The 144,179-nt window shown below is 37.4% G+C and overlaps 1 protein-coding gene and 1 pseudogene across 1 annotated transcript; one reads left to right on the forward strand and one right to left on the reverse strand.

The window, feature by feature from the left end:
- Window positions 1–15,518: 15,518 nt before the first annotated feature.
- Window positions 15,519–15,619, reverse strand: LOC122235601 (annotated as a pseudogene).
- Window positions 15,620–18,213: 2,594 nt separating this feature from the next.
- Window positions 18,214–109,449, forward strand: HEPH (hephaestin). Its single transcript, XM_042974171.1, has 21 exons — window positions 18,214–18,234; window positions 28,979–29,181; window positions 31,273–31,517; window positions 35,513–35,725; window positions 36,860–37,042; window positions 38,142–38,396; window positions 40,262–40,430; window positions 41,648–41,784; window positions 47,274–47,405; window positions 51,179–51,390; window positions 54,102–54,252; window positions 56,646–56,858; window positions 65,334–65,547; window positions 67,405–67,544; window positions 68,360–68,491; window positions 98,925–99,031; window positions 100,418–100,643; window positions 103,134–103,273; window positions 104,148–104,310; window positions 107,081–107,125; window positions 109,217–109,449. The coding sequence occupies exons 2-21, from the start codon at window positions 29,006–29,008 to the stop codon at window positions 109,447–109,449; spliced, it is 3,486 nt and encodes a 1,161-aa protein (XP_042830105.1). The 5' UTR covers window positions 18,214–18,234; window positions 28,979–29,005.
- The last annotated feature ends 34,730 nt before the right edge of the window (window positions 109,450–144,179 follow it).

Here is a 144,179-nt window from a genome sequence, read left to right on the forward strand (position 1 = left end):
TAGGAATACACTTAAACAAAGACATGAAAGACTTTTACTCTGAAAACTCTAAAACCTTGATGAAAGAAATTGAAGATGACTTAAACAAGTGGAAAGACATTTCATGCTCATGAATTGAGAGAACTACCATTTTTTCAAATGTCTATAGTACCCAAATCAATCTTCAGAGTTGATGCAATACCTATCAAAACACCAATAGCATTTTTCACAGAATTGAAACGAAAAATTCTAAAATTTGTATGAGATGACCCAGAATAGACAAAGCAATCTTGAAAAAGAAAAAACAATTAGGAGGTATCACAATTCTAGAGTTCAAGTTATATTGCAAAGTTCTAGTAATAAAAACAGTATAGTACTGGCACTAAAATCGACACATAGATCAAAGGACAAGAAAAAGTCTTGAAATAGATCGACAGTTATATGGTCAGTTAATCTTCAACAAATGAGGCTAGAATATGTAATTGGAAAAACGACAGTGTCTTCAAAAAATGGTGTTGGGAAAACTGGGCAGTAATTACAAAATAATGAAACTGGACCTTTTCTTACAACATACACAAAAATACATTCCATATTTAGTAAAGACCTAAATGTGAGACCAGAAGCCATAAAAATCCTAGAAGAGAACACAAGCAGAAATTTCTTTGACACCTATAGCAACATGTTTCCAGAGACGTCTACTGAGACTAGGGAGACACACAAACAAACAAACAAATAAAAACTATTGGGACTACATCAAAATAAAAAGCTGTACAGATTTAGAGAGGAATACAGTGGTAAAGTAGGAAATCCCTACACTCATTTTGTCCCATGAAGACAACTATATAACTATAAAATCATCCTAAATACCCCAGAAATCAACCTAAAGACTGACAGAAGAAACTCCATAAGTGAGGGGAGAGAAAAGGCCACAAAGAAGGTAAGAAGTGCAGAGACATGGTTTATAGGAGAAAAGAATCTCATATGTTGTGGAGGGGAGGGAGCCATGTACTCAGAAAAAGGCAAGAAAGAAAGAAGCACATGGGGACACACAAAGAGAATGTTTCTTCAAAGACACTAGCTTGAAAAATGAAATGGGCTGAATGTTGTGGGTTCTTGCACCACCAGACTTACAGCCTGGAGATTTGGAAGTCAATGGGCTTGGCTGGGATAAAGCCCAGAAGGCACTGTGCTGTTCATGGATAGAAGGCAGGAAAACAACCTAGGTGCAGGCAGCATTAAAACAGTGATCTGGAGAACACCAAGAGCATACAGTGGGGAGATTATTTTCTCTTCTTCAAGACCATCCCTAAGATGCAATTTTCAAGGAGATACTCCTCCAAGAACAAAATAGCTGACTGTGTCATTTCCCTCCCATACTCCTTAGCAGAACACAGAGCCACCTGGGAAAAAGAACAAGGCTGATAGTGGCTGTCTAACTTGCTTACAGAAAGCACCATCCCTTCTCCTTGAGGTGCAAACACAGAACTCAGTAAAGCTTGTCTCAGTCCCAGCATGGCAGGCTCTTTTCCTAGATGACCAGTGCAAGCCCCTGCCTACACCATCTCACCCAGAGAGTTCTGCAGGGGTTCAGTTCCAGTGGAAGTCATGTCAAGTCTTTGTTCATAAGAAGACCAGCGTGAAACCAAGTTATAACTCACCACATTCAGGCCAGGGATCAAACACTGCCCACAGCAGGTAAGGAAAGCCTCTGCTTCAGGACTGGCCTGAAGAATAGAGCAGCCAAAACACAACAACAGAGTGCATGCAGCACACACAAGAGACACTCCCTGAAGCACCAGGATCTGGACAAAACATGACTTCTTATTCTTAGGGCCATTACTTTTAGGAGCAGAAAACATAACTGACTTTTCTAACACAGAAAAGAAGGCAGAGATTGAGACAAAATGTGAAGATGAGGGAATTGATCCCATATTAAAGAACAAGATAAGGTCAAGTCCAGAGATCTTAGTTAAATGGATTGAAGTAATATGCCCAAGGCAGAATTTACAGCAATAATCATGAGGGTATTCACTGGGTTTCAGAAAATAATAGAAGACATCACAGATCCTTATAAGAGAGATAAAAGAGTTAAAAAAAGAATCAATCAGAGATTAAGAATGCAATAAACAAGATTGGAAGCAGTCTTAATACAACAAACAGCATTCTAGAAGAAGCAGAGGAACACATTAGTGATATGGTAGACAAAATAATGGAAAGAAATGAAGCTAAAGAAAAAAGAAAGAAAAAGCAAATACTCAAAATGAGCATAGATTTTGAGAACTCAGTGACTCCACCAAATGTAATAACATTTGCATCATAGGAGTCCCAGAAGAAGAACAGAGAGAAAAAGGGGAAGAATATTCATTTAAATAAATAATAGCTGAAACTTTCCTTAATCTGGGGGAAGAAACAGACATCCAGATCCAGGAGACAAGAAAACTCCTGTCAAAATCAACAAAATCAAGTCAACACCAAGACATATTGTAGTTAAACTGACAAAATATAGTGAAAAAGAGAAGAATCTTAAAATCAGCAAGAAATAATTAGCCATTAACCTACAAGAAAAATGTGATAAAACTACCTGGAAATTTCTCAACAGTATCTTGGCAAGCCAGAAGGAAATGGCATTATATATTGAAAGTGAGGAATGCAAAATGTCTGCAGCCAAAAATATTCTATCCAGCAAGTTTATCATTCAGAATAGAAGGAGAGATAAAGAGCTTCCCAGACAAGCAAAAACTAAAGTTAGTGACCACTAAAAAGCCCTGCAAGTAATATTAAAGGGGACTCATTTACTACAAAGGAGACAGCAAAGGTCACACACACACACACACACACACACACACCAATCAGAGAAAATCTCCAGAAACAAATATAAAATAATTAATAAAGTGACAATAAATACATATCTATTATAATTACTTTGAATCTAAATAAACTAAACACTCCACTCAAAAGACCATTCAAAAGACACAGAGTGTAAGAATGGATAAAAATAAAACAAGACCCCTTTATATGCTGCCTACAAGAGGCCCATTTTAGAACAAAGGACACCTGCAGAATGAAGATGAGGGATGGATAAAACTGTATCACACAAATGGATGTCAAAAGAAAGCCAGAGTAGCAATACTTATATTGGACAAACTAGACTTTTAAAAAAGACTTTTGCAGAATATAAAATCCACATATAGTAATTGGCTACATTTATATACAACAATAATGAAGCAGTAGAAAGAGAAATCAAGGAATTGATCCTATTTACAATTGCACCAAAACCCATAAAATACCTAGGAATAAACCTAACCAAACAGGTAAAAGACCTATATGTTGAAAACTATAGAAAGCTTATAAAGAAAATTGAAGAAGACACAAAGAAATGGAAAAATATTCCATGCTCATGGATCAGAAGAACAAATATTGTTAAAATGTCGATACTACCCAAAGCAGTATACACAATCAATGCAACCCTTATCAAAATAATACCAGCATTCTTAACAGAGCTAGAAAAAACAATTCCAAAATTTGTATGGAATCAGAAAAGACCTTGAATAGCCAAAGTAATGTTGAAAAAGAAAGCCAAAGATGGAGGCATCACAATTCTGGACATCAAACTGTATTAAAAAGGTTTATTCATCAAGACTGTATGGTACTGGCATGAAAACAGACACATAGATCAATGGAACAGAATAAAGAACCCAGAAAGGGATCCACAATATATAGCCAACTAATCTTTGACAAAGCAGGAAAGAATATCCAATGGGGGGGGAAAAAAGCAGTCTCTTCAGCAAAGGGTGTTGGGAAAACTGGACAGAGACATACAGAAGAATGAGTCTGGAACACTTTCTTACACCATAAATAAAAGTAAACTCAACAATGGGTGAAAGACCTAAATATAAGACAAGACACCATCAAAATCCTATAGGAGAACACAGACAACAACTTCTTTCACCTCAGGCATAGCAACTTTTTACTATTCATGTCTATGAGGCAAGGGAAACAAAGAAAAAATGAACTATTGGGACTTCATCAAGATAAAAAAAAGATTAAAAAAAACCGCTTCTGCTCGGTGAAGGAAACAATCAACAGAACTAAAAGGCAACTGATGGAATTGGAGAAGATATTTGCAAATGACATATCTGATAAAGGGTTAGTATCCAAAATCTAGAAGAACTTATCAAACTCAACACCCAAAAACCAAATAATCCAGTAAAGAAATGGGCAAAGGATGTGAACAGGTAATTTTCCAAAGAAGACATCCAGATGGCTAACAGACACATGAAAAGATGCTCAACATCACTCATCATTAGGGGGATACAAATCAAAACCACAATGATATATCACCTCACACCTGCCAGAATGGCTAAAATTAACAACTCAGGAAAACAATTGTTGGTGAGGATGCAGAGAAAGGGGAAATCTTTTCACTGGAAAATGCAACCTGGTGCAGCCAGTCTGGAAAGCAGTATGGAGTTTCCTCAAAAAATCAAAAATAAAGCTGCCTTACAACCCAGCATTTACACTACTAGGTATTTACCCAAAGGATAAAAATGATGATTCAAAGGAATTCACACACTTCTCTGTTTATAGCAGCATTACCAAAAAAAGCCAAATTATGGAAAGACCGCAAATGGCCATCAACTGACGAATGGATAAAGAAGATGTGACATTTATATACACCATAGAATATTACTTGGAGATAAAAAAGAAAAAAAAATTCTTGCCATTTGCAACAGTGCGGATAGAGCTATAATGTATTATGCTAAGCAAAGTAAGCAAGTCAGAGAAAGATATATGACTTCATTCATATGTGGAATTTGAAAACAAAACACATAAACATAGGGGAAGGGAAGGAAAACTAAGTAAAATCAGAGAGGGAGGCAAACCATAAGAGACTGTTAATACAGAGAACACACTGATGGTTTCTGGATGGGAGTTGGGGGGGGGATAGGATAAATGGCTTATGGGCATTAAGGAGGGCACTTGTTGGGATGAGGACTGGGTGTTATATGGAACTGATGATTCACTAAATTCTACTCCTGAAACCATTATTGCACTATATGCTATCTAACTAGGATTTAAATAAAATTTTTAAAAAAGGCAAAAAAGAAAAAAAATAAAGACTGTAACAAGTGACAAAGCAAGGCACTATATAATAATAAAGGGGAAAATCAAACAAGAAGATATAACAATTGTGAGTATTTATGCCCACAACATGAAAACACCCAAATATATAAAACAGTTAATAGCCCATATAAAGGAACTGATTAATAATAACTCAATAATAGCAAGGGACCTTAACACACCAATTACAACAATGGACAGATCATATAAGTGGAAAATAAACACAGAAACAATAGCTATAAATGACACACTGGACTAGATGGACTTAATAGATACATTCAGAATATTCCATCCTAAAACAGCAGAATACACCTTCTTTTCAAGTGCACATGAGATATTTTCTAGAATAGATCACATGAGGTATACATCAGTCTTCAAAATATACAAAAAAGTTTGAAATCATACCAAGAACATTTTCTGGCCAAAATCTTATGAAACTTGAAATTAATCCCAAGAAAAAATCTGGGATGACCACAAATACATGGAGGTTAAACAACATGCCACTAAAGAAATAAAGAATACATGGAAAGAAATTAAAATGAAAACACAATGGTCCAAAACCTTTGGGACACAGCAAAAGTGGTCCTAAGAAGAAAATATGTAGCAATACAGGCCTACCACAAGAAAGAAGAAAATTATCAAATAAGCAAACTCACCTTATATCAAAAGGAGCTAGGAAAACAACAATAACAACAACAACAAGAACAACAACAACAACAACAACAACAAAGAAGCTTAAAGCCAGCAGGGGAAGGTGGTAATAAATATTAGAGGAGAAACAAATGATATAGAAACTAAAAACAAAACAAAAACAAACACAAAAAATCAACAGAACAGATCCATGAAACCAGGAGCTTGTTCTTTGAAAAAAAATAGAGAAATTGAAGAAATTGATAAAACTCTAAACAGACTTATCAAAAAGATAAAAGAAAGGATGTGGGGAATAAGCTTGGAAATTCCCTGGGCTTACACCAATGGGTTAACAAGGTGTAAAGAATTACAAAGCTGTAGGGTGCTCTCACCCAAGCTTGGACGAACAAGATACAACCCCCAGAATGAAGTCGGGAGGGGCAAAGGCCCAAGAATAAAATAGGGAGGGGCCAGAGCCCCCAAAATATAGAAGGAGGAGAAAAAGCCCCAGAATAGAGAGGGGTGCAAAGGCACCCAATACAAAGGTATATGAGGTAAGCAAGATTAGGCATTCAGGGCAAAAGTGTCCCCAAATTTAGTACTATAGCAGAAAGCTGCTTTCACAGAAGGAAAGGACAGAGTTAGGTAAACAGGTTAATTTGGCTCTAAACTGCTGCACTGTGTTGTGGGTGAAGTTGCCGAGAGTGGAGATGATTAACCAAAGAAAGGTGCCGAGTTAACTCCAAGGTTATTTGTCCTACGCATCTCACCCCCAGTCTAGCTAAGATAAATAGAGGTGGTGCCTCATGTCTACTGTAAACAACCTTCCACCCAACTGCCTGATGTCAATATTTTGTTTTGTATTAACTCAAACCCTTAACCCCGAATATCTTCAAGACCCCCTTTCCCTAACATCCCCAAGTTAATGTTCACAGTTTCATTGTCTTTTTGTGAACGTCCATCACCATGTTTGTAAGCCTTCTGATCCTAATAAAAATTGGGCAAGGATCCTTATTTGGGGCTTTTGTCTTTTCCCAGACATTAGCCATCTCTGGCTTTTCATCTTGCATCCTGATCTCTTGCTAGACAAGAGACAACTTTAGTCTTAAAGTCTACAACAAAAAGACACAAATAAAATCACAAATGAGAGAGGAGAAATAACAACCAACAACACAGAGAAACAAACAAGTGTAAGAAAATATTATGTAAATCCATATGTCAACAAATTGGACAAAGCTGGAAGAGATGAATAAATTTCTAAAAACACATAAATTACCAAAACTGAAAAAGGAATAAATGGAAAACTTGAATAGTGTGGTATCCAGTAAATAAATTGAATAAGTAATCAAAACATTTGCAATGAACAGAAGTCCAGGGCCAGATGGCTTTCGCAGACAATTTTCTCCCAAACATTTAAAGAAGAGTTAATACCTATTCTTCTCTAACTATTTTAAACAAATAGAAAAGGAGAACTTCCATATTCATTCTATTTGGTCAAAATTACCATGGTAGTAAAACCAGAAAAAATATTCACTAAAAAAGAGGCATGCATGTCAATATTCATTGTGTACATGTATGTGAATACTCCCAATAAAATACTAGCAAAATGAATACAACAATATATATTTAAAAATAACTCATTATGGGGGCACCTGGGTGGTTAAGTTGGTAAGGTGTCTAACTCTTGATTTCAGCTCAGGTCATGATCTCATGGTTTGTGATCACAAGCCCCACGTTGGAATTTGCACTGGTAGTGTGGAACCTGTTTGGGATTCTCTCTCTGTGTCTCTCTCTCTCTCTCTCAACTCTGTCCCACATCTGCTCACTATCTCTCTCTCTCTCTCTCTCTCTCTCTCTCTCTCTCTCTCAAAATAAATAAATAAAAATAAACTTAAAAATATTAAAAAAGCAACTTGTTATGATCAAGTGGCATTTATTCCTCTGTTGCAAGGGTGGTTCACTATGCACAATTCAATCATTGTGATACACCACATTAACAAAAGAAAGTATAAGAATCATATGATTATTTCAATAGGTGTAGGAAAAGGATTTGACAAAGTACAACATACACTTATGATAAAATCCTTCCAGATGTTAAGCTTAGAGGGAATATACCTCAACATAATAAAGGCCATCTGTGTGGCTAACAGACACATGAAAGGATGCTTAAAATCACTCATCATCAGGGAAATACAAATCAAAACCACACTGAGATACCACCTCACACTGGTCAGAGTGGCTAAAATTAACAACTTGGGAAACAACAGATGCTGGAGAGGTTGTGGAGAAATGGGAAACAGTGTGGAGATTCCTCAAAAAATTAAAAATAGAATTACCCTATGACCCAACAATAGCACTACTAGGAATTTCTCCAAAGGATAGAAGAGTGCTGATTCATTGGGACACATGCACCCCAATATTTATAGCAGTGCTATCAACAATAGCCAAATTATGGAAAGAGACCAAATGTCCATCAACTAATGAATAGATAAAGAAGATGTGGTTTATATATACAATGCAATACTACTTGACAATGAGCAACAATGAAATCTTGCCATTTGCAACAACGTGGATGGAACTGGAGGGTATTATGCTAAGTGAAATATGTCAGTCAAAGAAACAGATATCATATGTTCTCACTCATATGTGGAATTTGAGAAACTTAACAGAAGACCATGGGGGAAGGGAAGGAAAACAAACTGAGACACTGTCAAACCATAAGAGACTCTTAAATACAGAGAACAAACTGAGGGTTAATGGGAGGGACTGGGGGGAGGGGAAAATGGGTGCTGGGCATTAAGGAGGGCACTTGTTGGGATGAGCACTGGATGTTGTATGTAAGTGATGAATCATGGAAATCTACTCCCAAAGCCAAGTATCTATACACTCTGTATGTTAGTTAACTTGACAATAAATTATATTAAAAAATAAACATAAATAAGTACATAAATAGATAAAAAATAAATAAATAAATAAATAAATAAATAAATAAAATTTTAAAAAGGCCATCTGTGAAAAACCCACAGCTAATATCGTCCTCAATGGAAAACTGAGAGTTTTTCCTCTATGATCAGGAACAAGATGTGGATGTTTGTTCTCACCACTGTTATTTAACACAGCACTGGAGGCCCTAGACTCAGCAATCAGATAACAAAATGAAATAAAAGACATCCAAATGAGTAGGGCAGAAGTAAAACTTTCACTATTTGCAGAAATCCTGAAATAGTCCCCCAAAAAACTGCTAAAACTAACAAAATAATTCAGTAAAGTTACAAGATATAAAATAAAGGTGCAGAAATCTGTTGCATTTATACACACCAATAATGAAGCAGCAGAAAGATAAATTGAGAAATGAATACTATTTACAATTGCATCAAAAGTAATAAGATACCTAGGAATAAACCTAACCAATGGTGTTAAAAACCTCTATGCTGAAAACTATAAAACACTGATGAAAGAAGTTGAAGATGACACAAAGAGATGTAAAGACATTCCATGCTCATCGATTGGTAATACAAATATTGTTCAAATGTCTATGCTAGCCAAAGTAATCTATACATTTAATGCAGTCCCTATCAAAACACCACCAGCATTTTTCACAGAGCTAGAACAAATAATCCTGAAATTGTATGGAACCACAAAAGACTCCAAATATCCAAAGCAACCTTGAAAAGAAAAGACATCACAATTATGTAATTTAAGTTATATTACTGTTGTGATAAAAACAGTAAAAAAAAATAATGGTACTGACAGAAAAATAGACACATACATCCATGGAACAGAATAGAATACCTAGAAATTAAACCATATCTATATGGTCAATTCATGTTTTAACAAATATGGAAAGAATGTCCAATGGGAAAAAGACAGTCCCTTCAACAATGGTGTTGGGAAATCTGGGCAGTAATATGCAAAATAATGAAATTGGACCATTTTCTTATACCACACACAAAAGAAATTTAAAGTGGATTAATGACCTAAATGTAAGACCTAAAACTATAAAAGAAATCCTAGAGGAGAACACAGGCAGTAACTCTTTGACATCAGCTATAGCAACTTGTTTCTACATATGTCTCCTGAGGCAAGCAATACAAAAGCAAAAAATAAACTATTGAGATTCCATGAAAATATAAGTTGCTGAGAATATATACAGATTGCCAATAGATACATGAAATTTGCTCAACATCACTGATCATCAGGGAACTACAAATCAAAACTCCAAGAGTTTTCAACTATTGAGAGTTATTCAAGATAAAAGCTTCTGCACAGTGAAGGAAACTATCAACAAAACTAAAAGGCAACTGTTGGAATGGGAGAAGATATTTGCAAATGACATATGTGATAAAGGGCTAGTATCCAAACTTTATAAAGAACTTATCAAACTTAACACTCAAAAAAAACCCAAATAATCCAGTGAAAAAATGATCATAAGACATGAATAGACACTTTCCAAAGAAGAAATTCAGATGTCTAACAGACATATGAAATGATGTTCAACACCACTCATCATTAGGGATATACAAATCAAAACCACAATGAGAAACCACTTCACACCTGTCAGAATGGCTAACATCAACAACACAAGAAACAGCAGTTGTTGGTAGGGATGCGGAGAATGAGGAACACTCTTTCCCTATGGTGGTGCAAACTCGTGCAGCCACTCTGGAAATCCTTATGGAAGTTCCTCATAAAGTTAAAAATAGAACTACCCTAGTATCTTGCAAATACACTACTGTGTGTTTATCCAAAAAAACAAAAAAATCAAGGACACTGATTCAAAGGGATACATGCATGGCCATGTTCATAGCAGCAGTATCTACAATAGCCAAATTATGGAAACAGTCCAAGTATCCATTGACTGATGAATTAATAAAGAAGATGTGACATATACATACAATATAATATTATTGAGTCATAAAAAGGATGATATCTTGCCATTTTCAAATACATAGATGGATTTAGAGAGTATTATATGAAGTGAAATAGTCAGAGAAAGACAAACACCTATTATTTCACTCATATGTGTAATTTAATAAACAAATCAAATGAGCAAAGGGGAAAAAAATAGAGAGAGAGGTGAACCAAGAAACAGTCTTAACTGTAGAGACAGACTAATGCTTACTAGACGGGAGGTATGTGAGGGGATGTCTGAAATAGGTGATGGGGATTAAGCAGTGTGCTTGTGATGAGCACAGGGTGACCTATGGAAATGTTGAATCACTATATTGTACACCTAAAACTAATATAACACTGTAAGTTATCTAAATGGAATAAAATAAATACTTAAAAATAAAAAATAATAAAACTAAAAATAATAAAGTAATGCATAAAAAATCATAGCATTTGATAATTGAGTTTATTTGTCCCAGGTCATTGTATAGGTAATGATATGATGGATATTTTTGACCATTTATGTCCATTTTGGTGAATATCTATGAGCAAGTATTAATGTGGTATAAGGTATATTCATTTTATTTTTATTTTTTTAATATATGAAATTTGTTGTCAAATTGGTTTCCATACAACACCCAGTGCTCATCCCAAAAGATGCCCTCTTCAATGCCCATCACCTACCCTCTCCTCCCTCCCACCCCCCATCAGCCCTCAGTTTGTTCTCAGTTTTTAAGAGTCTCTTATGCTTTGGCTCTCTCCCACTCTAACCTCTCTTTTTTTTTTTTTCCTTTCCCTCCCCCATGGGTTCCTGTTAAGTTTCTCAGGATCCACATAAGAGTGAAAACATATGGTATATTCATTTTAAATACTAGCAGATATTAACAAACTACTGTTTTTAATGTTTATTTTTGAGAGGGGGGGATCTGAAGTGGGCTCTGCACTGACAGCAGAGAGCAATATGAGGGGTTCAAACTCACAAAATGGGAGATCATGACCTAAGCCAAAAATGGGAAGCTTAACCAACTGAGTCACCCAGGCATCCCAACAAACTACTCTTGAAGGAAGTTTCAATATACAGCTTACATTACAGTATGAGAGAACTTGTTTTTGCACACATTTGCATGCACTTTTATCAATTTTTGAAATGCTTGAAGAATGTTAACGAATAGTTGGTTGGTGAGAAATTATATCATTTGTTACTTTGATTTTCAGTTTTCATTTCCCTGATTACTAGTGAGATTATCTTTTCTTGTGTTTATTTTTCATTTTGGTTTTCTTTTTTATTTATTTACTTTGCCATCTATACACATATTTTCATGGGTATTAATGTATTATTTCTACATGTTGTTATATATGTGGGAGATATTTTGCCTGGTATATTGCTCCTAGTTCCATTTCTCTCATGTTATTTTTATTGTGGAGAACTATTCCACCTATTTTATATGGCACTTTTACTTTATTTGATCTCCAAATCTACATGTGACATTAGCCAACAAGGTGTTTTTTTCCTCATTTTAAAGGTGAGAACTCTTGGAGCGTCTGGGTAGCTCAGTGGGTAGGTGTCCGACTTCAGCTCAGGTCATGATCTCATGGTTCATGAGTTTGAGCCCCGCAGCGGACTCTGCGCAGACAGCTCAGAGTCTGGAGCCTGCTTCGGATTCTGTGTCTCCCTCTCTCTCCGCTCCTCCCCCACTCACACTCTGTCTCTCTCTCAAAAATAAACAAACATTAAAAAAGTTAAAAAAATAAAGATGAGAACTCTAAATCTCAGAGAGGTAAAGAAATCTTCCTGGTAGTACACAGGTAGTATGCGGCAATAGCAGGACTTAAAAAGTTAAGCCTATTTACCCCTCTATTAGTTTTCTATTGCAATTGTAACAGATTAGCTTAAAACAACACATATTTGTTATTTTACAATTCTAATAGGTTAGAAGTCTAAGATAGGACTCACTGAGCCAAAATGAAGATGTCAACAGGGTTACATTTCTTCTGGAGGCTCTACAAGATAATCTATTTAGTTGCCTTTTCCAACTTTTTATGACCTGGATTTCCTGGATCATGGCTCCTTTTCTCTATCTTCCAACCCAACAGCAGTGAGTGGAGTCTTTCTCACACTTTGTCACCCTGGAATTCTCTGTCTTCCTCCTCCAATTTAAAGCACTGTTGTGATAATATTAGGCCCACACAGATAATACAAGATAATCTCATTTTAAAGTCAGATGATTAGCAACCTTAATTCTATCTGCAAACTTAATTCCTCTTTGTCATATAATTTAACATATTCACAAGTTCTGGGGATTAGGACATGTACATCTTTGAGTAAGGCATTATTCTATCTACCTCATTCCCTCAAACTAGTGTCTTTTCCACTGTAACAGAATAACAAATAGCCAAAGAAGTAGATCAATTTGTTTGGAAGGTAAGGCTGAGAAGGGACCAGTCTACCACAGCCTGGGCTATACCCTGAGTTTCTATTGTATTCACCTTTCCTGAAGCAACAGTTGAATCCTGAGAATGCCTGTGTTTTCTTCTTCTCATCTAAATAGAGATTTAGATTTCAAAACTTCACACAGTTATTTTTTCCAAATGGTTAACTTGTCATAAAGTAACTCATGCAAATTCAGCGGCCCTATAACTTGTTTTCAGACACATGCACATGCTTTCTGTATACTGGTAGCACTAATCTAAAAGCCTTAATGATAGAAATATAGAGTAAGAAATATTGAAGATACCTCAAAGATCAGCTAATAAGAAAATCTAGGGGCGCCTGGGTGGCTCAGTCGGTTAAGCGTCCGACTTCAGCTCAGGTCACGATCTCACGGTATGTGAGTTCGAGCCCCGCATCGGGCTCTGTGCTGACTGCTCAGAGCCTGGAGCCTGTTTCAGATTCAGATTCAGTTTCAGATTCTGTGTCTCCCTCTCTCTCTGACTCTCCCCCATTCATGCATTGAATTGTAGGCACCCAAGAGGATAAACACTCTCCACAAGAGAATGGGTTCTTTTGCTGTTAAAAAATGATGATATGGCATTAACTAGAATTTTTCTCAGGAGTCCTCAATTCAATAGAAAACGATGCAATGAACAGAAGGTAGAAGATGACAAATGTTTGGCTATTTAATATAATGAAAAGTAATACAGAAGTTGAATGAGTTTTCTTGGGAGATTGTGAGCCTTCAGTTATTGGAGGCATCCAAGTAGTGTTTGTGTAGCCATTTGGAAAGAATACTTTATTTACAATTTCAGGTTTATTTTACTAATATTTTTTTCTTTGAATGAAAATCTACATGTGTGCTTAACCAAGAATATAAAACAGGTAAATGAGGCTCTTTTCTTTAATTTTTTAATGTTTATCTTTGAGAGAGATAGAGAGAGAGAGAGAGAGAGTACAAATGGGGGAGGGACAGAGATACAGGGAGGCACAGAATCTGAAACAGGGTCTAGGCTCTAAGCTGTCAGCACCAAGCCTGATGCGGGGCTCGAACTCTTTGACCCTGAGATCATGACATGAGCCGAAGTTGGACGTTTAACCAACAAGGCCACCCAGGTGCCCCAAAGATCCTTTAAGAGCACTGTGAGGCAAAATAATCTGGAAGCAAACACCTCCCCATGTCTTCTGAAGTCTCCTTTTGATCACTATATTTTTAATCCAAGATACCCCGGGAGAATTTAAGGGTGCTAGGATGCTTAGAAGAACAAAGTTGTGACAGTATTATAATGGATAAATTAGAATAGCAGAGGGACCGGCATTGACATACAACATATATTTGGGGAACAAGCTGGTTGATCAAGTAGTGAAACTATCAGGTACAACTGAGTCAACCTTGAAGTTGGAAAAGTCCCACCTGCCATTTTCCTAAAAGTGAAGTTTACAAATGCAGCGGTAGGATTTTGCTCATCATGAAGCCCGGCTCAAGGCTATCTTTTTTATTCATCATTCACGTATTTCATTCATCGAGCATATTGAGCATCAAGTCTGTATCAAATGCTACGCTAGGCTCTGAGGCTATAATTGGAAGCATGAACGAGGTTATCTCTGGTCTCACATAGCTACCATTATAAGCTTTAAAGACAGGCAGTGAAACAAGAAATTTTAATAAACTGTTGTTTAATATACAGGGTGTATTAGGAGTATAGGGCAAGGTCATCTAAAAGAGAAACACGGGAAGTCAGGAAAAAACTCTGGAAGGAAGGGAATTTTAAAAAGAGACCCAAAAGATAAGTTAGAGAGTAAATAAGGTGAAGCATGTTGGAGCCAAATAGAACAACACATAAGATCTGGAGGTAAGAGAAAGCACACAGTACCTTGGAAAAATGGGAAACTGATATAATTCTGGCATGGGTGGATCATAGTATATGAGGTGAGGAAGGTCAAACAGTGAGCTAGAAAGATTAGTAAGGTGCACATCACAAAGGGCCATGTAGTCCTAGTTAAAGATTTTGGCTTTTGTCCTAGTGAAAATGAAGTCATTAGTTTTCTTAAAATACAGTTATAACTTTATTTTTCATGCATAGAAACACACACAAAAAAGAAACAAAAGTGAGTTTATATTCACTTTCCATAATTAAAAAAATTAATATATGAAGTTTTGAAATTTAAACTTTAAACATTAATTTCAAAATGAAAAATGCAAATCACTCTTTCCCAACCAGATCACTCTCCCTAAAGGAAACCACTGTTAAAAAACATATTGTTATGACTATCAGAAAAAATTCCTTACCCTACCATCTATGTGTGTACACACACACACACACACACATAAGTACATAGATGTGTGTGGATGTATGTGTGTGCATGTGTGTATCTATAACGCAAATGCAAGATGTTCACTCTTTTGTGCCTTGCCTTTTACTTAATGATATATCTTGGAGATATTTCCATATATGCATTCACACATACATATATTCAACACATTCTACCAGTTTGAATGTCATCCTTACTCAGGGGCCCTGCTAAACTCTGTATTACTCTAATTTCAGTCAATACAGCAAATGCTGCTGGAGGGTGTTAAGTAAGGTATTAAGTAAAAATCACCTTTGTGGTTTGGGAAAAGTAGTTTTGGCTGTTATTTGAAGAGCAGAATATGTGGGACAGGAATTAAGGCAAAAATCACAGTAAGGTGGTTATTATAATGATCCTGTTAAGAGATGAGTATGGCTCAGACCAAGGCTATGGCAGTGGAGAAACAGAGAAGTAGGTGTATTCAAAAGACATTTAGAATACTGATATGACAGCATTTGTCAATGGAATGCATGTGGAGAGTGAGACAAAAACTAGGAATCTTGGATGACATTCAGGTTTTTAGCTGGAGAAATGGGAGTGGGAGGGAAGATGCTATCATCTTCCTGAAGCTTATCCTGATGCCCACCCATTGAAAATGATCTCTCCTTTCTCTTAAGTGATATATCACTTTGTATAGGCCTCCCTCTCTCATTTACCATGTTCTTTAATACAATGAAAGACTTTATTCCTGCATTGTCTAATTCTTATTTACTTCCAGCTTCTTACTGGGGGGTGGGGGAAGATAGGCAGGTGTAAGGAAAGTAAAGGGGGTAAAGAAAGAGAGTACCATTAATTGGTCAACTATTTTGTACTAGGCCCTTTTATAGACATTCTTCCATTTTGTTTTCACAACCTGATTTTGCAGGTGACAGATTAAGGCTCAGAGAATTCAAGCAACTTCCCCAAGATCACACACTTCAGGAAGAGGCAGAAACAGGATTAAAACCAGAATTGTCCATGCCCAAAACCCACAATCAGGAAGCCGCATAATGTAAAGAAGAGTAAAGTAGGAGCTAATGCCATTCATAGAGCTGTTCAAGGAAGGCAGCCAAAAAACAAGACATATTAACTGAGCATGATGGGGAAAGAGAGGTTTGCCAAGACAGGTAGGAAGGGTCTGGGACAAAGGAGTGGGTAAATAAGTGTTAGGAGGATGCTCAGGGAATGTGTACATGAATAAAGTACCAGGAGGCTGAAGGAAATATACCTTTGGTCTTGGGACATAGATGGATACCTGAAGACTAGGGGTGTCAAGAATCCAAGAATCAGTCTGCATTTTCAAGTTAGCCAGCAGGGGGTGAGTTTCAAAGCAACTGAGATTTGAGCAGTGGTTCTCAAAGTGTGGTCCTCAGTCCAGCAGCATCAGCATCACCTGGCAACTTGTTGAAAATGCAGATTATCAGGCCTCACCACAGATTTACTGAAGCAGACACTCATTGCCTTAACAAATCCTCCAAGGAATTCTGGTGCATACTTAAGGGTGAGACCCATTGCTTTGGAGGGCTGAAGAAAGCGGCAAATAGAATTCAAGAACTAGTGTTTCCTGAGAGAGCCCAGGACAGTTACACATTGCAGCAGTGTAGATGAATCCTTTCAAAGCATGATGGAGCCTGCTGGTCAGAAGTGGTGGTGGGGAATGTAAAGGGAGTGTGGTGGCTTCAGAGGTGTGGTCTCTAGGGGAAAACCTTTTCATCCCTGAACCTCTCCACTTTTTTCCATAGGACTCTTTCTTTCTTTCTTTCTTTCTTTCTTTCTTTCTTTCTTTCTTTCTTTCTTTCTTTCTTTCTTCTTTCTTTTAGAACTGTTAAGGGTAAGCTAATCAAATGACCCTGTGATAAAGCAGACAGACTGGCTATGCTGGAACACTGCCCATGGCTTTTTGTTTCTGTTTATATATTTATGAGAGGTGAGGAGGGGTAGAGACAGAGGGGGGACAGTATCTGAAGTGGACTCTGTGCTGATCGCAGAGAGCCTGATGTGGGGCTTTAATTCATGAACCGCGAGATCATGATCTGAGTCAAGAGTCATTTAACCCACTAAGCCACCTAGGCAACCCTGCCCATGGCTTTTATTTTCACCAAGTACCTTATGCTGTCGCTAAATTTCACTGTAAGAAGTATGGAAAGGAAAAATAAAACATTTATTGAAGGTCTTTAATGTGTTGAGCAGTGTGCTAACAGTTCATGCAAATGCAAGCTTATTTAACCCTCACAATGTTACAGTCATGGAGATTTATTTATTTATTTATTTATTTATTTGTTTGTTTATGAGACAGAGAGACAGAGAAAGAGAGGCAGAGAAAGAAGGAGAGAGAGAATCTTAAGCAGGCTCCGCACTGTCTGATGCAGTGCTTGATCTCATGACTGAGGTCATGACCTGAGCCTAAATCAAGAGTTGGAGGCTCAATGGACTGAGCCACCCAGGTGCCCCCAGTCATGAATGTTTTATTGTTTCTATTTTACAGATGAGGAACCAGTGGCTCAGAAAGGTTAAGTAACATAGTTCAGAAGAAACCATGTAGGATACAATCGCTAGTCCTTCTGACTTCAAACACCATGCTTCTTATATTAGATAGTGAGCTACCCTGTGAACCTCTCATCTAGCCATCCTAGGGCCATGCCTTGTGATTATCCATACAAAGTTAACTTGGAAATATCAATTAGGTGAATTGATAAATGGATGGGTTAGTGAAAGTATTTGAAACTTTAAGGACTTTTTCTTTCTTCTTTTTTTTTTGTTATTGAAGTATAATTAACATACAGTGTTATATTACTTTCAGGTATTTACTGTAATGACTCAACAATTCTAAACATTGCTCAGTGCTCATAAAGGTAAGTGTACTCTTGATCTCCTTTATCTATTTCATCCCTCCCTTCAACCACCTCCCCTCTGGTAGCCACCAGTTTGTTCTCTGTATTTTAGAGACTATTTTTTAACCTTTTTTTAAAAAAGGACCTCTTCAGGCCCTCTGCCCTTTTTTAAATCATATTATTTGGTTTTTTGGGGGTTTTGGTTTTGAGTTGTATAAATTCTTTTATATGTTTTGGATATTAATCTCTTATTGGATATATCATTTATAAATATTTTCTCCCATTCAGCAGGGTGCCTTTTTGTTTTGAGATTTAAGGGACTTTTAAGTACATTCTGGTCTTGTGTTTCTCAAATGTTCTTTTAAAGCTATCAACATTCCTTGCTGGTGCTCCAGGGTTAAGCACATTGCCTGGGTGGGCAGCCATACAAGTGAGAAAGTCCCTAGGTACCCTTAGCCCTGACCAATTTCTTTCTTTTCCTAGCCTTACCAGAAAAGCTACACTTTCATCTTCCATAGGTAGTGGGCATTTACTGTAAGATTCTGTTTGGGTCAATAGTTTTGCTGTCAAAAATAATTTTGAAAAATGATAAATCTAGACCACCTTCTTCATTTTACAGGTGAAGTACTGAGTCCCATAAAGGCAAAATGATGTATCCAAGATTACCTGTGTTTTCTTTAGTAAAATAACTAAAACTTAAAACCAGCATTCATGAAATATTCTTTTTTTTTAAATTGCAGGGAGAGACAGAGCATGAGCATGGGAGGGTCAGAGAGAGGGGGAGACACAGAATCTGAAGCAGGTTCCAGGCTCTTAGATGTCAGCACAGAGCCCTGATGTGGGGCTCGAACTCACAAATCACAAGACCATGACCTGAGCTGACCTAAGCTGAAATCAGAAGCCCAACCGACTGAGCCACCTAGGCACTCCAAAATACTCTTTTTTTTATTTTTACCATGAATTAGTACAACTTGTTTTCTAGGAAGAATTTAGATTAATTTCTTTATTGAAAAATTTGGAGTGATAACTTTTTTTTGGAATTTTTTTTTTTTGCCAGATATGTGCTAAATAGCTCATATGTATAATTTTATTTCAGTTTTCATAAAAGCCTTATAAAATAGGTACTATTATTATACTCAATTTTACAGAGGGAAAACTGAGGTTTAGAAGGATTTAATGACTTTTCCAAGGTCACAGGCTCAGGAAGTTGTAGAGTTGAGATTTCAATCCAGATTGTCTGATTCTAGTTTCTGTGCTCTTAATAAGTTGCCATGTTGCAAGTGTTTATATTTCAAAGCAGTCTGTAGTGGGGGTATTCAAACTACAGCTTGTGGGCCAAATCTGTCCTGCTTCTTGTTTATGAAATTAACTTTTATTGGTTCATAGATATATCCAATGTGCTGCAATAGCCTGTTTTAATACTTATGACAGAGAGATGCTATATGTTCTCCAAATAAAATATTTACTAACTGTCCTTTTACTGAAATACTTTAAAAACCTCTATTCTATAGGTATCAAGTTAAACATTTTTTAGGTGTCTCCTGAGGAAAAACACCAGAAATATGCCTAGGATTTGTAGAAGAGGTAGGCATTGTGAGCCCTGCAGTAAATTGCTGAATGAATAAAACAAGCTCAGAAACCTAGCCTCTCTGCCTCCTGCAGTCTTCATTGTGTTGGCTTAAGTGTGTCTATATGACCTCTTTCTTGTTGTCTTTTATGAGTCACAACAGAGGCCTTATCCCTTCCACTCCCTGTCATAAATGCCTTAGAGCCTGGACTTGGATCTCAGCTTAATGGGTTTGATCCCCACCTTCCCCTTTAACTCTAAGGTCTGCATCCGTGCCAGGTAGGGAAAGAGGCAGATAACTCCAAGGGCTGCTGTAGCCTGATCCAGCTTCCTTTGATCACTAAGTATTTCTCAGGGAACTCTAGCTTGCGACTCCACCCTTCTCCCTGTCAGTTGCTTCTACTTGGCTAAGCCTGGGGTGCAGTCTGTGAGGGCAGCTCCCAAGTGTCTAGGCACTCTTAAGCACCTCCACTGGTTTATGAGCCAGACTTTGCCCCACCAGTTCAGTCTTTAAAGTCCTCCTCCCTGGACGCTGCTCAGACACTTTGAATCCAGGAGAGAAAGATGTGTCAAGCCTGACTGGAGAACAGCATCTGCTTCTAGCCAAGATCTGTCATCACAAAGTAAGGATACTAAGTGGTGGAATCACCATCATACCTGTCTCCTTCTTATACCTTGTTCTGTTGGGTAGATGCAGTCCTTTCCAAAGAGGCATGAAATTCTCTGCCTTTTCTCCACAAATTAGTCAGTACCCATTCTTTCCTTATACTTTGCATTTTTGAAATCTCTTTTTCTTCTACTGTTAATATAAATAATATGCTGTCTTCATGGAATCCCAGATATGTTAAGTTTATAGAGCTGGGAGAGTCTGTATCTAGTTCTATGCCTTTATTATGCAAATGGAGAAACTGTAGCCGGGAGGAAATAAGAGCCTGGGCCAAGGCCAAATGGCTGATTACTGCCAGAGCAAACCAGGGCTGGAACCTAGGGCACTTGACTGAGGCTAATCACTTTCCACTACTCTCTCTTTCCAGCAGGGACAAGGATAGCCTTTTTTTTTTTTTAATCCAAACTCCAGTTTCACTTAGAAATTTTAGGACCCATTTACTTTTTTTTTTTTTAGTTTTTCTTTTTTAATTTAATATTTCCAGTTATTCTGGGTCTTCTCAGATTTTAGGATGTTGACCTATATTCTAGCTACATCTGGTCTCCTTGACGGAAAAATGTTGGTAATATAGTCCTGGGTTTTCACTGTAGGAGTTGCTAGAAATTGCAGAGGTAGAACTAATGTACATAAAAAAAAAAAAACTAGCAGTAACTGGTGGACAGCAGGCACATAATTTTGAAGTCACTTTTCCTAACTCAAAAAGGTCCTCTGTTTCTCCCCTTAGCAGCACAGTGTGGTAGTGTGGCAGCTAAAAGTCTAGACATACCCAGTAAAATCCCCAACTCAACTTTTACTTCCTGTGTGACCTTGAACAAGTTACCTTCTTTCTCAAAGACTGGTTTTATTCAATTGTAAAATAAGAATAAGAGCAGCCTTTTCACAGGATAATCATGAGACTTAAAGAATGCATGTAAAGTGGTTAGCCTAGGGCCTGACACGTAGGAAGCTCTTTTGTTTTATTACCAGATTCATTTTTCTCTATTACCAAGCAATGATTGCCTCAGAATAACAGACATGGCTGATAACTGTGCTTCACAGCAAGAAGGAAAAAATTTGGCGGTGGTGGGGCCCCTTCCCACATTTAATAATCTTTGCAAAGGGCCCCATTACTGAAATAGAGCTGCTGGAATCTGTGAGCTTTGAATGGGCAACTGGCAGTGCATTCTCCTCCCCTTTTCAGCAAAAGACCAACTACCAAGCTTCAAAAACAAAAATGAAGCCCACCCCCTGTGATTCCTCCTGAGATCCTAACCAGGATTTGGAAAACACCCAGATATGGTCAAAGAACCAATCTAGTATTTTGTACCAAACCAGGATAAACAAGACATTCCAATATAAGGCACCCAGCACTGCCCCCTCGTCCATTCACCCCACCCCAGTAACACCACCCAAATTGGAATCTTGGACTTAATTTATGAGAAAGGCTCTGTAACCCAGGATACTGACTGAACAGGGCTGGCTGTCTCTTGCTGGGGTCTGCAGTGCAGCATCACTAGGCTGCCTGACATGAATATGGAAGGATTTACTCTAGCAAAGGTAAGCTTTCTTTCTTCCCTTTCCAAACCCTACCTCACCTTCTTTTCTTTGTAAAACCTTTATGTGGCTGGATTTAGGGGGATTTTTGGCCACTGGAAGAGAAAGTCAGTGGCAGAGAAGTTGGAGGAAGCTTGGCTAGGTGTGCAGGGAAGTTAAAGTGAACAATAGGCTCCTTTCATTCCTTTGGCCAAAATGACCAGGACCACCCTGTCTTAACTGCTTCAGGAATGGTTATGGAGTTGTAGAGAGTAGTTAATTTTCCTGTTGAAATAATGTGCTAGTAGTCCTCTGTCTCACAAATTGAGGAGTTTATTGATGTGATGGATCTGAAGACTAACGTGAGAATCTCAAATGCTTGAAACAACCACTTGGTTTCGTGTTTTGAGATCCAGATTGGCATAGACTAAGCCAATAAACGATAGCTGAACCAAACTATCAGCTTAAAATCTAAATTATTTCTCATACATAATGTCTAAATAGTAGAAATATTTTAGAAAACATGTTTTCAAATTCTGGCTTTGGCAGTAACTGGCTGGTTGACTTTGAGCAAATCCCTTCACCTCTCTGGGGTTGAAATAAGATGGTTTCTAAAAGTCTTTATGGATGTATGCATCTATAATGCATTCAGTCTTTTTACAGAGCATCTATTGTATTCCAAGCCCTTTGCTAGGGTCTCAAATCCATCTATTTATTTTAATTTCAAAATACTCCTGTAAGATAAATATTCCTGTTTTTGGATGAGAAAACTGAGGCTCAGGGAGGTAAAAGTGATTTGTTGAAAGATCACATAGCTATTACAGGCAAGAGGAAGAATTTGATTCTAGATCTTCTGATTTCAAGTTAGTTTGCTTCTATGATACCACAATTGGAGTATGAAGAAATAAAGCAGTCTTATTACTACAAATGCAAATATGTAGTGGAATCATATTGTCCCAGGAATGATATAAAGGTGATATGCCAGAAATTATTGCCAGGCTGAGGTATCAGGACTCTTAGGTTCTAGTACTAGTTCTGAGGACTTTAGGTGAGTCCCTTCCTTTTTGGGCCTCAATTTTCCTACCTCTGGCATGCTAGGATACAGTAATAATGATTAAACAATAATACAAATTGTATTTGTACTATCTGGATCCTCTTGGGGCTTTTAACACTCCCTCCATTTTCCGTCCCAGAAAAGAAAGGCTTATACCTATTGAAGGTGAGAAAATCCCTATATGGAATCTATTTTTTTTTTAGTTTTTATTCAAATTCCAGTTAGTTAATATACAGTGTAATATTAGTTTCAGGTGTACAATTTAGTGATTCAACACTTCTATATAACACCTGGTGCTTATCACAAGTGAACTCCTTAATCCCCATCTCCTATTTCACTCATTCCCCCACCCCCACCAACTCTGGTAATCATCAGTTCATTTTTTACAGTTAACAGTCTGTTTCTTGGCTTGCCTCTCTCTCTCTCTCTCTCTCTCTCTCTCTCTCTCTCTCTCTCTTTTTTCCCCCTTTGCTCATTTGTTTTGTTTTGAGTTACAGAGTGAAGAAAGAGCATTAAACCTTTAAAAAACAGAGAACCAAAAGGTCAGTTTTGACAGAGGGTTCTGTTAGGAAGGCTGCTGAGATTAAGACAGGCTGCCAAGAGTAGCTAAGAATTCCTGTGTTCGCTTGAGTGATCCTTTCACTCTAGAATAAACCTGTCCAGCCCAGTGTAGCCCAATGCAGAGAGAAAGATGGAGGGAGAGAAAAGAGCATTGTCTTGTTGAAGGAAAAACTTGCAAATTCTAGGGAAAACAATGCAATTTGTCCTGGGTAATGGGGATCAGGCCCACATGATACTGAGATGACAGGAAGATAAGGTAAAGGAAAGAGAGGCTTGACCTACTGATAGCTGACCTTCCCCCTAAGGCTATTTTCAAGTGTATATTAATTAAACTATATCTAATTCCAAGTAGCCCAAAAATTCATTCACCCTTTCTCTTTCTCTCTTTCTCCATCTCTCTCTCTCTATTTCCCCCTCTCCTCCTTTGGTCATCTCTTCATTCCTGTTTTCTTTCTTTTGATTTTATTTATTTCTTTTCTTTTCTTTTTTCTTTTCATCCAGGACTCTTGCTCACCTTGCTTATTTCATTTTTTTTTTTTACCTTTCCCTCTTATTTTCCATCCTCAGTCTGGCCTTTCTTTAAGACTTCCTCCTGTGGACTCAGCTGGGAGAAAATAGCCCTGCCCAAGTAAAAAGTTTACATAGGGTTTTACATCTTTTACCTCACTAGATTTTCATAGCAAACTTTTGAGGACCCCAAAGGAGAGATTATTTCCATTTAACAGATCACCTCCACTTATAGCTCAGGATATTAGGTGACTTGCTCAATATCACAACTAATACATGATGATTCCAGAACTATAACCCTTTTTTTTTCTAGAATATGAAAACTTTCAGTTTTACCATTAAATACCCAAGGAGTTTTATGGGTTTTCCCTTTCTTCTATTCTTATACTGTATTGTAAAAACAAATTAAAAATGACAACAGTAGCAACAACAAATGCAGTTTTGGGAAGAAAAAGAGGACTAGCCAGTGTGTTACAAACTAAAAACTAATATTTATCAGATGCTTATTAAGTACTCAATGCTATCTCATTCAAACACAACTGAAAACAGTACTCAAACCTGAGTTTATCTGACTCAAAAGTTTTGATTTTTTTCATTATATCATGTTGCTTCCAAAGAGACTAATCTCAGCCATATACATATACATGTACATGTATGCTTAGTATGTGTTACTGTGTATCAGAACTTATGAGTGTGTACATGTTGTAGCTATCTATAAAATGTTAAAGCTTCATGATCCTGTCAAGTTTCATTTCTAAACCTGTTTCCCATTTGTAATAATAATAGCTATTAATACTTTTTGATTACTGACTTGGGCAACTTGATCACTTATTTGTGTCCTATGAACTTACAGATTTTAATTTATTTAATACTCAAAGCTACTCTGAGATGTAACTAATAGTATTAATTTAATTTCAAAGATGAAAACACTATGTCTGGAGAAATGAAGCAGTTTATAAAATCACAGAGCTTGGAAAAGTGGAGCCAGGATTTTATTTAGGTAGTCTGATTTCAAACCCTGTGCACTGGATGAAAAATGGGGAAGACAATCCTTATCTCACAAAAGTTTAGAATTAACAAGATGGCAGATATAAAAACCATGCTGTATAGTGGGAAATGCTAGGCAAATGCTAGGTAGCATTTTTCTCCCAGGATTTATTATCTAGTTCTTCTGGTCATTAGTCACCATCTTTTAATGCTTGTTCATTGTATGCTGAAGATCTGTACTGGTTTATTTATAGAATGTTTTCACATTTATTATGTACTTCTCTAATGGTGAAACTCTTACCTGGGGCAGTTAAGTGAGTTTAAGGCACAACAGCTTTGCTGGCATCTTTGCTTACACAAGGTCTATGTTATATCCAGACATTTGTTGAATTAAGACACTCCCTTCCTGTTGAGTGTTCCAAGGAATTTGTGTGACCATATGTGGTACTATGTGTAGACACATGTAAATGCACCTGTGTTTCATTAGTGAATGTGAGTATTGGCAGAGTGTGAGAGCTTAAAATGACTTTTTGAGAGCTCTTTATGTAAAATATTTTTTGTAGTTCTGCAATTTGCATTTCATTATATTCTCAAATATTCTGACCCCACAAAAGTAGTAACTATATAATGCAGCTCTATTATTTTATAGATAGGGAAACTCAGGCTCACTAAGGTGATGTAACTTGTGTAAAGTCACTCTTTAAATCAGTGGCAAACTTGAACTAGTGTCAACTGGTGGAAAAAATGTATGTTTGTGTCACTTTATGACACTCTAGTAGTAGCTGTTTATGGCATACCTGCAGAGCCCCCATCACCATTTTTGGCATAAGATACACAAAGACTTCTAAGACATGATGTCCACCTCCAGAGAGTTTATAGTCCAATTTGGGAAATAAAAACAGTTCATGAGGTAGCTCACAGAAAGGTAACAAAAATACAAAGTCTGACTTAATGTAATTGGGTGTTATAGAGAGTAAGTAGTCTTTCAGAGGACACTGGTATAGAGAGCCTACAAAGGACCTTCTGGGAAAGTTAGGATTTAGATTTGCCTTAGAGTAGAAATATAGAACACATGGTGTGTGGGGACAGTGCAGATTATTAAAACAAACAAACAAACAAACAAACAAACAAACACTATAGCCAGGGGGGAGAAGGAGAAGAAAACAAGCAGTTACTTTCTGTTATGTTCTAAACTCTAATTGTACTGAGGCCCTTTTGTGTAAGTTTTCAAATTTATTTCTCCAACATTGATATTATTATATATATTTCATAGGTAAGGAAAAAAAGTTTAGCGTGGTTAAATATTACCAAAGGCTACCCAACTGGTCAGTGGGAGGCCTAGGTTTTGGAAAGAAAAATCCAAGAAAGGTCCTCCTCTATATCAAGGGCTTTCTGCCAAATGACATATGGAGACTGGGGATTAACACTTTGGCCACTGCTGTGTAGGGAAGGGCCTGAGATTTTGTAGGCAAGTCTATTGTTCTGTTTATTAATCAAGGTAAATATCTAGGCCTAGCCCGAATAAATATCTGGGAATTTCCTATCCATATGTGAGTCTGTGCATATTTTCGATTTTCTATTTTTGATTAACAGTCCCTATCTCATGAGTGTAGGACTAGGATTTAGTGAAATAATTTATATAAACCACTGAACATGGTGTTTAGTGTATAGTAACTTCTCAATAAATGGGAGTTTCCACAATTATCATAATCATAAATGATGTCAATTCAGTGTCTCCCTTCCAATATGAGTTTGCATGTCTGTTTCTAGAAGTGATTATAGCTACATGTGATTGCATGTTTCAGAATGTACAGGGTTTTCCCAGATATGGCTATGGATATGGCATATTCATGTTGTCTGTGTATATATGTATGTGAGTGTGTAAGTATATTTTGTGGAAAGTGGTATAGTAAGGTGATTAAGAATATAGACAATGGAATCATAATTTCTGGACTAACAACCCAACTCAACTGATTGTTAATGAGGTGACCTTGTTCAAATTACTTTACACTTCTATTCTGTAGTTTCTTCCTCCATAATGTAGGGATAATAATGGCATATGCTTCATAGTGCGGTTGTGAGGATTAAAATATTTAATCTACATGGGCTGCCTAGGTGGCTCAGTCAGTTAAGCGTTCGACTTCAGCCCAGGTTATGATCTAGCGGTTTGCGAGTTCAAGTCCCGCTTTGGGCTCTGTGCTGACAGCTTGGAGCCTGGAGCCTGTTTCGGATTCTGTGTCTTCCTCTCTCTCTGCCCATCCCCAGCTGATGCTCGCACTCTGTCTCTGTCAAAAATAAATAAACTTTGGGGCGCCTGGGTGGCTCAGTCGGCTGACTTCGGCTTAGGTCATGATCTCGCAGTCCGTGAGTTCCAGCCCCCTCTGTGCTGACAGCTCAGAGCCTGGAGCCTGTTTCAGATTCTGTGTCTCCCTCTCTCTGGCCCTCCCCTGTTCATGCTCTGTCTCTCTCTGTCTCAAAAATAAATAAACTTTAAAAAAAAAAGTTAAAAAAAAATAAACTTAAAACAATTTAAAAAAAGATTTAATCTACATAAAACACATGGAATAGTGTCTGGCTTATGCACACTCAATAAATATCAATTTATTATTATTATTATTATTATTATTATTAAAGTACAAAGGCTCTGTGTGACAGTGTGGTTTTATGTGTGGATGCAAGTGCGTGCATTTCTGCTTTTAGATAAGATTGCATAAGCTTATGTATGTGTATTTATATTATTGTCTGTGTTTCTGAGTTTGACTGTAGCTGTGTATGGTATGACTGAATGTTTCATCCCCCCCCCCCCGACAAGTCTAACATCTTGGCTGATGTACTATGAAAACCTAGAATGAAAGCCTGGAGGTTTTTGTTCTCACTCTGACTCAGGATTGGTCCAATAAAAAGGGTTTGTGCATTGCAGAGAACATTTCATCTGAGAAGTTAATATTTCCCTCACATATTCTCACTAGTTTTGTTTCACTTTTCACTTTTTTGAAGTATAACATATATGCAGAAAAGTGCACAAATGCTAAATTTATAGCTCAATATATTTTCCAAGTTTATAGCTCAATATATTTTCACAAACTGAATACACGCATGTAACCAGTATGTGTAGATCAAGATACATAACATTACTTAGAAGCTTTTATCCTCTTCTTTTCTTAGTCACTTTTCCCTTCCTAATGGGTAAACACTCTCCTGACTTCTAACAACATAGATTAGTTTTGCTTGATTTTGTGCTTTACAGAAATTAATTCATATAGAATGTACCTTTTTCTCTGGTTTCTGGTCTTGTTTCTTTCTGTAACATTACATTTGCGAGAGACATCCATATTTTTTATGTGAGGTTGTAGTGGGTTAATTATCATTGCTATATAACATTCCTTTGTATGAATAAAATGCAATTTAGTCATTCATTCTAGTGTTCATGGACATTTAATTATCATTTGTTTTTAAAAACAATTCAAAGAGGATGGGAAGTGGCAACAATGAAAAAAGAAGAAGAGGAAGAATTGGTGACTTGGCTTAGGTAATAAGTGAGTTAGTGGCCAAATCAGGTTTCTAGTGCCTGTTTCCTGATTCTTGGGCCAGAGTACATTCTTACTTTTATACTGTTGAAGGAACTCTATCCAGATTTCTAATCTGAAAGAAGTGATACATAATTATCACTATAAGTGACCTTTTAACTTTGCTCTCCAAAGTCCAGTATACAGAGATTATTGAATGTTTCTTGAACTGAAAGGGATCAGGTAAGGGAGGGAGAGATTCTGGGCTAATTGGTTTTTGCTTTCTCAGGCACTTGGTTTGGCTCTTGCCTTTTTAGTTTTCCAGACACACACAAAGCCCTTTTGTTTTCTTTCTTTCTTTCTTTCTTTCTTTCTTTCTTTCTTTCTTTCTTTCATACCAGCAGCTATTCATTTGCCTGTTTCCCAGAGTTATGTGGGCCATGAAACCAGGCCATCTCTTCTGGGCTCTGTTGTTTCTGCAACCTTTGTGGCCCCGACTGACTGATGGGGCCACTCGAGTCTACTACTTGGGCATCCTGGATGTGCAGTGGAACTATGCTCCCAAGGGAAGGAATGTCGTCATGAACCAGCCTCTGGACAATGATACGTATGTTTAATCATTTGTGCAATTATAGCTGGGGGGGGGTACCACTGAGCTCAGGAGGTAGCCTTTTGAAGACCTTTTTTCAGGTTGTGGTTAGCCAGCTCCTGATCTCCATGGCCATACACCCAGTGGCACGTTTCCTGGTAAGATGGTTAGTTGACTCAGGTGCCAGCATCCTATATGGAGTCTGCTTTTCCACACTGAAGTGTCCCAGCATTTTTAGGGTCCTAAAGGTAATTCCATATTCTCTTGATTCTAAAATGTTATCTACAATGCTTTCAAAGAAGAAAGAAATGTGAAAAATATACAGTATTTCTAAGATGTATGTGATGGAACCATGCTACCATAGGTCGGTGTAACTATATTGATTTCAGATATGTGAAAATTTGAAAAATTATGGTAATCCTCAGAATCAGGTAACTAACAGTAATGGCTATCACTATGTGACACTTTCTCTATGACAGTCACCATACTAGAAATTTACATACTTTGTCTCACTTAATTCTCACAAAACTCTAGGATGTGAGTATGAATATCCTCATATTATAGATGAGAAAACTGAGATTCAGGAAGAGCAAGTGACCTGCCCAAGTCCCACAGCTAGTAAATGGAAGGGCTGGAATTTAAGCCTGGGTAAAGTGAATACAAAATTGGTACTCTTCTCACCATTCTGCCTTTCACAGTTTCCATAAGATTAACCTTTCTTTTTTAATGGTTATTTTCGAGAGAGAGAGTGATAGAGAGAGAGAGAGAGAGAGAGAGAGAGAGAGACAAAGTGTGAGTGGGAAGGGCAGAGGGAGAGGGAAACACAGAATCAGAAGCAGGTTCCAGGCTCTGAGCTATCAGCACAGAGTCCAACACGGGGTTCAAACCCATAAACTGTGAGATCATGACTTGAGCCGAAGTCGGACACTCAACCAACTGAGCCACCCAGGCTTCCTGAGATTAACCTTTCTTAATCTTAGAGGCTTGAAGATTCTCCACAAATATCTATTGGGGGAAAAAAAAGAAATGTATTAAAGAATCTTTTGTGATCCTGAGTCACTTTGTCTCCCCACAGTGTCAGAGTTTTCTAAAGTTGATTGTAATGCCTTAGAACTCTATAAGAAAAACTAAAGTAAGACTAGCAGCTATCTTTTTTTGAAAAACCACCTTCCTATCCATCTAGTTTTGGAGTAACAGTCTTTTTATTAAAGGTGTCCTTGAGGGATAACTTTATTATCTTCCATTCCCAATACTTTGAAATAATAGTTAACATTTATTAAGCTGTTACTATTTTCCAGGCACTGTCCTAAGCTCTTTATGTATTTAAAATTTTTTAGTCACCAGTATCGACTGGTACCATGATTACGTCCATTTTACAATGGGAAAAATATGCATAAAGAAGTTAAATAACTTGGGGCACCTGGGTGGCTCAGTTGGTTAAGCGCCCAACTCTTGACTTTGTCTCAGGTCATGATGTCACAGTTCATGAGTTTGAGCCCTACATTGGACTCTGTGCTGACAGTGCGGAGCCTACTTGGGATTCTGTCTTCTTCTCTTTCTGTCCCTCCCCCACTTGCTATCTCTCTCTCAATCTAAATACAAATAAACTTTAAAAAAAAAAGCTAAGTAACTTTCTCAAAGTTCCACAAATTTGTAAATGACAATATGGGCAGTATGGGAATCATCTGGCTCCAGAGCTTGTGATCTTAACCATTATGCTAGAAGACCTCTCATATATAGCAAGATGACTCAAGGTCAGGTCATATGGATTGGGAGTTGATCACCTAAAAAGAGTGAGTCCGTAGTTGCTGTCTCTTCATTACTATATATTAGGTTGAAGTGTGAAATTGCCTTTTTTTTTTTGTAGTTTAAAAGTGGTCAAATATAAACAATTTAATATAGTCTAATTTCAATTTTATGTAGTTGAATTTAATGCTTCCCATTGTCTAACAGTTAGATTCTAACCTAAAGCTTCTGTGTTTTGATCAGTACAATCACATCTTCTCTTAAACAAAAATAGACATTTTTTGGTCAGCTCCCTCTGGAAAGGGTCTCCAGATGTTTAAAAACTGTGGCAAAATTGTGCATCGTTCTTTTCTTTCTTCCCAGAGTAGCTTCCAGCTTCTTAAAATCTGACAAGAACCGGATAGGGAGCAGCTACAAGAAGACCATCTACAAGGAATACAGAGATAGCTCTTATGTGGATGAAATAGCCCAGCCTACTTGGCTGGGCTTCTTGGGGCCAGTGTTGCAGGCTGAGGTGGGAGATGTCATCCTTATCCACCTGAAGAATTTTGCCACTCGTCCTTACACCATCCACCCCCATGGTGTTTTCTATGAGAAGGACTCAGAAGGTAAATCAGACCACCCTTTCTTTCTCCTATCCACAACAAAGACTGCATTTCTTTTAGTGTCATTTTAGAGAGAGGAGCTGGGAATGAAAATAATATTTAATCTCCTTATTGATCTGAATTGGCAGGGTAGATAATATGGAGATTCAATCTACCTTTTATCATAAAGAATTACTTGAATAAGATTTTTTCAAAATTTTATTTAAATTATAATTAGTTAAAATATGGTATAATATTGGTTTCAGGAGTAGAATCTAGTGATTCATCACTTATATATAATACCCAGTGCTCATCAAAACAAGTGCCCTCCATAATATACATAAAATATTTGACTGTACTTTGGGAAGAGAAGAGTGAGCTTCAAATGTAATGGAGTGTTATTCTAGTGTCACAGTCTTCTTTTTTTTTTTTTTGCATCTATATACCACATTTAATATAATTTACATATGTTTAATTTACTTATATGTTGAGGTGGGTTTTACTTGACTAGTTAACATATTATATTTTGTAAACATTTATAATCCTAATTTCATTATTTTACCTTAACATTTTGAACAGCACATTCTTTCTTCTGAATCTTAAATAATTCCATAAGCCCTTGAAAAGCTTAGTGACCATCAGGTACTGTGCCCATGGGTTTATTTATTTATTTATTTTTAATTTTTAATTTATTTATTTAAATTCAAGTTAGTTAACATAGAGTGTAGTATTGGTTTCAGGAGTAGAACCCAGTGATTCATCACTTAAATATAACATCCAGTGTTCACCTTAGCACAGTGTCACAGTCTTCTGAAAGGTCCGGTTTTCTTCTTAAGAGGAAGTTCAGTTTACTAATCTGTAACCCCCATCCAATGGCCTATGATAATGACACAACACTGAGTGAGGGAAGTAGAAGGGAATCAGGTTTTGACTGGGCCACTAACGCCCTGTATCACCTTGGGTAAGTTATTTTCCACAGTTTTCTTCTCTGTAGAATAGGTAAGTGGACCAACTGATCATTAAGTTGGATTCATTTAAAAAAGTAATTCTAATATAGTTAACATTCAATGTTATATTAGATTCAGATGTACAATATAGTGATTCAACACTCCATACATCATCTGGTACTCATCACAAGTGCCCTCCTTAATCCCCATCACTTAAGTCATCCCCCCACCCACCTTCCCTCTGATAACCATCAATTTGTTCTTTATAGTTATGAGTCTGTTTCTTGGTTTCTTCCCCCTCCCCGTTTTATTTCTTTTGCTTATATGTTTTCTTTCTTAAATTCCACATATGAGTGAAATCACATGGCATTTGTCTTTCTCTGACTGAATGATTTTGCTTAGCATAATACTTCATAGTTCTATTCATGTCATTGCAAGTGGCAAGATTTCATTCTTTTTATGGCTGAATAATACTCCATTGCATATATATCTATATATCTATATATCAATATCTATATCTATATATCTATATCTATATCTATCTATCTATCTATCTATCTATATTATATATATAAGCAACAGAAATAAAACGGGGAGGGGGAAGAAACCAAGAAACAGACTCATACCTCTATAGATATCTATATTATAGATAGATAGATATATAGATAGATATCATATCTTCTTTATCCATCCATCAATGGATGGACATCTGGGCTGCTTCCATGTCTTGACTATTGTAAGTAATGCTACTATAAACATTGGGGTGTATGTATCCCTTTGAATTAGTGTTTTTGCTCTACTCTAGAGGAAGGGGGTGGGTCCACACAGTGCTGGGTCCTTTAAGACTTCAAGTTTTGAATCCCAGCCATGTGCCAAAGAAGCACACAGGAGAGCTGTGGTGCAGGGTAAGTTGACTGATCTTGCTATTCTGTGATGGCTGCCTGAACAGTGCAGGGTGTGAGATCCCCTGTCTGGGAACAAGAGATTAGGGTGGTGCCATTTCCCCCCCAACACCAACAGGATGGGACCTCAGAGCAGCACAGCAGCCTCCAGTGTAGGCAGGGCATATTTACACTAAACCCACCCCCCTGTGCCTGGAAACTGCATGTTTACTAGAACAAGACTGACTTTAAGCCAGCACAGAATGTCTCTCCTCTAGAAGACCAGCATAGGCAGCACCCAACATTCACTAAATATACTGAAAATTGAGTGCTTCAAAATGACATCTGCAGTTCTGGTGGAAATAGGTCCAGGCTTATTTTTTTCCTGTTTTTTCCTTTCTTCTTCTTCTTTTTTTTCCTTTTTTTTTTTTTTTTTTTTTTTTTTTTTTGAAGCAGGTTCATAGTTTCTTGTTTGTTTCATTTCCTTTTCTGTTCTTTTTTTTTTTTTTTGGTCATTCTTCTTTGTGTATTTTCTTTTTCTTTTTACTTTACTTTTTTTTCCTTTATTTTTCTCTGGAATCGACTGTATAGTTTTTTTTTTTTAATTCGCTGCTTTTTTTAAATTCCCTTTCCATTTCTCTTGTTTTGGGGAATCAGGATTTTTTCCTCCAGGCTTATTTTAACAATCAAATCAAATCACACCTATTTAAATGTCCAAACACTTCCCATTAAAAACTCAGCAGAGGACTGACCAGTGGGAAAGAGCAGACAAAACACAACAGCAGAGTGCACACAGCATATACCAGAAATACTTCTTGAAGTGCCATGTGACCCCTTTTTAATATAGCAGTACTCTCAGTTTCAGGAAACATAACAAGCTTTTAAAACATGCAAAAGGCAGAAACTTAGCCAAAATGACAAGAGGAATTCTTCCCAAAAGAAAGATCAAGAAGAAATCATAGCCAGGGAGTTGCTCAAAAAACATATAAACAATACATCTGAACAAGAGTTTAGAACAACTGTCATAAGACTACTAGCTGGGCTTGAAAAAGGCATAGAAGACACCAGAGAAACCCTTACTGAATAGATCAAAGACCTAAAATCTAGTGAGGCTGAAATAAAAATTCTATAACTGAGATGCAAAACCAACTGGATTAGTCACAATGAGGACTGAAGAAGCAGAGGAGAGAATAGGTGATACAGAAGATAAAATTGTGGAAAATAATGAAGTTGAAAATAAGAGGTAAAGTAAACTATTACATCATGAGGGGAGACTTAGGGAACTTAGTGACTCCATAAAATGAAACAATATCTGTATCATAAAAGTCCCAGGGGCAGATGAACATGTAAAAAGGGGCAGAAGGTTTATTCAAACAAATTATCGCTGAGAAGTTCCCTAATCTGGGGACAAAAAAAGGCATTCAAGTCCAAGAGACACAAAGAACTCCCCTCAAAATCAGCAAAACCCTGTCATCAGCTTGACATATCAGAGTGAAACCTGAAAAATACAAAACTAAGAAATAATTTGGAAAGCAGCTAGGGACAAATGTCCTTAACCTACAAGGGTAGACACACATATGGTTAGCATCAGACTTGTCCACTAAAACTTGGCAAGCCAGAATGGAGTGGCAGGAGATATTTCACATGCTGAATAAGAAAAATATGCAGCCAAAAATTCTTTATACAGCAAGGCTGCCATTTAGAATAGAAGGAGAGATAAAGAGTTTCTCAGTTTTTTTTTTCTTTTTCTTCTTCTTTGGGGTCGATCCCCAGTAGTGTGATTACTGAATCATAGGGTAGTTTTATTTTTAATATTTTGAGGAACTTCAGTCAGCTTTAGATTGAAATTCTGTAATTGTCTATTTTCCAAAGAGGGCCTGAAGAAAGGGCGGTGGGGCAGGAATTCTGTCTTCTTTCTTGCTTCTATGCCATTGGTTTTGCACGAGGATACTATTGGATCAGGCTGTGCAGCACTTTCCATGGCCACAGCTCCTTCTCCAATGGCTGGCACCTCTCCAGGTGCTGGGAGGTTGATATAAAGTCTGTGGTTCTTTGGCTGGATATTACCTGAACAGGTGCCCTCTTCAGGTGTGAGGACCACTGTCTCATATATCATCCCTTTCTTGGCCTCTATATCTGTTACATTCGTTCTCACTCACCGAGACTGGGCATGTGCAATTTCATTTTCTAGGCTCCCTATACCCAGATGGCTCCTCTGGTCAGCTAAAAGTTGATGACTTTGTTCCCCCGGGAGGCAGCCACATTTACAACTGGACCATTCCAGAAGGCCACGCACCCACTGATGCTGACCCAGCATGCCTCACCTGGATCTACCATTCTCATGTAGATGCTCCACGAGACATTGCTACTGGTCTCATTGGACCCCTTATCACTTGTAAAAGAGGTACAGACCCCATGGGTGAGCTACTGAGATGTGGTGTGGGATATTTCCAGGAAGCAGTGATGTGTGTTGGAACACCTACATATTAAACAGCAACCTCAAGGAGTGTTAATCCAGCACCTTTATTTATTATTAGGAATAAACCACGCTAAACTTTCTTTCTAATATTTTCTTTTATTTCATTACCTTTCAAAAAACTTTCGGGGCACTTGGGTGGCTCACTTGGTTAAGTGTTTGACTTTGGCTCAGGTCATGATCTTGTGGTTTGTGAGTTCAAGTGCTGCATCAGTCTCTGTGCTGACAGCTTGGAGCCTAAAGCCTGCTTCAGATTTTGTGTCTCCCTCTCTCTTCCCCTCCCCAACTCTTCCTCTCTCAAAAAAATAAATAAACATTTAAAAAATAATAATGTTTTCTTATTTTTTCTTACTTCATTTTAAAACCTTGAATTAGTAATGATGAGAGTCAAGTAACATAAAAGTAAGGTGTGCACTAAGAGTTTAAGTGTGATTTATATCAAAAGTGGAGCCAATAGGATTTGGGGAGAACTGGAACTTGGTTGGAAATATGATAAGTTTAAGTACTGCCAGGCCCAGAAGACCTGGGTGTTGCAGAAGTATGGTCAGATTAAAGCCCTGGGTTGAAGGCATAGGTAGGGATGGTGGGAGGGATATTAATCGTATATGCTTAACCTTCAAGTCCTAGGATCAACTGAATTGGGTTTAACGGGGGTAATAGAAATTTGGAAATCAAAATTAGCAGCAAAAGGGGTGTCAGGGTGGCTCAGTCAGTTAAGCATCTGATTCTTGATTTTGGCTCAGGTCATGATCTCACGGTTTGTGAGTTTGAGACCCAGTTGGGCTCTGTGCCGATAGCACAGAGCTTTCTTTGGATCTTTTCTCTCCCCCTTCTTTCTCTCTGCCCCTCCCCCACTTGCTCTCTCTGTCTAAAAATAAATAAATAAACATTTAAAAATAGGAAAATAAAAGAAATTATCAGCAAAAGGCCTCATCTGTTTTCCTGTTGACAACAGACTCTTAAGTCACCCTGTCTTGCTATTTCTTTCTTATGAGTACCCTTTGCAGGTTACTGTTGCTAAGGAAGGGATGTTTTCAAGGGCATCTTTCTTTCTTACTCTAGGAACCCTGGATGGGAATTCCCCTCCTCAGCGGAAGGATGTGGACAGTTATTTCTTCCTGCTCTTCAGTGTGGTAGATGAGAACCTTAGCTGGCATATTGATGAGAACATTGTCACTTACTGCTCAGACCCTGCCTCAGTAGACAAAGAAGATGAAGCCTTTCAGGAAAGCAATAGGATGCATGGTGAGCTGGGAGAGGGTGGCCACACCATGACAGTGAAGACTGATGGAGAGTTTGTACTGGGCCTAGCATTTGGTGGATACTTTCACATATTTGGTTCTTTTTAACTTCACAAGAACTTAAAATAGTAGGTGTCTTTTCCCTGTTTTACCTATAAGGAAACTGAGGATCCAGGATTACAGCTAACAGATCTGTCAGCTGTTATCCAGCTAACAGATAAACTGCACAGCTAAAATTCTAACCCTTATCTGTATGACTGCACAGTCTGTGCTCTTGCCATTAGATGCCCTGCCTTCTAATGTGGAATGGCCTAGGTTATCAATTCCAAAGTCATGTACCATATGCTCAGTCACTCAGGGTGAGTGTTGCCCACCGATACAATTAGTCAACATTTCTTTGTCCTAAAAAGGTTAGAAGAACTACCCACTTTGTGGGGGAAATGGTTGGCAATGAGGTAGTTGATCATCTTAATTAAATCTAAAACAAACTAAAGACACAAAAGCCCTGAGTCATGAGCAGATAACTTATTTTAGTAATAGAAACAATTTGATTTTATTTTTGTTTAATTAAGAAAGGGATTTACTTCTTCTCAAAGCCAGACAATTCCAAGGGGAGATGAAAACTCAGATGGAAGATGTAGGGATGGCTTGCACAGTTCAAATTTATCTTTAGTGTAACAACAATTGCTTTTGATAACCATGGTAATTAGTTAACTTGACAATTGTCCTGTGGAAATTTCCGAAGGAAATTGGCCTGGAATGAAAGATTAGCTTGAAAAATAAACCCCATTCTTTAGAAAACTTCTTCAGATTTCTGGGTTGGAATCTTGGTTCTATCACTTAATAGCTCTGTGGCTTTAGGAGAGAAGTAACTTTATTTCTCTGAGCCTTGGTTTTCTCGTTGTTTGCTTGAGAGCAACAATATCTGCTTATTTCCCAGGAGTGTTTGTAAGGTTTTAAATGAAATAAAGCATATGGTCAACATAGTCTGCTTTTTAAAAATTTATTTAAATTTTATCTATTATTTTTGTCCGATGGCAAACCTTCTCCCATTAGGCTGTATTTTCCTAACTCTGATATTTTATTTGGATTTTTATTTGCAGCAATCAATGGCTTTGTTTTTGGTAACTTACCGGATCTAAGCATGTGTGCACAGAAGAGTGTGGCCTGGCACTTGTTTGGCATGGGCAATGAAGTAGATGTCCACACAGCTTTCTTCCATGGACAAATACTAACCATCCGGGGCCACCGCACTGATGTGGCTCACATCTTTCCAGCCACCTTTGTGACTGCTGAGATGGTGCCTCAGGAACCTGGCACCTGGTTGATTAGCTGTCAAGTGAATAGTCACTTGCGAGGTGAGATTAAGCAACTCTGACCCTTGAAGTATAGAAGGGAGACGGCATTAATGGTCATCAGGTGTCTGGAGCCATAAGATAGGTCTTTCAGGTGGGACAGCTAGGTATAAAGAATGAAATACTAGACTAGAATTCTGGGACCTAGCCAGGACTTTCCCTAGCTCAGCAGTTAACATGCTGTCCTCTTTGCTCGGAATTTGAAGGAATTAAGATCTGGAGCAATTTGCAGCTTATTGAACAGGGAATGAAGGAGAAATTAAAGAATAGTAAGGCTTTTTCAGGAGATCATAGAGTACTGTGAGCAAGTAGTGATGCTCTAGTTGGGAACCAACAGTTATAGGGGTAGAAGATTTGGTTTTCAGAGAGAACATTGTTGAAGTAATGACATAGTGCATTGAGGAGCATCAAAGGAGAGGGAGAATATATGAGACAATGAAGAGCACTAGATGAGTGATTAGAAGGTTTGAGATATTGTCTCACCTCTGTGAAAAACTCACTGTATGACTTTGGAAAAGTGTTTTCCCATGTATAGACCTCATTTTCCACATCTATAAAATTTGTTAGATCATTGCTAGCTCTTTCTTTTTTTTCTTTCAAATTTTTATTTAAATTCTAGTTAGGTAACATATAGTATAATATTGAGCTCACACTTTCTAGAATGATTTGATATATAATAAATTAGGTGGATCTCAGGAAGGTAATATGAGCCAGCCAGAAAAACCTGAACTCAAATCTTGGTTCTACCAGTTGTTTAATTAACTTTGGTTGAGCTCAGGTAACTTCTCTGAGAGAAGAAAATAAGCATTCCAATTTGCAGTTAAAAGATAGGATTATAAATCTCAGTTTCACCATTGACTAGCTGTGTAATCTTGGGCAAGTTTCTTAACCTCTCTGATCCTTAGTTTTCTTCATCTGCAAAAGGGCACATTAAAAGTCTGTTTCACAAGACTTTTAATCCTCATAATCATATGAGGATTGAAGGAGGTAACATGTAAAGGTAACATAAGGTATTATTATCCGTTATTACTATGCATACCTCAATGTAAATTCTTGCACATTTGGAGATACTATTTATAATTCAAATTTTCCTGGGGTGCCTGGGTGGCTCAGTTGGTTAGGCATCTGACTTCAGCTCAGGTCATGACCTCACGGCTTGTGAGTTTGAGCCCCGCATCAGGCTCTGTGCTGACAGCTCAGAACCTGGAGCCTGCTTCAGATTCTGTGTCTCCCTCTCTCTTTGCCCCTCCCCTGCTCATGTTCTGTCTGTCCCTCTCTCTCTCTCTGTCTCAAGAATAAACATTATTATTATTATTATTTATAATTTGAATTTTCCTGACATTCCCAAGTCTGCAGCTTCATCTCTATGTATAGAAGAATTTCCATTATTTTGGGAACTTTCCAGTTTACATGTAACTTACTTCCCTTTTTCTTCTTACTCCTCTTTTTAAAAAAATGTGATGCTCCTGTCAGCCCAGTGTAGACTTCCCTATTCTCATTTACAAAACAGGGGTTAAAGCTCAGATCTAGGAAGTGACTGGCCTAAGGTCATATAGCGAGTGATAAGGATTAGATTTGAACTCAGGTATTTCTGACTTCAAACTCTGTGATGTTGCTACAATGTAAGCCTTTTGAAGAAGCAAGAATGTGATCTAGTAAACAAACAAGTGGTGGTGAGCAAGTGAAGGTACTTGAATTCCCACATGGAATTCCCACATGGAATGCTCCCTTTCTCCCAGTCACGCTGTTAAGGAGTAAAAGAAAGTGGCATAGTGAAGGAGGGGGTAACAGGAGAAGGAGGAAGGTGGGTCATCTGGGTATACGACCTGTTGGGTAGAATGGATCCAGCCATTATGTTCTTCCTCCAGATGGCATGCAAGCACTCTACCAGGTCAAGTCTTGCTCCATGACTCCTCCCATGAACCAACTCACAGGCAAAGTCCGGCAGTACTTCATTGAGGCCCGTGAGATTCTATGGGACTATGGCCCGATGGGGCATGATGGGAGTACTGGGAAGAATTTGAAGGAGCCAGGCAGGTAAGAGGCAGTGGGCTTCCTCCCCCAGCTCCTGGGACCAGACCACCACCTTTTACACCCTCTCAGAAATCTTTCACTTCACTTAGACGTTACAATCATTGTCTGGCTGGAATTACATGACACAACTCTTAGCCAAATTCTTGTGGTCCCTTAGAGAGTTTGCTCTTAGGAAGCTACAAAGATTTTTGTAGGGTTATGTCATATTCTCAGCAAAGGATCCAAGTAGAGTTTGAGATTGCTCCTGTTATGATCCCAGGCCACATTCAGAAAATAAAACTCAAAAGAAACCAGAACAGTTGAAATGGCATTTATCCAATTCTTCTTTATTTGACTCATTGTTTACCTCATGGTCCTTTCCTTTCTTTTCTACAGCCTGAAGGAGGCAATTGAAAAGGAGTGTAAAAAGCACTGTGAGAAATGTAGGAAAAGTGGGAGAAACCCACCTTGTAGCCATTCCATTCTCATCCTTTTGGAAGAACTTCTCCAAATTCTTCTACCTTACCCATGAATCACGTAGGGAAAATAGAGCAGAAGGTTAGTTCCCTATTCAGTTGCTAGGCCTTAACTTATACTGACTCACTGGGCTATCAGTGATTCCAGATCTTTTACAGAAGAGGTACTTAGAAAATGACTAGGAGAGTTTTGGGAGGAATATTCTAGGGCACCTGTCATGTTTATTCTTCTAGTGAGAAATAATGGAATGAATCTGCAGAAACCATAAGAAAGTAGGAACTTGGATCTCAGCATAGCTTCTAGAATCTCCAACTGTGCTTGCTAAGTTTTTTGGCTTTCATTTTTAAGTTAAGAATATTTTTGATTAAGGTGAGAAAGGATCTTGAATACATGAGGATAATTAGGACATGTATAAGGCTATGTAACTTAAGAGGGCAGAACTTTTCCCATCGTCTGGAACTTGCAAAGGGAAGATTTCAGTCTACTATAAAGAATCCCAACCATTAAAACTCCAATAACAAGAAGGATTTGTTTTCTCTGAAAATAAGTCCACTGATCTTTGAAAGACTCAAGCAGGCAGAAGCTATATATCACTAATTAGTGGTGTCATCAAAGGATATAACTTCACTGTGTGGAATTTAACCTGGGTTATCCCTGAGGTTCTTACTAAACATAAGTACCCATAACTTAATGAGACCAAGGATGAGGTGGGGATCTATATGATACATAATTAAATCATATGACATTTACCTCTTTATATCCAGTGGCTCAGATAAATTCTTCCAGAAGAGCTCCAGTCGAATTGGGGGCACTTACTGGAAAGTCCGATATGAAGCCTTCCAAGATGAGACATTCCAGGAAAAGGTGCAGATGGAGGAAAATACGCATCTTGGAATCCTGGGTGAGGAATTCTTAACATATGAAATTCATTTACTGGAACCTGAGAACTGGTGAGGACTTAGACACTGGAACCTGGGGCACCTCAGAGGTACACTTGAAACAAGCATCTCCCAAACCGAGTCCTGAGGGATGAATATCTGGTGAAAAAAAGGTTACAAGTCTGAAAGTGTTTGAAAAACACTAGGTTAAACGTGGTCAAATAGTGTTTGCTGCAGGACTTCTCACAAACTTGTATTTATTTTTGTCCATCAAAAATATTCAAAATGTGAAGAATATATAGAATTCATCATACTTAATTACTGAACTTTTTATTAGTGAACATCTTCTGGTAACACTGTTATACAGATCACACTTTAATTTTTTTAACATTTGTTTATCCTTGAGGGGGGGCAGAGAGAGAGGGAGACACAGAATCTGAAGTAGGGCCCAGACTCTGAGCTGTCAGCACAGAACCCAACATGGGGCTTGAACCCACGAGCTGCAAGATCATGACCTGAGTTGAAGTTGGATGCCTTACTGACTGAGCCACCCAAGCGTCCCCAGATTACACTTTTAGAAGTGCTTCTCTAGGTATATTTCTGAAGGGATATACAAGGCAGTAAGACTGTTCAGGTTCCTGGCAATATGAGGCCAGGAACAGATTGGCATGACATGCAGACATGCTTGCTATGGTGAGGGATATAGTACAAGGTTTAAAGCCTGATACTGGATAAGGCATCCAGAAGAATAATATTCAGTAAATCACAGATATAGCAAAGTTGGGTGTGGTTTAGCCACTTGGTAGAGCCAGGAAGTAAAATAGATTGGATAGAAGAAAACTTTTGTAATGAAAGTAATGGAATTGGCCATGTTCTGGGGTTAAGTGTGTGTCAGTTGATTCTAGGAAATGTGAACATAGACAACAGGTCTTACATCTGCTGGACAGGAAGATACAAGGAGCAGAAAGCCACTTTGGGAAAGAAGGTGGGCCCTGAGTATGAAGAAGCTATCATTAGCTGGTGTCCAGTATGAGTTTCAGTCTTCTTTGTTCTTCAACATTTTTATTGGGAAAACATACATATAGCATAAAATTTAACATCTTAACCATTTTAAGTGTACACTTCAATGGCATTAAATACATTTCATAGTGTTGTGAAATCATCACCACTATCCATCTTCATAAATCTTTTCATCTAATGAAACTGAAACTTTATATCCATTAAACAATAACTTCTCATTCTTCCCTCTCCCTAGTTCCTGACAACAACTGTTGTACTTTCTGTCTCTATGATTTTGACTACTCAAAGTGCCTCATATAAGAGGAATCATGCAGTATTTGTCTGTCCATGACCAGCATATTTCACTTAGCATAATGCCTTCAAGTTTGATCCACATTGCAGCATATTGCAGAATTTCCTTCCTTTTTTTCTTGCCATGTATCATTCTTATGTCTTTATTTTTTATTAAATTTAAAAATTTTAATTCCATTATAGTTAACATACAGTGTTATATTTGTTTCAGGTGTATGATACAGTGATTCAACAATTGCATATAACACCCAGTGCTCATCATGACAAGTGCACTCCTTAATCCCCACCACCTATTTACCCCATACACCCATGTCCCTTGCCCCTGGTAAATAGTCAGTTTGTTTTTTATAGTTAAGAATCTATTTCTTGGTTTCTCTATCTCTCTCTCTTTTTTCCTTTGTTCCTTTGTTTTGTTTCTTAAATTCCACATATGATGAATATTGTATGGTATTTATTGTTCTCTGGCTGACTAATTTCACATTATACTCTCTAGCTTCATCCAAGTCAGTGCACATCACAAGATTTCATTCTTTTTCGTGGTTTAATAATATTTCATTGTATGTTTATATTATATTTTGTTTATCCATTCATCTATCAGTGGACACTTTGGTTGCATCCACATTTTGGCTATCGAGAATAATGCTACTATGAATATGGGTGTACAATATCTCTTTGAGACATGCTTTGGATACCTTTTGTTATGTGCACAGAAGTGGAAATGGTGTATAATATGTAAATTTATTTTTTTTTAATTTTCTAAAGAACCACCGTACTCTTTTCCATAGTGGCTGTAACATTTTGTATTTCCACCAACAGTGCACAAGGGTTCCAATTCTCCACATCCTTGCCAATGCTTGTTTTCTCTTTTGTTTTGTTTTGTACTGTATTGTTTTTGTTTTGATAGTAACCATCCTAAGAGGTATGAGGACGTATCCCATTGAATTTTTGATTATCATTTCCCTAATAATTGGTAATGTTGAATATCCTTCCATGTTCCTATTGGTCATTTGTGCATTTTTTTAATTTAAATTCAAGTTAGTTAACATACAGGGTAGTCTTGGCTTCAGGGTCCTTTGTGTGTTCACTGGAGAAAAGTCTATTTAAGTCACTTTCCCATTTTTAATTGAGTTTTTTTTATTTTTTGTTGTTGATTTTTAGGAGTTCCATATGCATTATTGATATTAATCTCCTATCAGACTTACGAATTGCAAATATTTTTTTCCCATTCTGTGGGTGTTTTTTAACTCTATTTATAGTGTATTTTGATGCACAGTTAAAAAATACTGAAATTCATTATGTTTATTTTTTTCTCTTATTACCTATGCTTCTTGTGTCATATCTAAGAAATCATTAGCAAAGCGAATGTTGGGAAGTTTTTGCCATATGTTTTCTTACCAGAGTTGTATAGTTTTAGATCTTAAATTTACGTCTTGAATATATTTTGAGTTAATTTTTATATATGGCAATAAGGTATTAAATAGAAGTCCCACTTTATTGTTTTGCATGTGGAAATCCAGTTTTCTCAGCATTATATGTTTAAAAGACTGTTCCCACAAAAAGGTCTCTTCAACAAATATTGGCAAAACTGGTCAGCTACATGCAAAATAATGGAACTGCATCACTTTCTTACACTATACACAAAAATAAATTCAAAATGGATTAAAGACCTAAATGTGAGACCTGAAATCATAAAAATCCTAGAAGAGAGCACAAGCATAAATGTCTCTGACATTGGCGGTATCAACCTTTTTCTAGATATGTATACTAAGGCAAGGGATATAAAAGCTAAATAAACTATTGGGACAACATAAAAATAGGAAAGCTTCTGCACAGTGAAGGAAACAGTCAACAAAGCTAAAGGGCATCCTACCCTATTTGCAAATTATCAACCTAATATTTGCAAATTATTATCCAATAAGGAATTAGTATCTAAAATATATAAAGAAGTCACACAACTCAACACTCAAAACCAAATAATCCAATTAACCATGGGCAGAATAAATGAACAGACATTTCTCCAATGAGGACATTGAGATACCCAACAGACACATGATAAGATGCTTAACATTACTCATCGTTAGGGAAATACAAGTACAAACTACAATGAGGTATCCCCTGACACCTGTCAGAGTAGCTAAAATCAAAAACACAAGAAACAAGTGTTGACAAGAATTTGGAGAGAAGAGATCCCTTTTGCACAGTTGGTGGGAATGCAAAGTGGTGCACCCACTTTGGAAAACAGTATGGAGGTTCCATAAACAGTTAAAAATAGAACTACGCTAGAATCCAGTAATCACACTACTGCATATCTACCCCCAAAATACAAACACTAAATCAAAATACAATGCTAAACCAAAGGGATACAACCATCTGTATGTTTATAGAAGCATTACTTACAATAAGCAGATTGTGGAAGCAGCCCAAGTGTCCATTGATATAAGAAGATATATAGACAGATAGATATAGATATACATCTATCTATCTATATACATATATGTGTGTGTGTGTGTATATATATATATATATATATATATATATATACATCTTCTTTATATATAATTCAGCCATAAAAAATAATGAAAGCTTGCAATTTCCACCAACATGGATGGTGCTAGAGAGTATAATGCTAAATGAAAAATGTCAGTCAGAGAAAGATAAATACCATATGATTTGACTTCTATGTGTAATTTAAGTAACAAAACAAATGAGCAAAGGAAAACAAAGAGAGAGAGAGAAAGAAATAAAGGAGCAAAACAAGAAACAGACTCTTAACTATAAAGAAAAAACTGTTGGTTACCAGAGGGGAGGTGAGTGGGGGGATGGGTGAAATAGGTGGTGGGGATTAAGGAGGGCACTTGTGATGAGCACCAGATGTATTGAAGTGTTGAATCATTATATTATACACCTGAAGCTAATATAACACTGTATGTTAACTACACTGAAGTTAAAGTAAAAATAAAAATAAAGAAGAAAATATCCTTGCTAGTTACAATTCCATTCAGACTTTCTATATCTTTATGCTTTAGTCTTGGTAGGTTTTCTGTTCTAGGACTTTTTCCATTTCATCTAGGTTACCCAATTTGTCAGTGTACAATCATTCATAGTACTATCTTACAATCTTTTTTATTTCTGTAGAATTGGTAATAAAGTCTTCACTTTTATTTCTTATTTTAGTAATTTGAGTCTTATCTATTTTCTCTTAATCCATATCTATGACAGTTAGTCAATTTTGTTGATCTTTTCAGAGAACCGACTTTTGGTTTCATTGATTTTCTTTATTGTTTTTCTTTTCTGTATCTTATTTATCTCTGATCTAGTCTTTATCAGTTTCTTCCTTCTTCTATTTTTGGATTTAGTTTGTTTTCTTTTCCTAATTCTTTAATTTGTAAAGTAAGTTGTTGACTTGAGATGTTTTATCAATGTAAATATTTATAGTTGTAAATGTCTCCCTTAGCACATTTTCCATGGCATCTCATTTTGCTATGTTGTGTTTTCATTTTCATTTGATTCTTGGATCATAGGTGCAGCATTAGGTGTGGAAAGTGAGTAGAAAACAAACCAGAAACACTGAACTGGGTTTAAGCCTGCACAAATGCTCAGGGTATTGTCTTGGCACTTCTGGTTAATCTCAAAGATGACTGAGCTAAGTTAGAGGTGGTGAATAGTGGAACAAAAAAGGCTCCAGGAATTATGGCTCAACTACCTAGTTCAGGACCTGGATAGAGGATATAATAATTTTATATGCTCAGAATTGGTTTAGGCTTGAGGCAAGATCAGATAGTCAGATGTATCTGACTAGCAAATGCAGCTATGGGAATTGGGGCAATAAACGTAAGGGAAATGGGATTGAACCTGACAGGGGGGGTGGGTGAAAGACTTGGCTTTAAGTCATGATCTGTTTCTAATCCGTTATTTGAATTTGGGAACATCAATTCAACCTCTCTGAGCTGCAGTTTCCACATTTGTAAAATAAAAATATCCCCAATATAATGTTTGAAGATCCAAATGAGATAATGAATTTAAAAAAAAATGTTTTTTATAGCTGTAAATTGCAACACACTTATAAGGGATTATTTTTATTATTACACAGGGAGGGTTTATCTTTTTCACTTTCTTTTTCTTTCCCTCCCTCTTATTTTGTTTCCATCCTCCCTGGTCATCTCTGTTTTCATTCCCATTGTCTCTCCTTTCCATCTTCCAGGACCAGTGATCCGGGCTGAGGTGGGTGACACCATCCAGGTGATCTTTTACAACCGTGCTTCCCAGCCATTCAGCATACAGCCTCATGGAGTCTTTTATGAGAAAGATTACGAAGGAACTGTGTACAATAATGGTGAGCAAGCAGGGTTTCCAACTGATGTGGGCTGCAGTAAATATCAAGTAGCTCTTGAGGGCAAATAAATAGGGGAGGAAATGAGGGAAGAGACGGAATTAATTGCCTTGCATGGATATTGCTGAATACATGCATGATATTACAGTGAAGCAGAGCTGGGCTAAAAAAGAGACATATTCTTTCAAATATATTTCACATATATATTTCAATATGATTGACATTTCAGTGATATTTGTTTTTCCCATCCATGAGCGTGGAATGTCTTTCAATTTCTTTGTGTTATCTTCAGTTTCTTTCATCAGTGTTTTATAGTTTTCAGAGTACAGGTCTTTCACTTCTTTGGTTAGGTTGATTTCTAGGTTCTTATTTTGGTGAAATTGTAAATGGGATTATTTCTTAATTTTTTTCTGCTATATCATTATTAGTGTATGGAAATGCAACAGATTTCTGTACATTTAATTTGTGTATCCTGGACTTTACTGAATTTGCCACTGCTAGTATCTTTTTTGTGGAATCTTTAGGGTTTTCTTTAGATAGTATCATGTCATCTGCAAACAGTGAAAGTTTTACTTCTTTATTACCAATTTGGGTGCTTTTTATTTCTTTTTGTTGTGTAATTGCTGTGGCTATAAATTCCAGTACTATGTTGAATGAAAGTAGTGAGTAGACATCCTTTCCTTGTTTCTGACTTTAGGGGGAAAGCTGTCAGTTGTCACCGATTGAGTATTATGTTCTCTGTAGGTTTTTCATATATGGCCTTTAAGGTTAATATCCAAAATACATAAAGAACTCATACAACTCAACACTCAAAAAAAAAAATAATTCAGTTAAAATGGACAGAAGATATGAACAGACATTTCTCCAAATAAGACATCCAGAAGGCCAACAGACACATGAAAAGATGCTCAACACAACTCATCATTAGGGAAATGTAAATCAAACTACAATAAGATATCACCCCATGCCTGTAAGAATGACAAAAATCAAAAACACAAGAAACAACAGGTGTTGGTGAGAATGTGGAGAAACGAGAACCCCCTTACACTGTTGGTTGGAATACAAACTGGTGCAGCCACTATGGAAAACAGTATGGACTTTTTTCAAAAAGTGAAAATTAGAACTACCTTATGATCCATTAATTTCATACTGGGTATACACCCACAAAATACAAAAAAAAAACACTACAGTGAATATCATGTCATCTGCAAATATTGAAAGTTTTTCTTCTTCCTTGGTGATTTTGATTTTTTTTTAATTTCTTTTGTTGTCTGGTTGTGGCTAGGACTTCCAGTACAATGTTAAATAACATTGGTAAGAGTGAACATCATTATCTTGTTCCTGACCACAGTGGAAAAGACCAAATTATTGGTTGCTGGAGGGAAGGTGGATGTGGGATGGGTGAAATAGATGATGGGGACTAAGGAGTGCACTTATTATGATGAGCACTGAGTGTTGTATGGAAGTGGTGAATCACTAAATGGTACGCCTGAAATTAATATTACACTGTATTTTAGTGAACTAAACTTTAAATAATAAAAACTTTAAAAATTCCCCAAAACACTAATTTAAAGGGATACACACACCCTTGTTTATAGCAGCATTATTTACAATAGCCAAACTATGGAAGAAGACGAAGTGCCTATCAATAGGTGAATGGATAAATAAGTGACTATATATATATATATATATATAGCCACATCTGCCTACTTTTTTATATTGTTTTGAAGTTTATATTTGAGAAAGAAATAGAGTGTGAGTGAGGGAGGGGCAGAGAAAGAGGGAAACACAGAATCCAAAGCAGGCTCCAGTCTCTGAGCTATTAGCACAGATCCCAATATAGGGCTCAAACCCACAAACCACGAGATCATGACCTGAGCTGAAGTTGGATGCTTAACTAACTGGGCCACCAAGTGCTCCCATGCAACATTTTCTTTATCCGTTTATCAGTCAAAGGACATTTGGGCACTTTCAGTAACTTTGTATTGTTGATAGTGCTGCTATAAATGTTGAAATGCATATGCCTCTTCAAATTTGCATTTTTGTATCCTGTGAATAAATACCTAGTAGTGCAATGGCTGGGTCATAGCGTAGTTCTATTTCTAATTTTTTGAGGAACCTCCATACCATTTTTCAGAGTGGCTGCACCAGTTTGCATTCCCACCAACAGTCCAAAAGGGTTCCCCTTTCTCTGCATCCTCATCAACATCTGCTGTTTCCTCAGTTGTTAATTTTAGCCGCTCTGACAGGTGTGAAATGGTATCGCTTTATGACTTTAATTTGTATGTCCCTGATGATGAGTGATATTGAGCATCTTTTCATGTGTCTGTTAGGCATCTGGATGTCTTCTTTGGAAAAGTGTCTATTCATGTCTTCTGTCCATTTCTTCACTGGGTTATTTGTTTATTGAGTATTGAGTTTGATAAATTCTTTATGGATTTTGGGTACTAACCCTTTTTCTGATATATCATTTGCAAAATCTTCTCCCATTCTGTTGGTTGCTTTTTAGTTTTGTTTATTGTTCCCTTGCTATGCAGAAGACTTTTATCTTGATGAGGTTCCAATAGTTCATTTTATTTCTCTTGTCTCTGGAGACATGTCTAGGAAGAATTTCCTGTGGCCATGGTCAAAGAAGTTGCTGCCTGTTTTCTTCTGTAGGGCTTTGATGGTTTAATGTCTCACATTTAGGTCTTTCATCCATTTTGAATTTATTTTTGTGTATGCTGTAAGAAAGTGTTCCAGGTTCATTCTTTTGCATGTCGCTGTCCAGTTTTCCCAACACCATTTCCTGAAGATTCTGTCTTTTTTCCATTGTATATTCTTTTCTGCTTTGTCAAAGATTAGTTAGCCATAAATTTGTCAGTCCATTTCTGGGTTCTCTGTTATGATCCATTGATCTACATGTCTGTTTTTGTGCCAGTACCATACTGTCTTGATTATTACAGCCTTGTAATGCAGCTTGAAGTCTGGAATTGTGATGCTTCCAGTTGTGGTTTCCTTTTTCAATATTACTTTGGGTATTTGGGATCTTTTCTGGTTCCATACAAATTTTAAGACTGTTTGTTCTAGCTCTGTGAATAATGCTAATGTTATTTTGATAGCAATTGTATTGAATGTGTAGATTGATTTGGGTAATATCGACATTTTAGCAATATTTATTCTTCCAATCCATGAGGATGGAATGTTTTTCCATTTGTTTGTGTCTTCTTCAATTTTATTCATAAATTTTCTATGGTTTTCAGCATACAGAAATCAAACTTTCATTCTTCATAGATGGCATGACACTTTACATGGAAAATTTGAAAGACTCCACCAAAAAACTGCTAGAACTGATACATGAGTTCAGCAAAGACACAGGATGCAAAATCAACCTACATAAATTGGTTGCATTTCTATACACCAATAATGAAACAACAGAAAGAAATCAAGGAATTGATCTCATTTAAAATTGCACCAAAAAACAAAAGACACCTAGGAATAAACCTAACCAAAGAGGCCAAATAAGTTTTAAAGGCCCTTTTAGTCCTTCAGTCCTATGAGTTTAGAAAACTGTAACTTGGCAAAGTTTAAATTTCCCCAGTTTGCATAACAACCATTAACAGACCCAGAAACTAACTTTGGTCTCTTCACTCCTACTAAGGATTCTTTTTAATATTCTATATTGTATTTTGCTGCTGCTCAAAAATACCTTGTAGTTTATAATATTAACCACACTCTTTGGAGCTGTTGATTCTCACTGTAGCAAATATGATAATTAGTCATATTTTTCCCTGCAGGCTCATCCAACCTTGGCTTGGTGGCCAAGCCCTTTGAGAAAGTAACATATCGCTGGACAGTCCCCTCTCACGCTGGCCCTGCTGCTCAGGATCCTGCCTGTCTCACCTGGATGTACTTCTCTGCTGCAGATCCCATAAGAGATACAAATTCTGGTCTGGTGGGGCCCCTATTGGTGTGCAAGGCTGGTGCCTTGAATGCAGATGGCAAACAGGTATTGCCAAGGTTTATGGATGGAAAGCCTGCTGGGAAGAAGACAAGGCTATGTTGTTAAATAGGAGTTAAGGGGCGCCTGGGTGGCTCAGTTGGTTGGGCGGCCGACTTCAGCTCAGGTCATGATCTCGCGGTCCGTGAGTTCGAGCCCCGCGTCGGGCCCTGTGCTGACAGCTAAGAGCCTGGAGCCTGTTTCCGATTCTGTGTCTCCCTCTCTCTGACCCTCCCCCGTTCATGCTCTGTCTCTCTCTGTCTCAAAAATAAACATTTAAAAAAAACAGGAGTTAAAAATGGGATGTGTTCTAGAGATAAGGGAATGGAAAAAATAACCAGGCTATTTAATCAGAAATGGATACTTGGTGACCTCATGCTATTTTGCATGGTATTCTTTCATTCACAAATATCTTTCTTAGTTTCTATTCCTTTCTATTCTTTATCCTCTCATCACCTCCTCATTTTTTAAACCTCAGCTTCCTCTAAACCTTGATCTTAATTTTTTAAATGTAAATTAAAGTTAATTAACACATGGTGTTGTCATGGATTTGGGAATAGAGCCCAGTGATTCAACTCTAAATATGATATCCAGTGCTCATCCCAAGTGCCTTTCTTAATGCCCATCACCCACTTAACCCATTCTCCCACCCACTTCCCCTCCAGCAACCTGCAGTTTTTTCTCTGTATTTAAGAGTCTCTTATGGTTTGCCTCCCTCTCTTTTTTTATCTTATTTTACCTTCCCTTCCCCTATGTTCATCTGTCATGTTTCTCAAATTCCACATATGAGTGAAATCATATGATATTCATCTTTCTCTGACTGACTTATTTCAGTTAGTATTACGTTCTAGTTCCATCCACGTTATTGCAAATGGCAAGATTTCATTCTTTTTCATTGCCAAGTAATATTCCATTGTTTATATAAACCACATCTTCTTTATCCATTTATATCAGTTGATGGACATTTGGGCTCTTTCCATAAATGACTATTGTTGATAGCATATAAACTTTAGGGTGCACATGCCCCTTCAAATTTGCATTTTTGTATCCTTTGGATAAATACCTAGTAGTGCAATGGCTGGGTCATAACATAGTTCTATTTTTAATTTTTTGAGGAACCTCCATACCATTTTCCAGAGTGGCTGCACCAGTTTGCATTCCCACCAACAGTCCAAAAGGGTTCCCCTTTCTCTGCATCCTCACCAACATCTGCTGTTTCCTGAGTTGTTAATTTTAGCCACTCTGACAGGTGTGAGATGGTATCTCTTTGTGATTTTGATTTGTGTGTCCCTGATGATGAGTGATGTTGAGCATCTTTTCATGTGTCTGTTAGGCATCTGGATGTCTCCTTTGGAAAAGTGTCCATTCATGTCTTCTGCCCATTTCTTAACTGTGTTATTTGTGTTTAGAGTGTTGAGTTTTGTAAGTTCTTTATAGATTTTGGATACTAACTCTTTTTCTGCCATCATTTGCAAATATCTTCTTCCATTACATTGGTTGCCTTTCTTGTTTTGTTTCCTTCACTGTGCAGAAGTTTTTTTTGTTTGTTTGTTTGTTTGTTTTTTTATCTTGATTAGGTTCCAATATTCCATTTTTTATTTCTTTTGCCTTTGGAGACATGTCTAGTAAGAAGTTGTGGCTGAGGTTAAAGAGGTTGCTGTCTGTGCTCTCCTGTAGGATTTTGATGGTTTCCTGTCTCACATTCAGGTCTTGTAACCATTTTGAATTTATTGTTGTGTATGCTGTAAGAAAGTGTGCAGTTTCATTATTCTGCATGTCGCTATCCAGTGTGATCCTAATTCCTAAATGTATTTTAATATTTGTTTGTGTTCTTTCATGTCCATCTCACCATTTCTAGCTGTATAACCTTGGGCAAGTTACTTAACCTCCCGTTGCCTCAGCTTCTATATCTGTAGTAAAGGTTAACAATAAAAGCCGGTATCTTGGGTTTTTGCAAGGATTGATTAAATTAAGCCATGTGGTTTCTTTATCACAGTATCTGATACATAATAAGCACTCAGTAAATGTTAGAAGTAATAATAATAGTGATGATGATGATAATGATCATCATCATCATAATAATGATAATAGTACATTAATAATTATTATATATCATTTTCTCTTATTTTCTTCAGAGTCTTCTCTTGGTCTCCAAGCCACCTTTCCCTGGGTGACTCTATGCTCTCTTCTATCACTCTTTATTTCTCCATAATTCCCATCTTGTGCTTCTTCATGTCCACTTTCATATATTCCTCCCCTCCGGTCTCGTCACTTTATTTTATTTTGACCTCTTTCACCCACCTTCAGTTTGAAATTACCAGAGGAGGGGCGCCTGGGTGGCTCAGTTGGTTGAGCATCCAACTTCAGCTCATGTCATGATCTCACCATTTGTGGGTTTTAGCCCTGCGTCTGGCTCTGTGCTGACAACTTGGAGCCTGGACCCTGTTTCAGATTCTGTGTCTCCCTCTCTCTCTCTCCCCTTCCCCACTTTCACTCTGTCTCTTTCTCTTTCAAAAATAAATAAACATTTAGAAAATTGAAATTTCCAAAGGAAAAACTGTGTAGCAACAACTACAACCCTAGGCAGGAGAAATGGGCATCACTTTGTATCTCGAAAAATAAATAGGAAAAATCGGGGCTTCTTAGGTCTAGAGCTGCACAACCCACAACTGCTGAAACCATTGTCATTTTTTCCTATGTTCTCTACCATGGACCTACAGAAAGGGGTGGATAAGGAATTTTTTCTCCTTTTCACTGTGTTGGATGAGAACAAGAGCTGGTACAGCAATGCCAATCAAGCAACTGCTATGTTGGATTCCCGACTGCTCTCAGAGGATGTCAAAGGCTTCCAAGACTCCAATCGGATGCATGGTATGGAGAGTGTTTTTTCCCCTGAGCTACAATTGAGAGGTTACAAGTAAAAACCTAACCTAAACGTAATCATGTCCCATCTGTGAAAGCACTGATCCCATGGTCAGCTCTACCCAAAATATGAGCTAGATTGAATAATTCAATCTAAGACAACAGATCTTATATTTTGTGACTTCTTGAGCTCTATCTTGTGTTACAAAGTATGGGGGACATTGGAAAAAGGTGCTATGAAATGAGAATTGCAAACAAGGCATCCACCAGAGAGTGAAGAGAGTAAGCTGGGTTGATACCTTTCCAGTCTTACCTCTTTCTCTGTTATTGACCACTATCCTTACTCCCGAACTCCATATTCCTGCCAAACAGGACTATTTTTCTCTATATAGACATACCTTGTACTTTTCTGACTTCGTGCTTTTACAATGCTTTTCCCTCCAGTTGAAGCGCCTTTCCTTATACTTTTGCCTTTAGCCTGTGGAAATTCTTTCCATTCCCTAAGGTCTTACTCAAAAGCGACTTAATCCATGTAACCATTTTTATCACCCAATCCCAGGATAATGACACCCTCTTCTGAACCACTATTCAATTTGATCAGACTATTTTAATAGCATGTTCTATATAGTTATTTGTTACATGGCTTTTGACTTCTGCTAGAGTGTACTTTCCTGAAAGGTGGGTATTGTTTGCTGCTCTCTGTATAGTCTACATTTTCTAATACACAGTAAATGTTTAATGAACAAGTGAACTACCAAATTAATGGGTAGGTATGTAGGTGAGTGAGTGAGTAAATGTGAAGAAATGGTCCCAGTTTGCAAAGAGCTGCCAACATTTTGCAATGAAATAAGACTAATAACACACATGAAATAATTATAGAACAATACAAGATCAATTATAATGAAGTGCTAAATTATGTGAAACAGCTCTCAAGTGACATGGAGTTCATAGGAGAACGTTAATGAGGAACAATCCAATTGAGGGATTCCTGGGAGAAGGAAGTGCTGGAGCTGGTTTTGGAAGCTAAATAGGTTTGCAATTATACATTACAGGCAATGGAAGCAGAATCAGGAGATTATCAACATTCTCATCAGCATTTTGAGGAATTACCAAGTAGGATTACTCATTAAAGGTGGTTCCAGTGGATGTGAGGACATTAAAAAGGGGTCAGATTTAAGCAGACCTCCCTATATTTTCAAAAGGAGTGTGAAGAAAGGGATGGAGTCATGAATGACTGTGTTGTCTTTTGACTGTCTCTTTGGTTCTCATAACCAGTTATATCAGCTGGAAAAAGTAAACAAGTCCTGTGAACCAAGTTCATTTCAGTTTGACTTTGTGGAGCACGTGAGTAGTACCAGACAATATGCCAGGTGCTTGGGCAGTCACACAAATATAGAAAAATGTGCTTGCTTCTAGGTCAATCTAATGTGGGAGATACATTTGTAAGTAAATCATTGGACTCTGTGATAAGTGATATGGAAGAATTTTGTAGGGGGGAAATTTCATGGAAATGACAGAGAAGGAGAGAGAGAGACACACACAGAGAGACATGGTGGGGGGGAGAGAGAAGTAGCCCTACTTCACAGGGGAGTTGACATTTGAGCTGAGGTATAATGGATGAGTAGCAGTTTGCTGTAGAGAAACTAGAGGAAAATGTTATTCCAGGCAGAGGGAATAGCATGTGAAAACTCAACATGTGTTTTATAAACACCTAGCATCTTTTAAGACCTTGGGGATACAGAGACAAATAGAGCTCACAGGAATAGTGTGTTCCTGTGTGTGAGATAGGGTAGGAGGATAGACTGAAGGCAAGGGTACCAGGGAGAGGGCTTTTTCAGGAGTTCAGGCCAGAAATTATGACAGCCAGATAGTAGGCCGTAGCAGTGAAGTGAAGAAAAAGAGACAGATTGAAAGATGAATATGGAAACTTGAGGGAACCCCAATACTTTCTGGAGGGATGAAGAACAAGAACAAGATGAAAAAGAAACAATCAGAGAGGTTGTAAGAAAACCAGGGAAGTGTGGTGTCACAGAAGCCAACGGAGGAGAGTTTCAAAAGAGTGGGAATAATAGACACTGGTATCTGTGGTTGTGTGTGTGTGTGTGTGTGTGTGTGTGTGAAAGAGTTGTAGTGGAAAGAATTTCAGTTTTGCAAGAACGTGAAGTGTGATATAGGAGTTACAGGGGGTGAGTTCAGAAAGGACAGCTGGGCCCTCATCCCAAGGAGGCAGATATTCATAAGTAGAACTAAAGTGGCTTAGGGAAGAAGGCAGAGAAGTTGAGGATGAATCCAACATTTCAAATTGTGGGTAACCATAGTACAGAACTGATGCTATGCTCCTGGCCAGTGCTTGAAGAATCTGTTCTCATCTTTCCGTTTTGTGTTGTGTTTTTGTTTTCCAGCCATTAATGGGTTTCTGTTCTCTAACCTGCCCAGGCTGGACATGTGCAAGGGTGACACAGTGGCCTGGCACCTGCTTGGCTTGGGCACAGAGACTGATGTGCATGGGGTCATGTTCCAGGGCAACACTGTGCAGCTTCAGGGCATGAGGAAGAGTGCAGCCATGCTCTTTCCTCATACCTTTGTCATGGCCATCATGCAGCCTGAAAACCCTGGTAAGTGACTCAACAGCTGTCTCTAGGCTGAGAGGCTCTGTTGGGTATGGTGCTGGGTGAGGGGGGAAGGTGAAGAGAAAAGAGGACAAGTTAAGGGTTCATGGGAAGTTTTCAAAACACTCTTATCTCCTCTCTCCTCAAAGTGCACTCTGTTCTGGTTATTTGGATTTTTTCTTAGCTGTAGGCAAAAAGTAAAGAGCTAAGGAAATTCTTTTCTGGAACAACAGCAAAGAAATATGGATACTGCCCAACAACAGGGCAATTCTTATATGGGTAGAGGGTGGACTTAACTGTGTAGTCCCATAGCTATATAGAGATTTTATAGCTAAAATCCTTGCATTGTGAGGGAGGTCCACAAGATGTACCTATCTATAAAGTGCTTTTAACTCTGATATTCTATGAGGATTTGTGCAAACTTCTGGTGGGAGTGGGGTGGGGTGTGCTGTAACAATTTCAGCCCAGGAATCAGAACATAAAACCTTTTAGCCTAAGGTATTTAATTAATTTGCTATTTAATTGTGGTATAACCAACCCCCACCCTGTGGCTGCATTTCATCATTCTTTTCTTTCTCTGTCCCGCCCCCTCCCTTCCTCCCTCCCTTTCCTTTCCCATCTTCCCTTTTTCCTCCCTCTTTCCTTTCCTTTCTCTCCCTCCCTCTCTCCCATTGCTCATGCCCCTCCCCTTCCCTCTCTTTGTCTACCACTTTCCCTCATTTCCATATCTTTCTTTCATAAAGAAAATTAGCTATAATATTTCTTTTTTTAAATATGGAATTTATTGTCTAATTGGTTTCCATACAACACCCAGTGCTCATCCCAACAGGTGCCCTCCTCAATACCCACGACCCACTCTCCCCTCTTTACCACCCCCCATCAACCCTCTGATTGTTCTTAGTTTTCAAGAGTATTTCTTTAGATTCCATCTATGTCTGACATTGTATAATGCAATAGTACTTTTTCTTTGCAGTTTGTAGTGTGTATTATTTTTTTTTAGGCAGTAGGTGGCAATAGCGTTTTCAGAAAAATTTGTGAGTTCCATACAGTCTCCACTAAACTTTTATTTTAGTTCTGTAAATTCCATTAGTGTTTGGGGAAAAAAAATCCTAAACCAAACAAGTCTCCTTGACAATTTAATAGTTTCATTCTGGCACTACATTTGAAAAACATTTGACATAAAGCTGGTCTCCTCAGACTTCTTGGAACTTCATTGCTGGCCATCTACCTGGGATACTTTCTTGGTTAAGGAGAGATGGTGTTAGAAAATCAGAAACAATGGTTTATGGAGATGAAAAAAAAACAACAGACACAAATGTTTGTAGTAAGGCCTAGGGTGGAAAACTTGTAAATGAAAAGACTTTCCAGGAAGGAAAGGAAGGAAGGAAGGAAGGAAGGAAGAAACAAGGAAGGCAGGCAGAGAAGTCAAAGAAGCAAAAGGTGAAGGGGAAGAAAAAAGACCCTCCTCTCTAGCCTTGATCCCAAAATCAAACCCTATGTTTACTCTCCTTCCTGCAAAATTAGCCAGGCTCCTCAGCCAAGTTTATATGTGTCCCTATGTTTACTCTTACTTTGGATAAATGAAATTATTTTTGTACCCACACAAAAGGAGTCCCAAGGAGGGTTGCTGTAGATGGTTTAAAAACATTATAATTGGTGATATGGGGGGAGAGGGAGTGAATGGGTTTATTAAAGACTTGAAAGGTTACTCTTGGTCCAATATCCCTTAAATATTAGCAAAAGCCCAGACTCTTTTTACCTTTGCATTTTCCAGATCTTTCAAACTCTTTTTTCTTTATGAATAATTAATGAGTAATAAATTGTTGGAAGTGGTAGAACATTTTGAGATAATCTCAATTTAGTTACTTTACTGAGAGGAAAGACAGAGACCTGGATGGAAGGGGTGATGATTTACTCAGGTTAAATACCTTGGCTTTATTTTTTTTCTTACTGTCTTACCCTTTCCCTGTCAAGTTCTATTAATTCTTACTCCTATATGATCTCTTGAATCTGAAGTTTCCTTCATTCTTTCCCTGGGGGCTTGATATCCAATGAAGATTGAGAGAGACCGTTGGGAATAGCTCTCCAAGCCCAAGAAAAAAATACTGAGTTCATGGAAAAGCCAGCACTAGAATTTGGCTTTGAAATTCTAGAGGAAGTAGTAGCAATGGGGATTGGTAAATATACATATGTAATTAAGTAACTTTGCAGATGCCTTAAAAACACCACCATGAAGATTCAACATTTTGTGTACTGGAGGCTTACAGTTATGTTTAACAAACTAGAAAAACAAATCCCCAGAAAAAATGCAGCAAAAGGTTAAGAGTGTTTGATTCCTGTGGGTTTATTGGTGATTTTTAATCCTCTTTTATTTACTTTAAATTTAAATAAGATTACATTTAATAAAAATGAACAATTGTATTTAAAATATTACCTTGCATACCTCATCTCTTCCAATACAACTAATGATACTGGAATTTTAATAGACAGGGAAACTGGAAGATAAAAAGCTAGGGCTTGTAATGTCTTATTTCCACCCAATTCATGTTAGATTTCTCAGCAACAGAGAAGAATTCATTATTTATTATTGCCCTGTCCTTCAGGGTGTCTTTCCTTTCCTTCATCATTGGAGCTTTCTTTATTCATCATTCCTCTATTCCCTCCTTTTAAAAACTTGTTTTCTTTCCACTGCCCCTTTTTCCTGCCGTTTCTCATTTCTCCTCTTCCTCATCTATCCCCTCTTTTTGTTTTTCTTATCTTTTTTTACTTCAAATATTTAATAATAAAAATTCTAATTATTCTATTTAAATAAAAATATTTAACAGTAAACAATATTCAACCACATGCTTCATGTTAATAACAAATAATATCATATTGAAAAAAATACAGTTTAATATAGGAAACATTAACCATCAAATTCCTAGAGGATTTTGACCAGAGGCCTTTTTTCTTAGCCCGAGCAATTCTTACTAGAAATGTCACTAAAGGCAAGGTAAACAAAAGCAAACATGAAGTATTGGGACCTAATCAAGATAAAAAGCTTCTGAACAGTGAAGGAATCTTAAAGGCAGCCTACAGAATGGGAGAAGATATTTGCAGGTGACATACATGATAAAGGGCTAGTGTCCAAAATCTATAAAAAACATATTAAACTCAAAAAACACACACAAAATGACCCAGCTAAGAAATGGGCAGAAGACATGAACATACATTTTTCCAAAGAAGACATCCAGATGGCTAACAGACACATGAAAAGATGCTCAACATCACTCATCAACAGGGAAATGCAAATCAAAACCTTGATGACATATCACCTCACATCTGTCAGAATGGCTAAAATTAACAACTCAAGAAACAACAGCTATTGATGAGGATGTGAAGAGAGCAGAACACTCTTGCACCATTGGTGGGAATGCAAACTGGTGCAGCCGCTCTGGAGAATAGTATGGAAGTTACTCAAAACATTAAAAATAGAACAACCCTATGACCAGGAATTGCACTGTTAGGTATTTGCCCAAATTATATAAAAGTACAGATCTGAAGGGTCACATGCACTCCAAAGTTTAGAGCAGCATTATTAACAATAGCCAAACTATGGAGAGAGCCCAAATGTCCATCGACTGATGAATGCATAAAGATGATATAAATATACATGTATATTCTCTAGCTGACTTATTTCACTTAGCATGATACACTCTAGCTCCATACACATTGTTGCAAATAGCAAGATATCACTATTGGTTGAGTAATATTCCACTATATATAACATATAATATTATATATTATATTATTTATTAAAATACATATTATATATGTATTACATATATATGTTATAATACTATATATGGATATATCTTCTTTATTCATCAGTCGGTGGACATTTGAGCTCTCTCCATCATTTAGCTATTATTGACGCTGCTGTAAACATCGGGGTGCATGTGACCCTTCAAATCTGTATTTTTGTATCTTTTGGGCAAATAGTGCAATTGCTATGTCATAAGGTAGTTCTATTTTTAACTTTTTGAGTAACTTCCATATTGTTTTCCAGAGTGATTGTGCCAGTGCATTCCCACCAATGGTGCAAGAGGGTTTCCCTTTCTCCACACCCTCACCAATATCTGTAGTTTCCTGTGTTGTTAATTTTAGCCATTCTGACAGGTGTGTGGTGCCATCTCATCGTGGTTTTGATTTGTATTTCCCTGATGATGAGTGATGATGAGTGATGTTGAGCATATTTTCATGTGTCTGTTAGCCATCTGGATGTCTTCTTTGGAAAAATGTATGTTCATGTCTTCTGCCCATTTTTAACTGGATTATTTATTTTGTAGGGTTTTGAATTTGATATGTTATTTATAAGATATTGGCTACTGATCCTTTATCAGACGTCATTTACAAATATCTTCTTCCATTCTGTAGTCTGCCTTTTAGTTTTATTGTTTCCTTTCTTATGTCTTTTTATCTCTCATTTCTTATCCCTCTTCATTTGTTCATTCTTTCCTTCTTTTACTCCCATCTATTTTTATGTATCTTACTTTCTGTCTCTTATTTTTCTTTTTTTTCTTCCATTCTTTTTATCTCTCTTCTTTCTTCTTTTTTCTTTCTCTTTTTTCCTTTCCTTCCCTTTCTTTTCACCTTTTTTCAACTTTTCTTTCTTCCTTTGTTTTCCCCTTCTTTTTTGACTTTCCTTCTTTCCCATTACCCCCCCTTTTTATTCATGTTTCTTTCTTTCTCTTTTATTTATGTCTTTTCTTTCTCCTTCTTCCTGTTTTCTTCTTTATCCTTTTTCTTTCAATCTGTATGTATCTTTTATTTCTCTATGTCTTCCTCTCTGTTTTTCCTTAATTTTTAGTCTTCACATCTTATTTTCCTTTTATTTTATAATTACATTTTCACAAAACATGATTAATATGTTTTCTTCCACTTACTGGTCTAGATATAGGGATATGAAGATGAATTAGGCAGCTCGTAGTTATTGTGAAATGGAAATGATGATACCATTGTCCCAAGAGCTATGGTAATACACAGCAAGCTATAACAAATTCTGTCTGACTTGTAGAATAAAGCTTTCCTAGAGAATCAGGCCTTCAAACTGAGCATTTAAGTATGAGTAAACTGTCACCCAGCAAAGAAAGGGGATGAGTGGTGAAGGGAGCATTATTATAGGCAGCAGGAAGCTTATGATAGTGACTTGGTAGAAGCATCTGCCTGAGAAAGGTTACATAAATTGGTTTTATTCAGTGACGTTCAACTCAAGGCAGTATGCTAAAAAGTGTTTGGAAATGTTTGGAGGTGCTTTTAGTTGTCACAATGACAGGGGATATGGAGGGGGTCATATTATTATTTAGAAAATGGGAGTCAGAGATGCTAAAACTTTATGCAATATGTAGGACAGTCTTAAACAATAAAGAATAATCCCATGCAAAATGTTACTATCAGCCCTGTGAAGGAATACTGAGAAGTAAGGCTTAAGTGATGTAAAGTAGGAGGCTATTGCAAGAGGTGATAAGAGGCTACCAATGGTGGAAGCAACATGGAAAGAAGGGTTACAGTTAAGGGACATTTGACAGAGAAAATACAGAACTTTTCTGAGGGGCTGAGTAAGAATAAAAGACACCCAAGGTTTCTAGCCTATATATTATACGTTTTGTGGCACCATTAACCAAATGAGCAAATACAGAAACAAGGGCAGAGTAATAAGGTTTGCAGAGATAGTACTCATTTTAAGGCATGTTGAGCTTTACGTTCCTCATGAAATACAGGTGGTGTGGATTTCACAGTAGGTAGTTAGGGGTAGAAATGTAAAGTTTGGGGAGAAAATTTGAATGGTCTCATTGTTCATGTCCATAAGCATGTAAAGTGATAGGAAAGAAAACTTAAAGCAGAAATCAACATTTAAGAGCCAAGAAGGAGAAGAGAAGTCAAAGTAAGGAACCAGCAAATAAGTGGTCAAAGAGTTAGGAGGAGGCTCAGATTCCAAGGACAGAGGAGTACTGAAAAAGTGGCTTGGATAACAATGTTCATATGAAAAAAATTTAGATGCTGTATCAGTCCAAAGTCACATGACTTCCTAGAATGTCTTCTATTTGTTTCATTCCTTTCAGTGATCATCAGACTTTCTTCTCCACACCAACCTCTGATCTATGACTTTGGGCAGCATATATGTTTATATATGCATTCATCTGCACATACATTTATTTACTCAAGCGTATTTATCACACATTTTCAATGTGTTAACACTGGGGAATAAAGGTGAAAAGACAATGATTCTTATTCTCAGGAAAGATCCAAAATAAACACATCAAAACCTACATAAAACAATAAAATAAATTTAGATTGGGATATATGTCATGAAGGAAATAAAATACAGTGATGTGATAAAATGATAGGAGCATCATTACTTTAGACAGGAGGATCAGGAAGACATCTTTGAGAATGTGATATTTAAGCTAACGCCTAAATAATGAGGAGAAAAGAGCTATATAAAGTTTTCTGAGCAGAATATTTCAAACAGAGGGATAAGCAAGTGAAAATGTCCTAAACTGGGAAGAAGCATGGATTTTCAAGGGTCAGAAAGGTCAGTACCATTGGATTGTAGTAAGCTAGGAAAGTGATTGACATTATATCAGGCTGGCAAGATTCATATTATGTAGGGTCTTATAGACTATACTTAGGAGGTTGGATTGCATTCTTAGTATAAAGGAAGCATTTAAAGTATTGGAGCAATGTGTTCTGAATAATATTCGTTAAGGAGAGCCTCGAATCCTATGTGAAGAATGGTTGAAGAAGGAAGGGGAAGAAGCAGAGAAGAAATTTGGAATACTACTGAGGTTTTCCATGTGATAGATGATGGTGGTTTTGACTAGGGGAGTGAGGGTGAAAATGGAAGGGTAATTTTTGAGGAATAGCTGATAAGATTTACTGATGGAATAGATGTGGGACGGTAGGGGACAGAGAAGAGTTGGGGAGTAGTTGTGGAAAGAAAAGAGTAGATTCTTTCAAGAAGTATATAAATGAGTGAAAAACTCTTTTGTAAAGAGAGGAGCACTTAGTCCTTAACCATGTGATTTAGATATAAAATGAGTTAAAAATAGAGAGGCCAAGAATGTAGAGGTCATTGTGGGCCAGAATAGTCATGGAGAGATTTCTAGAAGAAATGAAACATGAGTTGGGTCTTGGAAAATGAGTGAGCTCTCTTAGGTATTTTGGGGAGGGGTGGGTGAGTTCATTCTAGGGAGGGAGTAACAACATGAGCGAAAATTCCAAGATAGAAATGAGATATGTGATAAGGGATGTCAGGGACAGCTTTAGTTGGATCACTAGTTGCATTTGGGACTGGATCATAGTCTGGAGCCACCTCATAGAGGCCTTTGAAAGCCAGGAAAAAAGAATTTGTAGTGATGGGATAGGTAGTGGACAGCAAGGGAAGGAATGATGAAAAAAAAATGTTCTAAGAAAGTCATTTTCTCCTGATTAACATTCTATAAGCCTTAATGTTCTTGACGTAGAAAGACTGGAGCTTGATATCAGTTCCAGGCAGCTCTACAACTCTCACATTTAAGCCTGGTATCCAAACCTTTTATTATAAAAACCTAGGTAAGGCCAATCCAAAGCCCTCTGCTATAAGCATCCCTATAGCCAAGTTTATTGTTTGTTTGTTTGTTTGTTTGTTTGTTTGTTTTGGGGGATTCTATTTAAGCCCACCTTTATTTCTTTGGTACTTGGTAGAAAATAAAGACACTGGTCAATGAATTGTTTGGAATAATAATTATTACAATTTTATTTTCTTATTTATAACTTTACTTATTAAAATTTACTATGCGTTATGCTAAGAAATGTGTAAACATTATTATGTTTAATTCTAAAACAGCCCAGTGAAATAAGTAAAATGACTCCCATTGTACCTCTGAAACATACAGAGGCTTAACTTACTTCAAGTTATATAGCTAATAAATGTCAGATAGGGTCACCAACTATCCCACTTTGCTCAGAACTGAGGATTTTTCACAGAGTATGGGACTTTCAGTGCTAAAACTGGGAAAGCCCTGGGTTAACAGAGAAAAGTTGTCCATCCTGGAGGCAGAGTTTAGTTTTAAACCTAAACAATGGTAGTTTTGCAAGCAGAGCTTCTTAACCTCCGTGCTCATTGCTCTCAATACACTTATAATAATCTGTGGGGTGCCTAGATGGCTCAGGTTCTTGGGTTCAAGCCCCATGTCAGGCTCTGAGCCAGGAACCTGTTTTGGATTCTGTGTCTCCCTTTCACTCTCTCTGCCCCTCCCCTGCTTGTTCTCTCTCTGTCTCCCCTCTCTCTATCAAAAATAAATAAACTTTAAAAATAATAATAATATTTTATCCAATGCATAAAAGAACCTTATTTGAAACTACACACTCTCTGCAGTATTCCTAGAGAGAGGCAGGGAATCCCCCAGGCGCTATGCAGGGATATTCAGATTCAGGTTTTGCTCTCTGTTCTTTCTTTAGGGATATTTGAGATTTACTGCCAGGCAGGCAGCCATAGAGAATCAGGGATGAAGGCAATCTATAATGTCTCCCAGTGTCCTGGCCACCAACCTGACTATCATCATCGATACCAGGCTGCAAGAATCTACTACATCATGGCAGAAGAGGTGGAGTGGGACTATTGCCCTGACAGGAGCTGGGAACTGGAATGGCACAACCAGTCTGAGAAGGACAGGTAAGACTTCAGAAAATAAGATATCACACTTTCAGAGACTCTGCATCATTTTACCAATAAGGAGGATACTGAAATTCTGAGAAGAGGACTTATCTAAGGTCACATAATAAGATACCAGGAAATCTGGAAATGGTGGTGGAATGCAGATAAGCTGGAACTCAGCACTTCTTCTATGTTGCAATGCTGTAGGTCCGAAGTAAAAGATCTTATCCACACCTTCATGCTCTTAATCTTTGCCTCTTTTCTTCTGGTAGCTAGTAGTACCTATACCAGAAGTTAAATTTTGTAGAGGTATCACTCAAAAGACTAGACACCCCAAGCTTACCCATCACTTGACAAAATGCCATTAAGCTACAGGCTAAGCTGTATAGCAGAAAAAGCTCAACATAGAGTGCCTTACGTGAGTTATAATTTTATTTCCTGCTCACATACTAGTATAAATATGAACATACCAGAACCAGTAGTTAAACTAATCACTCGTAATACATTCTTTCATCTCTGTAACTAAGATGCCGATTTTTGTTGTAGAGATTCCCAGCTATCACAAAAGGAGAAAGCAGTCCAAGGCAAGCATCACTGTCTATAAGACAATGACCTAAAAGTTGTAGACATCACTTTCTCTCATAATCCATTATCATGAACTTATTAATGTGGCCATACCTAGCTGCAAGAAAGTCTGGGACTTGGAGGTGGTAGATGGTTGGACAAAATGAATGAAGGGGAGGGTGATGTACAAGCGTCCAGTTAAGGAATAAGTAAGTTATGGAATAAAAAGCACAGCATGTGAAATATTGTCAATGATTTTGTAATAAAGATGTATTGGGACAGACAGTAACTACACTTGTGGTAAACATAGCACAAATATATACATTTATCAAATCACTAAGTTGTACACATGAAGCTAATGTAACATGGTGTGTCAACTATAGTAAAAATAAATAAATAAAGCCTGGAAAATATAATCTATGGTTAGGTGGCCATGTGCTCAGCTCAATCTAGGTGATTCTATCATTACAAGGAAGCAGAGGAGAACAGAAACTGAAATACAGTTTATCAATTTCCACTACAATTTTGGTGCTCTCACAACAATTTAGCAATTCTTGCCTTTTATGTTGGTTGTTGATTGTTGACATTTCCTTGCTAAGTTGTTCTGAAACCTAGAAAAAGTGAATTTTCTTCCTTGGGCCTTAGTTTACTCACCTTTAAAGTGACGTGATACAGTTAAAAGAAATTGACTAGAAAGAGATAAGGAGGAAGCGGCAAACTTGAATCCAAGTGCATGATCCCTTGATACCTTCTGGCTGACAGTATAAATGAAGATAAGTTCTGTCACCTCTGGAGCACTGATTACACCTCTACCTATCTCATTATCTTATTGTAAATGTCAAATGATAAAATGAATAATAAAGTATTTGTAAACCAGAAAGCATCCCTTAAGGAGGAATCTGTAAAATTCCATTTCCTCCTTACCTCTTCCCATTCCTTACTCTCCAGCAGCAGCAGCAGCAGCAAAAGTTAGTACTCTCCTTGCACCTTGTACCTTGTCCTTTTGTCAAACTGATTCCATCTGAGAAATCACTAAGACTGGAGTTAAGCCCAGGGCTTCTGATTCTTATTCCAGTGTTCTGGCCATATTAATTGTACTAAAAATTCCTATCTGGATTATGGCAAACAAGAAAACATTAATATATACTTAAATCTGCTATCTTTACTGCAGTTATACGACCAATATGGTGGGAAATCTGACATTAGAAGGATTCTATTTGTGATATGACGTTGGGTCTGACTTAGCTTTCTCATAAGTGAAATTAAGGAGTCGAAGTCCAGGTGATGATACCATTCTTTGGATTCCACTAGTTATGGTCACATTTTCCTGAGCAACCAGGATGGACTCCTGGGTTCCAGATACAAGAAAGCTGTATTCAGAGAATACACGGATGGTACATTCAAGATCCCTCGGCCAAGGACTGGACCAGAGGAACACTTGGGAATATTAGGTGAGTTCTTCCTTGTGTTAGAAGTTTATGCTGATCCTAAGGATGCCATGCCATATAAGGACTTTTTTTTTCTTCCAATTAGTTTTTCCCTATTATATAATGGAACAATAGTCATATATTTTTTTTAAAAATCAACCATAAAAATAAGCAATCAAAGGGAGGATTTATTAATTTTGCTGTAACATGAACCATATTTTTCCAGCAATCTCTCTAGGGATGTTTGATTGTGATAGATTTTTTAAATATACTAATGATAGGGGAACTTAGTAACATGAAAGAATAGGAAAAGCACTGTACAGGGAATCAGTATTACCCTTGAACCCAGTTTAATTATTCATACAATTTATTCACTTTTTATGGGCCAATGAGTTTCCTCATTCTTGTCCTCACAGAGAAGAAACCCATTGGCCCTTACAGAGACCCCAACATTTTTTTACTCTGTGCTAAACTCCTTACTGACAATGATTCCACAGAGCCCTGATTACCTAGATCCTTGGGATATTATAGATAATAGATAGATAGATAGACAAATAGATTAGATACATACATACATACATACATACATACATTTGGGGTGGTAAAATAAGGATAATTGGAGCCACAATTTTCTTGTTGAAGTATCCTCATCCTGTAAGTAGCAGTATCAGTTAAAGGGCTTCTGGATTAAAAAAAAATGGAACTGGTCATGATTTTCAGTCTAATGACTGAAAACCTTAATTCTAGAGAGCTCCTCTGTGTGTCCTTTCTTTAATTCCTTTAGTACCTTTGTTCCAACACTCCACTAATGAGACTTTTCCTTCTTTTGCATATTTTAGGTCCACTTCTCAGAGGAGAGGTTGGTGATATTCTAACTGTGGTGTTCAAGAATAATGCCAGCCGCCCCTACTCTGTGCATGCTCATGGAGTGGTAGAATCTAGCACTGGTTGGCCACTGGCTGCTGATCCTGGTGAGTTGAAACACTTAGCTGAAGGGATAAAAGATGTGTAGCACCTCTGCTTCAGCCCTCTGACTTGTTTCTTTTTTTTTTAATTTCTCTTTGAGAACTTAAAATATAATATTAACCAGGATAAAGTCACAGCCTGAGTTTGTCTCTATGAAACACTCATTTTCAATTTCAGAATAGGGTACTTAGTTTCACCAAAGAAATGCCTAATATTGATCACACATGGAGCCTTATACTGGCCTTAACCCTGGATACATATTGAGTTTCTCACCCTCTCTAGATCTGAAGTTAACCTTGGCTATAATGTGAGCTTCTAAACATGACTAGAGAGCGACATGTGCCATACCAAAAATTGATCATTAATCTCAGTCATAGATAAGGTTCTTGTCATCTTATTACAGGCTAAGTTATAATCCCATTCATATACTAAGTTTCTAATATTAAAATGTAGGGTGATCATAATCTTGACCACATTATCTTCCATTCATTTATTCATTGAGTAAATGCTTTCAGGCAGCCTAGTTGGTGCAGAAACAATTTTAGAAGTTATGGATGCAGTAGGAAATAATACTTGCTCCTACCTTTACAAAACAGGCAATTATTATAGACAGACAAATAAACTGGTAATTATAATTCTATGTTTTATGTGTTAATAAGAGTTCTTAAAGCATGCTGGAGAGGTATAGAAAAGGCTACCTAGGGAGGGGGACTAAGATGGCAGGGTAGAAGGAGGACTAAAATCTCCTCTCATCCCTTGAAAAAAAAACTAGATAATTATCATATTATTCTGAACACACAAGTGATCAATCTGAGGATGAACATAACAAACTGCACAAATAGAGGGAGAAAAGAGGCCACATTGAAGAAGGTAGGAAGTGTGAAGACACAGTTTGGGGGAGCAACAGATTGCAGTTGCTTCAGAGGGGAGCAAGCCCTGGTTTCAGGGAAAGGAACACAAGAGTGGAGCACATAGGATAACACACAAGGAGAACATTTCCCAAGGCCACTGGTTGGGAAAATTAGAGGGGCTGGTTTTTGTGAGTTCTTGTAACCAGTGGTGCTTGAAGACTGGGGTTTTAAAGGTCATTAGACACCTAAGTCATGCATGGGGGGAGACTGTTCACTCTTCTTGGAGTGCATCTGTGAGAGGTGGTGTTCACAGAGATGCCTCTCTGGGTACAAAAGAGCTTGCAGGTGCCATATACTTCCTCCACTCCTCAGTATATGAGCAGATCCCAAAACTGGCTGCCTAGCCTGCTTGCTCCAAGTTCCATGCCCCTGTGCTCTGGTGAAACTGATCTTCTTGGATTAAACTACACCAGTACCAGCATGGTAAGACCCTCCTAAAACCAGCAAGGGCCCTGGCATACAACACATTCCTAAAGTTTGGAACTTTAAAGGTCAGCAGGCTTGGTTGGAATAGAGCCTAGAGGGCACTGAGCTACTACTGTAGAGAAGGAAGGAAAACAACTCAGACATGGATAGCATGAAAATGGCCATCTGAAAAATACCTGAGATGTACAGGGGGGAGATTATTCACTATTCTGGGAGTACTTCCCTGAGAATATCAAGCCTGAAGACCACTCTTCATGGACAAAGGAGATGGCCAGCACCATTTGCCTCCCCACCCTTCAGTGTAAGCACAGAATCACCTTCAGTAAACAGCACAGTGCTGACAGTGCCTGGCTAACCTACTTACACCAAGTCCCACAACCTGCGCTCTGCCAGAACTGCCTTTCTCAGTCAAGTTTGCCTCAATCTGGGACCTTTCCCCAGAAGACCAGCAGAAAACACCATGCACACTATGTCTCTGGACCAGAGGGTTCTACAACATTTCAGTTCTAGTGGAAGTAACATCAGTTCTCATTTAACAAGCAGACCAGTACACACCTAGTTAAAACTCAGCACACTCTGGCCAAGGTCCAAACCCTGCCCAATTCAGGGAAGGAGAGCTTCTGCGGAGGATTGGCCTGAAGGATAGAGCAGCCAAAACACAGCAGCAGTGTGCACGCAGCACACACCAAGGACACTCCCTAAAGTTCCAGGATCTGGACAGTATATGGCCGCTTCTTCATAAAGCCATTACTCTCAGTAATAGAAAACATAGCAGGCTTATCTAACACAGAGAAGAAGACAGCAACTTAGACAAAATGCCAAGATGGGGTAATTCATCCCAAATGAAACAAAAAGATAAGGTCACAGCCAGAAATCTAATTGAGACAGATGTAAATAATATGCCTAATGGAAAATTTAAAGCATCAATCACAAGGATAATTCTGGACTTGGTAAAAGAATGGAAGGCTTCAGGGACGCTGTTAAAGCAGAGATATAAGAGTTACAAATCTGTCAGAAATTGAAAGCACAATAACAGATTCAAAACAGACTAAGAGTAATGAACACAAGGATGGAAAATGCAGAGAAATGAATACATATAGAAGCTAATAATGAAGCTGAACAAAAGAAAGAATTACATAACACAAGAATAGACTTCGTGAACTCAGTGACAACATCAGACATAATAACATTTGTATCATAGGAGTCCCAGAAGAAGAAGAGTGAGAAAAGAGGGCAGAATTTTTATTTGAGCAAATAATAGAAGAAAACTTTCTGAATCTGAAGGAGGAAACAAACATCCAAATCCAGGAAGCACAGAGAACTCCATCAAAATCAACAAAAGCAGGAAAACACCAAAATACATTGTAATTAAATTTGTAAAATATTAGCTATACAAAAAAAAATCCTAAAAGGACCAAGACAAAATAAGTCCCTAACTTACAAGAGAAGACCCTAAGGTTAGCTGCATATAACTCAAAAGAAATTTGGCAAGATAAAAGGGCATGATATATTCAAAGTGATGAATGGGAAAAATATGCAGCCAAGAATAGTCTATATAGTGACGCTGTCATTTAGAATAGAAGGAGAGATAAAAAGTTTCCCGGACAAACAAAAACTAAAGGAGTTCTTGACCACGAAACCAGCATGGAAGAAATATTAAAGAGGACTCTTTGAATGAGAAGGAAAGATCAAAAGTGACAAAGAAATAAGGATCAGAGAAAATCCCCAGAAACAATGACAAAACAAGTAGAAAAAAACCAAAAACTAAAGGAGTTTTTGACCACTAAACCAGCCATGCAAGAAATATTAAAGGGGACTCTTTGAATGGGAAGGAAAGATCAAAAGTGACAAAGAAATAAGGATCAGAGAAAATCCCCAGAAACAATGACAAAACAAGTAGAAAAATGGCAATAAAAACAAACCTATCAATAATTACTCTGAATGTGGCACCTGGATGGCTCAATTGGTTGAGTATCCAACTTTTGATTTCAGCTCAGGTCCTTATCTCATGGTTCATGAGATCAAGGCCCACACCAGCCTCCATGCTCATGGTGAGGAGGCTTCTCAGAAGTGCGACCAATTTCTGTATATTGATTTTATATCTTGCTACATTGCTTAATTACTGTTATCAGCTCTAACAGTTTTTTGGTGGAGTCTTTCAGGTTTTCCATGTAGAATATTATGTCATCTGTGAAGAGTGAAAGTTTGACTTCTTCTTTGACAATTTGGGTGTTTTTTATTTCTTTTGTTATCTTATTGCTGATGCTAGGACTTCCAACACTATGTTGAACAACAGTGGTGGGAGTGGATATCCCTGTTGTGTTCCTGAAAAACTGAGAGATTTCCCCATTAAGGATGATATTAGCTGTGGGCCTTTCATATATGGCTTTTATGATGTTAATGCATGTTCCTTCTATCATGACTTTCATGAGGGTTTTTATCAAGAAAGGATGCTGTATTTTGTCAAATGCTTTTCCTGCATCTGTTGAAAGAATCATATGGTTTTTATCCTCTCTTTTATAATGTGGTGTATCACAATGATTCATTTGTGGATATTGAATCAGCCCTGCAGCCCAGGAATGAATCCCACTTGATCACGGTGAATAATTTTTTTTTAATGTACTGTTGAATTTTGTAGTATCTTGTTGAGAAATTTTATATCCATGTTCATCAGGGATATTGACCTGTAATTATTTTTAGTGGGGTCTTTGTTTGGCTTGGAAATCAAGGAAATGCTAGCTTCATAGAATGAGCCTGGAAGATTTCCTTCCATTTTTTTGGAATAGTTTGAGAAGTACTGGTATTAATTCTGCCTTAAATGTCTGGTGGAATTCCCCTGGGAAGTCCCAGCTTTCTTATTTTTCAGGAGATTTTTGATACCCAATTCAATTTATTTGATGGATATGGGTCTCCTCAAATTTTATATTTCTTCCTATTTGAGTTTTGAAAGTGTGTGAGTGTCTAGGAATTTGTCCATTTCCCCCCCGATTGTCCAGGTTGTTGGCAAGTGATTTTTCATAGTATTCCATATATTTTTTTTTGTATTTCTGTGCTGTTGGTTGTGATCTCTCCTGTTTTATTTGTGATTTTATCTATTTTGGTCCTGTCTCTTTTCTTTTGAGAAGTCTAGCTATGCGTTTATCAATTTTGTTTATTCTTTCAAAAAACCAGATCTTGATCTGTTCTGTTTTTTTTTAATCTATGTTATTTATTTCTGCTGTAGTCTTTATTATTTCTCTTCTTCTCCTAGCTTTGGGATTTATTTGATGTTACCTTTTTAACTCCTTTAGGTGTAAGGTAAGTTGTGTATTTGGGACGTTTCTTTCTTCTTGAGATAGGCCTGGATTGCACTGTATTTTCCTCTTAGGACTGTGTTTGCTGCACCCTAAAGGGTTGGACTGTTGTGTTTTCATTTTCATTTGCTTCCATATATTTTTTAATTTCTTCTTTAATTTCCTGGTTGACCCAGTCATTCTTTAATGGGATGTTCTTTAACCTCAGTGTATTTGAGGACTTTCCACATTTTTTCTTGTGGTTGATTTCAAGTTTCATAGTGATCTGAAAATATGTGTGGGATGATCTCAGTCTTTTTAATACGTGTAAATGGCTGTTTTATGGCCCAGTATATGATCTATTTTGGTGAATGTTCCATGTGCACTTGAGAAGAATGTGTATTCTGCTGCTTGAGGATGAAAAGTTCTCAACATATCTTTTAAGTCCATCTGGTCCAATGTGTCATTCAGAGTCATTGTTTATTGATTTTCTACCTAGATGTAAGTGGAGTATTAAAGATATTAAATATAAAATTATTAAATTAAAATTATGGTTTTATTTTATATACATTTTTATGTTTGTGATTAATTGATTTCTATATTTGGGTGTTTCACATTGGGGGCATAAATATTTATAATTGTTAGCTCTTCTTGATGGATAGATCCCTTACTTATGATACAATGTCCTTCTACATCTCTTGTTACAGTCTTTGTTTTTAAATCTAGTTTTTCAGATATAAGTATGGCTACTGCAGCTGTCTTTTGATATCCAGTAGTATGATAGATCATTCTCCATCCCCTCACTTTCAATCTGCAGGTGTCCTCCATTCGAAAACTAGTCTCTTATAGTCAGAATATAGATGAATCTTGTATTTTATCCATTCTGAAGTCCTATGTCTTTTGATTCGGGAATTTAGTCCATTTACATTTAGAATGATTATTGAAATATATAAATTCGGTGTCATTGTATTGTCTATAGGTTTTGTGCTTGTGGTGATGTTTCTGGTCCTTTGTAGACTTTCCACTCACAGAGTCTCCCTTAGGATCTCTTTCAGTGTTGGTTTAGTGGTCATGAACTCCTTTAGGTTTTGTTCATATTGGAAAGCCTTTATCTCTCCTTCTATTCTAAATGACAGTCCGGCTGGATAAAGGATTCTTCACTGCATATTTTTCCTATTCAACACATTGAATATTTCCTTCCACTCCCTTCTGTCTTGTCAAGTTTCAGTGGACAGGTCTGCTAGTACCCTTATATGTCTACCCTTATAAGTTAAGGTCTGTTTGTCCCTATCTGCTTTCAGAATTCTCTCTTTACCTTTGTATTTTGCCAGTGTCATTATGATGTGTTGTGGTGTTGACCTGTTTGTGTTGATTTTGAAGGGAGTTCTCTGTGTCTCTTGGACTTGGATGCCTGTTTCCTTTCCCAGATTAGGGAACTTCTCAGCTATAATTTGTTCAAATAAGCCTTCTGACCTTTTTTCTCACTTTTCTCCCAGAACTCCTATGATATGGATATTAATTAATTTCATGGACTCACTTAGCTCTCTAATTATCCTCTCGTAATCTAGTAATTTCCTTTCCTTATTTTCAGCTTCATCATTTTCCATAATTGTATCTTCCATTTCACATATTCTCTCCTCTGCTTATTCCATCTTCACTGTCACTGTATTAGTTTATTTTTCATCTCACTTATAGCATTTCTTAATTCACCTTGACTATTTCTTAGGTCTTTGATTTTTGCGGCAAGAGATTCTCTGTTGTCTTATAATATTTTTTCAAACCAAGCTATTAGTCTTATGTCTATTATTCTAAATTTTTGTTCAGATATATTATTTACATCTGTTTTGAGCAATTCTCTGGCTGTTATTTCTTCTTGATTTTTTTTTTTGAGGAGAATTCTTCCTTTTCATCATTTATGGTAGGTTTATGTCTTTTACATGTTTTAATAGCTTGTTATATGTCCTGCACCTGCAAGTACTACTATATTAAAAAAGGGCCATACACTCTACAGGGCCTGGCACTTCAGGGAGAGTTTTTGGAGTGTTTTGCATGCACTCTTATTGCCTTTTGGCTGCTCTATCCTACTGGTCAGTCATCTACAAAGCTTTTTCTTGCTTGTAGTGGTGGAGTGTTTGGACCTTCACCCAGGTGTGGTCTGATTTGTTTATTGAAGTAATCCGTTGCATGGGGAAATGCAGACAAGGTGGCTTACTCAGCATAACCCAGGTGAGCACTCCTACTCTAACCCCAACTGGGGTGCAGGAGCAACTCCTGTACAATTAGCCCAAAGGGTAGTCCTCAGATGCAGAGTCATGAGGTACCTCCTTGGGATTCTCTCTCTCTCCCTCTCTCTGCCCCTCCCCCACTTGTTCTCTCTCTCTCTCTCTCTCTCTCTCTCTCAAGTTAAATTAATAAATAAATACTCTGAATAAATGGACTAAATGCTCCAAAGACATAGGGTGTCAAAATAGAAAAAAAAAAGACCATCTTCCTACAAGAGACTAATTTTAGACCTAAAGAACCACAGATTGATAAGGAGGGGATATAGAAACATTCATTATGTTAGTGGATATCAAAAGAAACCTGAAGGAGCATTATTTATATCAGAACCTAGACATTAAAACAAAGACTGTCACAAGAGAAGGGCACTGTATCATAATAAAGGAGATTATCCAACAAGATATAACTACTGTAAATATTTATGCCTGCAACTTCTGACACCAAAACATACAAAACAATTTAAACCAAACATAAAGGAATTCATTTATAATAATACAATAATACTAGTGGATTTTAACACCCCACTTACATTAATGGAGAAATCATCTAAACAGAAAATCAACTAGAAAAGAATGGCCTTGAATGACATGCTGGACCAGATGTATTTAACAGATATATTCAGAATATTTCCTCATAAAACAGCAGAATACACATTCTTCTTTAGTACAGATGGGACGTTCTCCAGAGTAGAACACATATTGGGCCAGAAATCATGCATCAACAAGTAGAAAAATATTGAGACCATATCATACAAATTCTCTTATCACAATTTTATGAAACTTGAAGTCAGTCACAAGAAAAAATTTGGAAAGACCACAAATATATGGAGGTTAAACAACATGCTATTAAGCAATAAATGGGTCAACCAGGAAATCAAAAAATAAATAAAAAATATACATGGAAATAAGTGAAAATGAAAACATGACAGCCCAAAATCCTTGTGATGAAGCAAAAGCTATCGCAAAAGGGAAGTATAAAACAGTAGAAGAAAGAAAAAAATCTCAAATAAACAATCTAAACTTACACCTAAAGGAGCTCGAAAAAGAACAACAAATAAAGTCTAAAACTAGCAGAACAATTAAAATAAATATTAGAGTAAAAATAAATCACATAACATTTAAAATAAAAAGAAAAAAACAGAACAGGCAAATGAAGCAAGGTGCTGCTTCTTTGAAAAGATTGATACAATTTATAAAGCTTTAGACACACATACCAAAAAGAGAAAATACACAGATAAATGAAATTACAACTAAGAGAGAGGAGAAAAACAACCAACACCAGAGAAATAGAATTATAAGAGAATATTATGAAAGACTATATGCCAAAAAATTTGACAACCTAGAAGAAATGGATAAACTCCTAGAAACATATGAACTAACAAAACTGAAACAGACAGAAATGAAAACTCAAAGAGCAGAATAATCAGGGAATAAATTGAACCAGGAATGAAAAATCTTCAGAGCCACATAGTTTCACAGGTGAATTATATCGAACATTTTATTTTTTTTTTTTTTTTTTTTCAACGTTTTTTATTTATTTTTGGGACAGAGAGAGACAGAGCATGAATGGGAGAGGGGCAGAGAGAGAGGGAGACACAGAATCGGAAACAGGCTCCAGGCTCCAAGCCATCAGCCCAGAGCCTGACGCGGGGCTCGAACTCATGGACCGCGAGATCGTGACCTGGCTGAAGTCGGACGCTCAACCGACTGCGCCACCCAGGCGCCCCATATATCGAACATTTTAAAGAAGAGTTAATACCTATTCTTTGCAAACTATTCCAAAAAACAGAAATGCAAGGAAACTTCCAAATTCATTCTATGAAACAAGCATTACCCTGATACAAAAACTAGATAATACTCCACTACAAAAAAAGCATAGACAAATAATCCTGATGAAAACAAATGAAAAATAAATAAATAAAATTCTAACAAACCAAATCCAAAAGTGCATTAAAAGAAATATTCAGGGGTGCCTGGGTGGCTCAGTCAGTTGAGTGTCCGACTTCAGCTAAGGTCATGATCCTACAGTTTGTGGTTTCGTGCCCTGCATTGGGCATTGTGCTGCAGACAACTATGAGCCTGGAGCCTGCTTCAGATTCTGTGTCCCCCTTTCTCTCTACCCCTCCCCTACTCGCACTGTCTCAAAAAGAAAGAACATTAAAAAAATTTTTTTAAAGAAACATTCACCATGATCAACTTGGATTTATTCTTGGGATGCAAGTGTGGCTCAGTATTTGAAAATCAATCAATTTGATACACCACATTAATAAAAAAAGATAAGAAACATATGATCCTCTCAATAGATATAGAAAATGCATTTGAAAAATACAACATTCATTCATGATAAAAACCCTCAACAAAGTAGGGTTAGAGGGAACATACCTCAACATACTAAAGGCCTTGTACAAAACAAAACACAGCTAATATCATCCTCAAGGAGTAAAAACTGAGAGCTTTTCCTCTATGGTCAGGAACAAGCATAGGGATGTGCACTCTCACCACTGTTATTTAAGATAGTAATGGAAGTCTTAGACTCAGCAATCAGACAATAAAAAGAAATAAAAGGAATCCAAATTGGCAAGGAATAAGTACAACTTTCAGTAATTGTAGATGACAAGATAGTCAATACAGAAAAGTTGAAAGACTTCACCAAAAAGTTACTATAACTGATACACAAATTCATTAAAATCACAGGGTATAAAATCAGTGTACAGAAATCTGTTGCACTCTGTACACTGATAATGAAGCAGCACAAAGAAATCAAGGAATTAGTCCCATTTCCAAATACACCAAAAAAATGTGTAGGAATAAACCTAAGAAAAGAAGTGAGAGATCTGTAGTCTTAAAAATATAAAATATTGATGGAAGAAATTGAAGATGACAAAAAGAAATGGAAAAACATTCCATGCTCATGAATTGGAGGAACAAATATTGTTAAATGTAGATACTAACCACAGCAATCTACACATTTAATGCAATCTCTATAAAAATACTACCAGCATTATCCACAAAGCTAAAACAAACAATCCTAAAATTTATATGGAACTACAAAATACCCCCCAAATAGCCAAACTTATCAAAGAAAAGCAAAGTTGGAATCATCACAATTCTTGACTTCAAGTTACACTACAAAGCTGAATTTATCAAAATAGTATGTTATTGGCACAAAAAAACAGATACATAGATCAATGGAACACAACAGAAAATCGAGAAATGGACCCACAACTATGTGGTCTATTAATATTTGGCAAAGAAAGACTATCCAATGGACAAAATGCAGTCTCTTCAAGAAATTATGTTGGGAAAACTGGACAGCAAAGAATGTCATAAACATAAGCAAAGAATGAAACTGTACCACTTTCTTACACTATACACAAAAATAAATTCAAAAGTGATTAAAGACCTAAATGTGAGACAAAACGCTAGAGAAGAACACAGGCAGCAGTCTCCTTGACATCGTCCATAGTAGCTTCTTCCTAGATATGTCTCTGGAAATAAAACAATCAAAAGCAAAAATAAACTATTGAGACTTCATCAAAATAAAAAGCTTCACAGTGAAGAAAACAAACTAAAAGTCAACATGCAGAATGGGACAAGGTATTTGCAAATGACATATATGATAAATGGTTTGTGTCCAAAATATATAAAGAACTTATCAGACTCAACAACAAAAAAGCAGATAATCCACTTTGAAAATGGGCAGAAGACATGAAAAGAAATTTTATCAAAATATACAGGTTGATAACAGACACATGAAAAAATGCTCAACCTCACTCATCATCAGAGAAATACAAACCAAAACTCCAATGAGCTATCACCTCAAACCAGTCAGAATGGCTAAAATTAACAACACAAGAAATAACAGGTGTTGGTGAAGATGTGGTGGAAGAGGAACTCTGTTACACTGTTGGTGGGAATACAAACTAGTGCAGCCACTCTGGAAAACAGTATTGAGGTTCCTCCAAAAAAAGTGGAAAATAGAACTGTCCTATGATCCAGAAATTTCACTACTAGGTATTTACCCAAAGATTACAAAAATACTAATTTGAAAGGATACAGGCACCTGGATGTATATAGTAGCATTATCAACAGTAGCCAAATTATGGAAAGAGCATAAATGTTCATTGACCAATGAATGGGTAAAGAACATATGGTGGGTGGGTGCATCTGTGTGTGTGTGTGTGTGTGTGTGTGTGTGTGTGTGTCAAATGAATATAATATATAATGAATATTACTCAGCTATAAAAATAATGAAATCTTGTCATTTACAACAATGTGGATGGAGCTAAAAGACATTATGCTATGTGAAATAAATCAGTCAGAGAAAGACAAATACCATGTGATTTCACTCATATGGAGAACTTAAGAAGCTAAACAAATAGATATATGGGGAAAAAGAAAATAGGAAAACCAAGTAACATACTCTTAACCAGAGAGAAAAAAAAACCTGATGATTACCAGAGGGGAGTTGGGTGGGGGGATGGTTTAAATATGTGATAAGTATAAAGGAGACAATTGTGATGAGTGCCAGGCGTTGTATGTAAATGATAAGTTACTAAATTCTACATCTGAAACTAATATTACAGTTTATGTTAACTTGAATTTAAATAAAATTTGTAATGAAAAAAGAACAAAAAAGAAAACGTACCTAATTAATGTTTAGACTGTCAAGGGTAGTTTTCCAGAGCAGATGATACATCAGATGAGATTTAAATCAGTAGTCTTCAAAATTTAGTAAATTTCTGGGATCAATTCCAGAATCTTTGATTCAGTAGGTCTGGTATGGGGTTTAAGAATGTGTTTTTTCAAGGGGTACCTGGGTGACTCAGTCAATTAAGAGTTCAACTCTTGATTTTGGCTCGGGTCATGATCTCACAGTTCATGGGATTGAGCCCAACATTGGGCTCTGTGCTGACAGTGTGGAGCCTGTTTGGTGTTCTCTATCTCTGTCTCCCTGTCTCTCTCTGTCTCTCTCTCCCTCCCTCCCTCTCTTTCTGCCCTTCCTGTGCTCTTGAACTCTCTTTCTCTCTAAAAAAAAGTGATTTTCAAACAAGTTTCCAAGTAATTCTTGTGTTGATGGATCAGAAAATCTCAGAGCACTGTGAGAACCACTGATCTGAAGCATATGAAAAAGCATACAGGTAAAGGTATAGTACAGAAGAAACACAGAGAAAAAAAAAAGTTCGGTTGTAGGGAATGCAATATGTAATGACCTAGTAAGAGTAGTGATAGTTGGGGTAGAGGAAAGGGGAGAGTCTCTAAAAAAGATCACTGAAGTGAAATCAATAGGATTCAGGGACTAATTGGATATTGAAGGTGAGAAAGAAAAGGATTTTGGAAAGATACCCAAAGTTCTGAAATGATACCCACATTTTTGGCTTAAAGAAACTAATAGTGATGTCAATATCCAAGATAGGAAACATGGGGAGAATGTGACTTGGGATGGGGGAGATTGGATAATGATGTGTTCATTTTTGACTTTGTTGAATTTGAAATGTTTGTAAGGCAACAGAATAGAGGCATCTAATAGTCACAAAGGTCTAAAGCTCAGGATAAAGGTATAATCAGAAAGAATAGATTTGAAAGGCATCAACATTTAAGTATAATTGAAAGCAAAGTAATGAACACAGCTCCCTTAGAAGAGTACATTAAATGAAATCATAAGAATACTAGAATAAGACTGAAGGAAGACCTATTTTTAAGGGAGGTAATGATTAAAAATTAAGCCTGGGGAAAAAGTGAGCAAGACATTAGAACAGAGAAGATGGTGTCAAAGATGTTAAGAAGATAATGTCAAGGGTGAAAAGATCAACAATTTCAAGTGCTTCAGAGAGGTTAAATAAGAATGGAAAATTTCTCTTTGGATATAGCAATAAGGGAGAGGCTGGTTATTTTGAATTGGTGGAAAAGAAGTCATATTAGAATGGATTTGAAAGTATTTGGAAGATAAACAACAATTTTTTATCAATTCATCAGTTGATGGACATTTAGGCTCTTTCCATAATTTGGCTATTGTTGAGAGTAATGCTATAAACATTGGGGTACAAGTGCCCCTATGCATCAGTACTCCTGTATCCCTTGGGTAAATTCCTAGCAGTGCTATTGCTGGGTCATAGGGTAGGTCTATTTTTAATTTTCTGAGGAACCTCCACACTGCTTTCCAGAGTGGCTGCACCAGTTTGCATTCCCACCAACAGTGCAAGAGGGTTCCCGTTTCTCTACGTCCTCTCCAGAATCTATAGTCTCCTGATTGTTCATTTTACCCACTATGACTGGAGTGAGGTGATATCTGAATGTGGTTTTGATTTGTATTTCCCTGATGAGGAGCGACGTTGAGCATCTTTTCATGTGCCTGTTGGCCATCCGGATGTCTTCTTTAGAGAAGTGTCTATTCATGGTTTCTGCCCATTTCTTCACTGGGTTATTTGTTTTTCGGGTGTGGAGTTTGGTGAGTTCTTTATAGATTTTGGATACTAGCCCTTTGTCTGATATGTCATTTGCATATATCTTTTCCCATTCCATTGGTTGCTTTTAGTTTTGTTGGTTGTTTCCTTTGCTGTGCAGAAGCTTTTTATCTTCATAAGGTCCCAGTAGTTCCTTTTTGCTTTTAATTCCCTTGCCTTTGGGGATGTGTCAAGTAAGAGATTGCTACGGCTGAGGTCAGAGAGGTCTTTTCCTGCTTTCTCCTCTAGGGTTTGGATGGTTTCCTGTCTCACATTCAGGTCCTTTATCCATTTTGAGTTTATTTTTGTGAATGGTGTGAGAAAGTGGTCTAGTTTCAACCTTCTGCATGCTGCTGTCCAGTTCTCCCAGCACCATTTGTTAAAGAGACTGTCTTTTTTCCATTGGATGTTCTTTCCTGCTTTGTCAAACATGAGTTGGCCATACGTTTGTGGGTCTAGTTCTGGGGTTTCTATTCTATTCCATTGGTCTATGTGTCTGTTGCTGTGCCAATACCATGCTGTCTTGATGATGACAGCTTTGTAGTAGAGGCTAAAGTCTGGGATTGTGAGGCCTCCTGCTTTGGTCTTCTTCAAAATTACTTTGAATAATTTTGTGGGTCTATTGTGGTTCCATATGAATTTTAGGGTTGCTTGTTCTAGTTTTGAGAAGAATGCTGGTGCAATTTTGATTGGGATTGCATTGAATGTGTAGATAGCTTTGGGTAGTATTGACATTTTGACAATATTTATTCTTCCAATCCATGAGCACGGAATGTCTTTCCATTTCTTTATATCTTCTTCAATTTCCTTCACAAGAATTTCTATAGTTTTCAGCATACAGATCTTTTACATCTTTGGTTAGATTTATTCTTAGATATTTTATGCTTCTTGGTGCAATTGTGAATGGGATCAGTTTCTTTATTTGTCTTTCTGTTGCTTCACTGTTAGTGTATAAGAATGCAACTGATTTCTGTACATTGATTTTGTATCCTGCAACTTTGCTAAATTCATGTATCAGTTCTAGCAGACTTTTGGTGGAGTCTATCGGATTTTCCATGTATAATATCATGCCATCTGCAAAAAGTGAAAGCTTACCTTCATCTTTGCCAATTTGGATGCCTTTGATTTCCTTTTGTTGTCTGATTGCTGATGCTAGCCCTTCCAACACTATGTTAAACAACAGCGGTGAGAGTGGACATCCCTGTCGTGTTCCTGATCTCAGGGAAAAAGCTCTCAGTTTTTCCCCATTGAGGATGATGTTAGCTGTGGGTTTTTCATAAATGGCTTTTATGATCTTTAAGTATGTTCCTTCTATCCTGACTTTCTCAAGGGTTTTTATTAAGAAACGTTGCTGAATTTTGTCAAAGACCTTTTCTGCATCGATTGACAGGATCATATGGTTCTTATCTTTTCTTTTATTAATGTGGTGTGTCACATTGATTGATTGCAAATGTTAAACCAGCCCTCCATCCCAGGAATGAATCCCACTTGATGATGGTGAATCACTCTTTTTATATGCTGTTGAATTCGATTTGCTAGTATCTTATTGAAAATTTTTGCATCCATATTCATCCGGGATATTGGCATGTAGTTCTCTTTTTTTACTGGGTCTCTGTTTGGTTTAGGAATCAAAGTAATACTGGCTTCATAGAATGAGTCTGGAAGTTTTCCTTCCTTTTCTATTTTTTGGAATAGCTTGGGAAGTATATGTATTATTTCTGCTTTAAAAGTCTGGTAGAACTCCCCTGGGAAGCCATCTCGTCCTGGATTCTTATTTGTTGGGAGATTTTTGATAACTGATTCAATTTCTTCGCTGGTTATGGGTTTGTTCAAGCTTTCTATTTCCTCCTGACTGAGTTTTGGAATGTGTGTTTGTTTAGGAATTTGTCCATTTCTTCCAGGTTTTTCAGTTTTTTGGCATATAATTTTTCATAGTATTCCCTAATTGCTTGTATCTCTGAGGGATTGGTTGTAATAATTCCATTTTCATTCATGATTTTAACTATTTGGGTCATCTCCCTTTTCTTTTTGAGAAACCTGGCTAGAGGTTTATCAATTTTGTTTATTTTTTTCAAAAAACCCACTCTTGGTTTCGTCGATCTGCTCTATAGTTTTTTAGATTCTATATTGTTTATTTCTGCTCTGATCTTCATTATATCTGTTCTTCTGCTGGGTTTAGGCTGTCTTTGCTGTTCTGCTTCTATTTCCTTTAGGAGTACTGTAAGATTTTGTATTTGGGATTTTTCTTGTTTCTTGAGATAGGCCTGGATTGAATGTATTTTCCTCTCAGGACTGCCTTCGCTGCATCCCAAAGCGTTTGGATTGTTGTATTTTCATTTTCAGTTGTTTCCATATATTTTTCTAATTTCTTCTCTAATTGGCTGGTTGACCCACTCATTCGTTAGTAGGGTGTTCTTTAACCTCCATGCTTTTGGAGATTTTCCAGACTTTTTCCTGTGGTTGATTTCAAGCTTCATAGCATAGTGGTCTGAAAGTATGCATGGTATGATTTCAATTCTTGTATACTTATGAAGGGCTGTTTTGTGACCCAGTATATGATCTATCTTGGAGAATGTTCCATGTGCACTCGAGAAGAAAGTATATTCTGTTGCTTTGGGATGCAGAGTTCTAAATAGATCTGTCATGTCCATCAGATCCAATGTCTCATTCAGGGCCCTTGTTTCTTTATTGACCGTGTGTCTAGATGATCTATCCATTTCTGTAAGTGGAGTGTTAAAGTGCCCTGCAATTACCACATTCTTATCCATAAGGTTGCTTATGTTTGTGAGCAATTGTTTTATATATTTTGGGGCTCCCGTATTCGGCGCATAGACATTTATAATTGTTAGTTTTTCCTGATGGATAAACCCTGTAATTATTATATAATGCTCTTCTTCATCTCTTGTTACAGCCTTTAATTTAAAGTCTAGTTTGCCTGATATAAGTATGGCTACTCCAACTTTCTTTTGACTTCCAGTAGCATGATAAAAAGTTTTCCATCCCCTCAATCTCAAACTGTAGGTGTCCTCAGGTCTAAAATGAGTCTCTTGTAGACACCAAATAGATCGGTCTTGTTTTTTTACCCATTTTGGTAACCTATGACTTTTGGTTGGTGCATTTAGTCCAATCACATTCAATGTCATTATAGAAAGATATGGGTTTAGAGTCATTGTGATGTCTGTATGTTTTATGCTTATAGCAATATCTCTGGTACTTTGTCTCATAGGAACCCCCTTAGGATCTCTAGTGGGGCTGGTTTAGTGGTGACGAATTCCTTCAGTTTTTGTTTGTTTAGGAAGATCTTTATTTCTCCTTCTATTCTAAATGACAGACTTGCTGGATGAAGGATTCTCGGCTGCATATTTTTCCTATTCATCACACTGATGATCTCTTGCCATTCCTTTCTGGCCTGCCAAGTGTCAGAAGAGAGATTGGTCACAAGTCTTATAGGTCTCCCTTTATATGTTAGAGCACATTTATCCCTCGCTGCTTTCAGAATTTTCTCTTTATCCTTGTATTTTGCCAGTTTCACTATGATATGTCATGCAGAAGATCGATTCAAGTGACGTCTGAAGGGAGTTCTCTCTGCCTCTTGGATTTCAATGCCTTTTTCCTTCCCCAGATCCGGGAAGTTCTCAGCTATGATTTCTTCAAGTACACCTTCAGCACTTTTCCCTCTCTCTTCCTCCTCTGGAATACCAATTATGCGTAGATGTTTTCTCTTTAGTGCAAGACTTAGTTCTCTAATTTTCCCCTCATACTCCTGGATTTTTTTATCTCTCTTTTTCTCAGCTTCTTCTTTTTCCATAATTTTATCTTCTAGTTCACCTATTCTCTCCTCTGCCTCTTTAATCCGAGCCGTGGTCGTTTCCATTTTATTTTGCAGCTCGTTTATCACATTTTTAGCTCCTCCTGGCTGTTCCTTAGTCCCATGATTTCTGTAGCAATAGATTCTCTGCTGTCCTCTCTACTCTTTTCAAGCCCAGTGATTAATTTTATGACTATTATTCTCAATTCACTTTCTGTTATATTGTTTAAATCCTTTTTGATCAGTTCGTTAGCTGTTGTTATTTCCTGGAGATTCTTTTGAGGGGAATTCTTCCGTTTGGTCATTTTGGATAGTGTCCGGAGTGGTGTGGATCTGCACGGCACTTCCCCGTGCTGTCTTGAATAACTCGCCTTGGTGGGTGGGGCTTCAGTCAGAACTGTTGTCTACTCCCAGTCCACTGCTGGGGCCACAGTCAGACTGGTGTGTGCCTTCTCTCTCCCTCTCCAAGGGGCGGGATTCACTGTGGGGTGGTGTTGTCCATCTGGGGTACTTGCACACTGCCAGGCTTGTGGTGCTAGGGATCTGGCGTATTAGCTGGGGTGGATAGGCAAGGTACTAGGGGGCGGTAGGGGCAGGTTCAGCTCACTTCTCCTTCAGTGATCCGCTCAGGGAGGGGCCCTGAGGCAGCGGGAGGGAGTCAGACCCACCCCCAGAGGTGTGGATCCGCAGAAGCACAGTGTTGGGTGTTTTCGAGGTGCAAACAGGTTCCCTTGCAGGAACTGGTTCCCTTTTGGATTTTGGCTGGGGGATGGGCGAGGGAGATGGCGCTGGCGAGCGCCTTTGTTCCCCGCCAAACTGAGTTCTGTCGTTCTGGGGCTTAGCAACTCTCCCTCCTGTTGTCCTCCAGCCTTCCCACTCTCTGAGCTGCGCTTGGCTCCAGAGACTCTTCTGCTAGTCTTGTGGCGGTTTTCTGGGTTATTTACGCAGGTGTAGGTGGAATCTAAGTTATCAGGAGGACGTGTTGAGCCCAGCATCCTCCTACATCACCATCTTCAAAATCCAATTCCTCTCCCCTTCCTTTCAATCAACAGGTGTCTTTAGGTCTAAAATGAGTCTCTTGTAGGCAGCATATGATGTGTCTTATTTTTTATCCATTCTGACCCGCTATGGCTTTAGATTGGAGTGTTTAGTCCATTTACATTTAAAGTAATTTTGATAGATATGTATTTTTTTAATATATGAAATTTATTGTCAAATTGGTTTCCATACAACACCCAGTGCTCATCCCAAAAGGTGCCCTCCTCAATACCCATCACCCACCCTCCCCTCCCTCCCACCCCCATCAACCCTCAGTTTCTTCTCAGTTTTTAACAGTCTCTTATGCTTTGGCTCTCTCCCACTCCAAGCTCTTTTTTTTTTTCTTCCCCTCCCCCATGGGTTTCTGTTACGTTTCTCAGGATCCACATAAGTGTGAAACCATATGGTATCTGTCTTTCTCTGTATGGCTTATTTCACTTAGCATCACACTCTCCAGTTCCATCCACGTTGCTACAAAAGGCCATATTTCATTTTTTCTCATTGCCACGTAGTATTCCATTGTGTATATAAACCACAATTTCTTTATCCATTCATCAGTTGACGGACATTTAGGCTCTTTCCATAATTTGGGTATTGTTGAGAGTGCTGCTATAAACATTGGGATAAAAGTGTCCCTATGCATCAGTACTCCTGTATCCCTTGGATAAATTCCTACCAGTGCTATTGCTGGATCATAGGGTAGGTCTATTTTTAATTTTCTGAGGAACCTCCACACTGCTTTCCAGAGCGGCTGCACCAATTTGCATTCCCACCAACAGTGCAAGAGGGTTCCCATTTCTACACATCCTCTCCAGCATCTAAAGTCTCCTGATTTGTTCATTTTACCCACTCTGACTGGCGTGAGGTGATATCTGAGTGTGGTTTTGATTTGTATTTCCCTGATAAGGAGTGACGTTGAGCATCTTTTCATGTGCCTGTTGGCCATTCGGATGTCTTCTTTAGAGAAGTGCCTATTCATGTTTTCTGCCCATTTCTTCACTGGGTTATTTGTTTTTCGGGTGTGGAGTTTGGTGAGTTCTTTATAGATTTTGGATACTAGCCCTTTGTCCGATATGTCATTTGCATATATCTTTTCCCATTCCGTTGGTTGCCTTTTAGTTTTGTTGGTTGTTTCCTTTTCTGTGCAGAAGCTTTTTATCTTCATAAAGTCCCAGTAGTTCATTTTTGTTTTTAATTCCCTTGCCTTTGGGGATGTGTCAAGTAAGAGATTGCTACGGCTGAGGTCAGAGAGGTCTTTTCCTGCTTTCTACTCTGGGGTTTGGATGGTTTCCTGTCTCACATTCAGGTCCTTTATCCATTTTGAGTTTATTTTTGTGAATGGTGTGAGAAAGTGGTCTAGTTTCAACCTTCTGCATGTTGCTGTCCAGTTCTCCCAGCACCATTTGTTAAAGAGACTGTCTTTTTTCCATTGGATGTTCTTTCCTGCTTTGTCAAGATGAGTTGGCCATATGTTTGTGGGTCTAGTTCTGGGGTTTCTATTCTATTCCATTGGTCTATGTGTCTGGTTTTGTGCCAGTACCATGCTGTCTTGAGGATGACAGCTTTGTAGTAGAGACTAAAGTCTGGGATTGTGATGCTTCCTGCTTTGGTCTTCTTCTTCAAAATTACTTTGGCTATTCGGGGCCTTTTGTGGTTCCATATGAATTTGAGGATGGCTTGTTCTAGTTTTGAGAAGAATGCTGGTGCAATTTTGATTGGGATTGCATTGAATGTGTAGATAGCTTTGGGTAGTATTGACATTTTGACAATATTTATTCTTCCAATCCATGAGCACGGAATGTCTTTCCATTTCTTTAAATCTTCTTCAATTACCTTCATAAGCTTTTTATAGCTTTCAGCATACAGATCTTTTACATCTTTGGTTAGATTTTTCCCTAGGTATTTTATGCTTCTTGGTGCAATTGTGAATGGGATCAGTTTCTTTATTTGTCTTTCTGTTGCTTCATTGTTAGTGTATAAGAATGCAACTGATTTCTGTACATTGATTTTGTATCCTGCAACTTTGCTAAATTCATGTATCAGTTCTAGCAGACTTTTGGTGGAGTCTATCGGATTTTCCATGTATCATATCATGTCATCTGCAAAAAGCGAAAGCTTGACTTCATCTTTGCCAATTTTGAAGCCTTTGATTTCCTTTTGTTGTCTGATTGCTGATGCTAGAACTTCCAACACTATACTAAACAACAGCAGTGAGAGTGGGCATCCCTGTCGTGTTCCTGATCTCAGGGAAAAAGCTCAGTTTTTCCCCGTTGAGGATGATGTTAGCTGTGGGCTTTTCATAAATGGCTTTTATGATCTTTAAGTATGTTCCTTCTATTCTGACTTTCTCAAGGGTTTTTATTAAGAAAGGGTGCTGGATTTTGTCAAAGGCCTTTTCTGGATCGATTGACATGATCATATGGTTCTTCTCTTTTTTTTTGTTACTGTGATGTATCACGTTAATTGATTTGCGAATGTTGAACCAGCCCTCCATCCCAGGAATGAATCCGACTTGATCATGGTGAATAGTTCTTTTTATATGCTGTTGAATTCAATTTGCTAGTATCTTATTGAGAATTTTTGCATCCATATTCTTCAGGGATATTGGCCTGTAGTTCTTTTTTTTACTGGGTCTCTGTCTGGTTTAGCAATCAAAGTAATACTCGCTTCATAGAATGAGTCTGGAAGTTTTCCTTCCCTTTCTATTTCTTGGAATAGCTTGAGAAGGATAGGTATTATCTCTGCTTAAATGTCTGGTAGAACTCCCCTGGGAAGCCATCTGGTCCTGGACTCTTATTTGTTGGGAGATTTTTGATAACCGATTCAATTTCTTCCCTGGTTGTGGGTCTGTTCAAGCTTTATATTTCCTCCTGATTGAGTTTTGGAAGAGTGTGGGTGTTTAGGAATTTGTCCATTTCTTCCAGGTTGTCCAATTTTTTGGCATATAATTTTTCATAGTATTCCCTGATAATTGTTTGTATCTCTGAGGGATTGGTTGTAATCATTCCATTTTCATTCATGATTTTATTATTTGGGTCATCTCCCTTTTCTTTTTGAGAAGCCTGGCTGGAGGTTTGTCAATTTTGTTTATTTTTTCAAAAAACAAACTCTTGGTTTCGTTGATCTGCTCTACCTTTTTTTTAGATTCTATATTGTTTATTTCTGCCCTGATCTTTATTATTTCTCTTCTTCTGCTGGGTTTAGGCTGCCTTTGCTGTTCTGCTTCTATTTCCTTTAGGTGTGCTGTTAGATTTTGTATTTGGGATTTTTCTTGTTTCTTGAGATAGGCCTGGATTGAATGTAGTTTCCTCTCAGGACTGCCTTCGCTGCATCCCAGAGCGTTTGGATTGTTGTAATTTCATTTTCGTTTGTTTCCATATATGTTTTAATTTCTTCTCTAATTGCCTGGTTGACCCACTCATTCGTTAGTAGGGTGTTCTTTAACCTCCATGCTTTTGGATGTTTTCCAGACTTTTTCCTGTGGTTGATTTCAACCTTCATAGTATTGTGGTCTGAAAGTATGCATGGTATTTTTTCAATTCTTGTGAACTTATGAAGGGCTGTTTTGTGACCCAGTGTATGATCTATATTGGAGAATGTTCCATGTGCACTCGAGAAGAAAGTATATTCTATTGCTTTGGGATGCAGAGTTCTAAATAAACCTGTCAAGTCCATCTGATCCAATGTGTCATTCAGGGCCCTTGTTTCTTTATTGACCGTGTGTCTAGATGATCTATCCATTTCTGTAAGTGGGGTGTTAAAGTCCCCTGCAATTACCACATTCTTATCAATAAGGTTACTTAAATTTCTGAGTATTTGTTTTATATATTTGGGGGCTCCGGTATTCGTCACATAGATATTTATAATTGTTAGCTCTTCCTGATGGATAGACCCTGTAATTATTATATAATGCCTTTCTTCATCTCTTGTTACAGCCTTTAATTTAAAGTCTAGTTTGTCTGATACAAGTATGGCTACTCCAGCTTTCTTTTGGCTTCCAGTAGCATGATAAATAGTTCTCCATCCCCTCACTCTCAATCTAAAGGTGTCCTCAGATCTAAAATGAGTCTCTTGTAGACAGCAAATAGATGGGTCTTGTTTTTTTATCCATTCTGATACCCTATGTCTTTTGGTTGGCACATTTAATCCATTTACATTCAGTGTTATTATAGAAAGATACGGGTTTAGACTCATTGTGATGTCTGTATGTTTTATGCTTGTAGTGATGTCTCTGGTACTTTGTCTCACAGGATTCCCCTTAGGATCTCTTGTAGGGCTGGTTTAGTGGTGACAAATTCCTTCAGTTTTTGTTTGTTTGGGAAGACCTTTATCTCTCCTTCTATTCTAAATGACAGACTTGCTGGATAAAGGATTCTCGGCTGCATATTTTTTCTGTTTAGCACACTGAAGATATCGTGCCAAGCCTTTCTGGCCTGCCAAGTTTCAAAAGAGAGATCAGTCACGAGTCTTATAGGTCTCCCTTTATATGTGAGGGCACGTTTATCCCTTGCTGCTTTCAGAATTTTCTCTTTATCCTTGTATTTTGCCAGTTTCACTATGATATGTCGTGCAGAAGATCGATTCAAGTTATGTCTGAAGGGAGTTCTCTGTGCCTCTTGGATTTCAATGCCTTTTTCCTCCCCCAGTTCAGGGAAGTTCTCAGCTATTATTTCCTCAAGTACCCCTTCAGCACCTTTCCCTCTCTCTTCCTCCTCTGGGATACCAAGTATGCGTATATTATTTCTTTTTAGTGTATCACTTAGTTCTCTAATTTTCCCCTCATACTCCTGGATTTTTTTTATCTCTCTCTCTCAGCTTCCTCTTTTTCCATAACTTTATCTTCTAGTTCACCTATTCTCTACTCTGCCTCTTCAATCCGAGCTGTCGTCGTTTCCATTTTGTTTTGCATTTCGTTTAAAGCGCTTAGCAGCTCCTCGTGACTGTTCCTTAGTCCCTTGATCTCTGTAGCAAGAGATTCTCTGCTGTCCTCTGTACTGTTTTCAAGCCCAGCGATTAATTTTATGACTATTATTCTAAATTCACTTTCTGTTATATTATTTAAATCCTTTTTGATCAGTTCATTAGCTGTTGTTATTTCCTGGAGATTCTTTTGAGGGGAATTCTTCCATTTGGTCATTTTGGATAGTCCCTGGAGTGGTGAGGACCTGCAGGGCACTTCCCCTGTGCTGTGGTGTATAACTGGAGTTGGTGGGTGGTGCCGCAGTCAGACCTGATGTCTGCCCCCAGCCCACCGCTGGGGCCACAGTCAGACTGGTGTGTGCCTTCTCTTCCCCACTCCTAGGGGCGGGATTCCCTGTGGGTTGGCGTGGCCCGTCTGGGCTTCTTGCACACTTCCAGGCTTGTGGTGCTGGGGATCCAGCGTATTAGCTCGGGTGGGTAGGCAAGGTGCACGGGGGCAAGAGGGGCAGGCTTAGCTCACTTCTCCTTAGGTAATCCGCTTTTTGAGGGGCCCTGTGACAGGGAGGGAGTCAGATCTGCTGCCGGAGGTTTGGGTCCACAGGAGCACAGAGTTGGGTGTTTGTGCAGAGCGAGCAAGTTCCCTGGCAGGAACTGGTTCCCTTTGGGATTTTGGCTGGGGGATGGGCGGGGGAGATGGCGCTGGGAAGCGCCTTTGTTCCCCACCAAACTGAGCTCTGTCATCTGGGGCTCAGTAGCTCTCCCTCCCTTTGTCTTCCAGCCTTCCCGCTTTCTGAGCAGAGCTGTTAACTTATGACCTCCCAGACGCTAAGTCACGCTTGCTGTCGGAGCACAGTCTGTCAGGCCCCTACGCTTTTGCCAGCCAGACTCGGGGGCTCTGCTTGGCCGGTGAGCCGCCCCTCTGCCCCGGCCCCTCCCGTCAGTCCATGGAGCGCGCACCGCCTCGCCACCCTTCCTACCCTCTTCCGTGGGCCTCTTGTCTGCGCTTGGCTCTGGAGACTCCGTTCTGCTAATCCTCTGGCGGTTTTCTGGGTTATTTAGGCCGGTGTAGGTGGAATCTAAGTGATCAGCAGGACGCGCGGTGAGCCCATCGTCCTCCCTACACTGCCATCTTCCCTCTCCCGATAGATATGTATTTATTGACATTTTATTACTTATTTTGTTGTTTCTGGAAATTTTGTCTGATCCTTTCTTGTCTTCGTCTTTTGTGTTTTGCTGTTTTTCTTTAGTGATATATTTGGATTTCTCTCTCTATATTCATTGTATGTTTTTTAGTTATTTTTGACGTATGGTTACCATTAGTTTTTTATATAAACTCTTCTGGAAATATCCGTTTATATTAAGTTGATGGTCATTCAAGTTTGAACACATTCACTTCTCTTCTCCCCATATTTCAGGTGTATGTTATATTTTATATCCTTTTTGTACATGTCTGCTTCCTCACTGATTTTTACATAAATATTCATTTTTCCTGCTTTGGTTTTTCCTGCGTTTATACTGTCACTTTGGTCTCTCCTTTGCACTCAATGTTTTCCCTTTAATATTTCTTGTAGGACTGCTTTAATGTTCATAAACTCCTTTATGAGTTCATGTGGGTTTTTTTATTGTTGTTTGTTTTTTGTCTGAGAAATTCTTTATCTCTTCTATTTTGAATTATAGCCTTGCTATATAGAGAATTCTTGGCTGCAGAGTTTTTATTTTCATTCATGCTATTCTTTTCTGACTTGCTGGGATTTTGTTGAAAAATATTTAGCTAGCCTTATGGGTTTTCTTTTGTAAGTTAAGAACTTCTTTTGCCTTGCTGTTTTTAAGATTTTTATTTGTAATTATATTTTGACAATTAAATTACAGTATGTCTTGGTGTTGGTCTGCTTTACTTTATTTTGATGGGAGTTCTCTGTGACTCTTGGATCTGGACGTCTGTTTCCATCCCCAGATTAGGGAAGTTTTCAACGATTATTTCTTCAAATAAATTTTCTGCCTCTTTTTCTCTCTATTCTTCTTCTTGGACTCCTATAATATAAATGTTACTACATTTCATGGAGTCAGTGAGTTCCCTAAGTCTATCCCTGTGTTACATACTTTGTTTTTCACGGTTTTTTTGTTCAGTTTCATTACTTTCCATTACTTTGTCTCCTAAGTCACTAATTCATTCTTCTGCTTCTAGCCTGCTGTTCATTGTATCAAGCATGTTTCTTTAAAAAAAAATGTTTCTTTATTTTTTAGAGAGGGAGAGGGAGAGATAGTGTGAGTCAGGGAGGGGAAGAGAAAGGGAGAGACACAGAATAAGAAGCAGGTTCCAGGCTCTGAGCTGTCAGCACAGAATCCGACATATGGCTTAAACTCATGAACCATGAGATCATGCCCTGAGATGAAGTCAGATGCTTAACTGACTGAGCCACCCAGATGCCCCTGCATCAAATGTTCTTCTAAACTTGTTTATTGCACTATTCATCTCTGATTGAATCTTTTTAATTCTTATCTCAGTGGTAAGGGTCTCACTGATGTCTTCTATTCTTTTCTCAAGTCCAGTGAGTATCGTTATAATTATTGCTTTAAGTTCTCCATCAGACATGTTACTTATACCTGTTTGCTTAGATCTCTTTCACCTATTGTGTTCTTTCATTTGGGATAATTTCCTCTTTCTTCACATTTTGTCTAAGTGTCTGTCTTCTTCTCTGTGTTGGAAAAGACAGTTATGTCTCCTGCTCCTAAAAATAATGACCCTATGAAGAAGATATCATGCAATGTCCAGTGCCTGGTGTTGCATGGAATTTCTCTGGTGTGTTCTGTATGCACTCTGCTGTTGTTTTGGTTGTTCTACCCTTCAGGCCAGTAATATGTAGTCATTCTTGCCTGATGTGGGCAGTGTTTGATTCTGGCCTGAATGTGGCAAGTTTTAATTCATTGTGCTCTGATCTGCTTGTGAAATGAGTCCTGTCATCACTTCCACAGTAACTGAGGCCCTGAAAACTCTCTGATCTGGAGAAATGGTGTGGGCAGATGTTTGTGCTGGTCTTCTTAGGGAAGGGCCCACAGCACTGAAATTGAGACTAGCGTGACTGAGAAGGGCAGTTCCACCAGAAGGAAGATGGTGGGACTTGGTGTAAACAAGTTAGGCAGAGTTGGTGCTGTGCCACTTCCTGCAGGTGGTTCTGTGTTTATACTGAAGAGTGAGGGAGGGAGATGGCAGCTGCCAGCTGTTTTTTTTTTTCCCATAGAGGTGTCTCCCTCAGGGACATACTCTGAGAAAACCAAATCACCTCTCCCTGTGGTCCCCAGGCATTTTTCAGGTAGTTGTTTCCATGCTCTCTGCCCCAGAATTATTTGCATGCTTTCTTACCAGGAGCAGTGCAGCGCCCTCCAGGCTCTACCACAGGCAAGCCAATTGACCTTTAAACTCCAGTCTTTAAGCCTGGGTGACTTCCAGAACTCACAAAGTTCAGGCCCTCTTGTTTTTCAAACCAATGGCTTTAAGGAAATATTCTTTTTTTGTAATGTTTATTCATTTTTGAAAGACAGAGAGAGACAGAGCATGAACGGAGAGTAGCAGAGAGAGAGGGAGTCACAGAATCTGAAGCAGGCTCCAGGCTCTCAGCTGTCAGCACAGAGCCCAATACAGGGTTCAAACCCACAAACTGTGAGATCATAACCTGACCTGAAGTCAGATGCTCAACCGACTGAGACACCCAGGTGCCTCATGTCGACTTTATAAAGGATTACATTTCTTGTTATGTAGGTCATGTGTTATGAGGGACCATTTAGGTGTTTATTATGGTTACTCAGGTGACAGAACATGATGGCATAGACTAGGGTATTAACAGTGGAGACAAATAGAAGTGGATGGGTAGGGAATATATTTCTTAGGTATATCCCTCATAACTTGCTGATGGATATGAGCTATAGGGGAAAAGAATAAAAAATAACTCCTGGGGCGCCTGGGTGGTTCAGTTGGTTAAGCGTCTGACTTCAGCTCAGGTCATGATCTCACAGGTTCATGAGTTTAAGCCCCACGTTGGGCTCTGTGCTGACAGCTCAGAACCCAGAGCCTGCTTTGGATTCTATGGCTACATCTTTCTCTGCCCATCGCCACTCATGCTCTGTCTCTCTGTCTCAAAAATAAACACTATTTAAAAAAAATAACTCCTGAGTTTTGGCTTCAACAACTGGTTTCACTATTTACTGAGATAGGAGAAGTAGATTTGAGGGAGAAGTCAATGATGTACTTTGGATATGTTTAGTTTGAGATGAAAATTAGACAAATGTAAATATCAAGTAGGAAATTGAATAAAGGAGTCTAGAATTCAATGTAGAGATTGGAGAATAGTTTAGGTAAGGAGAAGAACATGATCAAGTCACAGATATGTGAAAGTATGGGATATGCTGAAGTATACAATTTAAATTTTTCCAGTGTACATTTTGCAAAAGTAGGAAGAGTAAAAATTAAGGCTAAAAGGTAGGTCTGAGTTATCAGGGCTTGGATGTTTGGATGAAGTGTTTGAGCTTCATTCCTTGGGTATAAGGGAGCCACTAAAATTTTGAACAGAAGAATAACATGAATAAACAGAAGTTTGGGAAGATTGAAATAATATAGCAAAAACAATGTTCAAAAAGAGTAATGAAGTTGGAGAACTTAGACTTACCAATTTCAAAATTTACTATAAAAAGCTACAATAATCAAGACTGTGTGGTAATGGCATAAAGATATATAGATTAATGGACAGAATTGAGAGTACAGAAGTAAACACTCATATTTATGGCAAATTAATTTTTAAAAAGGGTGTCAATACTAATTAATGGAGAAATAATAGTCTTTTCAACAAATGATGCTGGAACATACTAAATATCTATATACAAAACAATGGAATCATACCCCCTACCTTTTACCATATATAAAAACTAACTCATAATGAACCAAGCACATAAATGTAATAGCTAAAGCTACAAAACTTTTAAAACATAACAGTAAATCTTTGTGACCTTGAGTTAGAAAAGTTTATTAAATATAACACTAAAAGCACACGTGACTAAATAATAAATAAATAAATAAATAAATAAATATTTGGACTTCCTTGAAATCAAAAACTTTTGTGCTTCAAAGTGTGCCATCAAGAAAGTGAAAGGTGGCCGCTGCCTCTGGATGGAGCAAAGCATCAGTGGTTCCTTCTAACCAGTGCAGAGCTGACCCCTTTGGAAGGCTCAGCAACAGCAGCTCCTTACATGGAGGATCAATGCATTAGTGGTTCCTGCTCTTGGAGAACACAGAGGTGTTGGCTCCTTGTGGGGTGAGGGGACATCAGTGGCTCCCTCTTGCCGGTTGAGGTTGTTAATGGCTCTTTATGGGAGAGCAGAATGTGGCTCTTTGGGTGGCAAGTTGAATGAAGCAGCTTCTTGAGGGGAATGTGGAGCCCTAGCGGCTCCTTCTGGGGTTAGGCAAAGAAACAATGGGCCCTTCTGGGAAATGCAGCACTGATGCATCTCAGGGGGACAGTGAGAAGAAGGGTAGAAGTTTTTTTTTCTGGGTGTGGGGCATTTAGTGGTAGCAGCTTCTTCTTGGGAAGATGCAGTGGTGGTGTCTCCTTCTAAGGGAGTAGACTAGTAGAAGCTCGTTTTCTGATGAAATACAACAGAAATGACTGTGGAACTGGAAGCAAATAACCTGTGATTCCTTGGGGGAAGGAAGATTGATAGTGGATCCTTAGGGGACAGTGCAGTGGAGGATCCTTCTTGGGGAGCAAGGGAATGGCAGCTCCTTTGAGGATGCAGATAAGATACAACTTCTTGGGTTAGGGCAAAGTTGTAATGATTCCTTATAGAAGTGGCAGAGCAGCATGGGATCCAGGCAGCACCATCAACTGGGGTCAGTGCCAAGAAAGACTCCTTGGTGGTGAGGGATGCTGGGGTTCACCTTCTGTTCTTTTCCCCCATGACTGTTCCCTCTTGGTACCAGCTGCACCAGACTGGGACAAGGTAGGTAAGATACTTCCTATACTTTTTTGTATGGCCATGTTCAGGTTTTTGCCCCCCTGGGTTGTTATAATTATTTCATATATTCTGGAGCTCTCTCAGATATATTTTTGTGAGTATATAGTTGCTTATTCCTTATTTTTGTTGTTATCGTGGAAGGAAATGAGCATTTAGACCTTCTTTGCTAATTTGCTGACATCCGTTCTATATAACTGAATTTGTATAAAATACGCAAAATGGGCAACTCTATAAAGATGTAGATTAGTGGTTGTCCAGGGCTCAAGTGAGTGGGTGATTACAGAATGATGGAGAAAGAGTGAATATTTTATTTCAGAGGTAGTGATCTTTCTAAAATTGATGTGGTTATGTTACAAAATTCTGTGAATATACTAGAACATTGAATTGTACCCTTTAAATGGTTGAATTGTATGGTATACAAATTCTATCTCAATAGAAATGTTATAAAAGTAATATGGCATCAGTTGGAAAAGGGATTGGAGAGGATGGAACTTGGAAGCAGAGAAACGTGTTAGGGGTTTTTGTAATAGTCTGGTTGAGAAAATAAAGTTCTATATGAGGGCAATATTCTTGGGAATTGGAAGGAGGAGAGCATGGCAACACAATATATTGTAGAGGTACAATCAGTAGTTGCATGTGGAGTGTGTAAAGGTTAGAAGACAAAAACTAAAGTGTTGTGTGCGGGTAAGTAGGAGGGTTTTGTTATCATTACTAGATACTGGGAGCACAGATTAATAGGTTCTTTCTTCAAAGGAGGTAAGTGAATTCAGAACAATTTTAATTTTTGATGTGTTGTCAGGACAATCTTTAAAAGATGCTCAGTATCTAATTAAAAATTTCAGATTGGAGCTTAATGCTAGCAAGGGAGTTCTGGTTAAGTATTTAAGAGTCATCAATACATAGTTCATAATTGACACCAGAAAGGTAGCTAAAAGCGTTCATAGAGAGAGTATGGAAAAAAAGAAAAAAACGAGAAGAGAACTAGAGACAGAGCCTTGGGAAAATGGTTGAATATAAGAAGCAGCAGCAAGAAAAGGAGAACAAAGCAGTGCTAAAAAAGGAAGGAGGGAGGACATTATAAGATGAAAGAACAATATCAGAGTGGATTTACCAGGGGATTGGAACTGGACTTTTAAAGATAGGGGTATAGAAGAGAGGCTGAATGTGTCCCAGGAGTTAGAAGAGCAACATCATAAAACTAAAACGGAGAATGGTATGGAAATAATGGAAAAAAGATCTTAAAAGTCCTGAGGCTTATCCACCATAGCCTCTTGGGAAACCTGAGAATTGGGAAAAAGTTGATTTGGCCCAACTGGAGATCCCTGTTACCCTTCCTAGGTGAGGTTCTCACTTACCAATGGAACATCCCAGAAAGATCTGGCCCAGGGCCTAATGATTCTGCTTGTGTTTCCTGGATCTATTATTCTGCAGTGGATCCCATCAAGGTAAAGACAATATTGATTTCTTGGAGGTGAGTCTCATAAATGGGCAGAGCCCAACCCTGAAATAATGCAGCCCAGAGTTTGGGGAAAATTCCTCAAATGTGGTACTTATTTTAAAGACAGAAGGAGGGATGAAGGGAATAGGTAGTGCCATATCTTTGTCCTAAGGGTTTTCTTCTTTGTTTCTTTTCTTTTCTTTTTCCTTTTGGATCCTATAGGTGAGTATGTTCCCATTTAAAAAGCCTAGGATTGGTTGTCAAACAATTGGAGTTTTAGTCCCAAAATTTGTTTCAATATTGCTTTTGGAGTGAATTTCAATAGGGCATTATCTCCCCATTTCCTCATCTGGAAAATGAGTGTATCTATCTATCCAACCATTCACAGCCATCTGTCAGCAATAATTTATTGAGAGACTACTATATTTTAGGGATTTTATTTGGTGCTTTGGATGATAAAAATGTAAGATACAGTTCCCATCTTCAATCATATATATAATTAAATATATTATAATTATAATAAATAACAATATAATATAAATTAAATATAATATAAATTTATTTTTACATATATTTGTTTATATAAATATATATTATATGTATATGTATATGTATATATATATATATTATATGTACAAATAAGTAAAATACTAACAGTTCCTTAAAAAAACATGTAATAGAAGGGTGCCTGGGTGGCTCCGTTGGATAAACATCCAGCCCTTGACCTCAGCTCAGGTCATGATCTCACAGTTAGTGGGTTTGAGCCCCACATTGGGCTCTGCACTGACAGTGCAGAGCCTGCTAGGGATTTTCTCTCTCCATCTCTCTGCCTCTCCCCTGCTCATGTGCTCTTTATTTCTCTCTCTCAAAATAAATAAATAAACTTTCAAAAATAATAAAAGAACCCATATAATAGAAAGTGCTGTGAGGGGCCCATGAGAGAATGATTACTTTTGGTTGGAGGAGATGATTAAAGGGAAGCTGGAGAATGCACCACAATGAAAGGTACATGTATTTCATACTTTAAGCCTTGAAGACTAAGTAGCAGTATATACCTTAAGATAAGGTATGTGGCAGAGGGAAGGCATTATACAAAGAAGAAACAACATAAGGAAAGGCACTGGGTTGTGAAAGTGCCTTGTGAGTTTGGAGATCAATGGATAGGCCAGCCTGGCTAAAACATACGTTGCATAGGTACCTCTTATCTGTATCTCAAATTATTGTGAGGATGAATTCAGATAATATATTAGAGGTGCTTATAAATGTAAGACATTATGATCAAGTGCTGAGTGCAGTAGGCTTGACTTAGAAGTCAGTCTGGCACCATGTACAACACTGCTACCCAGGAACAACTCCATTTGATTTACTGTCTCCCCCTTCCTCCCATCCTCAGGACATGTATAGTGGTCTTGTTGGACCCTTGACCATCTGCCGAAAGGGCATCCTGGAGCCTTATGGAGGACGGAGTGACATGGACAGAGAATTTGCCTTGTTATTCTTGATCTTTGATGAGAACCAGTCTTGGTATCTAGAGGAGAATGTAGCAACCCATGGGGCCCAGGAGCCAGGCCGTGTTAACCTACAGAATGAGACTTTTTTGGAGAGCAATAAAATGCATGGTCTGTAGAAAATAACCTACCTTTCTTCCAAAGAACTCCCCATTGGTTTCATGGAGGTATATGATAGGCCCATCACTACCTAAGGGAGCATAATTGAAAGTACGGGAAAGTAGGAAGGTGGTATGTGGGCAAATTAAAATAACTGTCTCCTACTATTGTACATTTATATATACAAAATATATAAGTAGTCAGCATTAGATCAAGTGCACATAAAGCAAGAAGCTGACTCTGTAAAGTTGTTGTAGTGACACCAGCATACTTTAACACACTAGAAAAGAAAGATGGAAATTTGTGACTCTCATTGTACCTGGTAGGTTGGTTGTTTAGGGTCCTTCTATTTCAAAGTCCTGAGTTTAGTCTCTCAATATCATTTTATTTCTTTCCCCACCTGGATCTGGAATGTACTTTCTCAATAGATTCCAAGATAGACAAATGAAGGACAGCTTGTCTTTTAGTCTAATTTCACAACAAAGTTTCAATTTACAAATAGGAAAGAACCGCAGAGAAAATAATGCTGGATTTATATTACATACAATGAAGAGATTTTGATGCTTGAATGGATTTTGGAAGAAAATTGTGCATCCAAGCCTTCCTTTGTTTCAAAGATCTGTGTAGCATTTCACAAACAAAAGAAAATCTAAAATAAGAGTGAGAACTTAAATACATTTAAATGTGTGAAGTGATTTCTCACCATCCTTTCTAGTGTAATATTTCTTTGACGTGAGGATAAGGTGCAGCTTTGATAGTGATTCCAATGGAACTCAAAATTAGTATCTCATTGTCGCATTGATTCTAGCTATTTCCCCTTGCTGGAGATAAAAATGATTCACATTGAAATAGAAGATTCACAAACTGAACAATATGAACTTTGTATCTTCTGACGAATCAGAGAAATTAGTTGCCCAGGAGAAAAAGGGAATTAGGGCACATTTACAACTTTCTAGTGTCCATTTGTTTGGTTAATGCCCATTTCTATCTGTTTGTTTATATGTTCATTCATCCAAACTCCTCAGACATCAATCCATCTACTTATGTATCAGGAATTTGTTGAACACTTTCTAAATGCTGGTACTGAAGATAGAAAGATAATGTTAGATTCTGAGGGAAAACAAATAATATATCCTTCCTTTCCCTTCCAGATTCTTGAAACAGTTGAGAAAAAAAAAAAAAAGATAGAGATGCTTATGACCAAATGTGGGCTTACTGAGAATTAGTTCCTGAGAAGGACACTGAATTTATTTCTGAAGCTAAATGGGCTTACTGATACTCCTCCTGCAGGGAATAGATTTTCTACCCTGACATTGATATAAATAAACAACAATAGCCTCCCCTTTGCAGCAGTAGAATCTTCTTTACAATGTAATATTAAATCTATTTGAATTCTTTTCTATGTCAAGACTGATTCAAGAGAGAGAAGATTCACAAAGGGTAGAGTTGAGCATCTTTAGTTCCTTTTTTACAAATTCACAATTTGATTGGGGTAAATAAATGACAGGTTACAAATGTTCCTTCCATTATTTCCACTCTTGAAACGTAGAGTAAAAATGACTTTCCCTCCATAAGAATATGTGGGGCACAGGAATGTGCTCTGGGCATAGTCCTGACAATATGAATTAACATGTCTATGAGTAGTTTGTTGTCCTTAGAGCATAGGATGTGGCCTGTGAAGAAACAGATAATGAAGCCTATGCAATTAATATAATTATTAATTCCAAGAATATTGCAAGTACTTTTTATTTAACATGTATTGTAGGCTCAGGTGTCTTCTGGGTGCTCTGAAGAATATAAGGAAACTATATTAGTATAGTATATACTTTCATTTCCTGCTTACTAGGAACCTATAGTCCAGTTGGGGATATGAGCTTCCACCAATTTAAAGATAGGTAAGTATATAAGGGAGGTTTTGGTGACTTCCAAATATGGTACAGACAGTACTGGAGGAGTTCAGAGGTAGAAGTAAATGAAGGGAAAGAGAGTTACTAAGAGGAGCTAGATCAAGGAAGTGTTCTTGGATAAGGTAAAGTTATGATTGGGCTTTGAAAAGATGAATAAAAGAAGGCAGGATTTCTAGGGGGAAATATCAGAAGCATGAGCAAGGACACAAAGAACATGAATATGAGGCCATATTGGGTATGGTGAATAAATCACCTTCATTGGAAAAAATGTGTTAGATAATGGGAAATGATTTTGAGAAGGTGGTTTGGCCTTATATTGTGAAGGACCTTGTTGGCTGAACTAAGGAGCTTGATCTTTTAGGCATGAGGCATCTATTATAGTATTTTAAGCAGTAGAAAGAAATGGTCAGATTAGATATTTAGAAAGACCACTCTTACAACACCAATGTGTAAGATAGACTTATGGGATGCAAATGTTATAGAGATTAGAGTAATTAAGAAGATATTATTATCATCAAACATGATAGAGACTAGCCCTAAGGCAATGGCAATGGGAAATCAAAACAAAAGATATGAGACTTTTTTTTTTTTACAGCCATTAATGGAAAGCTCTACAGCAACCTCAGGGGTCTTACCATGTACCAAGGAGAACGAGTGGCATGGTACATGCTGGCCATGGGCCAAGATATTGACCTACACACTATCCACTTCCATGCAGAGAGTTTCCTATATCGGGTGAGCTGGCAAAGGGCTGAGTACCTCAGGAACAATTAGAGGAATGCTTTGACAGTCATTAAGAAAGGGATAGCTTCTTAAGGAACAAGATAATAGTTAAAAGAGGAGAGGTCTTGTACATGGAGAATTGAACTGGGAACTCTAGTTTGGCTGTGTACTCCAGGGTTAGTCACTTCCCTCTAGTCCTTGGCTTTCCCCTCTGATATAGAAGAAATGAGTAGCTCAAAGGAAAAAAAAAGAAGAAGTGAGTAGCTCATTTGTGGTGTAAGTAGATTGAAGAAACCGAAGTAATTGAACATCAGTCAAGGACTGGAGTGCCAGTAAACAGTGATCCTAAGAGCAAGAAATTTCATAGTGATGTCTCAGAATCTATGAAAGTTCTTAATCCATTATAAGAAACTTCAATTCAGAAGCTACATGGAACAACATGTAGGTTTTGAAAAAGAAGTTTTAGCCTTAGGGGAAGGGGGCAGTTGAAGGGAAAGGGAGTTGAAGGATAGCATAGAGGAGGAATCTAAATTGAGATAAATTTCTAAAGGAAATAAGTAGTTCCTTCCTAGGAGTCAAAGATTAAGCCAATTTCCCCAGATGTCAGCATGATGAAAAGTATGGAGATACTAATGTTAGCTCCCAAAGCGTCCTTTGGGACACTTTAAGGAAAAGTAGGAAGATAGGGTCTCTGCTGATGGTTCAATTTGTGTGGGCAGATTTATAGAGGAGATAGATCAGGTGTACTTGTTAAGCTGCTCTCTGATCTATGAATCTTGGAGCCCCATGTCCCTGATTTGGACATCCAAGTTTTTTAGCTCCTATAAGCTCTAAGATGAACTCTTTACCCTTCATTTCTTCTCCTCCACCCCAATCTCTTTTGCAGAATGGAGAGAGCTACCGTGCAGATGTTGTAGATCTGTTCCCAGGGACCTTTGAGGTTGTGGAGATGGTAGCCAGCAACCCTGGGACATGGCTGATGCACTGCCACGTTTCTGACCATGTCCATGCTGGCATGGAGACCCTTTTTACTGTCTTGTCCCAAAGAGGTAAGGTATAACTTCCCCCAAGATTGGAAATCTTTGAATACTTTATGTAGTCTACAGGAACCAGATAATCCCAAGAAATTCCTTACCCCTGTCTTTCTGATCCCAGAAGAACCAGGACTTAAGACAGTGCATGCCACACTCACGTGTTCTCCCAACTATATTTCTCATTCTCCATTGTTCCCTTGCTCCTTCCCCATCCTAATTACTTTGACACTTGTTGATTTCACATGGGTTGACCCTGCCTGAAACTCATTAGGCTCTATGCATTGTTGCTTAGCATAGATTTGCTTCCTTTGAAATATATTTCACTTAAATAGAAATCTATTATTTTAGGATTCATTAGAAGTACTCACTATTTCAAGAAATCTTGCTAATGAGTTCTTTAAAAAATAAATATAGTTCTAATAGTCACCCCTTAATTGATTTGTTTTGTGGAGCTTGTGAAAAAGTTCTGTCTGTCTTGGAACAACTATGTCTAAAGCTAGATGGACATATTGGCCTTTAGTTATGGCTTATCTCAGAAAGAGTTGCTACCAAGGGTGCAAAAAGGTTTTGCCTTTTTTTTCTTTTTTAATATGGAGAGTGAATTGCTGGGTTGGTTTCTTTATCAGTCAATTTTTGATCATTACCAAGAACATAAAAGTTTTGGCTGGCTATGGATTTTGTCTTTTGGTCATTAATTGTTTAGGAATCTCTTGACCTGTGTCTAGGATTTTCAGTCATTTGCACTCTATCAGCAGAAATACAAAGTTTGAAAATGTTTTTGGGCTTTTAAACAAGCTTAGCAAACCAGGGTAGAGAATACAACTCTGCTCCTTACCCCCAGGGGAAGAGAAATTTTCCATTATAATAACCTGTATCTTTGAAAAGCTTTGTTCTCTAATAATCTATACTGCTAAAATGTGTCTTCAACTTACTACTATAGTACTATTCCTTACTACTCAGACAGGTACACAAAACTCTTTGTTGTGTTTTGTCAGCCCTTAGAAACAAAGTCAAGTGATAAATTGATGTGTAATCAAGATGCTATAGGTTCAAGACAACAGGTTATGTCTGTGTATAGTAATGGGTCATCCAAAATCTGGACCATTTCACAAAATTATCTCAATATATAACATCAAAGAACTTCCATGAATAAAGATAACTCATATCTCTCTCTGACAATGAGCCAGCCTACAAAGCCTACCTATTTGCTTTTTATTGTTTGTTTATACCTCACGATAGTCTAATTCAGTATTGCTCCAACCACATATATGCTACCTGGCCAACCAGAGGGAATAGTTGTAGACAGGGAAGAAAGGGCTAATTGTTGAAACAACGTTCCTAATGAGGAAACAGGGTATGAAAACCAGAGATAAAATGAAAAAATAGACTGGAATAGATTTTTTTTTACTAAAAGAAGAGAAGACAGAAAAGTAAATGATCATTGTATAAGTTTGGGTGAGGAGTCTGACAGAAAGAATATTTATTTCCTGGTCTCTGCTTCATTTGTTCATTTGTGGGAGAGAATTCATCTGCTTAGAGTGAAGGATAGAAAGTAGGATAAGGAACTTGAAGAGAGTGGGCTAAGGTTTGAAATAACCACTTTGGGAGATGGGAAAACAAAGGTTACTGTGAGTGATAGAAAATAATTATTGGCAGGAAAAATTGAGGGCTTAGTTAAAGTTTGACACAAAGAATACTTATCTTTACAATTACATGATTTTTATGCACCAACATTCAGCATACCAGACAAAACACAGAGAAATCATACTCACTGTGGTTTCATCAGTCAATTATAATTGACTGATTGGTAAGTCAGTAGTTGAAGTGATAGACCATAGAGTCTAGCTAGACCAGGAATGGGGTAAACAAAAAAAAAGGCATGATAAAGCTGACAGTTTGGGAAAAAATGGAAGGATCCAGGAGCTAGAGATCTGTATGAGGTGATGATAACAGGTTAAATGGAATAAGTATCATTAAACTATGTAAGGAAGAGGAGGCTGTTGTTAGATTTTATATTTCTGAGATGGAGCAGTTCTGAATAACAAGTTCAATGTGACCATGGGAATTGTTAATAGAATTAGAGTAGATATAAAAGTTGTTAGAATTAAAAGGTACAGAAACTGTGAAGTTTGAAGGATGAATGGGTCAACACCTATGGTGGGAATGGAGGAATGGGAAGACTGAGTCAGGTAGCAAAGACTTCCGTGAATGAAAAGAACTACTAGGTAACAGTAACAAAAAGTGGTTGTGAGTTTTGTAGCCAAATAATATAATCTTCAAAACAGATAGATATTTACCCTAAAAAGGGAGGAACAATTATCTAAAAGCAGTATTGAGAGGATATAAAAGAAACATAGTCCTCAGAGAAGAGCTCAGCCTCATTAAAGCAAGAAGAGGAAGCAGTGTTCTCAAAAGGGTTTGAATATGTAGGGATGTAGTTTTGACAAGGAGCAGAGATTTATTGAAGGGAGGGTGGGAAAGGGTGACAAAGAACACAAGAATGTGGGTAGGAAATATCAATAAATATGTACATAATGGCAGAGGGGTGACTTACCTTTTGGACTCCTAAGCCTATGTTTTTGCTTATATTTTTGTCACTACTCAAAATCAAATACATATGCCAATAATGACTTTGACCATAAGGTAATTAATTCCAGGCACCTTCCTTTTGCTTAGGATACTACAGAGAAATTCCTCTATCCAATGCCAATGCCCAGAGCAAACCTGTGGATTTGTAGGAAGAATAACAGCGCTAACTAACCTCTTTTTTTTTCTTTTCTACCAGAACACGTAAGCACTATCACCACCATCACCAAAGAGATTGGAAAAGGTAGGAAGGATAATGTATAAACTGTGTACTTATATGTGGTATGTACTTGGGGGGAGGTGTAGTGCCTCTAGAAAATGAGATTCACTACCAAAACATGGACTACAATACTAGCAGGAAGCACCCTGAAATTTCTGTAATACTTCAAAAGTCAGGAACCCAAGGTTCAGTTTTTCTCAGCATATTTATTCTCTCTGTCCCCTATTCCCAACATCCTAAGTTAGGGAAAACAGCCTTACCCCAATTGAAAGTTGCTATCTTAGCTTCTCACCTAATGTGTGAAGGGGGTGGTGGTGGTGGATTCAAGGTTTCTTTGGGTTAGACATGAAGGAGCTGTAACACAGACATAAATTATTCACAGAGACAGTATGAAACTAGTATAAATACCATACAGTCTACATCAACTTTTTTATTCTTGTTTCTATGGAATACCAAATAGTTGACTCTTTGAAACCAGCCATTGCTGCCATTCACAAAAGTAGAAATTATTTTCCTACCTAAACTAGGTCCAAATAGTGGGCCTTACCTACCTCACTCTCCCCCATCCCATTTGTACATGGACTGAGAAAGGCTCAGAGAGTTATGAAAAGTAGAAGGGATGCTACAGACCATCAGTTTAATATGGGGATTTTTTTCAGCTATGTTTTGAAAAGTCCTAATGATCTCCCCACGTATTTTATAAACTGTGAACCAGGAGACTAAGGTATGTTTTGGAGGGATTGGGAATAGTAAAAGTGAGGTTGGGATAGTGTAAACTCTTGGTCTAATAAAGCCCAATAATTTTCTACATTAGAAATTGAGAAATGGAAAGTAATTTGTCCAAGATCACAAGAGGAGTAAGTAGTAGAATGTAAACTTAGAACTATGAAGTTTCCAGCTTCCATTTTAACTCACAGTTCATCTTTTCTTATTTCTTTAATAATGTTCATTCATCCATTTATATATTTATCAAACATGGGCTGAGTTCCAGGGAAACCAAAACAAGTAAGATATTACTATCCAGGAGATTTGCATCTATAAATGGAATGAGATACAAAAACAATAATTGCATTGCTGGTATATATTGTAAAAAGGGGCAACACGACAGCTATTAATTATTGTTCATTTGCTATCTTCCAGGTGCTATGCTAAATATTTTATAAATATTAACTCATTTAAATATCACAATAAACCTCTGACCTAAGTATAGTTCTTATCATCATTTTATAAAAAAGGAGACTGAAGTCCAAAAGTGAGGGAGATAGTTCACTTGGCCCAGGCAAGTAAATCATGAGAATACAAACAGTACAGATACTTTGGGAACACAGAAGAAAGGACCATTAACTGACCTCAAATGTAACATTTAATATGGGTATAGAAAAGTGAAGAGGGAGAAAGGGTGGCCTGAAAGAGGGTCACCTGTTCTTGGAAACAAAGAATCAGTTGCTGTGGCTAAAGAGTATAATATAAAACCAAAATGGTAAGTTAGAGCCTGATTGTGAGAGTTGGAATGCCTGGCTTGATTCATAGCTTTGCTGTGTAGGTTAATTGGAGATCACCAAAAGTTTGTAACTAAACAATCATATTATTTCACCTCAAAAGATCGATGTGACATCAGTGTATCAAGACTAAAAGAGCTGAGAGACAAGACGGCACAGTGGTAGGCTGTTGTCATGGTACAAATAGTCAAATTGAGCATTTATAAGCTAGATGATTGAGTCAAACTGCCTCCTTGAAAATTCCACTCATTGCTCCCAATTCTATCCTGTGGAAACATATAAACCAAATCCAATTCTTTTTTATTGTTAGTTTTACATCACAAACATTTATATATTTGAAGAAATATATCAGGGCCCTTTCTACTCAGTTTTAGTTCTTTCCATGGGGGTAAAGAAAACAGTGATTCCTAAGGGCTTTCTTAGCAGTGACTTCCTGTTACACAAATTCTTTGTAACCTATAAACCTGTATTCATCAGCTGGTCTTTTTAGGGATAGGAGCAATTCTTCTGCCCTATGTTGATGGAGTTATTTCCTATTTCCTGAGTTGACCGCGAATGGTGCCACATTAGAGTACTCTCCAGCTCAGGGTGCCATTTTTCTCTTGTTCTATTTCAGCATCAATCCTCAGAGACATTGGAGAAGGCAATGTGAGAGTGCTGGGCATGCGGATCCCTGTAAAGAATATTGAGATACTGGCTTCTCTTTTAATTGCCATGAGTATCATTCTCCTCCTCATTGCTCTAGCTCTTGGTGGTGTGATCTGGTACCAGTTTCAACAGAGAAAGCTACGACGCAACAGGAGGTCCATCCTGGATGACAGCTTCAAGCTTCTGTCCCTCAAACAGTAGCAGTTGGGTCCTGCAACTTCACATCTTGAATGCAGTCTCAACAGGTCATGCTCTAGTAACTGACTCCACTGTCAAAGGGACGAGTGGTAGGCAGAGTAGGGAAATAAACTCATCTGGGAATTTCTTCACCTTTTTATTTACATGGAAATTATGTACCTTCTCTTTTTCTTTATTTTTTTCTCCACTTGGGAAGCTGGGGCAAGAGAGTCCATATTATCTTATATCACAAATTTCAACAGCTGGATTATATCAACCACTGACACTTGGAAGATCTGGAAATTACTAATAATCTATTCTTACAAAGTAGATATCTAAGGTAAAATCAATTGATTAGGTTTTTATTGCTTTTTCAGAACCTAGGTAAGTGAGCTGTGAAGATAATCCACATCTAAACTAAGGGCTAACAACATGGGCATGATGGAGAATGTGTGGGGTGGGATTTGAAGATCCAAATTTTATTTTGATTCTCCTTGGAAATAAACTATTTTGGAAAAGAAGTAGATGGAATATTATTGCTATGAGCACCTACAACCTCTGGAGCCAGAAGCTCCTCAGGAAGTCAGTCTTCAAAATTTCTGGCACAGTTTTCCACTCCATACTGTAGGCAAAAAATACTGTATGTTAAAGTACTTGTTAGAACACTATAAGAGTGAATATGGTGATTTTAATGATCTCTGTGGCCTCTGGGAATCTGTGACCATGATTGAAACAAAGAACACTCACTGGGAGGGGGTATAATATGGGTCTACCTATCCTTTTTGTGGGGCGTATGTGTTTGTGTTTTGGAAAAAATAAAACTAAGTCAGACTGGTGGGTACCATCTTCTAACACATAGGTGCCAAAACACTTTTGAATTCTAAGAAAATTTTCCAGAGAGAAACAGAAGTCTGAGACAAAGCTTAAACCTATCCACTGGGCAAGGTGAGATGGGCACCAATCTTGTGGACTCTTTGGCAATTGGGCGTATGAGAGGTCTACTTGCAATTTTTGGAGTTTTTTTTTTTTTTAATAGGACAGACTCCTTTCTGGTTATCTTAAAGCAATATTCTTTTGTTGCCTGTAAGTTCAAGCCTCTCTGAAATCTTGGTGGGAGACCACAGATGAACAATATGTAGAGTAAGGATGAGATAGGATGATCCACCCTCGCTATATATCCATAATACCATTTCACATGGGAAATGAAGAAAAGAAGACATTAGAAGCAGAATTAAGATAACTGAAATATGTACTGGTTTACACTTTACAAAACATCTAATACCTGATTGCATTTAACTCACCTTAGCTTTATCAGAGTGATACTTTGTTTTATATTTGAGTAAACAAATGATCAGATAGAGTAATTTTATCCACGGGCATTCAACTAGAAGTTGAGCAAGGATTCATGTCAATCTATTTGACTCCAAATACTTGTTTTATCCTGGTGTATCATAGAAACATCCACCAATCTCCATCCTTTGTACCCATATTAACTGCAATTTTCTTGTCTTCCCAGCCAATCTCTCTGCCTAATTAGGTATCCTATACAGATCAAATGTAGAAACCCACAGGGCTAGTATTCAATTGCCATATAATGTTGAAGGTTGGAAGAGAAACCATGGTCCTGAGCCTATTATTCATATTGCTTTACTGTGGTCAGTGGCTTTCTGGTGAGCTTTACTGGAAATCTCAGAAAAATAACAGGGGAAGGAGATGATGGAAGGTTTAAATTGCTAGTTATAAAATAAAATGGTGGGGTATTTAAGCCATTGCAAAATCAATGCACATAAAAGCAAACAATTTTGGTCTATGGTAAATGTGGAGGTTATTGAAAACCCAGTGCACACTGAGGACTCGAGTCAATTAATAGCTATGATTTGCACACAACTGGGATGTTGTTATCTTGGTCATGGTCATGAATCAGAGACAAAGAAAAGTAGGTGGAATGAGGATAAGTTTCCCCTGAGGATGTAACCCTCCTACAGATTGGGGAAACTAAGCTCAAGCCCATGTATGTATATATATATATATATATATATATATATATATATGTATGTATATATGCATTTTTGTGGTGGTTTTGCTCCCAGTGGGGATGTAGAAGATGTTTTTGACAATTAAGTGACACTTCCATTCGTTCAGTTGATCAAGCCAGTTGGTGAGCCTTGTCTGTTTGCCTCTTAAACTGCTATAACTGATTCACTTGTTTGTATCTTTACTGCTACCACCTCAGTCTAAAAAACAACAATCTTTTACCTGGACTAGAGTGGTAGCCTCATTATTACTCTCCTTGCATTTACTCTAGCCCTTCACATTTTTTCCTCCATGCAGAAAAGTGATGTTTTAAAAATATAAATTGGGCTTACTTTTCAGGTGAGATGCCACAAACTCATCTGTGTTTAATGATAAATAAACACTGTAAATAATGAAAAAGGCAATAGAAAGACTGAAAAATATAGAAAGAAAATGGAAATGTGGAAAAGAACATGATGACAAAGCACTGGGTATCTTTCCAACATCCAACCTAGCAGAACACAGACCAAGATCAACGAGGAATCCTAATGACAACCCCAGATGGCCCTGGAGACAAAAAGGGGGATTGAGGAAGAGCCCTGCCTACATCAAATAGGCAGGGAAACTGGTATTCATCTCTTTTGGTCAGAGACTCCCCTTTCCTAATTAGACATTGGGAAGGACCTGCAGGGGGAATCTCAACATAGCAAGCTGCCAAGCCCAAGAAGCAATTTTGCTGTGAGCTGCAATCCCTTTCACTATCCAGAAATAATAAGGGGCTCTGTCAGGGATCAACAAAAACACTAGTGACACCAGAGAAACCAAGCAAACCAAAATCCCACAGCAAGGTCTCTGAAAATTACACTGTCATTGGAACACAGAATTATGCCAGGACTTGTGTGTTAAATATAAACAAGATGAATATCTTCTAAAATAGATTGCTTAAATATGCTTCATATTTCCATCATATCAAGAACGACCAAAATCACAACTTGAATGAGAAGATGATCACCAAACACAAAAACTGAAATGAAGCAGATGTTCAAATTACCTGAAAAGGATTTTAAAATAGCTATAATGCAACTGCTACAACAAGCAATTACAAATGTCTCTGAGACAAATTAAGAAAATAGAAAAATTCAGCAAAGCAATTAAAAAATATATATGTATGTATGTATATACATACATACATACATGCATACATATGGGTACATATGTACACACACACACACATATATATATATATATATATATATACCATTTTACATGGTAAACGGAGAACAGAAAATATATATACATAATATATATTACATATACTATATATATTATGTATATATATTTTCTGTTCTCCGTTTACCATGTAAAATGGTATTATGGATATATAGTGAGGGTAGATCATCTTATCTCATCCCTACTTTATAACTTGGTTGTCTGCAGTCTCACACCAAAGTTTCAGAGAGGCTTGAACTTACAGGCAACAAAGGAATATCGCTTTAAGGTAGCAGAGAGAAGGAATCTTACCTATAAAAAAAACTCTCAAAATTTCAAGGACTCTGCTCTGGCAGTGTGGAGCCTGCTTGGGATTCTCCCCCCGCCCCTTTGCCCATCTCCACTTGTGTGCCCTGTCTCTCTGGATAAATAGATAAATAAATAAATAAATAAATAAATAAACTTTTTTTAAAAAATGTAAGATACAGCTATAGCAGTGCTGATAAGCAAATTTATAGAACTAAAATGCATTAGAAAAGATAAAACTTGAGCTGATTAAAAAAATAAATTCTTACATAAAGAAACTATAAATAGAAGAGGAAGTAAGTCCAAAGAAAACAAAACAATGGGAAACATACAGATAAGAGCAGAAATAAATGAAACTGAAAAAAGAAAAATAACAGAGAAAACAAATGAAACAAAACTTGGTCACTTAAAAAAGTCAATAAAATATAAAATACAAGTGAAAAACCAGCAATAGTGACAAAAATAAAAATAGTAGAAAAGGTAAAAACCACCAGTATCAGAATCGAAATGGATTTTCATTGCAAATCCTGTATTCATGGATGATGATATCATCAAGATTGTAACAAAGGTCATTTCACTTTAGTCTTTCTCACAAAAAGACCAACAAAATGTATCCATAGACAAAATGCCACTGGAAAACCCTAGAACCTATAGGTGAGGCACAAGCACCACACTGGATCAGAGAGATGGAGAATAACAGTAGTAAAAGGGTAAAAGGGAGGGCACCTGGCTAGGTCAGTCAGTATAGCATGTGACTCTTGATCTCCAGGTTGTGATTGGAGCCCCGCATTGGCCTAGAGACTACTTTAAAAAAAAAAGAAAGAAAGAAAAAGAAAAAGAAAAAGAAAAAGGAAAAGTAAAAAGGAAAGGTAGAGCAGCAGTTTCATTTTGCCCAGATCACCACTCACCAGGTAAACCATCAGGTTATTCTCAATAGGTAAGTGTCTGTTTCTCTCTTTCTCTTTTTTTCCCTGCTCATTTGTTTTGTTTCTTAAATTTCACATGTGAGTAAAGTCATATGGTATTTTTATTTCTCTGACTGACATATTTCAATTAACAATATACTCTCTCATTCTATCCATGTTGTTGCAAATGTCAAGATTTCATTCTTTTTTATGACTGAATAATATTCCTTTGTATATATACAACACATCTTCTTTGTCTATTCATCTAGCAAGGGACACGTGACCTGCTTTCATTGTTTGGCAATTATAAATAATGCTGCTATAAACAGAGAGGTTCGTGTATCCTGTTGAATTACTGTCTTTTTATTTTTTTTGGGTAAATAACTAGTATGATTACCGCATCATAGGGTAGTTTTATTTTTAATTTTTTGAGGAACTTCCATACTGTTTTGCATAGTGTCTGCACCAGTTTGTATTCCCACCAAGAGTGAATGAGGGCTCATTTTTCTCCACATCCTTGTCAACACTTGTTTCTTGTGTTATTGATTTTAGCCATTCTTATAGGTGCAAGGTGATATCTCATTGTAGTTTTGATTTGCATTTCCCTACTGATGAGTGATGTGGAACATCTTTTCATGTGACTGTTGGCCATCTAGATGTTTTCCTTGGAGGAATGTCTGTTCATCTCTTCTGCTAATTTTTAATTTTGATTATTTGCTTTTGGGGTGTTGATTTGCATAAGTTCTTTATATATTTTGGATACTAACCTTTTATCAGATATATCATTTGCAAATAACTTCTCTCATTTCAAGGGTGGAAATTTACATTTTTAATTGTTTCTTTTTGTATGGATAAACTTTTTATTTTGATATAGGCTCAATAGACTATTGCTGTTTTTGTTTCCATTGCCTCAGGACATACAGAAATAATTTGCTATGGCTGATTTCAAAGACATCTAAACCTACCCTAAACCTACTTTGTTGAGGGTTTTTATCATAAATGATGTTATACTTTGTCAAATACCTTTTCTGTATATGCTGTCCTCCAGGATTTTTATGTTTTCAGTTTTTACATTTGGGTCTTTAATATATTTTATGTTTTGGGTATAGTGTAATAAATTGGTCCAGTTTCTTTCTTTTGCATGTAGCTGACAAGTCTTTCCAACACCATTTGTTTAAGAGTCTGTGTTATTTCTCATTGGATATTCTTTCCTGCTTTGACAAAGATTATATGACCATATAATTGTGGGTTTATGTCTGCGTTTTCTGTTCTGTTACCTTGATCTACATGTCTATTTTTGTGTCAGTACCACACTGTTTTGATTACTACATCTTTGTAATATAACTTGAAGTCTGGAATTGTGATACCGACAGCTTTGCTTTTATTTTTCAAAACTGTTTGACTCTTGAGGGTCTTTTGTGATTCCAGACAAATTTTAAGATTGCTTGTTCTAACTCTGTGAAACATGCTGATATTTTGATAGGGATTGCATTAAAATGCATAGATTTCTTGGGGAAGTCTAGACATTTTAACAATACTTTTTCTTTTAATCCATGAGCATGGAATGTCATTCCATTTCTATGTACTCTTCAATTTATTTCATCATTGTTTTATAGTTTTCAGAGTACAAATCTTTTACCTCTTTGATGAAGTTTATTTCTAGATATCTCATTTTTGGTGTAGTTTTAATGGTACTTTTTTTCAATTTTTCTTTTTGCTGTTTCATTATTAGTGTATAGAAATGCAACAAATTTTTGCATGTTGATTTAGTATCCTTCAAATGTACTGAATTCATTCATCAGTTCCAGTAGTTTTTTGGTGGAATCTTTAAGTTTTTCTATATAGAGCATCATGTCACCTGAAAATAAGGAGTTTTACTTCTTTTGTTTTTACCAATTTGTATGCATTTTATTGTTTTGTTGTTATCTAATTGCTGTGGCTAAAACTCCCAGTAGTCTTTTAAATAAAAGCGGTGAGAATGGACATCTTTATCTTGTTCCTAGACTTAGGGGAAAAGCTCTCAGATTTTTTTTTTTTTACTATTGAGAATAATGTTCACTGTAGATTTTTTTTATACATTGCCTTTATTATGTTGAGGTACGTTCTCTCTACTTTTCTGACAGCTTTTATCATGAAAGGATGTTATACTTTGTCAAATAAGTTTTCTATGTCTATTGAAATGATCATTTAATTTTTATTGTTTCTCTTATTTTTGTGATTCCTAACATTGAATGGTTTGCAAATATTGAACCAGTCTTTCACACAAGCAATAAATCCTATTTGATGACAGTGGATGATTTTTTAATGTATTGTTGGAATCTCCTGCCCAACTATTGAACATAGTCTCTAAATCTGCATAACCAGGGAGCCCAAAGAGTGACTCTGTGTAGCTTTTGAGTACTGTTAACTGTCTTGCCCACCCATGGAGCCCAACCAAGAGCCATGCCTGATTAATGAACACAGTCTTCAATATCACCCACAAAAAAGTGACTAGAGCCCAGCTAGTATCCCCACTTGACTATAAAAGCAAATAATCCTGCCCAACCAAGAAGCCTACCCAGTGGCCACCCTCCAGTGTTGAGTTCAGCCAGCAGACCCACTCAACATCAGAGCCCAGCCATTGGTCGCTTGCCTCCACAATTGGCCTCACCTAACTACAGACATTGATGATAAACACTGACTGCCTGTGGATGTTACCAGCTGACCCTTTCAGTGTCTCAAGCAAAGCTCACTTGTGAAGGTTATTTCCTTGATGCAGTTAACCAGTAAGTTCTGGAAGAGGAGACTGCCTACTCAAATGTGCAAATACCAATGCAAGGATACAGGGATCATGAAGAATCAAGTAAAACTGGAATGACAAAAGGAAACTAATAAAGCTATAAATGAGCCTCTAAAAATGGAGATATAAACACTGTGTAACAAATAACTCAGAATAATCCTCTTAAAGAAGTCCACCGGATGCAAAAGTACACAGATAACTAAATAAATCTAGAAAAATAATGCATGGACAAAATAATAAGTTAAATAAATAAAAGCAAACAGCAACAAACAGAAATCATAGACTGAAAAATAAAGAGAATGGACTGAAGAATTCAACAGAGAGCTTAAGAACAGACTCAACTGAGCAGACATTAGAATCAATTAACTTGAAAGTGAGTCATTTGAAATTTTGCAGAAAGAGGAACCAAAACAAATGTGAAAAAGAAGACTAAAAACATCCTGTGAGGTTTGTGGGATATTATCAAGAGAAACAAAATACACATCATGGCATTACAAGGAGAGAAAATGAAAGGACATAGTGTTGATTTAAAGCAATAATGGCTGAGAAATTCCCAAACATGAAGAGACAAATGAACATCCAAATTCATGAGGTTCAAAAAATTGCAAATAAGAAAAATTGGAAAAAGGTTACACTGAGATACATTACAATTAAGTGATCAAATGTCAAAAACAAAAAAAACTTTGAAAGCAGCAAGAGAAAAGTCACCTGTCAATTGTCACATACAAAGGAGCCCCATAAGACTATTAGTGTATTTCTCAGAAGAAACTTTGTAGGCCTGGAGGGTGGGATGACATATTCAAAATATTAAAATAAAAAAAAACTGTCAACCAAGAATATTATACATGGCAATGATGTCTTTCAGAAATGGAGGGTTGCCTGGGTGGCTCAGTCGGTTCAGTGTCTGACTTCAGCTCAGGTCATGGTCTTGCAGTTTATGAGTTCAAGCCCTACATCAGGCTCTGTGATAACAAACAGCTCAGAGCCTGGAGACTGCTCCGGATTCTGTGTGTGTCTCTCTCTCCCCCTCCCCTGCTCATGCTCTGCCTCTCTCTGTCTCTCAAAAAAAAAATAAATAAATGTTAAAAAATTAAAAAAAAATAAAAAAGAAATGAAGGAGAGATAGACTTTCCCAAACAAAAAATAAACAAACAACTGAGGGAGTACAACACCAGTAGGCTTTCCTTACAAGAAGTGATAAAGGGTGCTCTTCAAGCCGAAATGGAAAGATGATAATTCACATGTAAAACCATATGAATGTATAAAACTTACTGATTAAAGTAAACATATGGTCAAAGCCAGAATCTCTAATATTGTAATGGTGGTGTGTAAATTGCTTACAACCTCAGTTTAATAGTTTTTAAAAAGGATATATAAAGTAGGGGTGCCTGGGTAGCTCAATTGGTTAAGTGTCCAACTTTGGATCAGATCATGATCTTGCAGTTCATGAGTTCAAGCTCCATGTCACTCTCTGGGCTGACAGCTCAGAGCCTGGATCCTGCTTTGAATTCTGTGTCTCCTTCTCTCTCCGTGCCCCTTTTCCACTCACACTCTGTGTCTCTCTCCTTCTCTCTCCCTCAAAAATAAATAAACATTAAGAAAAGTATATATAAAGTAATTATAACTATAGTAATTTTTATTCGATACATGTTATTAAAAATGTACATTGTATGGGGCACCTGGGTGGCTCAGTGAGTTCAGTGTTTGACTTTGGCTCAGGTCATCATCTCATGATTCATGGGTTCAAGTCCCACATCAGGCTTCACACTTGGAGGCTGCTTTGGATTCTCTCTCTTATTCTCTCTCTGCACCTCCCCTGCTCTTATTCTCCCTCTCTAAAAATAAATAAGGAAACTCAAAAAATGTATATTGTAACATCAAAAATTTAAAGGTAAGAAGAAAGAAGTAAAAATATAGCTCTGTTTAAGCTATTGAAGTTAAGTTGTGACAAAAAATTTTGTTAAGGTGTTAAAGTATACCACTACAAAAAGTAATCAAATTAAATTGGGAGACAACATGAGAGGAACCAAGGAACAAAAGATCTACAACAGTCATAAATATAATCAATAATATGGTACTAGTCTTTACCTACCATAAATAATTACTTTAAATGTAAATGGATAAAATTCTCTAGTCCAAAGACATCCAATGACTGGACTGATTAAAAAAAAAAAAGATCCAATGATGTGCTGCCTAAGAGAGACTCATTTTACATTTAAGGACACAGAAAAGTTGAAAATTAAAGGATGTAAAAAGATATTTTGAGTTAATGAATACCAAAATAAAAATCAGGGGTAGCTATACTTATATCAGACAAAATGGACTTTAAGTGAAAACTGGTCACAAAGGACAAAAAGATATAGAATATATAATGTGTATGTATATATAATGATATAAGGGTGAATTGATCAAGGTGATATAACAAATGTAAATATTTATTCACCAATCATCAGAGCACATAATACATGAGGTAAATACAAATAAAACTAAAAGGAAAACTAAACAACAATACAGTAACACTTGGGGACTGTAATTTTTTACTATAAGCAATGGACAGATCATCCAAAGAGAAAATCAATAAAAAGCAGTGGATATCAAAAACTTTATTGACCAAATGGGTCCACAGACATATACAGGACATTCCATTAAGCAGCAGTAGAATATACATTCTCAGATGCACACACATAATTTTTTACAAGTTTTACTTACTTATTTTTGAGAGAGAGAGACAGAGAGAGAGAGAATGAGCAGGGGAGGGGTGGAGAGAGAGGGAAACAGGGAAAATACCAAGCAAACTCTACACGGTCAGCACAGAGCCTGATGTGGTACTCGAACTCACAATTGTGAGATCATGACTTCATCTGAAATCGAGAGTCAGATGGTTAACTGACTGATCCACCCAGGCACCCATACACACAGACACGTTTTAATGAAAAGTTAAGTATTAGCCATCAAAACAAGTCCAAAAATTTCAAGAAGTTAGAAATTATATAAGATATATTTTCTGACCACTATTATTTGAAAGTAGAAATCAATAACAGGAGGAAAACTGGAAAATACACAAATATATGGAAATAAAACCATGCACTACTGAACAGGCAAGTATCACACACACAAAAGATATATATCAAAAGTGATACTCAGGAAATATAGCAGAGTAGGAGGATTCTGAGCTCAACTTGTCCCACAGACACAATGATGTAACAACTACATCTATGTGACTAGCTCTGAAAATGACCTGAAGACTGGCAGAACAAATTTTCCATAGTGAATTATAGGCAGAAAGCAATATAAAAAGTGGTAGAAGGGAAGAAAGCAATATCAAAAAGGGTAGAAGGGACAGAAATGTGGTTGAGAACCAAACCTCCAGTAAAACTAAGTGTAAACAAAAGGGGTATAACAAACAAAAAGCAAGAGAATCAGACCCCAGAGCAGGCACCCCTGACTCTAGGGAGTTGTACTGAGAAGACAAGTTCTCATAACATCTGGTTTTGAAAAACCAATGGAGCTTTAAAAATCAGCTTATTTAACTCCAGGAGAGCCAGAGGATGATAGGAACCTGAGTCCCCACCCTTAAAGAGACATATTACAAAACAAGCCTAAGACACAGCACAGGAAAAGCACTTGGAAAGGAAAGAAAAAAAAACTGTGGTGTAATACAAAAGAGTTATATTAATACTAATCTTAGAACATGCTATGGAGAGGCAGGGATCTTTAGGAGATCTCCCTGGGAACAAAAGTTCTGTTAGTTTCCAAGAGCTGGTGGTTGCCATTTCTCTTCCCCTCATCCAACCTAGATATTTGGATATTTATAGGAGCTAACACCATATGCTCTGTCCCAGAATTCCCTTGTGTACTTGCCTCATCCAATTCACCTGCTTCAGCAAACACCCTTTCAAAGCAGTCTCTGATCCACCACACCTAGCATGCAGTCTTCTGCCATTTGGCATACCTAGAGCTATGGCAGAGAAGATAATTGTAGACACATAAGTTTACTTTCAACCCTACCTACAAATGAGAATGTGGTAGCTACAGACAGGCCACTCAAAAGAACTGAGAACAAACTCTGCCTGGTGTCCCCACAACAGGCAAAGCAGGTCACTACATCTGCTGGGATGAAGGCACCCAAATCTCAGACACAATAGGAAGGCACACACAATCCATACAAAGGACACCCATGGAGTGTCTGGTCCTATTGACCAAGGGAAATTGTTCTACAGGGCACCATAAGAACTCATCTACACAAGACCACAATTTTTAAGACCAAAAGACATAGTTGGCCTAAGTAAGACATACAAAGATAAATATAAAAATATGAAAATAAAGATGATTATGTCCCAAATGAAAGAACAAGACAAAAATCACAGAAAAACAGCTAAATACAAGAGATACGTAAATGGAAGAGAGATACATAATGTGACTGATAAGGACATAAAGTAATTGTCATAAAGATACTCACTGGGCTTGTGAAATAAGTGGAAGAACTCAGTGAGAATTTCAAAAAAAAAAGGACATATAAAACATAACCAGTCAGAGAGGAATAATTTAATAACTGAAGATTTAAAAATCCACAAAAAGGAGGGGCGCCTGGGTTGCTCAGGCAGTTGAGCGTCCGACTTCAGCTCAGGTCATGGTCTCACAGTCTGTGAGTTTGAGCCCTGCATCGGGCTCTGTGCTGACAGCTCGGAGCCTGGATCCTGCTTCAGATTCTGTGTCTCCCTCTCTCTCTGCCCTTCCCCTGCTCATGCTCTGTCTCTCTCTGTCTCAAAAAATAAATAAAAACATTAAAAAAATTAAAAATCCACAAAAAGGAATCAACACCACATTAGAAGATGTGGAACCAATCAATGATTAGGAAGACAAGGTAATGGAAAACAACCATGATGCACAGTAAAATGGAAAAAAAAAGTAATTTAGAAAATGAGAATAGGTTGAAACTCTGTGAAATCATTAACACTAATAATATTCAAAGGGAAAAGAGATAGTGGGGTAGGAAATTTATGTGAAGAAATAATAGCTGAGAACTTCCAAAATCTGTGGTAGGAAACACAATTCTGATTGAAGAGGCACAGAGAGCCCCTAACAACTCAACCAAAAGAGATTCACATCAACACATTGTAAGTAAAATGGGAAAAAAAGTAATGATAAAAACAGAAATACAAACAACTGTAATAGAATATTATGAAAATCAAAATGCCACCAAATGCGGACAAATTTAGAAGAAATGGATAAATTTCTAAAATCATACAACCTATCAAAACTTAAGCAAGAAGAAATGGAACATTTGAACATACCATTTACCAGAAATGAAATTGAATCAGTAATCAAAAACTTCCGATAAACAAAAGTCCAAGACAAGATGGGTTCACAGGTAAATTTTACCAATTTAAAGAAGAGTTAATACCTATACTTCTCAAATTTTCCCAAAAAATGGAAGAGGAAGGAAAACTTCCAAATTCAATGTATGTGGGGGATAAGCTTAAGAATCACCCAGGCTTATACCAATGGGTTAACAAGACACAAAGAAATACAAAGTCAATAAAATGCTCACACCCGAGTTTGGGTAAACCAGTTTGGCACTCCAAGAATAGGGGGGTGCAAAGATACCCCAAGAATAGGGAGGCACAAAGGTGCCAGGAATAGGGAGGTGCAAGGCTCCCCAAAATAGGGAGAGGGTGCTGAACCCCCAAAAATATATAGAGAGAGGCAAAGGCCTAAAATAGAATTGGTGCAAAGGTTCCAAATACATAGGAATAACAAGATTAGATATTAAGGGTGAAGGCACCCTAAGTTTAGTACTATAGCAGAAAGTTGCTTTCATAGGAGAATAGGGCCAGGTCAGGTAAACTGGTGAATTGGACTTTGGACCCCTGTGCTGCAGGCAAGGCAGCCCAGAGCTGAGATGGTTAACAAAAGAAAAGGTGTCTTGTTAACCCTGAGGTTATTCCCCCTATCTGTCTCATCCCCTAGGCTGGCAAAGATAAACAGGCATGGCGCCTCCTGTCTGCTGTTAACAACAGCAGACATGTGCCCATCTGCCCAGCTCCTGGATTATGTTTTATATTGGCCCAAACCCCAAACACTGTATATCTTCAAAATCCCCTTTTCCTCTTCACGTCCCCACATTAATGTTCCTAGATTCTTTGTCTCTTTGTACATGCCCATCACATTTGCAAGACTTCTGATCTGAATAAATATGGGGCAAGGACCCTTATTCAGGGCTCTTGTCTTTTTCCCGGACATTAGCCATCTCTCGTTTTAATCCTGCATCTGTTCTTCTGCTAGACAAAAGAGAACTTTAGACTTAGAGTCTATAACAATTGTATAAGGCCAGTATCACCCTGACACCAAAACAAGGTAAAGACCCACAAAAAAAGAGAACTATAGACCCAATAGCTCTCATGAATATATATGTGAAAAACCTCAACAAAATATTAGCTAACTGAATTCAACAATACATTAAAATAAATCATTCACCACAATCAAGTGGGATTTATTCCTTAGCTGCAAGTGTGGTTCAATATTTACAATCAAAGTGATACATCACTCAATAAAAGAAAATATAAGAACATGATAATTTCAATAGATAAAAAAAAACTGACAAAATTCATGATAAAAACTTCAACAAAGTAGGTTTAGAGAGAATATACCTCAACATAATAAAAGCCATATATGAAAAATCCGCAGCCAACATCATTCTTAATGGGGAAAAACAGAACTTTCCCCCTAAGTTCAGAGAGAAGACAAGGATGTCCACTGTCACCACGTTTATTCATCATAGTACCAGAAATCCTAGCCACAGCAATCAGAAAACAAAAATAAATAAAAGATATCCAAATCAATAAGGAGGAAGTAAAACTTTAACTATTTGCAGATGACATGATACGATATAAAGAAAACCTGAACAATTCCACAAAAAAAAAAACTGCTAGAACTGGTAAACAAATTCAGTAAAGCTACAGTATACAAAATCAATGTAGAGAAATATCTTCCATTTTTATATATTAATAATGTAAACATCAGACGGAGAAATTAAGAAAACAAACCATTTACAATTGCACCCAAAAAAATAAGATACCTAAAAGTAAACCTAACCACAGAGGTGAAAGGCCTGCACTCAGAAAACTATAAAATACTGAAGAAGAAAATTAAAGACAACATTAAGAAATGAAAAAAAAAAAAAAAAACGCATCCCATGTTTATGGGTTGGAAGAAAAAAATATTGTTAAAATGTTTATACTACCCAAAGCAGCTGCACATTTAATGCAATCTCTATCAAAACCCCAATAGCATTTTTCACAGAACAAGAGCAAGCATTCCTAAAATTTGTATTGAACCACAAAAGACCATGAATAGCGAAAGCAATTTTGAAAAAGAAAAACGTATCTGGAGACTTCACAATTCTGGACTCCACGTTATATTACAAAGCTATAGCAATCAAGTAAGTATTAAAATGGCACAAAAGTAGATGCATATATCAATAGAACAGAGTAGAAAATCCAGAAATAGACCCATGCAAATATGATCAATTACTTTATAACAAAGGAGCCAAGAATATACAATAAAGTAAGGACAGTCCCTTCAATAAATGGTGTTGTAAAAACTGGATAGCTACATGAAAAATAAATAAATAAAACTGGACCACTATCCTATATCATATACAAAAACAAAACCCCTCAAAATGGACTATAGACTTGAACATTAAGTCTTAAAACCATAAAACTCCTAGAAAAAAATTGTAAGCTCCTAGACTTTGATCTTGGCAATGATTTGTTTGCATTTGATACCAAAGGTAAAGAAAATAAAAAATAAAAATTTGGAACTATGCCAGTGTGCCAGTTCCACCCAAGTGGGCTTATCTATTTTCAGTCTTGGAATTAATCATATCTGCCTCATGATGTTGCAAATAACTTTATTCAACAGTTTTCATCTTCTTTGTGCTGGTCAGAGTTCTGGGTTGCAAGCAACATAAACTTTCTGTAGTTAACATAATAAGAAAGATGATTTATTTACAGAATATTGGATGGTTCAAAGAGTTGAAAATATTCACTTTATGATCCTCTAAACTTGGGTGTTATTTTTATTGCCACATGTGGAGTAAATTTTTAATTATTCTCTTATTCTTTGCTATCATTCCATTTTTATAGTCTTATGTAGTAAAATCAATTGGACAAGTCTTCTTACCTTCTGCCAACACTCACACAATGATGGATTCCCTAAACATATGAAGGGAGTTTTTAGAATAAGCAGCTAAGAAAATAAATAAATAAGTAAAATAAAGACAAATATCCATATACACTTCCTAATGTTTTCCCTAACTCTCAATATACTCATGATTCTTTTTTTTCTTTTTTTTCTTTTTTCTTTTTTTTTTTTTACAATGCCCCTCCTATACTAGTGCCATATATTTCAAATGTATTCCGCCTTCTTTTCATTTGAATTCTGTTTTTTTTTTTATTTTTAATTAATAAGATATGGATGATCTGGAAACCACTTATACAAACCAAATTAAATATTGTTTGGGTAAGAACAGTGTATGATACACATTTGTCTACAAAAGAAGTGGGATTTGTTTTTATTAAAACAATATGCTTATTGCAAATAAAATTTATCAAAAATGATTTTATTATTTTATAACTTACTTAATATAATAAAATACAAATATTAGAAAACAATCTAGTGGGCATTTTATATTCTTCTGCATCATAAATTGACAAATGTTGAGAAAACAAAAAGCTTGTTATCTACTATCTATCCACATCTGTAAATATTGCAGAGGAGATTTGTGTCAACAACAATGCTACATATTGTTCTGTCTTCTAATATTTAAATTATACTTCTCAAAATATATTGCATCAAACTTGAAGAAGTATAGAAGGGCAAAGATCTTTGACAGTGTAACATTAAAATTTGTATTCCTTCAGGCCACTAACCTCTGCTGTCAGATCACTAATTCAAAGTGCAGAACTAATGACTGTTACCAGCTGAAAGCATGATGTGACTCAAAATTCCAATGGCATTTTTTTACAATAATAGAAAAAAATTTTTTCTATAATTTCTAATTTTTTTTTTATAGAATCACTAAAGACCTTAAATGTCCAAAGCAATTTTGACAAAGAACACAGCTGGATATATCACACATTTTGATTTCAAACTATATTACAAAACTATAGTAGTCAAGATAGTATAGTGTTGGTACAAAAGAAGGCACATGAACCAATGAAATAGAATTGGGAGTCCAGAAGTAATTCCATTTATATATGATCAGCTAATATTTGACAAAATTTTCAAGAACGTACAATGGGGAAAGGATACAATATACAAACAAGCAAGCAAATGCTCGATCAAAAAATGAGCAAAGGACCTGAATAGACATTTCCCTAAAGAAAACATACAAATGGCCAACAGGTACAATAAAAGGTGCTTTAACGGCAGTAATCATCAGGGAAATGCAAATGAAATTGACAAACATGGAATGGAATATTACTTGGCAATCAAAAAGAATGAAATCTTGCCATTTGCAACAATGTGAATGTAACTAGAGTGTATTATCAAAAGTTAAACAAGTCAGTCTGAGAAAGACAAATATATGATTTTATTCATATGTGGAATCTAAGAAATACACCAGACGAATAAAGGGTAAGGGAAAGAAAAATAAGATAAAAACAGTGATGGAGCCAAACCATAAGAGCCTCTTAAATACAGAAAACAAACAAGATAAAAACAGTGAGGGAGGCAAACCATAAGAGACCTTTAAATACAGAGAACAAAATTAAAGTTGATGTGGGGAAGTGTGTGTGGGTTGGTCTAAATGACTGATGGGCATTAAGGAGCATATTTGTTAGGATGGGCTGAGTGTTATATTTAAGTGATGAATCACTAAATTCTACTCCTGAACCAATACTACACTATACGTTCAATAACTTGAATTTAAATACATTTAAAAAAACCCTAAAAATATGAAATAAGAGTAAATTAAATTAAACAATGAGATATCACTTCACACCTGTTGGGATTGCCATTCTCAAAAAGACCAGAAAAAAGAAGTGCTGGCAGGGATGTAGAGAAAAGGCAAGTCTTGTGTATTGATAGTGGGAATAGAAATGGGTACAGCAATTATGGCAAACAGTAATGTGGTTCCTAAAAACAAAATAGAGTTACTATATGATTCAACAATCCCACTCTGGTTATATAACCAACAGATATGAAATTAGTATCTCAAAGAAATATCTGCACCTCCATGTTCATTTCAGCATTACTCACAATAGCCAAGATGTGGAAACAAACTGTTCATTGATGGATGAATATGGATAATGAAAATGTTGTGTGTGTGTGTGTGTATGTATAACTAATCCATGAAAAATAAGGAAATCCTGCGATTTACAGCAACATTCGTAAACCTGAAGGGCATCATGCTAAGTGGAATAAGCCATACAGAGAAAAGAAAATACTGTGTAGTATCACTTTTATGTGGAATCTGAAAAAAAAAAAAGCCTATCTCGTGGGAACATAGAATAGAATGGTGATGGTTGCCAGGGGCTGGGAGATGTGGGAAATAGGGGGTGTAAGTTAAAGGGTATAAATTTTTAGTTATGAGTAAACTGAGTATCTAATACCTGGCATGATGACTACAGTTAATTATACAGTATTGCATACTTGAAGCTTGTTGCAAGTGAATTATAAGCATTCTCACCACAAAAAGAGAAAAATTAATTAAACTATGTGAGGCGATGGACATGTTAATTAATTTGATCATAGTAATCATTTGACTGATTTATGCCAAATTGGCATGTTGTGTAGTTCAAATATATACAACTTTGTGTGTCAATTATTCCTTAATAAAGCTGGAAAAAATATTTTCCATTTTAAAAGGTTAAAACTCGATGTAATGATGATTTAACATAAATGGATGGAGCATTAAAAATGACAGGCAAGTGCACTGAAAATTTTGGTTATTTCCTACCTTCTCACTCTCTGCCCACTGACACCCATCCCTGCTAAATCCTGTAGTAAGTGCTAAGTATCTTAGTATGAATCTAATAGCTGATGTTGAGCTACAATGACATGAAGTTTTGAGGGTGATAATGTGGAACTGAGGCTGATAATCATAAACAAGTAAGGCCAGGCCCACTGAATTAATTGGGGTGCAAGTCAGGTGGAAATTTTGAGGAATTTTGGTCCCAGGACAATTTGTAAGATTCTTGGAGAGATCCTACACATCTGCTCTGTAGCAGTCCATGAGGTATTTTTGGATTTTTCTGTATGCAGTACTTTGATCCCAACCAGGAGAATTTCAATGAAGCAGACAGGGTTGCCACAACCTCCACTGACCTCTGCTCTATGGAATATACCAGGCCTACTATAGGCGGTTATTTAGTTGAGAGGTACACTTAAGATGTCTGATTTCATGGAGCCAAGAGATAAGGACTCCTTTGGGAAGTGAGTGGGACTCATGAAGGAACCTCAGGCAGGAGCCAATCATTTCTAGAGCAAAAGTAATGCCCAGTGTTTGCGCACTTTCAATGACATGAAATGCCCAACTCCATCCTTGGAAGAGGCCTTTCCTGCCAACACCAGACTTTACCTATCTTTCTATTCCATACCACAAAGAATCTGTACCATTTCACTTATCACTAAATCTACAGTATTGTGTTCTATTTATAAATTGTGTCTAATTATGGCATATGGTATAGGATACTGGTCAATAAAGTAAGAGTTATATTCAGGCACACCTGTAATGAATTATTACCCCACACTAGTAGTCTCAATTATGGTTTCTTTAGGCTGTAAGAGAAAATCCATCTATAGTACCTTAAACAAATATATATATATATATATATATATATATATATATATTTACATAACAAGAAATATAAAGTGGTTGCTAGTGATTTAGTAACCCAGTGACATTAGGGTGAAGTCATTGAGATACTCTTGAGCTATTTTCTCACATCACAAAATAGTTACTGTTATTCCAGCAATCATAACTGTATTTAAGGAAGGAAGAAGAAGGAAGAGACAGTGTTTTTCCATGTTTGCATTTTTTAAAGTTTTTTTTTAAATTTATTTTCAGAGAGAGAGAGAGAGAATGCAGGCACAAGCAGGGGATAGGCAGAGATGACCAACAGACACATGAAAAGATGCTCAATGTCACTCATCATCAGGGAAATATAAATCAAAACCACATTAAAAAAAAACACATTGAGATACCACCTCACGCCAGTAAGTGTGGCTAAAATAAACAACTCAGGAAATTACAGACGCTGGTGAGGACATGTAGAAACAGAAACCTTTTTACACTGTTGGTGGGAATGCAAACTGGTGCAGCCACTCTGGAAAACAGTGTGGAGTTTCCTCAAAAAATTAAAAATTGAACTACCCTATGACCCAGCAATAGCACTACTAGCAATTTATCCAAGGGATACAGGAGTGCTGATTCATAGTGACACATGTATGCCAATGTTTATAGCAATGCTTTCAACAGTAGCCAAATTATGGAAAGAGCCTAAATGTCCGTCAACTGATGAATGTATAAAGAACATGTGGTTTATATATACAATGGAATACTACTTGGCAATGAGAAAGAATGAAATCATGCCATTTGCAGCAACGTAGATGGAACTGGAAGGTATTATCCTGGGTGAGGTAAGTCAGTCAGAGAAGGACATATATCAGTCAGAGAAGGTTCATTACATACATATAGCACCCAGTACTCATCCCAACAAGTGCCCATCACCCATTTCCCTCTCTCCCCCACCCCCATCCACCTTCAGTTTGTTCTATGTATTTAAAAGTCTCTTACGGTTTGTCTCCCTCCCTCTCTGTGACTATTTTTTCCCCTTCCCTTCCCCCATGGTCTTCTGTTAAATTTCTCAAGATCCACTCTGTGAATTCCCCAGTTTCAGTAGATAGGACTTCTACTACCCTTATGTGTCCAGTCTGGTAGGTTAAGGCCCGTTTATCCCTACCTGCTTTCAGAATTCTCTCTTTATCTTTGTATTTTGCCAGTTTCACTATGATATGTTGGGCAGAAGTATTTTGCCAGTTTCACTATGATATGTTCAGCAGAAGATCAATTCAAGTTATGTCTGAAAGGAGTTCTCTGTGCCTCTTGGATTTCACTGTTTGTTTCCTTCCCCAGATTGAGAAAGTTCTCAGCTATGTTTTGTTCAAGTACACTTTCGGCCCTTTTTCTTTCTCTTCTTCTTCTGGAACTCCTATGATATGGATATTGTTCTGTTTAATTCAATCACTTAGTTCTCTAATTCTCCCCTCATGGTCCAGAATTTTTTTTTTATCTTTTTCTCAGCTTTATCTTTTTCCATAATTTCATATTCTTTTTCACTTAATATGCCCTCTGCCTCTTCAATCCTTGCTGTCACCACCTCTAGTTTATTTTGCACCTCATTTAAAGCATTTTTAAATTCATTATGACTATTTTTTAGTTCCTTGATCTCTGCAACAATAGATTCTCTGCTGTCTTCTATGCTGATTTCAATCCCAGAAATTAATCTTATGACTTTTAGTCTAAATTATTGTTCAGTTATACTGTTTATATTTGTTTTGATCACTTCTTTAGTTGCCATTTCTTCCTGGAATTTCTTTTGATGAGAATTCTTCCATTTCATCATTGTCGCTAGTTTTCTGTCCCTTTTGTGTTTTAAAAGCTTGTTATGTGGCCTGAACCTGTGAGCACTACTATATAAAAGAGGGATAATACACTGTCCGGGGCCTGGTCCTTCAGGCGGTGTTTTGGAGAGTGTTACTTGCTCTCTGTTGTTATGACTTTGGTCACTTTATCTCCCTACTCTTAGTGATGTTTTGGACCCTCCACTAGATGTTCTTTGATTTGTTCATTGAAGTAGTCCTGGAAAGGAAAACAAACAAGCAAGCAAACAAAAAAAAAATACAAAACCAAACAGAAAACAATAACAAACACACAAGGAGAAAAAAAAAAACAAAGACAAAAAACCATAAACACCAGCTACAAGTAAACAACAGGGAGGAGGTGGTGCTGATGATGGAAGAGGCCTTATCCCATAAAAAGAGATAAATGACAGCGGTGGGGAAAAAGAAAAGAAAAGAAAAATTGACCAGAAAGAGAAACTATACGACTTACTCCAAAGAGAGAGAAAAGAAATTAAAGAAGGAGGCGGGGAAAAAGAAAAGAAAAGAAAATTGATCAGATAGAGAAACTATATGGCTTAATCCAGAGAGAGAGAGAAGGGAGAATAAAGAAGTTATAGAACATTTATCAAGAGAATAGATTAAATATGTCTGCTTAAACAAACCAACAACCAGAGTAATCAGACTAGAGGAGGGAAGAGATAAGGAGAAAAGGAAGGAAGAATATATCTATATAATTAGAATTGTCAGAGAATTAAATCAAGAAATACAACAGCACTGGTCTGGAGGATGGGCTGTCTGGTTAGTCAAAGTCAATCCTGCTCTTGTAGACATGCAGTTAACCACTGTGGAGGGGTGTGGTTTGTTGTAGGCGGGTCCTGCATCCACTGTGGGCCCACTGTCCATTCCCTGAAGCCCCACCTTGTTGGTGATGGAGAGAAAAATGGCGACTCCCTAGTTTCTCCTTCATGGACCGGATGTCCCTAACCACTCTGTTGAAGCCATCCTCACTGTGTTGAGGGTGCAAATCAAGCAGTTTGCCCTGCTCCTTTGACTCCCATGCCTCCCTGGTGCTTGGTTGGGGTTTAAACCCCTTTGTCTTAAAGATTCCCACTCCGTGCTTCCCAGTTCCGGGGAAGAGCTGCCCCGCCGCCTCACAATGCTGTGTGTGCAGTTTGTCCCTGCTCTGCCAACTCCCACACCTCCCTGGTGTTTAGCTGGGACTTAAACCCAGAAGTCTTTAAGGTTCCCACTCCATTTTTCCTGGTTTCTGGGAAGTGCTGCTTCTTTGAGCGGACATTCTTCCCACAGCAGTTCAGGTAGGGGATCAATTTCTCCCACTACAGACTGTGCCTCTGAACTAGTTACTGAGCCCAGGGCTGGCTCCCCTCCTCCCCAGGTGCAGGAATAGGGCAGCTGACCCCAGTCTGGAGAAAGCCCCACTATTAGAGATTGGATCTTTTCCCATCCCATTCCATGGTTTTTCTCCTGTCAAGATATAGTCCTATGTTTCCCCAGCCTGTCTTTCTTTTCCCTTTGTCTCTCCACAGAAAGGGACCCCTCCCCGCCATTCATTTTATCTCTCTCCATTAACAATCACACACCTATGACCTGTCAGGTTGTTCCAGTGGGTCTCTGGAAGCATCTCTGTCACTTTTCCACCCAGACTCTTGGAGTTCAAAGTCCTTTGGCCTCAACCCTGCTTTGTTTGAGAGAGGAGGAAACTTCGGATTGTTAGATCTTCTTGTTTCATTGTCCCCTTAATTATAATATAGTGCCCTTCCTTCATGTTGGCAGTGTGGAGCCTGCTCAGAAATCTCTCTCTCCCTCAGCAACTTCCCGCTCTCAAAAAAAAAAAAAAAAAAAAAATATATATATATATATATATATCTTTAAAAAATTAAAATTATATATAAAAATTATATATATATATATATATATAAATTAAAAATATATATAGTGCCCTTTTTCATCTCTTGTTACAGTCTAGTGTATTTGACACAGGTATTGCTAGTCTGGCTTTCTTTTGACATCCATTTGCATGGTAAATATTTCTCAGTCCCCTCACTTTCAGTCTGCAGGTGTCTGTATATCTGAAATGAGTCTCTTGTACATAGCATATAGATGGCTCTTGTTTTATGTTTTATCCATTCTGACACCTATGTCTTTTGATTAGAGCATTTTGTCCTTTTACATCAGAGTAATTATTGACAGATATGTATTTAGTGCCATTTTATTACTTTTTTTATCATTGTTTCTGGAGATTTTCTCTGTTACTTTCTAAGAAAGGGAAATGGTGACTACTTGCTCCTTTGCTACTGGACAGCTTTTCTTGTGATCCCTGCCTCTCTGGGACATCCTCTGAGATAAGTAAACAACTCTCCCTCCTATATGCCCCAGGCATTTCTGAAACTGCTGCTTCCAGGTTGTAAATCCAAGAGGTTTTTTTTTTTTGTCCTTTTATCTATTTAAGGGTGGGGACTTAGCTTCCTAAAGTCCTCTGAACTCGCCCAAAGCTGATCCTACCGAGTTTTAAAATTCCAGGTTTTAAGTTCTGCTGGTTGTAAGAACTCGTGAAATCCAGCCCTTCTCATTTTCAGAGCCAAATGTTATAAGGATTTGTCTTCTCCATGCAGGCTCCCCAGTGTGATAATTTGTTTCTCGCTATTTTCCTTGCCCTTGGCTCCTTCCTGACTAGCTGTCACCTTAGGACCCCACAGAACCCATATGTTTCTTCCAAAGACAGATACCAGGTGTCCCTGAGTCCTTAGTGAGTCTTATATTCTTTTATTGTACCTCATTCTCTTTTTATCTATACATACACTCTGTGTAGGTGATCTTATCCAAACTCTGGGCTTTAGTAATAATGTATATGTTAAAAACTCCCAAAATTATAACTCTAGCCAAGTTATTCTTTATGAACAGCAGTCCTCTATATTCAACCATCTACTTGACTTCTCCACTGGATGTCACAGAAGCATCTCGATCTCCATATTGCTCAACATGCTCTTGCTCTTCAAATCTGTTTCTTTTCCAGAGTTTTTTTCAGTGAATGGATCCATCTATCCAGAGACCTTAAAGTCATTCTGGACATTTTTCTCTCCCTTACCCACATCCTGTCTATCACCACATCCTGCCAATGATACCTAACTCCTAAATATCTCAAGTATGTTGTTACTATTTTGAATAATATTATTTCCAATTACACTGGCACAACCTTAATCCCTTACTTGGATTACTAAAAGGACCTTCTATTAGTTATTTCTGAATCCACACTTGACTCCTTTAATGCAGTCGAAGTGGTCTTACCAAAACATGAATTTGATCATTTCACACAACCTTATCTTTTCCTAAAAACGCGTTAATTTTTTTTTCTCTTACTCTTAGAATGAAGACTAAAATCTTTACCATGGACTACAGGCCCTGAATAGTCTGGCCTGGCCCATTTCTCCAGCTCTACTTTCACCATATTTTACCTCATTTATTTGACTCAAAACTCATTGTGTTTATTTCAGTTTCTTAAATGTTTATTTAATTTTGAAAGAGAGAGAGAGGCAGAAGGAAAGGGAAAGAGGATCTGAAGCAGGCTCTACACTGACAGCAGAGAGTGAAGCTCGAACTCACCAACTGTGAAATTATGACCTGCGCCAAAGCTCGATGCTTAACTGATTGAGCCACCCAGGTGCCCCTATTTAAGTTTCTTAAATCAGTTGCACTCTTTCCTACCACAAGGCCTCTGTGCATGCTTTTCTCCCTGGACCAACTCTCTCCCACACATATCTTTCTTACCTGGTTGACTTGTGCTCTTTCTTCAGATAATAATTTGTGCCACTCTCAGGGAAACATTCCCTGACATCCTTGACTAATTTAAGTCCCAACTTTTGTCCCCCAACAACTCCATACACTATTCAGTGCTCATTAAGATAGGTGTACTCTTAATCTCCTTAACCTGTTTCACACATCCTGCCACTTACCTCCCTTCTAGTAACAATTAGCTGATTCTCTACATTTCTGGTAACAATTAGCTGATTCTCTACATTTAAGAATCTGTGTTTTTTTGTTTGTCTCTGTTTTTCTTTATTAATTTTTTTGTTTCTTAAATTCCACATATGAATAAAATCATATAGTATTTATTTTTCTCTGAATGACTTCTTTCACATAGTATTATGCCCTTTAGATTCCATTCATATTGTTGTAAATGGCAATGTTTCATTTATTTTGTGGCTGACTGATATTCCATGGTATGTATATGTGTATGTATAGTTGCTATACATATTGTTTTCTTTACCTATTTACATTATTTATCTATTTATCTATTGATGGACACTTGGATTGTTTCCATAACTTGGCTATTATAAATAATGTTGCAATGAACATAAAGTTGCATATATCCCTTTGAATTAGTATTTTTGTATTTTTTGGGTAAATACCCAGTAGGGAATTTACTGGATCACGGGGTAGTCCTATTTTTAATTTTTTGAGAAACCTTCATATTGTCTTCCACAGTGGCTGCACCAATTTACATTCCTACCAACAGTGCAAAAGAGTTCTTTTTTCTCCACATCCTTGCAAACACTTATTGTTTCTTGTGTTGTTGATTTTAGCCATTCTTACCATTCTGACAGGTGTGAGGTGATATCTCATTATGGTTTTGATTTGTCTTTCCCTGACAATGAGTGATATTGAGTATGTTTCCATGTGTCTTTTGGCCATCTGTATGTCTTCTTTGGGAAAATATGTGTTTATGTCTTTATCCATTTTTTAATGATTTTTTCCTGTTGAGTTGTATAAGTTTTTTTTTTTGGATTTTGGATACTAATCCTTCATCAGATATGTCATTTGCAATTATCTCCTCTAATTCTGTAGGTGGCCTTTTACTTTTGTTGATTGTCTCCTTTGCTATACAAAAGCTTTTAATTTGATGTAATCCCAATAGTTTATTTTTTTCTTTTGTTTTCCTCTCCTCAGGAGACATATCTAAAAAGAATTTGCTATGGCTGATGTCAGGGAAATTACTGCTTGAGTTTGCTTCTAGGATTTTTATGGTTTCAGGTCTCACATTTTTACATTTTCATAGCCCCATACTTTTACCTCTTACAAATCATCCCACCTGTATTTTTACATTTTTGTATGATTTTTACAATTACCTTAAAATCTCCCTTACTAAACTGTAAGCTCATTGAAGTTTGAAGACAAATCTGTTTTGGCTCATGCTTGTATCCCCAGAAACTAATGCCACATCAGGCGTATGGTAGGTATCCAAAACATTGTGGTAAATTGAATACATGAAAATGTTGAAGAAGACAGGGCCTGCTAGGTATTGAAGTGTCCAAGATGATTATTAGGGGTAGAATGGATAGAGAAAGGAGTGATGAAATTATGACTGAGATATGTCAGTGGGAACAGAAAAAGAGAGTAGACAGGAAAAATAGATTAGGAACCCAGAATATGCCTGAAAATTCAGATAGCACCTATAACTAGTTATTCAAGATATCTCAGGCCAATTAACCTTAGCACCATTCCAGGTGGTTCTGTGTATCAAGGCAGTAGGACAAAGAAGATGCATAACTAATAAATCTCAGTCCTTTTGAAAGTTTACAGACTTGTAACTCTCCCCTATTGTGAACTACAACCTTTAAAAACTATACTAGGTGTTTCCTTAGAGACTATCTAGTTCAAACCCTCATGGTAAAAATAGAGAAACAGTTTTTAAAAGATCATGTAATTTAGAAACCAGTGTCACGTGGTCAGTTCAGGCATCAACTCCTCCCTGAGATCTTCCTAAATCACCACTGTTCCCTTTCTATTTTGAATATAACTTTATCATACTCCGCTGCAATAATTTATAGACAAGTCTGTCACATCATTGACTAGTGAACTCCTCAAAGTCAAAAGATGTGTCTTAGTCATCTCTGTATCTCAAAGCTGAAGATAGGTCTTTGCATAGAGTAGACACTTAGTAAATTCTTGTGAACTGAATGAATAAAGAAAACCAAAATCTGTTTATTCCCCAGTGCAAATATCTCCCGTTGTACTGTTTCCTTTTATCCAAGTTTCCAAAATAAAACCCCCTGCAGATGATCTGCCCTTAGAAAAAGGACTTCTGGATGCTTGATCAGAATACTTACCTAGGTTTGAAATCTGCTTTGTCACTTTGCAGGCTTGTGAGTTTATGCAAGTCACATTAACCTCTGAATCTAAGTTTTTGTAGTTGTGAAGTAGAACCAATGAATTCTACACCACCTACTTTGCAAGGTTCTAGAGCCTTGAGATAATGGCCCTTAAAAGGCCCTCTCTAAGTTCTAAAATGTCTCATACATATAGGATTGGAATTATGGTTGCATTTAGTTCCCCCTTGTGTCTACATTGAGGAAATGATTTCTTCTTTCCTCCTTTATTCCCAGCCCATAAGACTCAGGATAACGTGTCTGACTTCTATCTCTCAGCACAACTATAGTACTTACAGCACATAGAACCTAATTACTGACAAAAAAGAGAAATGGAATGTCATTCTTCCAACCCTTTGGGAAACTCTTAGCCTGATGAGGTATGATAATCAGAACAAAACATGGGGCTGAGTCAATGAGACCTAGGAACCACCTCTGTTACCCATGAGGTACTTGGTAAAGCTGCTGCCATAAGCAATCCTTCTTATGGCCCTAAGACAAGGCTCACACCTCCCAGGTATGTTGGCATAGAAAGGCAGGCACCAGTAAAACACCATAAAAGTGCAATATTTTATGATGTAATAAGAAAACACAATAACCAACTTACATTTAATTAATTGGCTTTAAATGCTAGGTTACCTGTGGATCTCTCAGTACCCATCACAATGAAATCACAGATAATGCACTAGTTACTGAATGAACGACTAACTGAATGAATAAGAATCCTTAAAATAGAAATACAATTTCTGTTTTAATATTCTACTGTGCCCTTCTTAAAAAGTTTTCATACAAGTCAGTAATTAATGAGTAGTTAGTAGGTATTAGTGGACACAACTCCAGACCTAAACATTTGTATATTTATGTGACTTTGATTAAGCACTTTCTGCTCTTTGGACCTTAGTTTTCTCAGTCTGTGATCACTTAGAAAACGTGTCTTTGGCTATCAATGTTTCTTTCTAATTTGGGAACAACTAAGGATTTTTAAGAGGAATGATCCTAAACAGAATGATTGGCAAGCCTGGGCAGGTATAGTAATTTCAAGGACTTACTGCTTGTAAATTTTCATTGTTTGCATGTTGATCAGTTAGCTTTGGCTCTCAGTGATTTTTCACCTTGTTTGTTTTCTTCAACTAGTTTCCTACTTTCTAGTAAGTTAGGCAGGCCCTGTTAGTTTACAGGGTACAACTAAGACTACCATCATATATATAAATAAGACAGAGTCAATAGGCATCCCGTGGACATGCCTCAAGGAAGTTAATGCAGGGTTGCACAAAAGAACAGATATATATATATATATATATATATATATATATATATATATATATGATTTCACTTACATGTGAAATTTAAGAAACAAACAAACAAGCAAAGAGAAAAAAATAAGATAGAAAGAAAGATAAATCAAGAAACAGACTCCTAATTATAGAGAACAAACTGATGGTTACCAGAGGGGAGTAGGATGGATGGATGGGTTAAATAGATGATAGGCATTAAGGCAGGCACTTGTCATGATGAGCACAGGATGATGAATGGAAGTGTTTAATAACTATACTTTATACCTGAAACCTATATAACACTGTATGCTTACTAACTGGAATTAAAATAAAAACTTAAAAAAATACTTTTGCCAAGAAAATAGCTTAGGGTGTTTGCAGCAATATATTTGTGCTTTTAATTGAGAACTATTGGGAAAAAATTATATTGAACAATACAGGAGTAAACAACATAAACTGCAGCACAGCTATTTTTTAGGGGTATCTGGGTGGCTCAGTCAGTTGAGCTTCCAACTTAGGCTCAGGTCATGATCTTGTGGTCTGTGACTTTGAGCCCTGCATCAGGTTCTGTGCTCACAGCTCAGAAGCTAGAGCCTGCTTCGGATTTCTGTGTCTCCCTCTGTCTCTCTGCTCCTAGTCCTCATTCCCTGTCTCTGTCTCTCAAAAATAAATAAATGTTAAAAAATTATATATAAAAAGGAAATAATTTCTGAAACATAAATAAAAGAACTTCTAAATTAAAAAGTTGAAATTCTCATGGCAGAGAACTTAACAGGTGAGAAAGAGAGTGAAAAAATCAAACAGACCCTGAGCAATGGTCGAAATGCACAACAACAACAATATCTTACCAATAACCATTGTTTCTTTATAGGTAAATATGCATGACCCTGACAGATATCCTATGAGGGTAACAAGACACAAATTATTATACCTATTTTTTTTAATTTCCTTATGGTGGAAATTTTATTTTTCACAGTTAATGAAGTTAACACCTAGGGGACTGGACAAAAAAAATGAACAAAATGCATAAGTGTCTACAAAATGAGGACAAATGCCAAATCAAAATACAAGAAAACAAGTAATGTTAGAATAAAATATTAAAGCTACCTTGCAAATGATATTTTTTTAAGTTGAAGTCTCGGGTTAATTTTTTTCCTACAGTATTTACACAAACTACTGACCTTTGATCATGGCATTCCTTTTTTTGTTTTTCTTTTCACTTATTTTTTTTCAATATATGAAGTTTATTGTCAAATTGGTTTCCATACAACACCCAGTGCTCATCCCAAAAGGTGCCCTCCTTAATACCCACCACCTACCCTCTCCTCCCTCCCACCACCCCTCAACCCTCAGTTTGTTCTCAGTTTTTAAGAGTTTCTTATACTTTGGTTCTCTTCCACTCTAACCTCTTTTTTTTTTTTCCTTCCCCTCCACCATGGGTTTCTGTTAAGTTTCTCAGGATCCACATAAGAGTGAAAACATATGGTATCTGTCTTTCTCTGTATGGCTTATTTCACTTAGCATCACACTCTCCAGTTCCATCCATGTTGCTACAAAGGGCCATATTTCATTCTTTCTCATTGCCACGTAGTACTCCATGGTGTATATAAACCACAATTTCTTTATCCATTCATCAGTTGATGGACATTAAGGCTCTTTTCATAATTTGGCTATTGTTGAAAGTGCTGCTTTAAACATTGGGGTACAAGTGCCCCTATGCATCAGTACTACTGTATCCCTTGGACAAATTCCTAGCAGTGCTATTGCTGGGTCATAGGGTAGGTCTATTTTTAATTTTCTGAGGAACCTCCACACTGTTTTCCAAAGTGGCTGCACCAGTTTGCATTCCCACCAACAGTGCAAGAGGGTTCCCGTTTCTCCACATCCTCTCCAGCATCTATAGTCTCCTGATTTGTTCATTTTTGTCACTCTGACTGGCGCGAGGTGATATCTGAGTGTGGTTTTGATTTGTATTTCCCTGATGAGGAGCGACGTTGAGCATCTTTTCATGTGACTGTTGGCCATCCAGACGTCTTCTTTAGAGAAGTGTCTGTTCATGGTTTCTGCCCATTTCTTCACTGGGTTGTTTTTCGGGTGTGGAGTTTGGTGAGCTCTTTATAGATATTGGATACTAGCCCTTTGTCCGATATGTCATTTGCAAATATCTTTTCCGATTCCGTTGGTTGCCTTTTAGTTTTGTTGGTTGTTTCCTTTGCTGTGCAGAAGCTTTTTATCTTCATAAGGTCCCAGTAGTTCATTTTTGCTTTTAATTCCCTTGCCTTTGGGGATGTGTCCAGGAAGAAATTGCTATGACTGAGGTCAGAGAGGTCTTTTCCTGCTTTCTCCTCTAGGGTTTGGATGGTTTCCTGTCTCACATTCAGGTCCTTTATCCATTTTGAGTTTATTTTTGTGAATGGTGTGAGAATGGTCTAGTGTCCATCTTCTGCATGTTGCTATCCACTTCTCCCAGCACCATTTGTTAAAGAGACTGTCTTTTTTCCATTGGATGTTCTTTCCTGCTTTGTCAAAGATGAGTTGGCCATACCTTTGTGGGTCTAGTCCTCGGGTTTCTATTCTATTCCATTGGTCTATGTGTCTGTTGTTGTGCCAATACCATGCTGTCTTGATGATTACAGCTTTGTTGTAGAGGCTAAAGTCTGGGATTGTGATGCCTCCTGCTTTGGTCTTCTTCTTCAAAATTACTTTGGCTATTCGGGGTCTATTGTGGTTCCATATGAATTTTAGGGTTGCTTGTTCTAGTTTTGAGAAGAATGCTGGTGCAATTTTGATTGGGATTGCATTGAATGTGTAGATAGCTTTGGGTAGTATTGACATTTTGACAATATTTATTCTTCCAATCCATGAGCACGGAGTGTTTTTCCATTTCTTTATATCTTCTTCAATTTCCTTCATAAGCTTTCTATAGTTTTCAGCATACAGATCTTTTACATCTTTGGTTACATTTATTCCTAGGTATTTTATGCCTCTTGGTGCAATTGTGAATGGGATCAGTTTCTTTATTTGTCTTTCTGTTGCTTCATTATTAGTGCATAAGTATGCAACTGATTTCTGTACATTGATTTTGTATCCTGCGACTTTGCTAAATTCATGTATCAGTTCTAGCAGACTTCTGGTGGAGTCTATCGGATTTTCCATGTATAATATCATGTCATCTGCAAAAAGTGAAAGCTTAACTTCCTCTTTGCCAATTTGGATGCCTTTGATTTCCTTTTGTTGTCTGATTGCTGATGCTAGAACTTCCAACACTATGTTAAACAACAGCGGTGGGAGTGGACATCCCTGTCGTGTTCCTGATCTCAGGGATAAAGCTCTCAGCTTTTCCCCATTGAGGATGATGTTAGCTGTGGGCTTTTCATAAATGGCTTTTATGATCTTTATGTATGTTCCTTCTATCCGGACTTTCTCAAGGGTTTTTATGAAGAAAGGTGCTGAATTTTGTCAAAGGCTTTTTCGGCATCGATTGACAGGATCATATGGTTCTTATCTTTTCTTTTATTAATGTGATATATCACATTGATTGATTTGCGAATGTTGAACCAGCCCTGCATCCCAGGAATGAATCCCACTTGATCACGGTGAATCATTCTTTTTACATGCTGTTGAATTCGATTTGCTAGTATCTTATTGAGAATTTTTGCTTCCATATTCATCAGGGATATCGGCCTGTAGTTCTCTTTTTTTTACTGGGTCTCTGTCTGGTTTAGGAATCAAAGTAATACTGGCTTCATAGAATGAGTCTGGAAGTTTTCCTTCCCTTTCTATTTTTTGGAATAGCTTGAGAAGGATAGGTATTATCTCTGCTTTAAACGTCTGGTAGAACTCCCCTGGGAAGCCATCTGGTCCTGGACTCTTATTTGTTGGGAGCTTTTTGAAGACTGATTCAATGTCCTCGCTGGTTATGGGTCTGGCCAAGTTTTCTATTTCCTCCTGATTGAGTTTTGGAAGCGTGTGGGTGTTTAGGAATTTGTCCATTTCTTCCAGGTTTTCCAATTTGTTGGCATATAATTTTTCATACTATTCCCTGATAATTGCTTGTATCTCTGAGAGATTGGTTGTAATAATTCCATTTTCATTCATGGTTTTATCTATTTGGGTCCTCTCCCTTTTCTTTTTGATAAGCCTGGCTAGAGGTTTATCAATTTTGTTTATTTTTTCAAAAAAACAATTCTTGGTTTCATTGATCTACTCTACAGGTTTTTTTTTTTTTTTTAGATTCTATATTCTTTATTTCTGCTCTGATTTTATTATTTCTCTTCTTCTGCTAGGTTTATGCTGCCTTTGCTGTTCTGCTTCTATTTCCTTTAGGTGTGCTGTTAGATTTTGTATTTGGGACTTTTCTTGTTTCTTGAGATAGGCCTGGATTGCAATGTATTTTCCTGTCAGGGCTGCATTCACTGCATCCCAAAGCCTTTGGATTGTTGTATTTTCATTTTCATTTGTTTCCATATATTTTTTAATTTCTTCTCTAATTGCCTGGTTGACCCATCCATTCTTTAGTAGGGTGTTCTTTAACCTCCATGCTTTTGGAGGTTTTCCAGACTTTTTCCTGTGGTTGATTTCAAGCTTCATAGCATTGTGGTCTGAAAGTATGCATGGTATGATTTCAAGTCTTGTATACTTATGAAGGGCTGTTTTGTGACCCAGTATGTGATCTATCTTGGAGAATGTTCCATGTGCACTCGAGAAGAAAGTATATTCTGTTGCTTTGGGATGCAGAGTTCTACATACATCTGTCAAGTCCATCTGATCCAATGTATCATTCAGGGCCCTTGTTTCTTTATTGACCATGTGTCTAGATGATCTATCCATTTCTGTCAGTGGAGTGTTAAAGTCCCCTGCAATTACCACATTCTTATCAATAAAGTTGCTTATGTTTGTGAGTAATTGTTTTATATATTTGGAGGCTCCTGTATTTGGCACATAGACATTTATAATTGTTAGCTCTTCCTGATGGGTAGACCCTGTGAGTATTATATAATGCCCTTCTTCATCTCTTGTTACAGCCTTTAATTTAAAGTCTAGTTTGTCTGATAGAAGTATGGCTTCTCCAGCTTTCTTTTGACTGCCAGTGGCATGATAAATAGTTCTCCATCCCCTCACTCTCAATTTGAAGGTGTTCTCAGGTCTAAAATGAGTCTCTTGTAGACAGCAAATAGATGGGTCTTGTTTTTTTTTTCTATTCTGATACCCTATGTCTTTTGGTTGGCACATTTAGTCCATTTACATTCAGTGGTATTCTAGAAAGATATGGGTTTAGAGTCATTGTGATGTCCGTAGGTTTCATGCTTGTAGTGATGTCTCTGGTACTTTGTCTCACAGGATTCCCCTTAGGATCTCTTGTGGGGCTGGTTTAGTGGTGATGAATTCCTTCAGTTTTCGTTTGTTTGGGAAGACCTTTACGTCTCCTTCTATTCTAAATGACAGACTTGCTGGATAAAGGATTCTCGGCTGCATCTTTTTTCTGTTCATCACATTGAAGATCTCCTGCCATTCCTTTCTGGCCTGCCAAGTTTCAGTAGAGAGATCAGTCACGAGTCTTATAGGTCTCCCTTTATATATTAGAGCACATTTATCTCTAGCTGCTTTCAGAATTTTCTCTTTATCCTTGTATTTTGCCAGTTTCACTATAATATGTCATGCAGAAGATCGATTCAAGTTACGTCTGAAGGGAGTTCTCTGTGCCTCTTGGATTCAATGCGTTTTTCCTTTCCCATATCAGGAAGTTCTCAGGTATGATTTCTTCAAGTACACCTTTAGCACCTTTCCCTCTCTCTTCCTCCTCTGGAATACCAATTATGCGTAGATTATTTCTCTTTAGTGCATCACTTAGTTCTCTAATTTTCCCCTCATACTCCTGGATTTTTTTTATCTCTCTTTTTCTCAGCTTCTTCTTTTTCCATAATTTTATCTTCTAGTTCATCTTTTTTCTCCTTTGCCTCTTCAGTCTGAACCGTAGTTGTCTCCATTTTATTTTGCTGCTCATTGATAGCATTTTTTTAGCTCCTTCTGGCTGTTCCTTTGTCTCTTGATTTCTGTAGCAAGAGATTCTCTGCTGTCCTCTATACTGTGTTGAAGCCCAGCGATTAATTTTATGACTATTATTCTAAATTCAATTTCTGTTATATTGTTTAAATCCTTTTTGATCAGTTCGTTAGCTGTTGTTATTTCCTGGACATTTTTCTGAGGGGAATTCTTCCGTTTCGTCATTTTGGATAGTCCCTGGAGTGGTGTGGGACTGCCGGGCACTTCCCCTATGCTGTCTTGAATAACTTGCATTGGTGGGCAGGGTCACAGTCAGACGTGATGTCTGCCCCCAGCCCACCGCTGGGGCTCCAGTCAGACTGGTATGTGTCTTCTCTTCCCCACTCCTAGGGGCGGGATTCACTGTGGGGTGGCGTGGCCCTTCTGTGCTGCTTGCACACTGCCGGCTTGTGGTGCTGGGGATCTGGCGTAT

The sequence above is a fragment of the Panthera tigris genome, chromosome X (assembly GCF_018350195.1).
Source record: "Panthera tigris isolate Pti1 chromosome X, P.tigris_Pti1_mat1.1, whole genome shotgun sequence".
Classification (NCBI taxonomy): domain Eukaryota; kingdom Metazoa; phylum Chordata; class Mammalia; order Carnivora; family Felidae; genus Panthera; species Panthera tigris.

Excerpts from the sequence above, each read along its gene's own strand:
- HEPH (XM_042974171.1), top strand. The coding sequence starts at position 29,006 with ATGTGGGCCATGAAACCAGGCCATCTCTTCTGGGCTCTGTTGTTTCTG. Across the intron at positions 47,406-51,178 it reads AGGAACTGTGTACAATAATG|GCTCATCCAACCTTGGCTTG; the intron begins GTGAGCAAGCAG and ends TTTTCCCTGCAG. Across the intron at positions 56,859-65,333 it reads CATGCAGCCTGAAAACCCTG|GGATATTTGAGATTTACTGC; the intron begins GTAAGTGACTCA and ends TTCTTTCTTTAG.